The following is a 144,179-nucleotide window of genomic DNA, read 5'->3' as shown; positions in this document are numbered from 1 at the left end:
TTGGTATGTAAAATTATATTATAGATACACTTCAACTTATGTGGGTCACGTTTGAAGATCCATTTTCTCGTTTCCACATAACCTCAACCCCAACTTTTGTTAGTTGGTGGGCTTGGGTGGACCTTGATCGGTCGAATCCTGGACCTGTTGACAGCCCCAAACGAACCCACCTTAGATGTTAGCAAGTCACAACACTAGCGTTGTCACATATCAAAAAGTTTCCAATGATCAGTTAAAATATTAAGGACATTAAAAAGTTTGGACCAAATGCCCTCTCAAATCTCATAGAAGTTATCGTCCAGCTTGCCTATCAAAAAGAAGAAAAGAGTAATTCACATATAAGCTCCTAATGTATGACAAATTTATGCATAGCCATCTTAATTTTCAAATAATTAAGGTAAACACTTGCATTTTTATCTCCAGTGATTGCCTGAGTAATTTTTATCTACTGAAATTATTTATTTGCCTCTAATTTTAGCTATAAAAATGGGAACCTATGAAAGTGACATTCAACTATTTAAAGGAAGAAAATATTAAAGTATCATTTGAAAGAGTTAACTAGAGTTTAGGTGATATAAAAAGTAACTCAAATGATTATCTGATCAATTTCTTGAAAAAGATAAGAACTTGTCTTAAATATTTAAAAACTTAAGTGGTTAAGCATAAATTTTTCATACTCTAGGCTCCTATAGGTAAATTGCCCAAAAAATATTTCGGATTTAAAGCATTTACATATGAGTTACTAATGTTTAGGGGTGAGCATCAGGCCGGCCCGGCCCGCTAATGGACAGGGCTGGCCATTAGTTAGCCGGGTTTTGGCCCGGTTTTTAATGGGCTTGAGTTTGAAGTGAAGCCCATAGCGTTGGGCCAATGTGAAGCAGGCCAGGTCCGGTTCAGCCTGGCTTAATCTTAAAATGCATAAATGCTTGAATAAAATTATGTGTTAATGAAAGAATAGCAAGTTTCCATGCCATTAATTCTTAATTAGTGCAACTAATTAGATAAATAGTAATAATTAACAAATAGTAATTTCTCGTGTAAATAATACTAGTTATCTAAGTTACTATGCAATTAATTCTTAATTAGTGCAACTAATTAGATAAATAGTAATAATTAACAAATAGTAAGTTCTCATGTAAATAATAATAGTTATCTAAGTTACTATGTAATAGTTAATTTTTAAAAAATTTATATTATTAAAAAAATTAATAAACAACTCAGGCCCATCGGGCCAGCCTGAGCCCGGCCCACATATATAACAGGCTGGATTTCGGCTCGGTACCTAACAGGCTCGGGCCTAAAATCATGGCCCAAACGCGGCCCATGGCAGGCCGGGAGAGCTTGGCCATCGGGCTTCCGTGCCTGTTGCCCACCCCTAGGAGAGAAAGAATTTGTTTGTTACTGAAATACAAACTATATGGGCAGTGCCTAGAGACCAATATCACATTTTGAAAAATATGAGGGGATCCTCTAGCAAAAACCTAGCATCTCCAGCCATCCTCAAAAGCAATAGAAACCCAATAAACTTTAATCCTAGTGTTTTATTCTCTCAAGTTATGTCTTGCATTATTATGGCTATCCAAACTTTAAAATTTCATAAAAAAACACCATAAATAACATAAGCTCACTATTTCTCCTACTTGAAAAACTCTCACAAAAGGATCCACAAGCATTCTTTATTTTTCATACTAGAAGCTCGTCTCTACCTTAGAGAACAAGTGCAATGTACTAAAAATGGCTAAAGCACCTCAAGTTGAAGATTTATAGGCCTCAAATCAATGTGACTCCTCCCTAGAAGAGGGAGCTATTTTGAAGGTTTAGAAATCCACAACTCATGCATACAATAGTGAAGTCATGACATGAATAGTTCAAAATAAATTGGCAATTATGAAATCCCGGGCCAATTCATCAAAGAGAACAAGGCAAAGAGTTCAAGAATAATTTATGCCAGAAAAGACAAACACTAATTTGAATTTATTTTTGTTATTTGTTTCAAAAGTATATGTATTTCAAATTTTCTCCTTAGGCTCATTATCGACCTTTTTGTATAAGTTTTCTCAAAATTAACTTTGAAGGAAAATGTCTATTTTTATGAAATTCTTTTATCTCATATTTTTCATAGAGGAGGAGGAGAGCCTCCATGGGTTTTATCATCCACAGTCTCAAGGCTTGCCAATTGAACTTTAAACTTTGGACTAAGATTCAGACTTTGGATTTAGATTTAGAGCTTTGGTTTCGGTTGGCTTAACCAAGTTTGGTTTAACGTCAAACTGCCAGCCCATTTTTGTCCAACACTTACAAAGGTATTTATTTAGCCGTTCGAATTGGATAGTTTGGCTCTAACTGGGGTGCACACTAACTAGTTTGGACCAATTTTTGTGTGTCTTCAAGCATTTCTCAGATCTTATAATTCTGAAAAGACCTAGCGCCATTGTGTTATGCCTTCAAGCATTTCTCAAATTCTGGTTCTACAACATTTTTTGTTATCCAATTTTCAAGTTCTGATAAGACCTACTAATGGATGGAGTGACTTTTTTGAATTTATCCTGTTAATAATTAAATTTTTTTAGTTGCACCCTCATTTGATACGAAAGAATTTAAGATTAAGGGGATATTTATGGATCATGGCAGTGGACCAGGGCCGGGGACAAGGTCTCCATCCCTGCCCCCTCTCAAAATCCTTCCCTCCATCCCCGCACGGGTCTGGATTTTAACCTTCATCCCCGCCTTCATTCCTGTTTCATGTCCTCCATCACTGGTCCAAACGGGGCAAGGCGGGGCCCTGTTTCCCTTTGTCCACTGTCATTCCTAAAAAAGGATCGGGGACGAAGCGGGGCAGGAAAAAGCAGGGATTGGAGACGGGGATGGGGATGGGGCGGGGTGGGAAAAAGCGTAATTCCATCCCTGCCTCATGTCCTCCATCCCCGGTCCAAATGGGGCGAAGTAGGACAGGGTCCCATTTTCCTCCGGTCCATTGATATTTATGCTGACAATGCTGTTTGTGTGAAACACCAACGGGGGGCTCCGCTTGTATGGTAAGAGTCAACCCCTTTTTGGGTGACCTCTTTTTCTTGTTTGATAGGAATAGAGGCTAGCCCTTTGCTAGAAGGTCTGGCCCAAATGGCTAGCCGTTTTTCTGGCCACTTCTTTCTCTCTGTTTTTCTAGAATAGTGCTAGCACTCTCTCTCTCTCTCTCTCTCTCTCTCTCTCTCTCTCTCTGGGTGAAGAGGGTCAGCCCCTTTTCTGGCAACCTCTGTTTGGTCATTCATCGTCTTCCCTCCCTTTCTCTTCACCAAAAACATTGCTGGTTTCTGCTAGTTTTATCGACGTTGGTTTCTTAGATAAATTACTACTCTGTTCTGATGGTTTTTCTCTTCCCTTGTGGATGAAGATGCCCTTGAACCTTTTGAAATTCGTAGGGTGGTGGCTTGTTTTGTGCCTGTGGAGCAGCAAGGTCAAAGTAAATGCATGTCTTTCTTTTTAGATTTGCTTTTTAATTAAAAAAAAAATCATTTAGAGACCAACTTTTCGCTTATAAATTTTGAGTTGTATTTATATGTTAAGATGTGTTTTAAATTTTAAATTATCTATTCACAAGCAAGTAAGCCCATGGACCACATGGGCAGGTCACAGGCCGATGTCTTGGAGCCTAACCCAGTCAACTGCTTACCTGCCTGTGTGCTATAGATGCTGCTAGGGATGTCAATGAATCAGATTTTATGGGATATCTAACTGAATTGGATTCTATTTAGTTGCATTTGGTAAGTCAAAACCACATCCAATTATAATTGGATGCATATATGGATCCATACCGAACTCTCCCATGTATTTAGCTAAGATCCATTTGCATCCCTAGGGGAAACACAGGAGACACATGTTGCATCTTCCGACTACTTGGCCCAATCACTGGATATGTCTCCATTTCTATGCATGTACAAAAGTTTTGAACAAGAATGCACCCTCCCCTCGCACACACACATGCATCACAATGTTATGAATTTTGGGTATGGATAAAACCTGTCAAACCCAACTCTATTATTCTAACGAATTGTAAAACAAGAGGGAGTAAAATGTGATTGCACACTTTTAGCATACTGTTGTACCTGATAACCTAATCTTTGGGATACAGCCTGTCAGCTGTGGGTCCAACAGCAGATGGTAGCATAGTGACACAAGTTTTTTTGGGCAAAATCTTGTTTTTCAGAAACTAGTGAAATTTTTTCGTAAATCTCACATTTTTTCTGCAAAATCTTGGCAATAAAAAATAAATTATAAAAATTATTTTTATAAGAAAATATTAATAAAAATAAAAATACACGGTTTTTTCATGATAAATAGTCGTTTAAAACGTAAATATCGCGTTTAAATCACAGTATTTTTATTTTTTCATAAATCTCACGATATTTTGAAAATCTCACAAGAAATTGTTGTTTTAAACTTTCAGGCAATTTCCCACAATATTATCGCAAGATATTTTCATAAATCTCGCGATATTTGTCACTATGGATGGTAGGTATGGACAGTAGCACGTTAGAAGTGTGCAATCACATTGCACCTGATCTTCCCTGATAAAACACAAGTATGAGCCATCTCAGACTCCTACGGTTGATCGCCCTACCAGTACCATGCATGACCATTGTGTTTTGTAAGCAACATTGGTGAATAGAACATCAATGTCAAAAGTTCTTGTAAAATAGGGAATCACCAATCTTCTTTAGTACACTTCATATGCCAAAATCAAGCTTTGACTGTTCAAACATGCTACTTTTGCTCCGGTCAAGCATTGACTCTTTCATAGAGAGATCCTGCCTGACAAAGACCATATCATGATCAAAGCCTCTGAATAATAAAGTAAAGCTCAGATCATCATGTTGGATCATAACTTGACCGAACCACATCTTCTCGAAGTTACTGGAGACCAGAACACACCTGATAGATTCAAACTTGCATCTACTTAATAAATTTAAGGTGTGCTTAAATAGCCCTAATCTGAGATCTTAGGATCTGTAATTGCGGATTTCTGCTCTAACCCCAACCACCACAGTTCAAGGATCAGGTGCAACGTGATTGCACAAAAAGCATATGCGGCTCAGACAACACCATAACCCAGATCTAGCATGGCCCCACGCCAGATCTGACTTTGACCCACATATCTGCAGATCTTCTGGTTCACACAATGCATACAAAATGCACACTTAGTTCAGCTGAATCATGCCAGTGCTATGGCTAGTTACATTACAAGAGAAAGATCAACTACCTAATGATTGGTGATACGTATTGATTTTCAGAAAATGGAATCAGTGAGAGCAGTTAACATCATATTGTATATGACGTCCTATTCCATCACCACTGCCATCTCACTTGATGGAAAGTCTGTGAGGGGCCAACTTTCACACATCTCACAGTTCCCAAGTGAAATAAATGGTGCGGATCGATTATAACCGACGATCGGTTGCATACAATATGGCCGTAATTTCTCTCAACTTGCTTCGATTGATCATTCTACACAATCTAAACGGCTGATTTTCTCTCTAAAATTCAAGTTGCACTACTCAGTCAAGGGGGAAATTGCTGGAAAGTTTATTATTTTGACATTCAGATAGATTAGTATACAACAAAAGACCAACATTATGGACATCTGATCGAGCTTCTCTCTCTCTCTCTCTAACAAATCTCTTCAAGTCAAAGACTCCAACACTAAAATCAATTCTTGTCTTTCTGCACAGTTGTATAAATCTCTCTCTCTCTCTCTCTCTCTCTCTCTCTCTCTCTCTCTCTCCAATAATGCACACATACACACATGAAGTAGGGTATAGATATGAACAGACTTGGGTGCCAATAACAAATGAAGGGACATTTTCATGGTTTTTTCTTTTTTTGAAATCTGACCATACAAATGTGATATATATGTATGATTTTATAGGAATCACTCTTGCATCCTAATCAATGGCCCACCATTTTTATAAATATTTAAAGTTCAAAAAATCATATTTTTGGAATCCAAGTATTGATTCCTAAGAATTTGACCATATCAAACACATATGTATACAAGGCCAGATTTGCCCCCGTCTATATGCAGTTCACACCTAATTTCGTGCTCATATGCTCCCAGTCCTATATACCTCTACTTGTGGAATTTGGGCTCAAGTCCATGGTTTGGGGAATTTATATCATTGTCCACGAAAGGATACCTCTCATTCCACATGCATAGTAAATTTGATTGAGTTGTATCTTGAGGGGCACATGCTGCGAGATGCAATATCTCCTCCAGTATTCTTGATTCGTCTACGTAATGCTTGCCCTTTCCATCCATTATGTACTCTTCTATGTTCCTCGGGTGTGATTGCCTCCACTCCAATGTATCCATCTGGGGAAAATCTTCTACCTCCAATGGTGGATAATAAAATTCTCCTTTTGGTCTGATCTTGGACTGAAACATCCCATTAATTTGCAAAAGAGTTAGTAATGCACCCCAATAACCCAAGAAATGAAATGTTGGTTCATGAACTAACAACGTACTACAACAAGGATAATAGGATAATAACAAATGATTCGCCTCCTGCTTTAGGATTGATTTCACTCATTTTCAATGAGAAAACATGATTCATTAAGTTTTACATTTTAAAAATTTACGGGTGATTGATTTTCAATACTTTAAAATACCTGATTAAGTGTTAGAATCGAATGATCCGAAAACTGACCCCCACTAATTCAGTCATGTAAAACACATATGTATGGTTCAAATAAAAAAAAAGAAAAAAGTGGCGAAAATGGGCATGTTTACTGTGCTCAGATAAAACCAATCACCTCTCTCTCTCTCTCTCTCTCTATATATATATATATATATATATATATATATAATGTGTGTGTGTGTATTCAGAGGAAACTTATTGGAATGAAAAAGTTTGAGGCAAATATCCTGTAATAATATGCTTTTGCATCCAAACCGACCTTTGGTTTAGGGTAGAGAAACAGAGAGCAGCTAAGGATATGTCATTACCTCTTGCTGATATAATGGTGAATTTCTTACATCAGTAGAACAACTTGTTGCCTCATCTACCGCATAAGAAGACCCTTTATCATATTCTCCAAAACATCCTTTGATGTTTTCTGATGAAGAGGCATCAGATAGGTGATTCACTGCAGATTTATGGACAGGGCTTTGCAATACTGGGGAGCAGTAGTACTCAGTATTGCTGTCTCTACCAAGAGAATTTTCTAGCAGATATTCATCACCAATCCAAGATGATCCTTCTTCAAAAGGCTCACCATGTTGCTCTCCAGCTTTAGGATTCAAGGCACTCTTCTTAAAAATTCTGCATAGTGCATATGATTCCTGGATAATCATCATCAATCTATTAGAAGCTTAAAACCAAAAACTCCAAGTACCTGAAAGCATGTTCTGGTACTCGACATGGATACAAAAAGCATAATTCATGATTCCGTATTAGAAGATCAAAGAAGCTGTAAACAATGCACTATTAGTACCACTAATACACTATTTAATTACCGCTATTACACTCTATTCATTTACCTGCAAGCTAGAGCTAATATGGCATTCGTGATCGATGAGGCGATACTCGTGCATTACCCAACCGGTGCGAATACCTTGCGGCGCGCGGCCTTTATAATAGACCAATGTCTTCTTCATGCCAATTGAGGTTGGACATGTATGTGGGAGGGATTGAGAAGCAACCTTACGATCCTTGCCTGTGGCTTTCCAGTATCCAGCTTTAGTAGCACGGTTTGTCCTTGAACCATTGGGGTATTTTCGATCCCTTGGGCTGAAAAAGAACCATTCTAGATCTCTCCCGGGCAAGAATGATTTATCTGAACAGTGAATAAAAATGAAATTGAAACAAACACGCAATCAGCTTTACCAAGATAAAATCATTTGATATTAGCTCCCTTTTGGAGTCAATTTATGATGATTTTGTTTTATTCGATCAGTGCATCGTATTTTGATCTATTCATACTTATAAAAAAATTGTACTTATTTAATTTTGCTAAAAATAAATCTTAAAATGATAATTCACTTAGTACAAATCTAGTCCGGATCAGGTGCAATCACATGGCACAAAATATGTGCATTAAACACCTGATTGCCTTCCATCAGTCTTTGGGCCCCACAACTGACAGTCCTGTCCCCAAGGTGGGGGTGATCAGGTGATTAATGCACAAATATTTGTGCAATCATATTGCACATGATCTTTTCACGTACAAATCTATGTTAAATATATACGTCTGAGAATGTGAATATACAACCATTTTGTATAAAGTTTTTTATATGACTAGTATAAGTATCCTTGTGACGTAGATACAAATAATGCTACATATCCAAATACGTCTAGAATTAACAAAACTTATAATGTCTCCAAACAGTGGATACTCAAAAGCTTTACAAGTTGGAAGGCTCTTTTGTACCAACAAACCATTTGCGAGAGCTGTACAAACTTTTTTTATAGAAATAAACAAGAAAATAATTGTTTGTGTTTGCTTTTCAAGATTGGCATGATTTTCTTTTTATATGAATAAATAAGAACGATATCCAATTGTCCATCTCAAAAATGAAGTGCCATATTTGCACAATCATTGTTTCAACAGAGACATCATGTCTGTCCATATCGAGATGCACTATTGATTACCGTGCTGCATTGAAAAGAATGAAAACCTTGACGTTGGTTGTTTGGAAAACATGATGCAGATACGTATTTAACCAAATTACTGATTATATTCCATCACCACCGCTCATCTCACTTGATGGAGGCATCGATCACCGGTTTCACATATCCCAAGTAAGATGCACGGTTCTCAAGTGATATATGAAGCGTGCATTGAATACAATCGATGATCGGTTATATACAATATGACTGTAATCGCTTTGGGAGAGATATTGGGGAGTATACCAGGTAGCTCCCACGGCTCGCATTTGTAGAGATCGACCTCCGGAATGATCTCGAGGTCGATGGACAGTCCATGGATCTTCCTGTCAAGGTAGTATGCAACCAATTCCTCGTCTGTTGGGTGAAAACGAAAGCCCGGGGGAAGAGTGATGGGAGACATTAGTGCCTGCACAGGAGAGAGAGAGAGAGAGAGAGAGAGAGAGAGAGAGAGAGAGAGAGTTATAAAGCTGAGGGTGGTGGTGGTGGATAGGCGTTGATAAGGGTGGCCTCATAGTTGATGACTTTGAACTTGCCCTTACCTCTTCGAAAAACTACGATGGTACCATTAGTTTTTCTTTTTCTTTTCCCTTTTTTTATCCTTTTTTGCCGAACAGGGTAATGGCAAAAGTTGGAAAACACAAAATAACGGCAGACAAATTCTTGCGTGGAATCCAAGTTTTTTTTCTTTCGTTTTTATCAAAAAGATATCCACAAAAAAAAACTAACCAACAATATGTAAAAAATAAGATAACAAATACGATTTAAAAAAACAAATAAAAATATAAATATTGCAATAAAATCATGAGAATTTTGTTCAATAATAATATCATAATATTTTGGCGTTTCTTCTGGCTTAGAGTGGATGGATCATTGAGATCCACTTGACCTAGTGGTTCAACCTGACTTTCTTGACTAGGTCCAAGCTATATCACAATTGTGCGTGATATTTTGAACATATTAATTTGATATTTTCAAAAGCTAAAAAATTTCCAAAAAATAAAAATTAAGACTCTTTCAAAACATCATCTACTTTGAAAATATCTTGATTTTATCCCAACATAGCATAAGACTAATATCAATTTCAATTCAGATTTTTATGTTTTATTAATTAATTTAAGGATAAGCCCTTGCTAGACATGGACAGTGAACTCCAAATGAAAGGGATAGTTATGTGAAAGAGAACAAGAAACAAGGGCATAGCCTTATAGAGAATATGGTGTAGGGTTGTAACTTCGAGGTTGTCACTTTTCCTTTTGTAGATTCTCACAAACGTTTGATGGAAGCCCAACCATGAGGGGATAAGAAGCTTCTCGACTTTTGTCTGCTAACAAACTAACAATATCACGAGCCTACACAAAAGAGCTTGCGTGGGCCCCCTACCCTCCAAAACCACGTATGTATACCCCTATACCAAGTTCCCCTCTCCTTCTAACCCTCTATAAGGCAATCCTCTTATTTAATCTTCTGTTCTTCTTCAAGAGTCCTCATTCTCGTTTGGCCATTTCTCTTTTCCTGTTTTACTTTTTATCCTTGCCAAAAAGTTGTGTTGTTGATGTTCTCGTTTGATTAGGTAGAGACCATGTTAAATTGAATAACACAATGCAATAAAGTCTTGAAAAGCCCCAAAGGGGTTTGGTGGGATGAGACCTAGGCCGCAAGGCAGGCGGTCTAGGTTCAAATCTCATGGGTGTCACCCCTTGCGCAGGCTGAAGCATGGCGACTCCTTGTGGGCAAGGACTAAGCCCACAGAGTCTTACGCTGCCAGAACAGTGATAGTAAGGTAGAGCCAGCGCGGTTAGGTCTCTGATCCCGAGGGTGGTTTCTCTGCATAAATATATATAAAAAAAAGTCTTGAATTTCTATATTGAAATTAATCAATTGAATCAAGCTCTAATTTGGATCCATCCAATGGATTTGAGTTCAATTGATTTCAAATTCTTGTTTGCCCATTAGTAGAAAAGTGTACACCAAGAACTATTGCACCAAGACTGCATGGTTATAGCACCAAGATGTAAGATGTAGTTGTTTGCAGGTCTAACTATATATTTAGATAGTTACATTTAGAGTAGCTAGGGTCTAAATATGAGCACCACAAGTACGAACTAGGTGCGGACACACAACCAGCCATTGATTAAAAAAAATGACCTTTAACCGCAGTCGAAACTGTCGCCAAAGGTTGTTTTTCTTTTATTTATTTTTTCAGGTCTCTACACTTAGTTCACACATATTTTGTATGCACCGACACTCTACTCGTTACATATATTCATTTAAAAACAAATATACAAGAGCTCACGCCTTAGATGAGCTAATAAGCAGACAACATTAAAGTTTTTGTGATCTCATATTCTTGAAAGACAGAAGAATGAAAAAACAAAGATTATTCCGTCTATTTTCTATTCTACAACAGCTTTGATTGATCTTAAAGAAACTCAATTTTAGCTTAAGAATAAGATATAATCACCTATATAGAATGTGCATATGGGGTAAATGTGGTCCTAACAAAAAGTGATTGAGTATGGGCACTTGGATTTTCAAAGCTGATGGTCCAGATCATGATCCCTTACAAGATCCATAAGCTTTGTGCTCGTGTTATCTTGTCCTCCTTAAGCTTTAAGCCCAAGATCTAAAAAGAATGTGCATTGATCCAAGGTTGTAGCAGTTGCTTGTGGGCCCACCTCCACCTCATCCCCAAGTGGGTACACGTCTACCTCCTTACCTTTTCCCCTCATTCATGGCCTTTCCCTTCTTAGTTTGAGATTAAATATGGCTTTTTTTGGTAAGTAAAGCCAATGTGGCCCCCCCCCTATGCAAATGGTTGCAAATCTTTGACTAGTCATGTGTCTTGAAGAGAGGCGCTTTACTCTTTGATGATCTAAGCTTATGGTGTTGTTCCACACTTTTCTAAGTGTTGCGTTGGTATGAACACCTCCTGCTACATTGGTTTTGAGTTCACATCATGAACAGTGAGGGAAAGCAAAAGAAAGGGTAAAAAAAAGGACCATGAAACGAAAAGAGTGGTGATGAATGGATGGGGGTGGCTTGGCTTTTGCCGAAAGCTCCTTTCATCCCTTTGCCAACCTCCTTAATATTCACTTCCCACACACCAATCATGATGTGAAGATGAAGGAACCTTTTAGTTCTAAATTTATGAATTCCTATTTCTTTTCATGAATAAGTAAGACAATGATTATACTTAGATGTATCCCTGTAATCCAGTAAAGAAATTGATATATATATATATATATATATATATATATATATATATATATATATATATATATATATATATATATATATATATATATTTTGGTACTATTGAAGGCACAAAATTATAGATCTGAAAATCATAGGCTCAAGCTTTATCATCTTATCTGACCACATAGATGTGTCCAGCATGGTTTATTTGCTAAGGATCAAATCATAGATCATGTTATTTGGATCTAAAATTACGATTTCATGAGTAATGAAATTGCATTGCATTGTCAGCCATTGATTTTTGAAGCCCTAAAAAAACCTGCTTACATATTACAATTATTTGATTCAAAACTTATTTTCTACCAAACAAACCTTATATCACATCTATAAGGTACAAACTACAAAAAAAAATATGAAAAGAAGGTGATTTATATTCAATAGTTTCATGTTCATGTCATTCAATAGCACCAAATATTAACCTATATATATGTATGTAGAGAGAGAGAGAGAGAGAGAGAGAGAGAGAGAGAGAGAGGAGTGTGTGTGTGTGTGTGCACATACGTCCATATACCTCATTGCCCTTTTATTTGATCCAAAAGAGTTCAAAGAAGCTGCATAATTTTAGTATGCTTTCCCGATATCAATTTCATAAAACATTCACTCTTATATAATTGTAGTTTCCATCAATGCTATCATAATTGAATCAAAACAGCCGATTGGAATCGAATCATCCCCTTTTCAATTCGATGCAAGGGATGGTCCAAACTCCTTATAAAATTGGTCGATTCATTCATAATCGAGCCGAATGGACCCCCTTCCTCCTTTCTCTGTGTGAATATATATATATATATATATAATTTATTTTTTAAATTTTTATTTCTTTTGAATTGTTTTTTTTTCAATAAATCCTTTCAAACAGTTCGATTCGATTCGATTAAAAAATTGATCATGACATCACCTTCTATTGTCTCATGTTATGATAATGAAACTGATTGTTCACCTCTTGTGCACACCAAGTTGTTATTGTCTTTCTAATTAAACTTTTCTTTTTCTTCAAGAAAAAAAAAGTGCATGTGTGTGTGCGTGTTACAGCATGGCCCACATCTTTTGCATATAATGCATACATTTTTTAAATCATGGGATGGTGGATATGCTAAAGGGATTAGAATGGCCCACATTATATATCCATGGTTTCCCATAGGGTGGTCCACATTATACATCCATTGTTTTGTCACATGCTGATAACTTTAGTGGGTAAGATTGAGGGTCCATTTGGAAGCTACCAACAGTCCAAAACTAATCTTTGTGTTTTGGTTATTTAACTGCTACCATTGGAATCATAGTTACAAAAGTTAAAAACGGCAAAATATCGGGAGTCAAAAAGTCGGGAGATTTTGAAATTTTTCATAAATCTTGGCAACAAAAAATAAACTACAAAATATTAAAAAAATAAATTTTATAAGAAAATATAACTAAAACACATTTAAAAATGAAAATCTCGTGATAAATATCTGCTAAAACTGTAAATATCGTGACATTTGTCATGGTTTAAAAATCTTGCGAGAAATTGCTGTTTTAAACTTTCAGGCAATTTCTCATGATATTATCGCGAGATTTATAAAAAGATTATGGGTGACGTCACTGGTGCTTATAATATTTGCTACTAGTTTTTTTGTTTTTTTTTGCTCTGTTGCGGGTTTTTTTCCACTTTTACTGCTATTGACTCTATGTTTTATTTATATTTATTGCGACAAAACTCATGTTCAGGTGGTGGGGATATGCACCCCCTAACAGTTAAACTTCTTAGTGGCACCCTTTTTAATAACTTTATTTTTTTGTTATATTTATCAAGAGACCCTAATTCAGCGATGGGGCCTAGGAGAAATTGATGTTCTTGGTTTTACTTATCCCCTATGTCACTCTCCATCTTCATAACCCTCTTAAATCTTATTAATGCAATTGTTTTTTTTAGAATGTGAACTCATAGATGAATTCGGTATGGTTGATTTAATAAGAATCAAGCTTTGGATCATACTTTTTGGATGAAAAGATATGATCTTTTAAAACACAAGATCTTGTCTTTTGTCAACCATTGATTTTCGAGTAGCCAAAAAATCCAGCACACAAGTTGGATTTTGGCGATTTAAATATCAATCTTCACTAAATGAATGATGTAGATCACATCTATGGAGTCCGATTTGATCACATCAATGAAATCCCAAAGAGGGGTATGAAGATAGGGATGACTTTGGAGATGAGTGGAACTGATTTGCAACCATATGCTCCACCTCTAAGCAGTTAAACCCCTCAGAGACCACCTTGTTCACCAGGGAGCCTGCTGGCTGCTGCTTTGGCCTTAAGTCTAAGAAGGATACACTGGTATTCACTTATCTTATTAAAAAAAATGATGTTAAGTATATATATAGAATTAAGGGGAAATTATGATTTTGTGATTTAGAATTGATCCTAAAATCCAAATTTTCCTGCTTTTCCAATTCCAGTAATTAGTAATAAAGCCAGCGCGAACAGGTTTCTTCACCTGGGGCAGTTTCTCTGAGGAAAATATCAAAAACTAAATAAATAACTTGAAAATTTTGGATCTTATAATTAGTACCATTTTTTGTGAGTTCACTCATGTTTATAATTGGACCAAATCTAGTAATTGGACTGAATATCTTGCAAGGTAATCGGGCACCTGAAATCTAGACATGTGTCCCTCGATCACCCTGATCCACATATTTTCCATTAATGATGTCTTTTTACAAAAGTTTTAATAGTTCAGTGATTTTCATGAACACAAACACTACATTATAAAAATTGCTAAACAAAAAATAAATTTTGATAGTGTTGAATATAATAGTTAGGGATATTAACGAGTCGGATGTAACCCAATATCCGACTCAAATCCGAATCCGATTAGTTGGATTTGGTTGCCAAATCTGGATCTGATTAAAAATTGGATTCAAATTCAGTATTAATTTTTTATTGAAATCCGAATCTGATTAAAACCCTAAATCAGATTAAGATACAAACCCAATTAAGTGAAAATATCAGGTTTTAGACTAGTCGAATTCGGATTCAGTTCTATCTTTTTTCATCCACCTCCGAATCTGATTAGGACAGATCCAATTAAGTTGAATTCGGTAATGCCTAGATCCAACCCGTTGACATCCCTAATAATAGTGATTTTCTTTGACAGGGGATTTTTGTTAAAAAAAAAAAGGAAACACAATTATTAAAAAAAATATTGCTATTCCATTCAGCAAATTTTAAATACGCTGTGAAACTAAACTCGGGGCACTGGAAAATAGGACACATGTTGCACTTTGGGTTGGTGAATAAAGATACTTAGACCCTATTTTTTGGCTTGGTCAAAGGAAAGCCCATCACCCATCTCACAGTGGCTGGTTCTATAGGCAATTGCTTGAAGCAGCAGAGGTCATTTTTTATGCAGTGTCGCTGCATGCCCAGCATGCAGTAGCATGGTTGGGTGCCATCCATCTCAACATTTTTTTAGATTGACACCTAATGCATATCAATAAATGCTGAGATGGATGGCGCTTGGACACGCTGCTGCGCCCAGCATGCAGCGGTGCTGCATATAATGTGAAGTCTTCATGTAACTTTTATCAGTAAAATTAATTATCAATAAGCTTGTGTTGTGATAACATAGCGTGCACTTTTGTAGGAAAGGATCAGCACACCCTTTTTATCTGTAGGAATAAAGGAGGTGAATAATTTGAATCATGACGGAAACAAGCAAGAGATCAATATACACCAGATAGGGGTGTGAGCGGATCGAATCTAGTTTGGATCCAGGTGAGTCCAAACCTGGATCTAATTTTGAGGCCTGCAGGTACCGGGATGGGACTCGAGTCCTATTGGGTCTGCTATAAGAAAAATCATATCTAGGTCCTAGAAGGATTGCATGAACCAGACCTGATCCATACTCTGTAAAATAATATTTTTTATCCTTTTTATATTGAAAATCAGGGATCTCTATTGAAACTCAGTTGGATCTGGGTCTGGTATGAAATTTCACAAAGTATACCTGGCTGTATACTAATCTGATCCTTTAGGTCCGATGCAGTTTCTAATTGGACCTCACTTTTTATCACCAAACTGTGACCCTATAGGGTTTGGTACGGGTCCGGTCTGGGTCAAACCCAAACCATTGACACCCCTACCACCAGATTCTAAGGTGTCTGCTATGCTCAAGGTAGTTATGACCTTCTATTAAATGTTGGTTATGATTCATAGTATAATCACAAATATCGGTGACATTTTGAAAATCATGCAATTTTGTTAAGAGTTTCAAAAACCAACATAATCTGGAAGAAAGATGATATTTTCAAAATATATATCATCCATTTTGAAAATATCATGTTGTTAATTATCAAGATATTTATACAATTTGAATATACCAATATTTTCTGGAGAAAAACAAAATTTTTGAGTTCATCCAGTGATTAGAATATCCCAATAACAAGGGTTGTCACTGGCCAAAAACATGAAAGTAATGGCAGCATTGAAATTTTTTATTTTCTCACATATCCATCAGTTAATTATTAACAAAAATAAATAAACTAAAGAGTTAGGAACAAAAATATGAAAAAGCGACAGAAAAAAAAACTAGAAAATAAAACAAGCCATATATCTTTCCTGTGTAACCTCCATTAAAAACGTAAATAATTGACATTTAAACAATCCATTTATCTCATATCCGACCCGAATCTGTATCCTATTAGTTGGATTCTGTTGAGAAAACTGAATCTGTTTAATAATTGGATTTGGATCAGGTTTAGGATTTCATAGCAGAATGATCCAGATCTGATCGTATGTATTTATTCGGATTCTGTATTAGCCTTTTCTCATATGAATCTGAGTTCGATTAACAAGCACCTAATTAATCGGATGTGGTATTGGTTATATATCCTACCCGAATCTGAACTGTTTACGTCCCTATATTAGATCCTAGTTGGGTTAAGAGTGACCGTGGGCTCAATTGTGTTATTCAAACAGAATTCTTGAATGTAACAACCCAAACCTTGAACGGTCTTTTCTAAATAGATAAAATTAAAAGGCTTTCTGTAAAGATATCATATAATATGCAGCCTCGCTGCATGCTGGGCGGCAGCATGCATGACAGCCATCCATCTCGACATTTCTTTGAGATGGGTTGGGTGTCCATCTTGAGAAATTTCAAGATGGGATGAATGTTCATCTCAAGAATTATGGAGATGGATGGATGACCATCAAGCATTCTGCTGCATGCCCAACATGCAGCCCTGCTGCATAAAGAAGGACCGCTTTTGTAAATCACTCTTTTTTTTTTCTTGCAGTTTCATATTGGGCTATCAACAGATGGGATCGCTGTCAAAATGGGTGGGTCTATACCTGGATCTGACTAAGAAGTGTTGATATTAGGTATGTATTTGGGTCTGATCAGAACTTTTATAAGAAAAACCTTACCCGATCTAATAAAGATTACATAAACTAGACCCAGTCCATACGTGGTAAAGTAACATTTTTCAAGTCTTTTATGTTAAAAATTTGTGGATCTTAATCGGAACTTGGGCTGGACCCAGATTTGATATAAAATTTCATAACCTATACCTTGCCCATATAATAACCAGACCTCATGGGTTCCCCAAGATAGTTAATTGGAACCTCCTTTGTTACAAAACCCTAACTCTACATATTCAGTAAGTAGGGTCAGGATTGGGTCATACCTGACTCTGATACATGCACCCACCCCTAGCCGGCTAGCCTACTTGGGCACTAGGGGTGGCATGGCATACTTCTGAATTTTCTTGTATTTTGGTTATTTTTGTACTCATATATAAGGTTGTAGGGGTGGCAATCGGGTCGGGTTGGTGGGTTGACCCGGCGGGTTAGCGGGTCGACCCGGCAGGTCAGCATACCTCAACCCGAACCTGACCTGTTTATTAAACATGTCGGCTGTGGCAAACACAAACCCGACCCGTTTATTAAATGGGTAACCCGACACGACCCGTCAACCCGTTTAATAAACGGGTTGGGTCGGGTAAACAGGTTGGCAGGTTAGGTCAGGTTGGTGGGTCGGGTTGGTGGGTTGTCGGGCGGGTTGGCGAGTCAGGTTGACGGGTTGACCCGCCCACCTAACCCGTTTATTAAGCGGGTCAGCCGGGTTGGCATACCCCTAACACGAACCCGACCCGTTTAATAAACGGGTTAGGTGGGTCGACCCGTTTATTAAACAGGTTTGTTTTTGCCAAACCCAAACCCGCCTAAGAGGTGCCCCTAGGTTGGAATGATATGAATGTAATATCAACAGGTATTGGTGGTAGTTAGGAGGGGTGTGGCTTATACAAAGCTCCAGCTCTAGCCATTGGCTCATTATGTGATTTGTATCTTGAGTTTGCTAATGCAAAGTGTAGAGAATTCTTTGTAGATCTCTATTTGAGTTGTGCCCTTACGCTTGATTTGTTAATCCTAACTATTTGAGATTCCTCTCAATCCACCCCTAACCATTCCCCAACTCTCTCAACCATCCCTACCAATCTCTCTATCCGTCCAACCCATCTCTCTCTCTTCCTAAGCAATCTAGCTGGCCCTACCTCCTCTATATTGCTTCCATTAACCAAGATCCATCTTCCCATTTTCACTTAAATTTCCTACAATTCCATTACATTCTCAAGGGAATGTAACAGACTCATTGACACCCCTAGTTCCATATGGTCGCCAATCTTCCTCTAACTATAATTTAACTACATTTTGCCCATGGTGACTTTTAGTCATGAGAAGCAATCTCCTTTAATGACATTCGATGGGGGTGCTGAATAGCTACAGTTACTTTTATTCCTGTCGAGGCCATGGGAAAACCCCTCCCCCCATCAACCATAGCATATTGGGAGATCTCTAGTTGGTAAAACTCTTAAGGTCCCCTTCCTGGCAAGAAGTACACCCAACTTCCTGTGCATTTCAAACTAGTGACCTCCATTCAGCTTGGTGATGTTTACAAGTTGTCCCTACCAGATGAGTGCAACCCAACCCTTGTGGGCTAAAGACGTATTATTGATGCTTCGTGTCTTAGGACGTGTTTGGCGCCTGTTCTTGACTCAAGAAGGTCTTCCAAGATGTGGGCTCCATGTTTTCCAGATGGGAAGGCAGTTGAAAGCCTTAAATAAAACTCCTTCCCATCTAGAATAATGATTTTAATAGGAGATTTTTGGAACGAGAACAATCTCATAAGAGGGAATGGAAGGCGTGTTTTGTTCATCACAGGGAAGGAGCGGGAAGGACGAGTTTGAACATTGATGTCCAAGCGGATTCCATTATTTACAGCATGCCTGATGCAGTGGAGGGAGGTCGGCTGCGACGATCCAGTTTGCTGAAATGGTTGGCACTATCCTCCCGATTGTGCAACGTGCAATAACAAGTGGAAAGACAACCACCCAAAACGCGGTGCTGTCTGGTTTTCTTTATTTCAATGGAGCCTCAATTAAACAGTCGATGAAAACAGTTGGAAACAAGAACTAACAGGGCGTACAAAAATAAAAAACACAAGCCAATGGAATAAACGAATGTCAAAAGAAAAGAAATCGTCGAAAGGAAAAAAAAAATTGTTGCTGCAATTTCAATGTTCTCTATCTTGCACGCAACCCTAGGAGGGTCTTTTAAAGGCTTCAGCTGGATCCAGGTCTCGGGTCCAGTCTCGAACCCGAGACAACTTCTGAGTGTTGCTGGATCTGGGGTGTCCCGGCCTGTATTCTTTGTGCTCGTCTAGAGTAAGTACGCAGAGGGACCTCTTCTTCGCGTCTTGGTATAGGAATCTGGATCGGATCTGTTGCATGGGTCTTATCTTCAACCCCCTCGCACAGACCCGGTTCCTTGCCTGGGTTAATCGGTGTAGACTGGACCCAGTCCTACTCTGCATCATTCTCCCCTAGTTGAGAAGAAGTCGACTCTGATGACTTGTTGTCTCCATAGTAAAAATTTAGACCAGACACATTAAATATAGGAGAAAGGTGCCAATTTTTGGGCAGCTCAATGAGGTAAGACCGGTCAAAAAGGCCTGCGAGCCGGAGAAACCTGGTCTCCTTAGTGGAAATAATAACTATCTTATGACCCTTAAAGATAAATATGTACGTGTTCCTACAACCATCATGGATGGTCTTACGGTCAAACTGCCAGGGATGTGACAAGCACTCATAGGGGTCACATCGCACCACACTTCATTATGGTAATGCTCCCTCATGGAGAACTGAACTAGACAACGCAGGGTGATAGGTACCTCGTTCATTTTCTTGAACCATGCCATCTTATAAGGTTGGGACAGTTTTTCTATTTTTAGGTTCAAGGTGAACATGACACTCTCGAACACCATATTCTTGCATGCTTCGGTATCAATGATGACATCACACGTGCACCCCTCACAGTTGCACCGGGTTCTAAAAATATTATTCTGCAACCATTTTGTTGGGGCCGACTCTCGGGATGTGGTCAAAACATGACGGATGGTTAACAAATTTTCGATGCTGCCATCGAACTCTACGACTTTCATCTCGTCATCCCCCTCAGCAAGCGACTCACCCTCGCTCTCACTATTAAACCCTAACTCAACAATGCCCTCTGCGAGATGGGTGTTCTTGCTTACAGTGGGGCACTTGGACGCAACATGACCTAACTCTTGACACCTAAAACAATGAATGGTAGACTCATTGGGCTTACCTTTGGATCTGGTGTGGTACGCGGGTCCGAACTGTTCGGGCTTGCTAGGGTCGAGACTAGGGGTGGACTTTGAGTCTTCTTTCCCAGAGGAGCTCGCTCCCCTAGTTGGGAAAATCAACTTGGGTTGATTGGACTGATCACTACGGGATGTCCTATGTTTCTGCCTCCTTTTCAATTTTTCTCCCACATTCATGGCATCATTGTTTGTCTGATCTAATGACTTGATTGTGATACAACTGAAGTCGTCAGAAATAGCAGAATGGAGACCAGAAATATACCTCGTGACCTACTGGCGAGCGGTCTCTTCGATCTGCACTCGTAGGGAAAGACAATGGAACTCAACAGTGTACTCTGTCACAGTGGTGCATTGACGTAGAGTCAGGTACTCCTTGTAGGCCCTCTCAACGTGATCTGACGGCATGAACTTATACTGCATCAACCGCTGCATCTCCTCCCAAGTTTGTACACGATCTAGTCTCTACTGCTCCCTCAACCTCTACAACTTAACCCACCATGTCTGCGCTAGGCCTCTCAATCGAGTAGAGGCTATGGAGACACGACGGTGCTCAACGATATTGTGGTAGTCGAGGAAGAATTGGATAACATAAGACCAGTCAAAGAACTGCTCCATATCGAACCGACCTGCAAACTCTGGAAGCTCCAGCTTCACCCCGTACGTGGAGGGGCGCTCTCGTACTCTCTGCTGACGGGCCTTCACCATGCCTGCGGGGTACTCGTTCCAGAAGGCATCATCATCCATCACGAGCTCATCTCCTTCACCATGATACTGCTCTCTTGGTAATTGATGTTGACAAACTCCGATGACCTATGGTTAGCTCCCTAGTCACGTCGGTTCCTGTTGAATCTGCACAGAGATCTGCCTCTGTCTAGCTTGCCTATGAGGGGCCGCCATCTACGGCTTGCGTTGTGGCACCGGTATGACAGGTGGTCTTGCGATAGGTGGAAGGGTTGGTCGGGTCTCGGGCTCTAGGTGGGTAGGAATTAAATAGTACGGGTTTGGGTTATAGGTCAGGTTAGGACAGTGGTATTGGGCCGGTATGGTATTGAGTTTTGGATCTAGAATGGGTTAATGGGTTGGTTCTGGTTCGGGAATTGGGTCTGGTCGGTATAATATTGGGTTGATTCGCCTTATTAGATATGGATCGGGTCCAGTTCTAAGCTACTCGTCGGACCCAGATTTGGGTAGATTGGATCGGGGATCGAGTTGTGGGGATAACAGGCTTGGTTTGAACTAGATCCATATGATTATGGGTCTGGTTGTGACCCGGCTCAAATTCAAACTGGAGCTCCGTTCGGGTTCGATATGGGTTTTGGTCGGCATTAGACCCATATTGGGGCTCAAACATAGTGGGTTGGGTTTGATTCAGGGCAACCCGCAAACCAAACCCAATTGGGTAAGGGTTTTTGAAGCTCGAACCCGCTCCTGAGGACCCAAAGGATGGTCCTCGAGACCCGGACCTGAGCCCCATTTTCACGAAGTCGGGTTTGAATCCTCTTTGGTCTGAACCCATCCACACGGATCCCCCTGCTCCCGCCTGCAGGTTTCCTGCCATAGGGCCTCCACGCGTAGAATCAAAGGGAACGACCAACTCCTTCCTGGGTCGGGTTGACGCACTTGGGCCTGCAGTAGGGCCCAGTGTGTCGCTGGGATCCTGCAGACCATGCCGGTCTGCGACACACCCACAGGGAGTCAGGGCTTGGGCTTGGGCACACCTGTGTGTTGCGGAGTTCTAGCCAGAGGTCCTGTACAGGCCTGATGCGTGCCCACTGTTACCGGATAGGGGTGGAAAGAGGGTACTGGGTCCGCGTCGATGATGCAGTCAGGCAGAAAGTGGGTTGGCTGGCACCTGATCTGTTGCGTCGTCCACCAGATTTGCTCCTGTTTTCAAAATTGAAGTCGTGCGCGTACCTCCAGATGACTCAATGGCCCTCAATCATTCGTCGATCCTGTCCACGCATCTTGACAAACCCGCGACCTCTTTGCTGATGCGTTGTAGATTTTCCTGAATCTGGGTTACTTCGTCAAACACCTGCAACATCGAATCGTCAACGTCGGTTTTCTTCTTCTCCTTGCCACTTGTCGGATCAGTCCTCGCCTCATGAGAAATCACTCTGTCGAAGGAGGATGCCTGGGCTTTGATACCACTTTGATGCAATAGAGGGAGGTCGGCTGCGATGATCCAGTTTGCTGAAATGGTTGGCACTATCCTCCCGACTGTGCAACGTGCAATAACAAGTGGAAAGACAACCACACAAAATGTGGTGTTGTCTGGTTTTATTTATTTCAATGAAAACAGTTGGAAAGAAGAACTAACAGGGCGTAACAAAATAAACAATGAAGCCAATGGAATAAATGAATATCAAAAGAAAAGAAACTGCCGAAAGGAAAAAAAAGAATTACTGTTGTGATTTCAATGTTCTCTATCTTGCACGCAACCCTAGGAGGGTCTTTTAAAGGCTTCAACTGGATCCGGGTCTCGAGTCCAGTCTCGGACTTGAGACAACTCCTGAGTGCTCTTGGATCTGGGAGGTCCCGACCTGTACTCTCTGTGCTCGTCTGGAGTAGGTATGCAGAGGGACCTCTTCTTCGCGTCTTGGTACGAGAATCTGGATCGAATCTGTTGCATGGGTCTGATCTTCAACCTCCTCGTGCAGACCTGGTTCCCTACCTGGGTTACTCGGTGTAGGTTGGACCCAGTTCTGCTCTGCATCAATGCCACATATAAAATATATGGCATTAGGGTTTTATCGCTACATGGTCAACCCAGAGGCTTCATTGTCCTCACTAATCCTGCCCTCCTCGGCATTGATGACGATAGAACCAGAGTGGTTGTGAGCTTCAAAAACTCTCTCTCTCTTCTCTCTTCTATCTTCTCTCTTCTTTGGTTTTGAGGAAGAGAAACATTTTTTTTTATCCGATGTTCACCAAGTTTTGTTAAACGATGGTCAAAAGAGATGTTGCATTCCTTTGTGCCATTGTTGGTAGTCATGATAAAGTTTAGAATTTGAGGGCATGTTTTGAATGTTGTGGCTCTTCATAATGGTTGAAACTTTGGAGATTGAGAAATTGCACATCAACTTTTTGTTGAAATGCCCGAAAGATATGGTATCTATTGGATTGATGTGATTTTCTCTTGTATTCATTTTTAACTGTTAATTTTGGTGTTCGTGTGCTTGTTTAATTTTTTCCTGAGTCTTAGATGTCAATGTGTGGTTGAACAAGCATTTTGAGTTGAGCGTCTTTCATAGGTTTACTAAAAACCACTGAGCCCTATCTGCTCATGTGAGCTTGTGGAAGACCACTTTTAGGTGAGCCCCACACAAAACAAACAGAAAAAAAATCATCTCAACTGTGTTTTCAACTAGTGAGATACGAGCAACATCTGAAGGTTGTTGCAAATAGGAGAGGTGACTGCTTGTGAGGGCTTTCAGAGATGCCAAGCACAGGATGGAGGTGGGGAGCCGTTCGGGTAATCTATGAAGCCAACTACTCTGATCTGCAATGCCTTTAAAGCGATGTCATATCACAACTAAGAATCTATATCCTGTGAAAGTTGGTCACAGGGTCATGCTTGTGACCAGCTTTCACAACCTTTAAAGCATTTAGAATCACAACGTGAATTCTTAATCACGGCCAAATTTCTCTTGTTTGCAAAACTCTATGAATCTCCTGTGAAAGTGATGTAGAATCACAGGTGGCTATGATTCTTGCACTTTCACAAGGCAAAGAAAATGTGCCCTATGTTGACTTTCAAATAAGGTTGAAATATGTGAGTAAATGAGTTTTTATAGTACTCTATCTCTTAGCAACCTCATATGCCAAGGTAGAAAGTATATAACTTTTTATTTTGCAGTGTTGTTTGTTGTTGCTTTTGTGTTTTTGTCCTGCAATTCATGCATGCTTATCTTTGTCACTATGTAGTTGCTACTATACTTTTGGAACTTTTGAATTCACTTGTTCTGATTGTTCTTCAAGATTGTTGGCTTCCTATTATTGTGCACAATTAGCATGTTTGTTAAGACATAGTTTGGTTACTAGGCCAAAACCATTGGTTGGTATTAATGTGCATGGGCTTCGTTGCATATCATGTGATTTCATCAGTGTTCTTAATGGTACTATAGCTTTTTTCAGCAACTCTTTAAGCTAGGATGATTAAGGTTTCAGTTGGATGTTAAGAAAGAGTCTTGCATTAGTGTTTTTAATTTAGGTTTCTCGGTGCATTTTTTTCATTTTTCTTAGTGTTTTATGAGTTTTTGTGCATTTTCTCTTGAATTTAATCAATCTTTTATTGCATGATGAATGTTATGGTTTTGTTGTAGTGTTTAAGTGAAAATTCTGACTTTGATCATATGATTTGGTGATTCATGACCAATTTTGTTTACTCTTTTTAGTATGATTCTTACTAAGCATTTATGTCAATTTATCCATTTTTTTGCCTTAACCTAAATTAAGGTTCATTGGGTAGCTTTGATTGTATGATGAATCCACAAGCTTATTTTGTTCAACTTGATCACAAAATTTGCACATAATGCTTATTGGTTTCTATAACCCTAGAAACTTATTTCAAATGCCTTGAGTTCTTAATTATTAATCTGTGTATTATGCTATGAACAACGAGAATAATAAAGCACTAGTTTCTATGAAAAAGGTACATTAAGATGATCGTACATATAGAGCTTTCATTGAAATCTATTTAGAAGAGGTTCAGAAAGGCAATAGACTAGGAACACACTTGACTAAGCAAGTTTGGATGACCATGGAGAAAAAAAATGTTCAATCAACTCACTTTGCTTACATGTCCAAGCAGTTAAAGAACCACTAGAATAATATGAAAAATGATTGAAAAGTGTGGATGTACCTTTCTAAAAAACTGGTTTGGGTTGGGACCACATCTAACATACATACATTGCATTGGCTAAATTTTGGATTGAGTTTGTAAAGGTATACTCAAAACATATTTTTTTATAGATTACAAACCTTGAATTTTGGGCTGATTTATTATATATATATACATTTTATATTTTATAGAAGTTCAAAGATGGGGATAAATTTAGGTTGATAAGGCTTGAGGTTCCTAATAAATGTGATATTCTCTTTGGAAAGACCACTGCTATGGGTGAAGATATCTTGACCTCATCCAAAGTCCATTCTCCATGAGTAGAGATTACTATTACTAAAAGCAACACTCGTGCAAGCATATGATTAAATGAGCTCGAGGAGTAGGAGAATGTTGCCAACGTTGTTATTCTTGTCACTAGTGCGCTAATGCTGAGAACAACACATGTTATAGAAGGTGGTCTATTGCAAATCAGATAATTGACATCCAAAACAAAATGTATGAGGCAACTTTTATTTGTCTCACACTTCTCATCATATTTTTTATTTGGTTATATTAGATATATGTATTTGTAGGAACTGTATTTGTTGTGGATCAATGTCAGAACCTTCCTTGTCTATGTCATTTTTTATGGTCCTTTTTTTATAGTACACAGTCTGTATTTACTTTTTGTACAATGCTTCTCATTAGTGAATTTGTATTTGTAGGATTGCATTTATATTAGTTGATCACTTCTCATATCACATCTTATTATAAAGTCTTATATAAAAAGAAAGTTTTTAACTCTACCATTGGCATGTCGTCCAATGTCAGTCCCAAGCCTAAAAAAAGAAAGAGAAATAACTATTGACCATATGATTATGCATGCCATACCTGTCCACTCTATCAGCATAAGCAGATTTAAATTATTTGCACAGTGAAAAAGAGCCCTTTAAGCACTGCCAAGATCCTGTAGTGAATTCCCTTGGTTGATGTTGGTTATAGCTATTTCAAGTTTTGTCCAAACTAAGGTACAACAAAACACAGTTTACTACACCCAAGGCATTGTTGAATACAAGTGGCTGCAACCACAGGTATGTGGCATTGTTTGTTGCTATTGACTGTAAAACCTTGTGGTTTCTTCTATATTGTGAACCCTTGCATTGATAAAGAAATGCTCAAGTCTTATTGCATCTACGACATCTTCTTATACTCTTGGTCAGATTAACTATTTCATGAAACACATTTTGTCAGCAAATTTCTATTGAACATTTACCTTCAGCATGATCAAATCAATGTGGGTCTTATGTAATATCCCATGAATCTAAATGTTTTGTTTTTGCTTATAAGAACATTTTATTTACATTTCAACAAGGTACATTTTATGGATTTATTCATATTTATTGACAAGCTTGGATCTTCACTTAGTAAATACCTAAATGTCTTGTTTTTCTACATCTCATAAAATCTCATTTTTTTGTGTGTTGTATTTATGTGTGTCCATGTCCATGTGACACATTTTCTGTTCCTTGTTGATTTATTGTGGTCCATCTAGCTTGCCGAAAAATAGCGAGGTTGATGCCTAAAGTTGTTCACTGGGAAATGAAGCTTTGGTGATCTGTCAAAAAAAGGTGGACTTTAGAGACCAGATTCATAGGGAAGATGACCTTTTCCTATAGTGGTTTGTGCTTCATGGAGCTAGCAGTAGCAAACAAAGATGTTGAATCACACTAGAAACTCCCCAAAAGAGGCTCATGGTGGGGATGTATGGAGATTCTGATGGATTCGATAAACATTTGTTATGCTCTGGGTACTCTCTAGCATTGTTGTTGATGTTGTGGTCGCGGCCTCTATGTGCCCAGGGTTAAAGAAGATGGTGGACGAGATGTTGCACACCTTCAAGCACATGACCTCACCACCAGAAGGTTCGGGTTGTTGGATGAGAAGTCTCGCTTGCATCTAAGGGACTTGTTGTAATGGCGAAAGTTGAGGAATACACATATCTCACACCACCAATCACCAATTCTGGCAGGGGTGTTGCGATCCTTACTCATAATCAAGGCGACATACTTGTCCCTGCACGAGAGCACGTGGGACCATTCTTCTGATTCGCGAGGTTGCTCAATAAAAAATAATGGAAACACAATTGAAGACTGGATGTTAAAACTTCAAAGAATAGTGGGATCTAACGAATGAAAGAGATAACATCATTGTGAAACAAAGTGTAACACCCCACAATTTCATCTTGTAATTTTGAAAACATTCAGAGAAGACCTTTCAAAATTTCATGGTTTGGTTTTAAAAATATCAGCAAAAGCAATTTCTTTTTAGAAAGGGGAAAAAAAGTTGATAAATTATGGGCACGTTAGCTTACAAACCAACCTTATCCACAAAGAATAACCAGAACACCAGCAAAAAGAGGGTGATCTCGAGCCATGTTGCATCGTTCCATCGGCCGTCTGTAAAATCCTATTTGCCACATGCCCATTAAATGGGTTAGTTTCATAACAAACTGGTAGGTGTACAAATAGACTATAAAATAAATAAAGTAAGACATTTATAAGATAAGCAGCTTATTTCATCAAAGGTAGTAATCAACACGCATAATTAAAATGCAAGAAAGTAAATCTACTCTAGTATGAACAATTTATTTCACATATAAAGTACAACTAATCTGAAGGAAATATACAACACAAGATGTAACGTTATATATAGTTAACTAGCACGAGTAGCTAATTATTTCAAGTAAAGAACTACGTAAGCAGTTTGATTGATGAGTGTAATGCCACAACAAGCATAGACAATTCAACAAATAGTGAGAGCAGGTTATTTTATGTTTCGATATTAGCTAGCCTACGGGTACGCACAAGGAACGAATCATAGAAACAATCGAGACTAGTTTAGGGATCTATTATGACATGTATTTTCAATATCCCGAATAACTAATTGAGTCCGCTCCTAAGTGGACGGTCGGTGATCGAGAGAGAATTATCCAAAGACCACTTGTTCCAAAGGATGCACCCAACTTCTGCAGAAGTGCCTGAAAGCTATCTTTTATAGCCCTTTTCTACTAACTCTGATAACTGAGAAAGCCGAGTCTTTTACTCAAAATAGCCATTAATGGCTTGTCCATCAGTGTTTTTGTATTTTCTCATCCTCTCTTTTGATTAGAGTCAGTGGTTTGAATGTGTGCGTCAGGTGTTAGTTAACTGAAGACTCACTTTGCATGCTTTGGCCTCTCAACCAACTCAAGCAGCTTGCCTGTGGAGGTGAATCATCATCATTTATGTGATCTCAATATTGTGGTATTTGCACATTTCAAGGTTGTCACAACTCCATCATCTAATCATCGTGATACAAACTAGATGTACCTATCTAAAGGTACGACTACAATGAAAGAGTAACATTTAATATGTTGCAATTCATTTAGTTTAAATTTGCCATGCATTACTTTTCCAGCATTTGGCCTGTAGAGGCAAACATCATTGTTTTTATTTATTTCAACAGAGTGCTCATTGCACAGTTTGAGGTGCTCACTGACCTCTCATGCTACCCATCATAATGTATATAGCATACCCATCTAAAGGGTTCGGCTACGATAGTAGGTCATGAGTTTCGCGAAAGGTAACCCCACATAGTGTTCCGTATGACATAAAATAAGTAATATAACTTGGCATGCTCAATCACTACGAAACAAGAAATCTCAAACAAGTCTTGGGATCGTTGTGGATCTAATCATTCCTTCCGAGTAACTGACTCAGGGTACAATTAGTTGCATCTACAATGTACAGATGGAACACCAGCTAGAACTAATATTAGCAAATCTAGGCATATGCAATACGATGACAACAAGAATCAAGTAAAGAAAATTAACGGCAGGAACTAACTACAAAACTAAATAAGCATGCAAAATATGTTGGTTATAGGAAGCATATAATTTCAAGGATATAAGGACAAGCAAGGAACAATAAATCATGAGTCATATAAGTATGATCTATCATTATCTCAATTTTCTAAATCTTTATTTAATTCATCCAAAGTCCTCATACGACTTTCCCCTACCTCGGGAGGTTGCATCGTTGTGAGCTCCTATGAGTGTAGGTGATGCAGGGCTCAGGCCGCAGAGCACGAACGAGATCCGTCGTGCAAACTGCAAACAATTAAAAGTGCTTATTAAAATATAAGAAGCATTGACCGAGTTGGGGTCAACCCCATGTAGTGGAAGTAGGGGGCAACATGAGTGGGTCCTACCCGACTAACCCGAAAGCTGAGGTTAAACTAACCCCAAAATGACGTAACATAGGGTTTTGAACTTGTAACGTTCTGACACATGGTGACAATGCACTAACTATATCTGCCATACAAGCAGAGCCCCCAATGGTCTTACCGAAAAGAGGGATCAATCAGGGGCATCGCCTCTACCTATCGGCCAGAACAAAAAGGTGGTAGGGGCATTGTTGGCCTCCTTTTGGCATGCTCAGAGGGAAGGAAAAGGTGTGGCAAGGGTCGTCAGTCCCCTGCTGACCTAATAGACACCCAAAGAGAGAGTGGGAGGTCACGACAGGGACTGTTGGCCTCCTACTGGCCCTCCAACAACAGAGGGAAATGAAGGAGAGAAAGAAGAAAACAAAGAGAAAAAAAATAAGACAAAGAGAGAGGAGAGGCGCGACAGGGACTACCGGCCTCCCGGTGAACGCAGACAGAGAGGGGGTGGGCACGACAGGGAGTCGTCGGCCCTCCAGCAACCAAAAGAAGACGTACCTGGAGAGAGGGCGAGGTTAGCTATCGTGTGAGGTCACCGGCGTTGGGCGGTCGTCGAGGTACGCCAGATGGGAGGAAGCAAGGGAGGGGCAAGCGTCTGGCTTGCTAGGGGTTGTAGAGGAGAGGTCGTCGGGAGTGGGAGCAGGGAGGGTGCAGGTTGAGAGCCCTCACTCCCCTCTACGCGATTTTAAAGGGGGGGGGGGGGAGGGGGGGGGGAGGAGTGTGTCAATCGGGAAACCCTCAAAGGATTTTCCTTTTTAGCAGAGGGGGGAAACGGGAAAGCAGTGGCACGGGAGAGGGTTTAAAAGAAACCCTCGCCCTTGCGGTTTTTAACCCTAACAGGTTGGCGGGTGTGGGTCGGATCCGACTCGGGTCTTTTTTCTGTAAAAAAATGTGATTTTACACAAAGAGTTTGCATCCAGGCAGCCCTTAAGGACTCTCGCGATCTTCAGAAAGAAGGCCTGGTTGATCCCGCGAGAGCTTTCGCCTTCGATTTAAAATCCCAGCATTCCAGCCTCTTTCCAAGATCAAGCAAGAAGGCAGTGTTAATGTTGCAGCCTTGCCGCCAAAAAAATACCAGCTAACTTCCATGATGGTTGGGGAAGAGACCTCCCCGGCAGCGGTGACCTAGGATCTGACTGCCTGGTCTTCTCGATGGGTGCCCCAATACATTTCCGCCCTCTCTCTCTCTTTCTCTCTCTCTCATCATGTCTCAAGCTGCCTTACCGGCCCTAAACAATAACCATTATTGAAAATAGCAATACATTTCAACATGGGTAAGTGCACTGATAATGAGGTTATGTCAAAAATTGGGTGATGTTGGAATGATGTATGCTTGGTAACAAAATAACACTACCAATATAAGAAACACTAGCGGATATACCTGTTGGAAGGTTTATGATGAAACAAGACACAGAAAACCAGTCATATGGTCCGTAGCACTAGTATCAATGATTTGTTATTGTGAAACAGAAAGGAAAGCAGAAAAAATTAACATATTGCCTGCTAAATTCACTTAAGGCGACGTATGGTTACCTTGAGAAATAAATGATAATATTTGTCGATCTCACTCTCTTATGAACTAAGGTGCAAGTGCCACCTAATTAGGATTCTCAGCAATAAAAACAACACTGGAGTTGTCAGCATTAGCAATCACATTGTTGTTGTTGGGTTTATGGTGAAGCTGGTAACACTTGGCTTTGACATGACCCAGCTTTCTACAATGATCGCATTAGGGTCAAGGACGTCCTTGGTCGATGATCAAACTTGATGATCCCTTCATTGATTCGGAGTGCAATTGGTACTGGCCATGACAGCAAGAGGCCCTTCAAATGAGGATGGAGGAAGCACATGCATCTCATGTTGCCTTTCCTCTCGCACAATCAGTGAATACACTTGGCAATTGATGGTAAAGGGTCCATAAGTAATAATTGACCCTGGATGGTGTTATATGAGCCACATCAAAAACTGCATCAAAGGATCTTCTTCTTATATCTTGTTCACAAGTTCCATCGTTCGAAAAGCCTTTTCACTTTATGAAGTATATTTTACCGATGACTGCATCTATTTATGGTTGATAAATTTATGTTAAATCTCGTATATGAGTGGAGCATTAGATTGGGAATATATTTCATATAACTCGGTCCATTTTTCAGCTGTAATATTAAGATAGATCACACTCATTGCAAGATCTTTATGAAGTGAATTTAAAATTCAGGTTAACACCATGTTATTGCACCTCTCCCAAATAGCAATCATGGTTGATGGATTTTGGAATAGACCCATCAACAAAACTCATCTTATTCTTACACTCAATGCCATGGACATTCTGTGTCTCCATGTCAAGAAGTTTTATTCGATAAGAACTTGAGTGACACGAACACCTACACTATCTGAATGATGAAGATAGAATGGATTAGTAGACTCATTCTCTTCACACCCATAATAGAAGGTTGTTCGAATGCCATGATAATGCAGGTTCAGATATCACGACTTTGATACCATGACGAAAATGAAGAACTCAGATAGAATAGGAAAGATAGCGACTTTGTTTCATTCTAATTAGATTGAGCACACATATATAACCGCATGCAATCTCTACACAATCTCAAATCCCATGAATTTAAGATTGGATTGAACTACCATAGCCGATTTTCCTCTCTAATGCGCTTAGGATAATCTTGCATCAATTATACCTGATTTACAACAAGTGTACATATGGTAAATATGGTACAAATGGTGGAGTAAGTATAATAAATATAAATATGGTAAATCTGATTTGCTAATAGGCAACATGTTTAGTAATCTCCAATGTATCATAAAATTCAATTTTTAAGGGGGTTAAAAATCAATAGCTTGCAATTCATAAAGAAAATGATGGTTTAGAAATGACAAAAACATGATGTAGATACAACTTTAACACGTGCATATAATAAGTAAAACATGACAAACATGACCCAAAGGTTCGTTTTTGTCTTTGCAGATGATATCTATGTAAATCAATAATACTACCATAAGGTATGGTGGTATTCACTACCATGATAGTTGCAGTTTTTTCTGTTTATCTCATTTTTACAAATATTTTTATAATTTCTAAATATAATTGTTTTTTTATATCTGCTAATGAAAATACGAGAAATATGAAAATTTCAATTGCTGATGTGAAATTAATAGTTGTTTAAGTGCCATATTGTTTGTTTGTCACTATGCTTCATGATAGACTTTGCAAGTGAGGGTGTATATGGATTGAATATGTGGATATTTGATCCAAATCTGACATGTTATTTCTGGATTCAAATCCTTAAGGCTCTGTTTGGGACAAGTGAGGAATCCACGATTTTTATGGCTTTGCAAAATCCACATGGGTGTTAGGAAGGCCTCTTACAGTTCAGATCTTATGTTTTTAAGTTGTTTGGGATGCAATTTGCATAGTAATAAAAAACACAGTAAGGGCTGTTGGAAAGGTCACCGAGGGGCATCTGAAGCTCCATCGGAAGGGCAACTGGTGCAGCAGTTGCTAATTACCACCTCGTTTTTATGGGTGTTGAAATGTGGAATTTGCACATGCAAATGAACTCTGAAGTGCATCTTTTCCAACTTTTCCACTCTCCCAAACAAGAGTTGATACTCGGATTCCCCAGCTCCACTTCGCAGTTCTTCTTTCTATGAAGGAAGAAAGTAAAAATATGTTAATTTTTGGGTTTCCGATGCCCCAAATGGATAGATAGACAGTAGAAAAGAGACAAAAAGATACATCAGGAAAGATCTTCCTCAAATACCGAGGTTTCATATAAATTCTATTTAATTACTCTCAAATTCCACATAACACTTATTTTTATTGATAGAAAGATCTTCCTCAAATACCGTTGGAATTTATAAGAAGAAAGAATATCCATGCTACTTACCACAAGCAGCACCCTACCCCATAAGAAACGATGGGGGGCTATTTGAAAACCAAAGAACCTTTCTTTAGTTTTAGTCAATCAATGCCCTCCTTCCGTCGCAAGCTAATTCATTAGTCACCTGTGTTTTGTATATTTTTAACGCAACCAATTTCAATAACGCCCTAACACAAAGCTTTTCAAGTGCTTTTTGAGTAAACTCCATTCAAGAAAGTCTTGTACCCCTTTGCCGGAAATGTGCAACCAACACATGTCGAACAAAAAAAACTTGACTGTGAGTTGTAGGCTACACTCCTGCTAGGCGGAGCGCACCTTTGGTACTTTTGTAGGGTGAGCAGTTTGATAGTGAGTGACTTCTTAGGTTGAGAGGTCGCCTTTTGAAAGTGTTCATTGGTAACCAAACCGTCACTTTTCCTTTGTTGATCATAGTAGTTGCGGTAAAGTAGGCACGCATATCAATGTCTATGTCCACAGTCAACCTAACTAGAAGGAAGAAGTGAGGCTGACTTCATCCAATCCATAAATCAACAAGGTTGCCCTTTAATTAGTCAATCAAGTAGGTAAGCATACAAACCACTTTCGCTTTGTCTTAGACTCTACACTAAGGAGGCGGCATGAAGAAAGGGACAAAGGCGGTCTTGCTTGGCTTGAAGGCTTCTGGTTCGGGGGCAGCTATGGTACTAAAGGTAAATCAAATAATTTTCAATTTGGTTTGGATTTAGATTGGTAATTTAAGTCAGATCTAATTTTGATTTTGATGAGTATTTTAGGTAGAACCTAATCTAGATTCTGATAATAATTGGATCTCACTGCATTTTTTACATGTAAAATAGTTTGTTTTATTTTTTTTTCAGCAGACCCAGTATTACCATGTATATTTTGAATCTGGATTCAATTCTACCCCATCATATATGAATCTGATCCATATCCAGATTCAAAATATTGTATGTATTCTGTATTCAGCTTCAATTTTTACATGATTTAGCCGGTGTCTGATCCGTTCGCAGCCCAAAATGTAGGGCTAGCACAAGTCTGGCACAAAATTGCTAAATTTGTATCAAAGGTCTCTCTCTCTCTCTCTCTCTCTCTCTCTCTCTCTCTCTCTCTCTCTCTCTCTCTCTCTCTCTCTCTCTCTCTCTCAGGCACAAGTCTATCATACCACTCTCTCTGGTCTCTACAAAGCTAACATCTTATCAGATAAGGATAATGGATCAATCAATAAACTTTATCTGAATTAGAGACTTGAAGATCCAATTCTACATCAAGAAATGCTGCCCAAGTGAGAGGGCGGATCAAATGCAATCACATTGTACACTTTGATTGCACTTGATCCGCACTCACCAAATAAAGGCAAATCTAATCCAAATGGAGAGAGCTTTAGCAAGTGATTTGGCAATTTCAAATTTCTATATTGTTGTATTATTATCATTCCTAATACAACTCTAAAATGGCCCGGTTTTTAACGGGTTCGGGTTTGAAGAGCAGCTTATGGGCCAATTCTGGGCTAATGTAAAGTGGGTTAGGTCCTGACTCAACTCTATTTATAAATAGTAATAATTAACAAGTTTTTAACTTTTCATGCACTCAATTATCTTTTTAGTTTTCATAAAACTAATATAACTAATTAGGTAAATAATAATAGTTACCAAGTTACTATGAAATAATTATTTTTTAAATTTTTTATATTATTAAAAAGTAATAAATAACTCATGCTGATCGAGTCAGGCCTGGCCTGACCAAGTTTCAGCCTGATACTTAACGGGGCCTGGTTCTAAAACCTTGGTCCAAACCAGGCTCATGGCAGGTCAGGTCGGCTTAGCCTATGGGCTGCACGGCCCTTTGCCCACCCCTGCTATCAACGAAAGAAAAATATCAAGTGGTCATCCATGACATATTTTGAATAGTAAATTGGTCATGTTTGACATATATTTCTAGGCCCGGCCAAAACAATAAATGGTGCTAAAAGTGAGTACCATCTGCGTCATCTCCGGTAAAAGTTACAATTGACATTTGACTCATAATTTAACACGAGATGAGGTCCTTGGTTGACAGTTCTCAGAAAAAACATAGGTTCATTTTAAGAAATTCAGAAATGTGTAGCTTAATTTTGGAATTATGAACAAAAACCCTTAAATGGAAATTTCTCAATCTGTAAGGGGGCAAGCATATTTCTTCGTAATATACGGTACCGACCCCAAATGATATAAATGAGTGATAACGGAAAATTTATATTTTCTATTTCCTCTGCCTCTCTCTCTCTCTCTCTACAAAGGCTAGCAGAAGCAGTAGCCAACAGGGCAAAACCAGCAACAGCCATGTTGAGGGCAGCAGCGTGTGCAAAGACCATCTTTCGTGCACCCACCGATCTGACCAAAGCCTTCTAGCTGGAGAAGCTCCTCTCACCCCCATTCCCCACAAAAGGCCGCCCGCTGGCCTTTTTTCGTCTCTCAGAGGCCAACACAAACCCCATCTCCTTCAGGTAATCCCATCTTCACCACCACGTTCCTGTTCTTTCTGCAGATTTTACCATGTTGGTATCTCTCAAACCTTCTCTTCTCTCGATTGTTTCGTTGGTTTCGCTGTTCATTTTGCAGGTTCCCAGTAGAACTGAGCAGTTGCTTGCTTTCTATGTTGCCTCTTCACAGCAATGGCAATCGTTTTCATGTTCTGAGAGTTTTAAGCAGGTGAATTCTGTATGAGAAATTGCATTTTCCTTTGCCAAAGTTAGGAAGTTCTGGTATAGCATGTCTTGTACTGTGACATGCATGAGTTTCGATAAAATACTAGAAAAAAAAACATATTCAGTAATGCCCAAGTTAATATCAAAATCAAACTATTAAAGTGCATTCACTAAAGATTAATCACTATTGGAATGTGTTGTGTCCTTAGGTAGAGATTGAGCAAGGTTATATGACAATAGAACAGGAGAACCTGTTAAGCATCCTGGGAAGGATAATGAATGGTGTGTATGAACAGTTGCATGATGCGGTCCACTTTTGACATTGCTCTATAGTGACCATTGATGTCAACATATTACCTTGAGCTTCTATGTGGATTGAGAAAGCAAGTAAATCAGTAACGTCTAAGTATAGTACGTTGTCTGTTTTGTAAATGTATTTAATTGCATTTTTTAGTTGTCATATATATATATATATAAAATCGTAAATCATGTTATTTATCAAGGATGTTATTGTAGAATACCCATGGAGGTCATTACTCATGATTATATAATGATAAGAAAAGTATCCCTGATGGAGAGAGTTTTGGGGGCTTTCTTTGGCAAATACAAAATCCATTTGTAGCTGTTCCTTCTTCCTCTTTTTTCGTCTTCTTTATTACTAAACACGCAAGATATTTTGCTGGAGAAATAAAAATTCTGATGCCTAAAGCATTGTAGATGAGATTGTTATTGTGAATGAGAAACGCACTGTTGAGAAACACAGATAATGGAAGTTGAATTTTCTAATAGATTCGATACATGTCTTATAACCTAATAATAATGGAGGACAAAGCATCAAGAGGCTGAAGCCTAGATAGTACTGTATGCTCTTTATCACATGTTGGCACAGAAGTTTGACATAATATAGTCCTAGGAGTATAGGCCCTGATTACTCTTGGGTATGGAATCATAGGTACATTGGCACTGGTTGATTCAGAATGGAGACTTTTCCTATGGAGTTAGAAGCTAACAATGTATAGTTTTAAAACACAGGAATAATGGAGTTAAAAAAGAACATGCCATAAAAGAGATGACATGAGCATGCACTGCAATAGTATTTTTATCTAATTGTCCTTTTCGGCAGCAATGCAACTGATGGAAGGAGCTTAGTGAAATTGTGCCCCAAACTATGTCACATGAATTCTTCTAACATGGCACTGCACCCGCGTCACACCTGCCACCCAGGCGGGTGCGATATTTGGATACAGCTTCCTTTGTGTTAGGTGAAGTCAACCACACTGAGGTCCATTTCTATCCAAAAGTAGATTCAGTTAACCCTAATCAAGTCCATTTTATCTATATTATATATATATAAATACATAAAATGCACACAAATACACGTAGTGTTAACTTAAAACTGATAAAAAAAATTTATATATATATATATATATATATATATATATATATATATATATATATATATATATATATATATATATATATATATATATATATATATATACACTCCCACACCCTGCACACCCGCACCCAAGTTTTTTTTAAGTGCCGCATCCGCACCTGCACCTATGTGACATCGGCCCCAAATCATTATTTAATTTAGCATTTTTGGCCTCAATTCATGTCAGATCCATTGAGCCTAGGTAAGTCCATTTTTCAAATTGTTTAGCCCATAATATGCTTGCTGATGTTTGGCAACTTTTTCTGATCTGATCTCACCTGGAGTCTGGACCTCACCAATTCCCAACCCGCTTTGGGCTTATGATAGGTGCCGTGGATTATATCTGTTCTTTTTCTTTATTTACTATGCAATCATTCTGTCACAGACATGTCTGCACATTTCTTATCATTTCTCAACTCAAAATCTTCTCTGTACCAATGACAAATAATGCTGCACACTTGGTGCTGGTAGTGGACCATTTTAAGTTATTTGCTTTAACTTGTTTTTTTCACTTAACTATGACAAGTCATGTACGAATTTTTTTGAAATGAAAAATGGATAAACCACTGAAGTTGCCAAACATTTTTAAGACAGCCAACTGGATCAGCAACTTCCTGGGTTCCTTGCAGTAAGGCATTATAAAGATGGACCAATTATGATGTCTAGTATTTCCTTTGGCAGTTTATAGTAATAAGCCTTAAAGAATATATAATTGTTCTTCTGTTAGTTCAGTGCTTATTATTCTATAATCTGTCAACCTCTAAGCACAATGCTGTTATTCTGTTTGCATGGTCTCCAGTCTTACGTTATGATGCAAAGCTTTCTATTCTAAATTTTGTTCTGTTTCACACAGATGCATATGTTTTGTATTTTTGTTTTTTGTAGATGGTAAGTTTCTATATTCATATTTGCCATGAATTTCTTTTCTGTAGATTGTTGAGGATGAAGGGACTTTCTGGAGCATGCTTTGTTCTCACTACAGGCCTGTTGTGATCAAAATGTCATTCTTTGTCAGGACTCAATGAGGATCACTGAAGCAGCATCCCTGAACCTTGTCATGTATGAAATAATATGTTATGAAAATAAAATTTGTTCAATCGTGATAGATTTCTTTGCTGATATATGATAAGATTCTCCTTGGATTATATCACCAACATAATCTCAACCAGTAGATGTTTGTTCATTATATGTACAATTAATTTTCAGAGTGACTTCTGGCTTCTTGTTTTTCTTAAACTCGAAACGGTTTTTCATACTGGTTGAAATCAACATATGGCTGTTGAGTTAATGGTTAAAGGGTCCTACTTTTCCTTGGTCTTTCATCTATGGCATTGCTTACTGGAAGGCCCTGTTCTTATTTTTATGGTAGCAATTCTTCTGAATGGGCTGATAGTCTGGCATATGAACTTTCTGGTTCTTTGTGTAGGTCTTTTGATCTAGAGGATTGTCTCTATGTCACTATAAGGAATGAACTTGAACTAGAAACCTAGCCCTGCTGGAAATGTGCTGCGTGTATCTGTCTAAACAAATATACGTCTACCTCTTACAATATCTGCAATTCAAAAATACAATTTGCTGTGCAAACAAACTGTTTTGGTTGGCAACCTCTCATGAGGGAAGGAAACCTTCCTTGGTAGGAAACATGAAGTTAGCATTTCATGTGTCTTTCGGAAAATGCACTTTACCACCATTTTGGTTGTTGGAAAAAAATCTTATGAAAGAAATGGAATGCCAACACAAAAGAAAGAGAAGGCAAGAGCATTTTTGCGGCTAACTGGACAGACTTGTTTACAGAAATGTTCAAGGAAAATGCGTCTCCCTGAATTCAAATTTGGTGAAATTTCTCTCGTAAGTGAAAGTAATAAGCCTTATGCCTAAGAGACCTTTTTTATAGATGTTACTTTGATGGCTCGACATATTGCATAGGTTTTCTTAGATGGAGAACTTCTTAAACAGATATGTGCATTTTTTTTTTATCTTTGATGCTCTTAGCACTTTGTTTCCTGAGAGATCTTGATCACTTTTACTCCCTCATTATAAGACTTCACATTTCATTTATTATGTTAGTACTAGCTTATATCTCGCTGCATTACTTTTTTCCTGTTTTGGCAACTGTAATTCAGGCAACAAAAAACATTAGCTAACTTTTTCTGGAAATTCTAAATAAATAAATAAATATATACACGCACATGAGCATTCATGTGACATGCCTTAAAGAGCAGCCTATGACATGGTGATTATTGCATTAGCACCGTGGCTGTGTAATCCAGATAACAATGATCTTTAGCCATTTCAAGCTTGAATATGCGTTCCTTGTTTTTCATCATTTTTTGGTTTAGCAATTCTTCAAGATATCTAATGAAATATATGTTCTAAACTTGAAGGATTTTTAATATATTTAGCAGCTCAATCACATTAATTTGAATGTGTTAGAAAAGCCTCTGCATATATAAACTCTAAAAGCCTATGGATCATTCATGTATCAGATGACACTATTGTAACTTTGAGAGCAAAAGTTACAGTGTGGTAAGCGGGGTCCTGTGCCAAGCTGAAGGCCTAGGTTCGAATCCCTCTGCCACATGGGGCTTAATAGATATCTGGTAGGGGTCTGCCTAACCGCAGCTTGCCTATCAAAAAAAAACTTTGAGAGCAAAATGTGCAACTATGCAACTATATAAGCATTTTGTTATGATAGATCCCAATGTTTTCTTGGATCATTCTCAGAACAATTAGGATCTCTGTTCTTTTAAAAGCTTACAACTGAAATTCATTGTTGTTGACAACTTTGTAATTTATGACCCAGGTCATTAATTCTTCCATGGACATTAATTTATAAGATTCAGGTTCGCGGTTAGAGACACCAGCTTTGTGATTTATCTGCATACATGTGAATAGATGTTCTATTTCAGTATTGTAATAATCCTAACAAGCCACAGATTAGTACTCCTACTTAAGTTGCTTTGTGCTGATTAAACTTGATCTTTGCAAGCTAATTAGCTGGTGCCTCATTGTTAAGAATGTGTCTAATGAGTTGGGTTGTACTTGGGCATTTTGGTCTTTCATGTTGGATTATACCTCTCTCTCTCTCTCTCTCTCTCTCTCTCTCTCTCTCTCTATATATATATATATATATATATATATATATATATATATATATATATATATATATATTAGTTGATGACGGGTTGTGCAATTCTGATCCTCTTAGGCCTTACCTTTGGTTGCAACCTTTCTTTCCCTTCTTTTGTTTGATTTCTTTATTGCAGGGCATGTGTACCGAGGCCAATTTTTGTGGAGCAGAGGTAGGCCTCGATCAAATCATCAATCCTCCTATCTTTTATTTTTTCTTGTTCTTCTTTTCCTTCCCTTTTATTCTTATTCTTCTTTTGTTCTTATTCTTCTTTTCCTGCTTTTTGTAATCCCTTCTTTAGTTGTTTTTCTTCTCTTTACTGGTTCTTTTTTTCTTTTTGTTTTGTCTTCCACCTTTTTCTTTGTTACTACTGCCTTTGAACTGTAAGTGTTTTGCTGATTTATTACATCGTTTACTACTGCCTTTGAAAATTTTGAAGTTTTCTATATTTTAAAGTCCTATATATACATCAAAAAAATTATTATAAGAGACAGTTCTTAGGGTTTTGATAATGGAGATCACATTTGTATGGTTAGATTTTCCAAAAAATACCTTTAAAAATGAATTTTAAAAGTGGTTGCACTGTGCAGCGGTTTCACCTCTCTCTCTCTCTCTCTCTCTCTCTCTCTCTCTCTCTATATATATATATATATATATATATATATATATATATATATATTAGGCCCACTTTTCTCGTTCTGACCCGTTTGACCCCATAGTTTTAAGTGTTTTATGATAGATCTGAACTGTTAAATGTGTTTAGCATGCTCGATTTAGTGGGAATTGACTCTTGAATCATGTTTTTTTGACGAAAAAATATTTTTTTATGAGCCAGAAAAACTTGATGTCTTCGTAGCCATTGATTTTGGATCACCAGAAAACCTGTATACATGTCAGATTCCGATGTTCCAAAAGCTGGTTCCCTCTAAACAAAGCATATAGTTCACATCTATGGTGTAACATGTGAGAAAAGAAACAAAAAACTCTTATTTTTGAACGCGCCTAACGAGCGCATTATATATATGTGTGTGTGTGTGTGTGTGAGAGAGAGAGAGAGACAGAGAGAGAGAGAGTGTGTGTGTAATGTGTTCCTTAGGCCTCCTTTTTCGTTAGGTTTCATCGAAAAAACATTTTTATAAGCCGGGAAAAAACAGTACCTTCATAGCCATTGATTTTGGATCACTGGAAAAACCTGTATACAGGTCAGATTCTGGCGATCCAAAAGCCAGTTTCCACTAAACAAAACCTATAGATCACTTCTACGGTGTTAGACGTGAGAAAAAAAAACTTAAAACTATGATTTTTAAAGGGGGCTAATGAGACCTAAGGAAAAAGGGGGCCTAAGGAACACATTAATCGATATATACATGCTAAACACATCTAACAGTTCAGATCTATCATAGAACACTTAAAACCTATGGGGCAGAATGAGAAATGGGGCCTAATATATTCAGTTCTCTCTCTCTCTCTCTCTCTCTCTCTCTCTCTATATATATATATATATATATATATATATATATATATATATATGTCTTTTGTGTGAATGTGCATTCGGTATCAATGAGTTGAAACTCATCCGTGCAAGTTCTGATGTGCATCATAGTTAATTTGTTAGAGATCGACCTTTGGATTATGTTTTTCTAACAAAAAACAAACCTTTTTTTTAAGTCATGAAAAACAACTTATACACACACCGGATTTTGGTGATTCAAAAGTTGATCCCCATTGAACAGACCATGTAGATCATATCTATAAGGTTAGATTCACTTAAAAGAATATGAGTGATAGGATATTGTTAGTTTTAACTCATTGATACTGTATGCACACCCTCTACAGAGTCTTATCTATATATATAATGCATTGAGGCTGACCTGATTCTGAACCTATTGCTTATTTGATCCTGACCCTGATCTGATTTATTCATGCAAGTTACATGATCATAATGAGGAAAAAAGATTGGGGCCTGTAAGACAGTTAAATCTTGTTTTCTATTTCGATTTTTATGGCTACAACATTGCCAATCTTTGTTAGAAATGTGTTCAACGTTTGTGTGTGTGTTAGTATAATGTTCTAGTCAAGACTCGTTGTTAAGCCCCAAGTCAAGTCCAGGCAAAAAATGCTGTTGCAGGTGATTTTTACTTTATCTAAACCAATAGATGTGTTTCATAGTTTACACAGTAAAGAACATGCATTGGTTTAGGTATTCTTTATGTACATATTGTTTTTTATAAGGGTGAAAAAGTAACAGCCCATCATATTATACCAAAACTTGACTATAAAAGTTTATATTTTTTTGGTAAATTGATTTGATTTAATGGTAAATAAATAATGACGAACACATCCAAAGATTCACATTCGACAAAAAACACATGCAACCATGTGTTTTGCTGGAACCTAACTTGGGGCTTAATAAAAATGGGTCTTAACTACAACATTTCTCTCTATATATTGCTAGAGAAACTTCACTGTTGTCAGCAAATTGGTTTAGTGATGATGTCAGTAGAACTAAGTATTTTTTTACATGAACCGCTTCCTTTCTCTACACAAGTAAATGCTTCTAAGCCCCGTGTTTGTATTTTCATCAGTGTTGCATGATACTTATTAGGTTTACCATAAAATTATTTTTTCACTGTGAAAAGTGCCTGTTCATGATTACTAACTTTATTTACAAGTTGCCAATCGAAAAAAGTTACTAGTAGCAATCTTGACTTCATGCAAGTTTGAAGATAGTACTAAATGAGATGCATATTGTCCTTTGTATTTGTTACTTACTTGCCTCTTGTTAGGATGTTGATACAGGTATGACCCGACATGCAGTGTGGGATCAACTTGAATGTTTGAATTTTTTTTCAAAAATAGGACATGGTTTTTTCTGAAATTTTTAATTAATAAAAAACTATTATTTAGATATTTTAATGTTTAAAACTCATTTAATTGAAATATTATTAAAAATAAATATAATTAGGGAAATTTTTAGAAACACACCTAAAGTAATGACATTAATAAAAAACACACCTAGGTTTCGATAATTTAAAAAATACACCTTTTTAATTAATAAAAACTATTAATTAGATATTTTAATGTTTAAAATTCATTTAATTGAAATATTATTAAAAAGAAATAAAATTAGGGAAATTTTTAGAAACACACCTAAAGTATTGACATTAATAAAAAACACACCTAGGTTTTCGATAATTTAAAAAATACACCTAAATTTTTGCAGTGTTAATCAAAAACAAGTTTTTGTCTATTTAACCTAGGCTGTCACCAAATTAAGTTGACATAAGATTATAAATTTACTAATTTTCCCTTAAAACTCTCCTTCCCCTTTTGCTTTCCTCTTTCTTGGCCTTTCCACTTTCGTTCATTAAACTTACCCTAGCCTTTTACCAAATAGTTGTGCAACAGCCAGTGGCATAGCTAGGATTCATGTGAGGGGAGGGGGGGGGGGGCAAACAGGGGTATAGCAAAAAAAAAAAAATTTTTGTGTGATAGTCGGGGGTTCGGGGGCAGCGCCCCCGTTTTTTTTTTTTTGAGATAAAATAAAAAATGGCTACAATTATTAATAAAAATCTATTTCATATGGACGAATCAAACTATTTGCTGCAGTCAGGGCTGGGCTAGGACTGGGCTTTTAAAAAAAAAATTAACTGTTTCGGTAGGCAGGACTGGGCTACAGCCCAGTCCTGCCCCCCTCCCTAGCTACGCCTTTGCCTCCCTCCATCCCTATTGCAACCAGTAAAACTTCTCTCCAAACCATAACATGTATCAAGAAATCTCTCTCTCTCTCTCTCTCTCTCTCTCTCTCTCTACATTGGCAGATGTTGGTCTTCTTCTTCAAAGCCACCTTTTTTTTAAATCCCCAACAAGTCCACCCTCGTTTTGCATTTTCTTCTTGATTTAAAGGATTTACCTCACTTTGAAATTCAAGCAAATGGATTCTTAAACCCTTGGTGAAAATGATATGCCATGGCAAAAAGAAACATGAAAATGTCTGTACACTTAAAAAATAACTGTAACCTTTTCTATTATGGTTCGACATACTTGGTGAAAAAACGCAAAACCCAACTTTTATTAAGCAGTATTGTTACATCCATTACTATTGGTTTATATATGTCCAATCCAATTCGTGGCATTTGCTGGTTTGTGTTGAATTCGGAACCACAAGAACGACTTTTAGACCCTGTTGCAGAACTAGTTCTTTCTGAACCTGTGTTTGAAGAAACTCAAGAGAACGGGTTTTTGGTAAAAAAACAAAATGACACCGTGGTGACTGCCACGGGTTTCCCTTGAGCAATAAGAAATACAGAAGAAAATGAACCCCGTTGGTTGTTTGCTAAGATACAGTATACTTAATGTTTTCCAATCCTATATATTCCATCAACATAAAACCTAATAGTTCTTATTTTAAGCAAATAACAGATTATGGGTGTCCACTAAATTCATTAACTTGAGCATAAAATGGTAAAATATTTTGGGTCATATTTAGCGGCAAACTAGATGGAAGTAACCACCGAATTATTTAAGTACATTTTTATAAGTATCCAAAACTTAGTTTTTTTTATTAATGTCAATACTTTAGGTGTGTTTTTGAAAATATCCCAATTATTTTAAAATTCTCAAATATCGTGTCCATATCAGTGTGTCATAGCGTGTCTGGTTGTGTCACCACACCAGGGGTGAAACACAGCTAAAATGGCGTGTCCCTGTGACATAGAACCAGATGAAAGACAATGAAGAACAGTACCAATATGTACAAAAGATCTTGTGGAATGACTGTCAACATCTTTATTGTGTTTCACCGAATCGGCTTGAAAGCAAGTGTTTGCTTCTAAAACTTTGAAAGTAATATTAGCTAACTGGTGGGTTTTTTCAATATTTTTCAGGTAGTGGGGCCTTGGAGCGAACTGGTAGTTATGCATGGCTTCCATGGTCCTTGTGATCAGTGCTTTTAGGCCCACTTTGCCAAGATTGACATCAAGGCCACACCAAGGAGGAGGAAGAAGTTGGTCAGGAGTTGAAGCTTCCCACTGCTTTGCATCCTTGGGTGCATGATGTCAGCAGCCAATAGGTCAACTAGAGCCATATAAATGAGAATGCCAGCAGATGCAGAGTTGAGAACCCCTTCAACAAGCAGTGCAGTTGGTCTGTTTCCTTCATACACAGATGAAATGCTTGTTCCTATTCCTATACCTATGGGGGTTGTAAGGGAGAAAAATATGGCCATTATAGCTGTTGCTCCATCCTTGAACTTGGCCTGTTGATCAGTTCCAATATATACCTTAGCCACCAAAGACCCTTTGTTTTTTCAAAAGAGAAAAGGAAAGCCAAGACCATACTGATATAAATTTAGATTGAGAAAGAGTTTTGAATATCACTTGCCTGCAATATACATCCGCTGAGTCCCACACCTTCAAAAAATTGATGGAAACTTAATGCCGCCATTAGCGGCCTAATTACGCATGGGCTTGCAGATGTTCCCAAAGAAGTCCCAATGATCACTGAATGAACAACAATTCCCAACTCCAAGACCTGCAAATATTCCTTCCAATAAGTTCACGTATCACTCTTTCAACATTTCATGGCGTGACTGCAAAATGCTTCCGCTGTCATGTATTTGATTTCAAGCACTATGCTGGTTCAAACTTCAAAGTGAAAACTCTTTATATGATAACTCTGATTTTTGTTTACTGTCTTACAAATATGTCATTATCTAGTTTTAGGATCTATTCAGAAACAATATAATGATAATGAGATTGTAGAACAAGTGTGATCAGATAGATAAAGCAGAGGTAGGCTAATGTCATGCTATATGTGATGTCATGATTCCAGTTGAAGTGGCACCTCTCGTTTAGTAGGCAAACTGAGAATAACCCTTTGTGATTTGAGCTGAAACACATCGGTTACGATAGTGTGACCTAACCATCCAGCTATCTTATTTGACTTTAAGGCTTTTTTTTGGGATAGTCCAAGGAAAAAACCCTCCCTATCACCGACGGCACATTGGCTAACCTCCTGTTGGTAAAACCCTTGAGGACTCCCCTGTCCACGAGGGAATAGACCCAGCTGTGACCTTGTGACAAGGGATGCCACCTGTGGGTTTCGAACTTGTGACATCCCATAAACTTGGTGATATTCACAAGTCACCCCCGGCCCTACCAGATGCACAGAGCCCTTGTGGGCCTTTGTGTTTTTCGCATAGAGGGGCAATGTTGATGGAAAATGAAAACCTACCCAATAAGAAACATTTATCATATTTTCAGTGTTTTTCCGAAATTCTGACCTTAGAGATGTGTTCAACATGACTGATTTACTAGAAATCAATACTTGGATCATGCATTTTGGATGGAGAGCCTCAAAAGATTATGAAATTGTAGGCCGTTGATTTTTGAAACCTTATAAAAGCATATTCATGCATCAGAATCGAACACTCCAAAAACTTATTCCTATAAAAACAAGCTAAGGTCAGAATTAAAAAAAAAACACGGAAAATCCGATAAATGTTTCTTATTGGGTAGGTTTGGGAGGTTTTTCTATTGGGTAGGTTTTCATTCCCCCAATGTTGACTATGCCTTGAGTTGGTGCCCTTGGGGTAGAACTCCACTAGTATCCCCTGATCACCCAACTAGGAAAACTTATCCTTATGCATTGGCCTGTGCATGGAGAACACTCCTTAGGTTGAAACTTGAAACTTGAAAATTGAAATATCCCTTCATCTCAGGACATTTGGAGCTTTGGGTCATGAGAATAATTATAAGGTGTTGTGTGCCCTGTGATATGTAAGAAATCAATTTACTACCTACGTAAGTAGCAACTGCAGACATCATTGAAAGCCTTTGGTGCGGACATGACCAAATATTATCAACACACACACACACACACACATAAATTTAGGTAAAATGAAAAAAAAAATCATGAAAAGATGCTTCATGCCTGAGATATAACACGATGTCGAACGAGCTGCGATGAATCATCATGTGATTCCATGGCAGAGCCATGTGCATGGCCATGGCTAGCATGTGTATGAGCATGCACATAATGGCTCGACGCCTTGTTTCCTTCCATGTCTTCATCCCCAACTGGCCTAGCCTTGCTTAGTTCAGACCCCTTAAAATAACCCGTGGCAAGTGTGTCAACCATGAGTGTACCCACAATGGACATCATGAAAATGAGCCCGGCAAAAGGGAATTCAGTCCATGACTTCCCCTTCAAACATGGCGATCCGAGGCTACTGAAAGCGGATGGAAGAATATGTATGCATCCTACACCGAGAATAACTCCGGCAGCGAATGCCTTGATCATGAAGAACATATCGCTCTCCGGGTGGATCGCCCGGACTGAATTCCCTATAATGGGTAGACACACTCCAATTGCACCTGCAACTAGGATTGCAGCCATGCTTGCTATCTTGAGCTCGAGGGCTGCATGTGGGTCCCTGCACCCAGACTCGATTGACGAACTACATGAAATGCCATCTTGCTCTTGTGCAAAAGCATTAGGAGGGAACAACACAAACAAGAGAAAGAGAAGCTTGCAAGTATGGAACCACGGTCCCATACTTGGTGTGTGTGCCTTTGGGTATGAGGAGGTATGAGAAGGGATGGGCTAAGCCTCATGCTGAACAATTCTCTTTAAATATCATCATATGTGGTATGCAGTGAAGAACCAATGTCGACATAAGAATCACACAGTAGGAATATGTGGGACCCAGCTCTACCATAAAGTATGTCTACGTTACCTTTATGCTTGCTGCTTGTTGGGGCTTTTGGTTCGCCGTGCATTCATGATTCTACATGTCAAGCCTCAATAGCCTAGTTCTGACTGGACCTTTCTATAGGGTCCGGAAATGGTCCATGCCTTGATAGGTCCTACTTTGGGATGTAGGACCTAGGATTACACTTGTTTATAGAGATACTTGTTATTTTTGAAAAATATCATGAAAAACGTGATATTTTAGGTCACCATCTTAAATAACAAAATATCATGATACTGCAAATATAATTATTTTATCACGATATTTGTGTTTTTGTCAGGTATTTTTTGTGAAAAAACAGTTATCACGATACTTGTATTTTTGTCAGGTATTTTTTGTGAAAAAAACAGGCAATTTTACTCTACATATTTTCATTTTCTCTTCTTAGAAATATATTTTTCTAATTGTGATATATTTGTTTTTGCAGATATTTTTCTGATAGAAACGTGAGAAACATTGAAATTTTCAACTTCTCAAGATTCTAGACGTTAAACCATGGTGACAATCGTTTTAAGTGGTAACTTATCTACCATGAAAATGCCATGATATTTTAACTCTCTTTTTTTCTTGTATTTTTATTGGCTAAACAAAAATTATAAGGGGAAAGAAAAAACTTAACGATATTATGCCGATATAGTCATAAATATCTCAACAAAATGAGACCATTTTTGTTTAAAAGACTCAATATTTTCAAAAAACAATGATACTTTGGCCGTTGAAAACAACACCTAAAACATCATTTTGCAGATATTTTCAAGATATCAGTATTTTTTTTTGAGCTAGAAGATATCAACAATATTTATCACGTTAGATGTGCACTTGTCCAATGGGATCCAATGCATTGTTAAAAGGAAAGAAGTCGGATCTAAGCCTCGTAGGACACGATCCATGTAGGCACCCAGTATAAAGCATGGCACATGCTTTGTACTAGGGGAGTCAATGGATCGGACCTCTGTCAGAATTGGGTAGGTTCAGACCCGTATCAGACTAAGAGGTGCTGGTACCAAATCCTAACCCTGGTCTGACCGCATCTTCCATAAGAAAAATCCTACCTGGTTCATAAGGATTACATAAATCACACTCAACCCATACCCATAAAACAATATTTTTATGTTTGTTACATTGAAAAAATAAGGATCTTTGTCAGAACTCAAGTCAGATCTGAGTTTGGCATAAAACTTCATAAACCTCCCTGGCCTCATATGATAAGCGGGTTTCACAGGTCTGACCCGGATAGTTAACTAAACCTTGACTCTACCGAATCTGATACGGGTCAGGATTGGGTTATATCTGACGACATAAAACTACAGGCCAAGCCCCCAGTGCCTACTGAAATGGAGTATATATGCAAAGAATGGTGACAGAGGGTTGACATCTCTTTGTAACAAAAGTAAGATCTGCATACATGTATTTTTTCACCCACTTTTTAGATTCTGGAGTTGGGCCATCCTTTTTATATATTCAGTGGGATTATGATTGGTGGTTCAATATTTTGAATTATAAAGCCAAGGCACTCAATGCTGTCCTAACAGGTGGAATAGTACAAAACCAGATCAAATACAGGCTGAATCACTGGATCATGATTGATTCAAACCCAAATCCAAATCCAAATTTTTAGTAGTTTATCTGAATTGAAAACTGAGCCCAAAACAGATCCAATGGCACTTGTATTTTAGATGTGAAGCATTCAAAAGGATCCTATTTTATCTGGACCAAAAATAGATCCAACATAAAATTTTCATCCAAATCCGTGTCCAAATCCAAGGAGAGTCTGACCATACAGGCCATATATATTCGGATTCTATTTTAAGATCTATATTTGCAATTATTGGTTTTGTAATAATGAAAGAGGTCTGATTTACTATTTTACTTGGACCAAAAGAGTTCAATTAATTAGTATATGGATCCATGTAGGGTTGGGGCTGGTAAATAAACCAAGCAGCTTGGCTCGACTCCGTTCAGCTCGTTGGATTTTCGCTTGTGATTGGGTCATATAGATACCGAGTCGAGCCACGAGCTGGTCGTTAAGTATACATGAACACAGGATGTTCAGCTCAGCTTGACTTGTATAAGCTCGTAAAGCAAGGATATATAAAGTATAAGTGCACCTTAATTTTATCTCAAAAAGTGTGTTTTGAGTGGTTAGTGTGTATGGCAGGTAAGGCAGAGGTTCCTTGGTTTGATTCCCACCTTTCTAAACTTAGCTTAACGGTGTATTAATTTTTTTACATGAGCCGGCTCAGGATCGGCTCATCTAACTCTGTCTTGAGCTTGGGTGTTCAGCTCAACTAAACACAAGTCCGAGCTCGGTTCCATTCTAAATGAGCTGAGCCCGAACACAATGTGTTCCGGCTTGTTTACCAGCCCTATGTATGGTGGTGAAATTTCATACCAAACTTGGGGTTGGCAGAGTTCTGATTAAAATCTCCATTTTTTTTTTGGAAAACATAAGAAACTATTAATTTGTTGGATGGAAAGGCAAGCTGGGGTTAGGCAGACCCCCCTACCAGTTATACAACGATACCATTGGGATTCAAACTTGCAACGTCCCAACACAAGGTGGTGATTAAGATCTCACTTGGGCCTTCACATCATCCACGACTGATTTTGCTGGGTTTGATTGATATTTTAAAGAAGGGGTTAAAGATATGGTCAAGTTTGTTTTGCACAATTACTTATTGTTCCAAGGGTAGCTCAACAAAATGGATTGTTATTTCTTTTTTTAAAAGAGATTTGACAGACAGAGAGAGAGAGATTACCTTGGCTGCATTTCTTAGTTATTTGTTGGGAATCCCATGGTGAATGCATTTGCTACAAATTGGTAAACGAGGTCAGATTCTGTCAAGGCTAAGCCAGTTGGGGATTTAGAGATTAAGTCGGACAAAGGAAATGGAGGCAACCCTGTGTGTGTGTGTGTGAGAGAGAGAGAGCGAGAGAGAGCGAGAGAGAGAGAGAGAGAGAGAGAGAGAGAGCTTTTAGTATGCCTACACCAAGAAGCACCTTTGTTGAAAGGCAAAGGTATTTTCCTTTTCCTTTCTGGGGGGTGCGTTTGGATTGTGGAATAATGGTGGAGTCGGGATCCAATCACATAAAAATTCTTCCATCAATAACAGGGGGACAGGAGTCTTTTGATTGAATCATATTCCAACTCCCCTTAAGTTCACAAATCCATACACAAAGAAATTCTTAATTTCAAAGATAAGATAATAGAAAAAAGTACTTCACATACTTTGCAAATGCAATCATTCTCAATTCCACAAATCTTGTTCTTTGTAATTTTTCAGTGATGAAAAACTTGGAAAATATTGAGAAAATATCAATATATGAAAATTATGTAAGTAATATATGTAAAGTTGCAAACAAAAACATGATTTTCAAAATAGCTGATATTTCTGAAATATTGCACTCTTTTCCGAATATGATTTTGAAAATAAAGTGATAAATCATGATATTTTCAAAATGTACACGATATTTGCAAAACCAAGTGCATATGAATCCCCAGGAGGCTTAGCCCTAATAAAACCTTAACCTGTTTGAGCAACTTGTTGCACTGTATCCATCATGAGTTACCAATCACAGCAGCTGTTTATGGCATTGTGTCCTCCGGGCCCTTTGTGAGATGTGGTATAGTAGTGTTGTCTATCCAGAACCTTTTTTTGTGGAGAATTAGGGGAAAAAAGGATGGAGATTTGACGATAAGCAAGGAGAATGATTCTACCAATAATGGAGCCAAAAAGCACAAGTTAGTTTTATGATCGAGAGCTGTTTGGATGCCACCAAATGTCAGGAATTCCCATGTTTCCAAATTTCTACTGCATGTACAAAAACAACACATCAATATACTCTTTTTTTGGAAAGGCAAGCTGGGGTTAGGCAGACCCCCACCTGTTATTATTCAGCTTACCACTGGGGTTTGAACCTGCAATGTCCCACCGAGACGTGCACTGACAGCTCCTACCAACCACAAAGGCTCCACTCATCTGGTAGGAGCGACTTGGGAATGTCACCAAGTTGACAGGAAGTCACAAGTTTGAAACTCATGGGTGAAGTCCCTTGCCGCAAGGTCAAAGCCTCCTGGTGAGCTGCAGGGACCTCAAGGGTTTTACCAACCAGAGGCCAGCCAATGTGCTGTCGAAGAGGGTGGGTGGGGTGGGGATGTTTGCCCTGAATTATTCAAAATATAAAAAATATGGGACTGCACACAAACTGAGCTTGAGCCGAGCTTGGGCTATTCAAGCTCAACTCATTAAAAAAAAACACGTATTTGGGCTCAGCTCGAGTTAAAGCTCTCTTGAGCCAAGCAGATTTACTTTATTGGAAAAAAGAAGATATGCTCTTGAGAGGTGGGATTTCAAACCCTCTTCAAGGAAACTAATGTCTTATAAATAGTTATTAGGAAATGAAATGTATACGAGAAGCAAGCAATGTGTGAAGGGAAGCAATTGTTAAAAAGTAGTATAAAGCAGAAACTGCTTGTAGCGCGATTATGCAAGTCCATGCATTCAAATACATGGAAAGCAATATATATGAAGCGTGGGCATAAGCAAATAAGAAATGACATGAACACAAATATAAAAAGTAGAACCAACGCTCAAGTTTGTTATAAAAAATATTATTTTTCAATACAAAAAACATAAAAATTGAGTAGGAAGCGAGTGGAAAGTAACAAGTGAGGGAAACATCTAAGAATTGAAAGGAACTCGATTTGGGAAACAAGTTTCCCTTAAAAAGAATTGAGTTTTTCATATTTCGAAAGCGGGTTTTCCAAAGATTCCCCTCATTTTACGAAAGTGAGGAGTTTTGAACTTCCGAAGCGAGTTTCTCCATGTAGCAAGAAACTTCTTGGAACTATGATCCTAGTATTGCTTTTTGAGAAACAAAAAAAAGTAACTACATATATAAGCTAAATATGTGAATGTGCACATAAAAAAAACTGTGAGCCTGAACATAGCATTATGGAGAGCTTTAATGAGCCTAAGTTGAAGCTCAAGCTCTCTCTTTTAATTAAATGAGCCTTAAACAAGTACTTAAGCTCAGCTTGCTTACAAAACAATCAAAGCTTAAGCTGCGCTCTAGCTACTTTAGCTCGTTGTGCACCCCAATAAAAAAAAGAACTAAGGACCCATACTAGCATAGCGAAATACCAAAAGCTGGGAAAACATTTGGACATTTGGTGGCATCCAAAAATGCTTGGCCCTTGCTAGGGATTGAAACGTATGAAAATGGCTTGAAGAGTAAGGAGATATTTTGGAACACCATAGCTACCTTAGCAGGACATACATCAATTTATAGTGCTTCCGTTTTCCCCTTTTCTCTGATCATAGGTCTCAATTTTGTGGACCTCATAGCTAGGAGCGTATCAATGGGTCCCTATATTCAGTGCATTTGGTGACACAATGTGGTCATCCTATTGATATAAAGAAGGAACCTTTAGGAGCATCTTCTGCCATTAAACCCTTTAAAGGGATTACTCCATTTTGTGAACAGAATGATGCAGTTGGCTCTACATAGCGGAAATGTGCAGCATAGTTTACCTACTAGTTGGAGTGTGCAAAACAGGTCATACTAAATTATATTCAATACACATTTCAAAAAAAAAAATTTATATTCAGTACTCAATGCACAATACTTAAGAACAAATCATTTCTTGGGAGCTGTGAGGGTGGGACCCAAACACATCTCCATCAAGTGACTTGTGTGGTGGGGATTGAATATAATCTATGAATCAATTATCAACTTGAATATTTACGTCATGTTTGTGTTTATTTGCTTTTCGGACAAAAAAAAAAGGGTAGTAGTTCATATTAATGAATCGCCTTCATGTAGCAGTGATTTTCATTTAATTTTAGATGATAAAATGTTTGTATTTGTTGTAAAAGTATCACCTGACTTGTTTAGTCTAGACCATGGAGTGGTTAAAGTCAAAACAGTTGGAAAAAATAGAGTGGATATGATAATTGAGCTTAATTAAGTGGACTTGAAGGCATAATTGTTTAACTTAATATTACATTCATGGTGTAATGGATATTTGTGCAACCTTATTTTCAGAATACAATCTACTCATGAACCATGGTTCATGTCCTATACTAAGTAAGACCGAGCAACTCATCATGAACAACCTTGAATATCCAGGTTTAGGCGCTCCCTAAGCTCTAGGCAAATTCTTGACTAAGTCAAATTTAGAGCAAAAAAAGCTGGTCATGGTCAATGGATAAGAAAGCCAGACAATGGGTAAGAAATGATCCTACCTGGTAAAAAAAAAAGCCCAAGAATTAAGGTGTCAGTCAAAATCAAACAAAATTAAATAGAGTGGTAGAAGACCGTTTAACGATAAATAATCACATGCATGGACGCTTGTTCAAGTCAAAAGTAGATTGAAGGGTTTGGTTGATTAGGTTAAATTAAAATCAGTCGGTCAAAACCCATAAGGTAGATGGTCAAAGGTCTTGGGGATAAAATCATTTCAAGATCTAAAAAGATTGGTCAAATATATCGAGAACAAATTGAGCTATTTCGAGCTAAAGCGAGCCAAATTCAAAGTCCAAGGTCCAAATACAAATTGACATGTCTACAATGGACCTTACACCTCTAACCTATGTAAACCCATAAAAAGTTATTACTCTTGGTGACTAAACAAATATGAAAGAATATCCCTCCACATGTTAACTTAGGAAAGAGCAAAGAAATAAGCGGCCAAACTTAGGTACAAACCCAAATAATTTTGAGACAAAAGCCAACAAAAACAAGAAGTATTAAGAAGATAAAAAATCTTTCATAGGTAGTCCAACTGAGATGTAATGCCCCTCTTTAGTTATGCCATAAGTACCTTAAGCATAACAGCCCACAAAGGCTACACATCTGGCTAAGTGGGTTTGCTCAAGGCATTTAAGTTGAATGCCGTTGCGGGTTCTATACACATGGTGTTGATATCTTTCCACAAGGTCAAAGCTAATAGGAAAGTACGAAAAGATCAGGTGTAATATGATGGTACAAATATTTGTCCATTAAGCACCTGATCACCCTCCACTGTGGGAAGTGGGCCTGTCAGTTGTGGGCCCAAGGCCTGATGGAGGGCGATCAAGTGCTTAATGCACAAATTTCGTGCTATGTGATTGCACCCAATCGAGACTCATAACAGGACATCCATGTCACAAAGGTGGATTTTTCTTTGTTAAATAAAAAAAAAAAAAACTTTAACTGTACTCCGTACTGAACATGATAGGGATGTATGTATGAAAATGAATTACCACAAATTAATTGACGCAATATTTTACTTTATTAAAAGCTTGTCATTGGAATGTGGCATTTCTATCGACATTTTCACACCACATTTGAATATTCCAATATCTATAAAAATTGTGATCTTATCCTAGAAAGTACTGAAGAAAGATAAGTAGCTCCTTTTGAACAATCATTTCCTTGTTGGCTTGTTCAAGTCTTTCCTTGTTTGATAATACATTACTTTATAATAATCGATCGAGCCACCAAATGTAGTAAGATCCTAGTCTTACTCAATGCTTGATTAATGCAATGACAAGAATAGTCACAATTCCCGCTCTTGGGAAAATATCGGCAAGAGTCCCATGATATCTGAAAAAAGAGTTTTTTTCTTGGGAAAATCTTGGAAAACATGGGTATATATACATATAGATATATAAAATATATGCATGTATATAAATATATACATGAAAATATGTATAAAATAGATTGGAAAAAATGAATTTTATCACGGGTAAAAAAAAACACCACTTTCAAAGCAGGTGATATTTTCAAAGTATCACACATTTCTGATATCAACTCCTTGTCATTCTTAGATGTAACTGGTAGGGGTCTACCTAACCCCAGCTTGACAATTAAAAAAAGCCCTTGTATGTTGTAACTAACACTATAAAATCATGATATTTTCAAAATATCGGCGATATTTGTTGTCTTTTATGCTTGAGCTTAAGGCTTGGTACTGTAGTTTTCTGCAGTACCTTTTCTCTCACTAGAGAACTAGTGAATACAAAGAACTATTCCGCTGAATTCTCTTATTGTACAATTCCACCCATTCAGCTTCTGTTTTCTGCTGTGCACATGGTGTATAAGATGGGCTCTACTCTGTCAAAGGGCAAGGGTGTCAACGGGTCCGGTTGATTCAGATCCAGGTGGAACCAGATCTGGCCCCGAATTTCAGGTATGGTATCAGGTCCGGACACGAGTGTAATCAGACCCATCATAAGAGAAACCATACCTGGACCTGGTAAGAACTACATGAACCAGACCTGTGCCATACCCGGTAAAATAATATTGTTTATCATTTTTACATTGAAAATTTGGGGGTCTTAATCATAACTCAGGTCGAGCTCGAGTCTTGTACATATTTGAATGATTGTATCATTATGAAATTTTTTTATCATTTTAAAACAATTATATGCATGATTGAATAACTATAAATTTTTTTTAAAAGCCGTAAAAGACATATATGCATGATTGACTAACTATGATTTTTTTTTTACAGCGTTAGAACACATATATGCAAGATTGAATCACTATCATTTTTTTTATAACCTTAGAACACATATCCGCATTTATTGAATCACTATATAATTTTTTTGATAGCCTTAGAACACATATCTACATGATCGAGTCACTATGGAAATTTTTTGATAGCCTTAGAACACATATATGCAAGATTGAATCACTACGAAATTTTTTTTACAGCCTTAGAACACCTATATGCAAGATTATATCACCATGATTTTTTTTTATAGCCTTGGAATACATATATTCATGACTGAATCACTATGAAAATTTTTTGACAGCCTTAGAACACATATATGCATTATTGAATCACTATGAAATATTTTTGACAACCTTAGAACACATATACGTATGATTGAATCACTAATTTCACAAACTATACCTGACTCCATGTTTGAATCAGACCTTCGGGTCCGGGATTGGGTCTTAATCGAGTCTTCTTATTTATCACCATACCGGACCCTATAGGGTTCGGTTCAGGACTGTTTGGGGGTGGTTTGGGACAGTTCGGGATGGTCCGGGTAAACCCAACCCGTTGACACCCTTATCAAAGAGGGTAAACCTGGTCCTAGGGCTGTCAACATGCTGGGTTTTAGATCAGATTGATCTAGACTCACTCAAATAACAAGTCGGGTTGAGGTACCCGACCCAGATTTTATCAGGTTAATAAAAATGATTTCCAAACCCAATTCATACAATTTAAAGGGTATTTAAAATGTACAAATTTTTACCAAAAAATATGTAAAATACTCAGGTCAGATCAAATATCTGGACAGAAATATATCCAACAACGACCACCATACTCGGGTCAGGTTCCGGTTGATTCGATTAATCTTCAGGACTTTTCATGCCCACACCTGAGCATTCAGGTTCTCGGGTCGTGTACCAGACAAAAACCCAGACTCTTCATTCAGGTTCTCGGGTCAGGTTTCCGGACAAGAACGCAGGGTCTCGGGTCGGGTCCTGTGGCTTGGCCATGACTCCTTTGTTCGATCAGTTCGAACTTCGAATAATGCATGACCCCTAGCCCTTTTTTGTTTTTTGTTTTCCTCCTTTTTGACCTGGAAAAATTCTGTTCTTTATTTTTTATTCCATGAGTAATTAACAAAAAAGGCACCCAACTTATTAGATATTCACAAGATGCTGCTGAATATTTCGATTATTCTGTTTAGCTGAATTTATGTTTTGAAGACGCATCAAAATCATTCATTTGACCTTAGTCAAACAAAATGACTAAAATACCCTCACTGTTCATTTGTTTTAATGAAAGAGCATAAGGTGATTCCCACACGGCTCCACACATCTAGCTACATGTAGGGATGGCAATGGACGGTCTCCATCCCAGCCCGTCTCAAAATCCCTACCTCCATTCCTGCATGGGGATGGATTTTAACCTCCACCCCCACCTCAATCCTTGCTTTGTGTCCTCCATCCCCGGTTCAAACTGGGGTGGGGCCCCGTTTACCCTCGATCTATTGTCGTCCCTTTGAAGGATTGGGGATGGGGCGGGGCGAGGCAGGGATGGGGTGGGGTGAAGCAAGGCAGAGTTCGGGATGAGGACGAGGCAGGGTGGGAGAAAGTGCAAGTCCATCCCCATCTTCATCTTTATCCTTGCACGGAGATGGATTTTAACCTTCATCCCCGCCTCCATCCCCATTTCATGTGCTTCATCTCCGATCCAAACGGAGCAAGGAGGGGCGGGGCTCGATTTTCCCCCGATCCACTGTCATTCCTAAGTAGCCAAAGACCCTACCCCACTACGTCAACCCACCTTGGGATATTTGCTTAACCCCATTTGGATTAAAAACCCAACTTTTACATAAAAATTAGGTCTTTGATATCTCGGATCCAAATGGGGCAAGGTGGGGCGGGGCTCGGTTTTCCCCGATCCACTGTCATTCCTAAGTAACCAAAGACCCTACCCCACTACGTCAACCCACCTTGGGACATTTGCTTAACCCCATTTGGATTAAAAACCCAACTTTTACTTAAAAATTAGGTCTTTGATAATTAGTTTGTCAAAGCCATGCTTTTAAAGTTGTTTGGTTTTCAATCTTTTTCACAAAAAAACCAAAAAAAATAATGAGGTAAACCATTTTCAAGAACCCTCTGACCAGAAAATGGCTCTTCTCCTTTAAAAAAATCTGATAAAAAATGGCTGCATAGAGACGAGGACCAGTGTGTTGAAAGGAGGAGAGAGTTAAGAGGTTGGACAGTTTGGGATATAGCCTTCGATCCAAAACCTGGTTTCAAAGCAGGTTATGTGTATCACCCAAATGAGTCTTTAATTTGCAAATAGGAAAACAAAATGTCGCTAACCTAAGGGAAAACAAAGTGTCATGGAAAGTCAGTGAATATACTTCGGTTTAAAGATTTCATGCACCAATGTCAAGTTTTATTGAAAGCACCTGAGGTTGTATTTGAAGGTAAAAGGTTGAAGTTATTATGGTTAATGAAGACATATGACAATAACAATGCGATGAGAATAAAGAAGAATATACCATATATTGAAGGGAATGTTGGTTATAGATTAGATAAGGAATTAAGGGCATTTTTGTTCTACTTCTTAACTCACGTGTATTTATTAACATTGATGAAAAGTTGATCCATGCATCATATGTATAACTGATGAGAGTTGTTGCTCTATTACGGATAAGAAGCTTGAAAAGCTTAAAAAAAACAGTATTGAGTATCCACAAGAGTCACAAGCCTTAAATTTTTCATTGGATTCACGTATAAAAACTTTTATAATTTGTATGTACTCTGGTTGTAATTAATTATAATTAAATAGCAGGTTCTTATTAAAATAAATTTGTATATTCTTTTGTATAAACAGTGTTCATTGGTTATTTTCTTAACTTCATCTTAACCCATTTACACTTTATATATATTTATTCTCTGAGTTTGCATTTGAATTTTGGGGTTTTACTGTGGATGGGATTGGTGTTTGTTTGGAGTTTATCAATCCCATTTCCCATTCGTTGTCAAAAGTTCCTGAGCGTTTAAATAGGGAGGGCTATCTAGTTACCCTGATCCCTTCATCAATTCGTTAATTCTCTACAACGCGCAAAATTCATATATGCAGTCTTAAAGTAATTATGTTGTTTGCAGTCTTGAATTAATTATGTGGTTTACTGTTTTTCTTTTTCGGGGAGGTTGACATGCGGTAGTTGAAATTTCAACCTTCATAATGGACATTATAATTGAAAAATGTATCTGATCGGTCATATACTTATGTGGTTAATAGTTTACAACTAATACCTGATTAGCTTCAGAGACCATTATTTAAATTATTTTGATCAAGGCAAAGACATAAAAGGGCTCTGATTTATTTTCTGTTTAAGATCCTGCGACAGATGTGACTGCTAATCAGATATATGATCTGAGGAAGCCTAATGATTAGGGGTGGCAATGGGGTCGGGTTGGCGGATTGGCGGGTCAGCATACCTCAACCCGAACCCGACCCGCTTATTAAACGGGTAACCCGACACGACCCGCCAACCCATTTAATAAATGGGTTGGGTCGGGTAAACGGGTTTTCAGGTTCGCGGGTCGGGTTGGCGGGTTGACGGATCGGGTTGTCAGGTAGGCAGGTTGGCGGGTCGGGTTGACAGGTTGACGGGTCGGGTTGGCGGGTTGACGGGTCGGGCAGACGGGTTGGCGGGTTGGCGGGTTGACCCACCCGCCTAACCCATTTATTAAACGGGTCAGCCGGGTTGGCAGGTTGGCATACCCCCAACCCGAACCCGACCTGTTTAATAAACAGGTTACACGGGTCGACCCGTTTATTAAACGGGTTGGCTTAAGCCCAACCCGAACCCGCCTAAGAGGCGGGTTGGCGGGTCCTGTCAGAAATTGCCACCCCTACTAATGATCCACACACACAGGAACACCTGTAGATGTGTATGCATTCAACTGTTTCTATATTTGAAACAAGCTAGTTAATTTATAAAAAAAGAGTACTTTTTAGAGTTGAAAACAATAGAATTTGAACCCTCCATAATAAGGGTAAGTTATCAATGAAATGAACCCACTTGAGTTATTTACCTCTCCCAAGGAACATTAAAAAGAAAAGAATCGTTGGCTAAGAGAGAGAAAGAGAGAGACACTTAAAAGTGGGGGCACTGTCACCCTGACCCAACCTTTAATAGGGTCAGGGTGAGCCCTGACCCAAACCCGCCATTGACCTTAAATGATGTTTTGAGTCCCACAATTTAACAATTAAAGGACTCTAATAACAAAGGGATGATCCAACTGAGTAACAATTAATCCTATCTCACCCAAATCATGTAATCAGGACGGTTTTTTCTATCTATGGTTTGGTGAGCATGGTTTGGATCCATTTATCTAACCATAGAGATGGTGTGACAACAAAAAGGGAGTAAACTGCGACTCTCACAATAGAAAATTCTCTATTGTAAGTTTCACGGTGAGAAAGTGTTGGAGACTCGTGGGAGCCATCAATAAGGGCAAGAGAGAGAGATGACGTCATAGTTAAGAGGGAACTTGATGATGATGATGTCATAAATGATCTTGTGCTTGCCCACAAACCCTTATAATGATGGGAGGGTCGATGACTCTGATACCATCAAAGATCACGAGTCCTCTCTGCAGCATACGTGCAAGATATCTCTCACACGCACACAACCGAGAACAAAATGTAAAAGTTGTTTAATGTGGTTAAGTAAATACAACACCTACGTCAACAACACTCTTGCCTTGTACACGTGAAACATAAAGTTTTTGTGTAACATAATTTTAGGAGATTACATTCACCATACAATATCTAATCTTTGAGGGATTGATTTTAGGATGATTTGGTTGCAATGCTGGAGGATAATATTTCCTTGGCTAATGACCTCATCCCTTATCTTTCCTTCTACACACTTCTTTGAGTCTACATCTTTCTTTGTGTTTGGATTTGTTAGTAGCAATTGCAAAAACATGCAAATAAAATTTATTGATAATTTTTTTTTTGTTTATTAGATAGAGAAACCACAGTCAACATTGGAGACCTGGTCTTAGCTTGCCGTATCTGTGGTCCACATCCCAATGACATAAACCTCTCTGGGTGGCCCCCCTTGACCATTAGAAGCCTCCTGCAATGTCTTGTGGAAGGGGATGCAAGTAGAAAGACTGAATGAGTTAAAAGGAGGTTTGCACATTTTTTTTGACATTCACAAATATTATTTGTAAATGTTGTACCATATTTGCATACATACATCGAAAGTGTTTAGTTAAAGGAGGTTCGCATGTTTTGGTTGACATCCACAAAAATGATTTGTCAATGCCATATCATATTTATGAGCACATGTCAGGAGTATTTAGTTAAAAGTGGTTTGCATATTTTGAGACATTCACAAAAATGATTTGTGAAAATCATACCACATTTTGCACATTTTGAGTGACATTCACAAAAATAATTTCGGATGGTTGTACCTTATTTGTAGAAGGGAAAAAATATCTTTAAAAAGTCAAGAATCAAAGATTTTGGATACAAAGAAGATTTCGGCAAATTGTGAGGCATTTCAAAGAATAAAACGATCATTTTCCAACATAGATATGCCATTTTGGTGGCATGTCCTGGGTGACACAAGCATACATGCTCGGACATGTGAACATGGGCACTAACATGTACGGCTTATGCTTTAATATTTTAAAGTATTATTTTAATAAAATGTATTTTTAACATTAAAATATCAAAAAATAGTTTTTTATTGATTGAAAAATTAAAAATTTGTGTCCTCGTGTCTTATTTTCTAAAAAAAAAATTGAAGTTGCGAGTTGAACCCATGTCACGTGTCTTTGTTACAGCTTAAAGCATTCAGATTTGGATGTAAAACTTCATATTGAATCTGAAGTAGATTAGTTAACCACATGTCTTACTATACTGATCTGACTACACATTCAAATTCAGTCGGATATCTGACCTACGTAAATCTGAATTATGCACATCTCCAGAGCTGTGAAAAGATTAAGCGAGCACTAAGGCAGACTAGACCAAGTCTCTCATAGTCAAGCCGATAGAAAAACTTCACCTATCAACGGCTTGGTTCAGCAAGACGCAACTCGATTTGTTTCCATAAAATATGCAGTGCAAAGAGTTTGACTTGGCTCAAGTCTCAAGTCCAGTAGTTTAAGTTGGTGATGTATGTTTGCAATGCCCTGTAATTCTTGGATTTTCTCAAAATCCTGTAGCTGTAAATTACAGCCACAACACTTTCTCAAGGTTTGTGAAACATGAGAAAAGTATGATTGTGATCGCCAACTGTAGTTCTTCCAGCCTTGAATCTTATGAAAGTTGATTACAAAATTGATCCCCACTTGTTGCATCCCGTCAACTCGGTGACATTCTCAAGTAGCCCCTACCAGATTAAAGGATCCCTTGTAGGCATTATATTACATAAGTTAATCAATAACTTTTTACATGAAGCAGGTCTTACTGTACCGGCCAAAAACTTCAATAATTTATTCTATTACATAAATAGAACAAAAACAAGCTATTTAGGGGTGCAAATAGATCTGCCTCCATCATGTTGTTTCCTTTAAGTAAAATCTAAATGTGCATTTGGATCATCCGAAGACTTGTGAAATCGCGTTACTTCTGGATTCGAATCAATGCTTTAAGTTGAATTTGGTTCGTATTCGGATCAAAATCCGATCCGGGTGCACTTTTAAGGAACTACAGGATTCAAATTCAAAGACTCCATGCCATTAGGACTATTTGGCATTCCAAGTCATGCATGTTTCCTTTCTCCCTCCACAAAACTCCCTCTTTTTGAATCCCAAGCTTTTGGCTCCTCTCTACTTCCTTCACCACCACCTTTCCACCACCACTTTTCACCGCCACCATCCAACCGCCGCTACCACCATTGAAGCCACCAAATGCCTAAAGCTCAAGCAAGCAACCACCATCATCTGCCAAGCCATCATGGCAAACCAGACCACAACCCTACTAGAGATGGCCATGTATGCCCCTGCTTTCCAAGCTTGCACAGGCATCCCATCCTTCATCAACCAAGGCAAACAGCTCCACGCCCACATGACCCTCCATGGCTTCCGCCCCGACTCCATCGTCGGCGCCCGGCTTGTCGCCATGTACGCGAGCTTCGGCCTTCTCCGCCTTGCCCAACTGGTTTTCGATCGAATTATTGATCCGGCCAGGCTTCCGTTCAACGCGCTGATTCGCGGGTACTCCATTTCTGGGTGCCCATTGAAATCGTTGGAGGTCTATTTTCGAATGCGCGGACAGGGTGTTCTTCCTGATAATTTCACATTCCCCTTTGTGCTCAAGTCATGTGCTGATCTGAATTGGGATTTGGCGGGCAGGTGTGTTCACGAGCAGTGTCTCAGGAGTGGTCTTGAGTGTGATCTCTATGTTGGTACCTCACTGATCGATATGTATGTTAAGTGTGGCGAGATCGACGAAGCACGCCGAGTGTTTGATGGAATGCACCTGAGGGATGTGTCATCCTGGAACGCGCTGATTGCTGGGTATTTCAAGTGTGGGAACGCTGCAGATGCATCCAAGCTTTTCGACGAAATGCCTAAGAGGAATGTGGTTTCATGGACTGCCATGATCTCTGGATTTACTCAGAATGGGCTCGCCGATCAGGCATTGGGTGTTTTCGATGAGATGCAGCGAAGATCAGACATTAAACCAAACTGGGTCACGATAATGAGTGTGCTTCCAGCTTGTGGGCATTCAGCTGCGCTCGAGAAGGGGAAACAGATTCATAATTATGCGAGCAGCATTGGATTGGATTCGCAATTGTCTGTTCAGACCGCGCTCGTCACTATGTATGCCAAGTGCGGAAGCTTGGTGGATGCGCAATATACGTTCGACCAGATACGTAAGAAAGACTTGGTTGCCTGGAACACTATGATCACTGCCTATGCATCTCATGGATGTGGCAAAGAAACAATCATGGCATTTGAAGATATGAAAAGATCTGGGGTGCAGCCTGATGATATCACATTTGTTGGCCTATTATCTTCATGCAGCCATGCTGGGTTAGTGGATGAGGGGTTTGCATATTTTGAATCCATGAGCAAGGAACATCACATACAACCAAGAGTTGAACACTATGCTTGCATGGTCGATCTCCTCAGCCGGGCTGGGCGTTTAGGCGAGGCTAGGGATCTTATCAAAGACATGAAGTTTGAAGCTGGCCCCAGCATCTGGGGTGCGCTTCTCGCAGCATGTCGAGTCCATGGAAATCTAGAGATTGGGGAGGAAGCTGCAAGGCAGCTTTTTGTGTTGGAACCAGAGAACAGTGGAAACTATGTACTCTTATCCAACATGTATGCGCAAGTCGGACGATGGGAGGAGGTGAACGCATTGAGATGTATGCTTAAAGAACAGGGCCTTAAGAAAAGCCCCGGTTGCAGCTGGATTGAGATTAGCAGAGTGGTTCACGTCTTCGTCGGAGGAGATAAATCTCACCCGCAGTCGCCAGAGATATATGCACTGCTGAGAAGTCTGCCTTCAAGGATGAAGGCAGCAGGATATGTTCCTGATACCAGCTATGTGTTGCATGATGTCAGTGAGGAAGAGAAAGAGCAGACTCTTTCAACTCACAGTGAGAAGTTAGCCATTGCTTTTGGACTTATAAACACGAACCCCGGTACCGTGCTTAGAGTAACGAAGAACCTGCGCATCTGCGGTGACTGTCATGTGGCTTCGAAGTTCATTTCAAGAATATATTGCAGAGAAATTATTGTTAGGGATATAAATCGGTTCCATAGATTTAAAGATGGTGTATGTTCTTGTAAAGACTACTGGTGAGCCAAAGAAAAAATCCATTCTTTATAACTTGAGGCATTCTGTTATTTTCACAACCACAGCGGCAAATTTCAGCATTTTGTCAAAAAAAAAACACAAAAAAAAAACTTGAGAAATTGGCTGGCTGAGAGTTTCCAATAAAATTCCCTTAATTTTGTAATTTTTTATTATTATTGTAGTTTTTCTTTGTAAATAATAATTAAATTTGGTTTTTATTTAATGTTTTTTATTTTTATAAAAAATGCGAGAAAAATATAAATGTACAATTTATCACGAGATATTTGGCTGCCACTATTTTCCAAAAAAATGATTTGTCACTATGCTCATACCGCATAACAGTAAATGCAAAACAACCAAAAGAGGAATAATACAATGAAAAGAAAAGGCATTCACTTTTCAAGTGGAAATAGGATTATACATAAGATAATCAACTAAAAGAAAAATGTACCTATTCCAATCGCCTTTCACAAAGTTCAACACTAAAATTATTTTAATATTTGTTAATTATGTATATTTCATTTATGTTTGTAAATAATTTTTAAGAAATTTTCAAAAACACACCTAAAGTTTGGGCATTAATAAAAAGCGCAACTAAGTTTTGGAAAAAATTTAAAAGGTACCTAAATTTTTGCATCATTAACCAAAAACAAACTGCCATCCATTTAACCTTGGTTGTCACCAACCCAAGATGAGTTAAGAGTGGTAATTTACTAGTTAACCCTTCAAAGGCTCCTTCCTTTTTTTAGGTGCATTTTGAAAAACATAGTGTGGAGGGTAAAATGGTAATTTCATATCATATTTAACAGCAACCTTAACAGTATTGAACTCTTAGCCTTTTTAGTTAACCACGATACTTTTAGGTGTTCAAAATTTTCAAAACTTAGTTGTTCTTTTTATTAATGCCCAAACTTTAGGTGCCTCTGAAAATTTCCCATAATTTTTTGATATGTTAATGAGATTTTTTGCACCAAATAATGAGTTTTGTGAGATTGATGAAATGTACTGTAAAATTGTGTGTGTGGGTGCATGCGTGTGTGTGAGAGAGAGAGGTATGGATGGATGACCTTGGTAAGACATTGCTTGGGAAGGGGAAACAGTGTTTCTACAATTAAGTTTTTAGATATGGATGTGTCGTTTCTTATGAGGAATAATGATAAGTGCACGATTCCAATAGAGTTGTCCACTTTTTTTAAATTTTTACTCCAAGAAACTGCCCTAGGCGCAGAGCCCTAGCCACGCTGGCTCAGCCAGACGTAATAAAAATCTCTGTCCATGTCAGCATAAAACTCCGAGGGCTTACCCCTCGACTCCAAGGAGTCACCAAGCTTCAGCTAACACAGGTGGGGATTTGAACCTAGACTGCCTGTCAAACGGTCTAAGCCCCATCCCACTATGCCAAACCCCTTGGGTTTAAAGTTGTCCACATATGCCGGCGTAAGAAAACTTTTTTTCCGATTTAAGAAAACTTTCAATACGAATTTTAGACTGACCCTTCCTCTACTTTCATATATTGTATGACGATTGAAGTTTATTAATTTTTAGGTCATCCATCCGTAGGTCAGCCAGTAATTTTACACATTTTGGTTATTGCAAATGAGAACACATATATTATTTGGAGTATGCCCATTTTGAAAAAAGTTATGATGGGACCTATACTTCCGCCTTCTGAATATTTTGTATAGGTCATCTTTATGCAGCGGATGGCCAAACACCTCAACATTTCTCGAGATGGACACCACACTCATCTCAAGAAATGCCATGATGGGTGGTTGTCAAGCAGGTCGCTGCATGCCGATCATGCAGCCACCATGCATAAAATGTGTGCACATTTTGTATTATAAAATGCACAAAGTAATCCCTTTTAGTCGCTGCTGAAAAACTAGTACAAGGGTGGAAAATCTAAAACAGACGTCTCATTCACGTTAATGACGATCACTTCGCAACCTAGATAAAGCAAAAGAAGCACTCAAGTGATTGCCAATGAGAAAAATCAATCGCCAACAAGATGTGGTACAGTAGGACTACCTCAGCAAGTCGCGAGTCTACAAGCCTTTCTCTGACTTTTGTACAAATTAAAAAAAATAAGAACAAAGATGGAGCAGCAGTATGAATTCAACCTCCCGACGAATAAAAATCATTATCAACTACTATTCCTCATTAACCAGAAATAATGACCACTTAGCATCCAATCATATTCTTTCACCATTCGGATAAGTGGCGGCTCAGTGGTCGCTCAGCTGTTCAACAAATAATGTACACACGCAAGGCAAGAGGCCAGCACCGCGAGCTGGTGGATACCCACAAAAATACCAACCGCTATGATTCATGCTCATGATTCAATAAAGAGATTTAACCTGAAATCACCAACCGGCTGCAGAACCCATTCAGCAGAAGGAAGCTCCTAGAAGCCAACAGTGGGATGAAACCTACAAGGCATTCACTTTCCAAGTAGGCGGCAACACTACAAACCAGGAGGAAAATTGTTGATTTGTCCTTGTTCCAGCATGTCTTGGCCATTCACTTTGTACGCTATTCTTATACGCATAGCGAGAGGTTTCTGGCCACCAGAAGAGATTTTCAGAAAGTGGAAAATAAAAAGCCAAGGGTGCATCAGTGGCAAATCTTTATTCATCTATGACTCCACGAGGAAGAAGAAAAAGGTAAAAACAAATGAAGAAAGTCTATTTCAAATGTGGCATGCCAAAACTCAGGAAATGCTCCCTTGTGTATATTTGCATCCCACATTTATACACAGTACAACAGAAAATATAAAACACCTCGAAAGGGAAAAGTTATACCTGTCCATGTAAGCTATTTGTAACAGTCAAACTTTGTGTGATGGATCCAGTCCCAGCAGCAGGGAGAGCATTACTGCTAGCAGGATCTAAATTAAGTTGAACAAACTGTAAACAGAAAACTGATGTTACAATGTGGTTAATTTAGTGGTTTTGTTTGACAGATATTTTGAGATGAATACTATCACAAAATAAAAGATCATGTGAAAAACAAAAAAAAGAAAAAAAAAGAAAAACAGCCATCTTTTTGTTGAAAGACGATAGTGTTTAACAAACTGTAAACAGAAAACTGATACAATGTGGCTCCTTTAGTGGTTTTATTTGACAGATATTTTGAGATGAATACCATATATCACAAAATATCACGTGGAAAACAAAAAAAGAAAAGACAAACAGCCATCTTTTTGTTGAAAGATGATAGTGTTTGGCCCTGTTAATATACACGACTCTATCTGGTACAGCTATCTTATTTGACCCCAAAATCCACCTTAAGTGACAATGAAATTTTAACTGACCATAATCCTATTCAATAGATACTGTTTGAATTAAACTGCAGTACCAAGCTTCTAGATGTTGAATATGCATCAATAAATTTTCTAAAAAACAAAAAAAAAAAATTATAATGGAAACTGTGTAAGCAGATTGCTTCTACATTTTTCAGCTTCAAACATGATTTGAAGCTGTCGCTCTTTGAGAATATGCATTGCAAACTCAGGATGTGGATACCTACAAGACAATGAATGTTTGAATCAAAGGTTGTTGGGTTGAGGGCACATAGCTCTAAAGTTTCATTTATTTAAAATCTCAACTGAAAAAGGGGGGAAAAAGAAATTAATAGAAGAGTGATTTTACAACTGCATCAGACGCAATCAAATAGCACATACAATATTATAAGATTAAAACTTCAAGAAGGATGGAATCATGATCACATGGGCAGTTGAGGATAAAATCAGTAGGTTTATTGACCAAAATTTCAGTAATGATGAAATATACTAGATATTGCAATGAAATACAAGTGTCAAAAACAATGTCACCAAGTGACTACAAGAAGGCACAAATACATAAGATGTTGCCAATGAACCAAATACTATGTACCACAAAGGGAAAACACCAAACACACACAAAGTTAGAAGAGAGAACTAAAAATATAAGTAACAATATATTAAGAAATGCCTGAAAAAACATTGAGAATGAAAGGGGCATTCACCCCTATTTATACAAAGAATGGGATCCAAGGGGGCTCCCATAAAGTCATTGGGGGGTATCCTAACAGCTCTAATGTGGGCTCCTTTACATTATTTAACTAAATAATAAAAACAAAAAAATAAAAAAGAGACTAAAAATCAACCCTAATGGACGTGTATTTTACATGGAAGAAAAAGACTAAATTGTCTATAGTGGGCATTACAAAAGATAAAAGATAAATAATATATATATATATATGATATACATATATTTTAATACCCTCCCTCAAACTAGCGGTGCGATCAGCAAAAGTTTGCTTAGAAGAAAAGAGAACATAGGGAATGGTAAAGCTTTGGTAAAGAAATTCGCAAGCTGGTACTCTGAAGTGATGCATGAAAGTTCAATATTGTCCCGTAAAAACTCATCTCATAATGTTAGTTCATCTCAATGTGCTTTGTCCGTTCATGAAATGTATGATTGTTAGCAATGTAAATGGCACTTTTGTTGTTGAAGCATATAGCTTCGAAGGAATAGAGATGACAACTCATATTTTTGAGCAAACTTTTTAACCAAACAAAATCAGTTATAGTTGTGGACATTGCCTTATACTCGGCTTCTGTGAAAGATAGAGAAATCTCCTGTTGGTTCTTACATCTTTAAAAAATTAATGATTCTTCAAGAAAAATACAATAACCTGTAGTAGAAATATGATCATTGGGCTTTTCATCCCAACTAAAGTCAGTATAAGCAATTAAATTTGGAGATGAAGAAGATAAGAATAGTCATTTTGTTATAGTTTTCTTCATATATCTGATAATTCGCATGACAACTGCCATGTGAATAGTAGTATGAGTATTTTGAAACTGACGTGCACTCTGTACAACATGAGCAATGTATAGCCTGGTAATAGACAAATATGTTAAAGATTTGATTAATTGACGATAAAGAAGTGGGATCTTCTACAGGAGGTTCATCGTTAGCTCTCATCTTAGTATTGATTACTTCTAAAGTCTCCACTTTTTTTTCGTCAGTCAAGCCAAACTTAGCAATAATGTCCAATATAAGTTTCATTTGAGACAGAATATATCCTCGAGGAGAATATGCAACATTAATCCCTAAAAAAATACCTCAGAAATCCAAGGTCAGACATACCAAAATTGTTTTTAAGAACATTTGTAATAAACTCAATGCCCTTTTTATCATTTTCAGTGATGATCATATCATCAACATATAACAATAAAATAGTCATATGATCGTTTGCATTTTTAACAAAAAGAGCAGCATCAGTATAACAAAAAGTAAAATCACTATCAAGAACAACTTTACTAAAGCGACCATACTAAGCTTTTGGAGCTTGTTTAAAACCATAAAGAGCTTTATTAAGTTTAAGAATTTTTTCTTTCTCAATCTCAAGACCTGGCGGAGGATCCATGCATACTTCTTCACAAATATCCTCATTTAAAAAGGTATTTTTTACGTCTAATTGATAGATAGATCATTGTTTAATATATGCTAAGGCTATTAAAGTTCTTATACTAGTCATCCTAACAACTAGAGCAAAGGTTTCCTCATAATCAATTTTATATTCTTGTGCATACCCTTTAGCAACTAACCTAGCTTTGTATCTTTTTAATGACTCGTTACTCTTAATTTTGACTTTATAAACCCATCTATATTCAATAACCTTTTTTCCTACACGAAGACTTACAATTGTCCAAGGGTTAACTTTGTTGAGTGCTTCTAATTCAAGTTTTATAGCATCAATCCAATGTAGATGTTGTTTGGCTTCTTTAAAGTTGGAAGGCTCGTGATAGGAATGGATATCATTAGACAAGTTCTATAATTTGGAGAAAAAGAATCATACGACACAAATTTTTGAGGTCGACTACTTTTAGAAGATCGCCTAAGTAGGGATTCTTCTACTTGGTCTTTTAAGGAAAAAAATTGTGAATACATGTCAAAAGTGTTTTGATGATCATTTCCCTCTTGCCTAGTATACACATGGACAACTAAGAGGATCCCTTCTATGGCCTTGCCTAATCCGCTTCCTGGACCAGAGATCCTGCACATAGCAATTGGTACGTGAAAAATAGACACTACATCCAAAATCGATTATTTGAGAAACGAAAAAAGATTTTAAGTTAAGTTTTGGAATGATTCTAATTTTTGAAACGTAAAATTCTATGCCTTTACTTAAAACTTTTCAAGGTTTCTCACTCCTTTAACATCTAATCTATGTCACACGGACCCAGCTAGGGAGGCGCCGCACCCGAGTTGACACGCCCAGACACGGGTGCGGCTTAGGACATAGCTCAGACTCGATCAACGCCGAGTCGAACTCGGTCAACGAGTCGAGGCCGAGTCCGTCCTTGTTTTGGACTCGGTCAACATTGTCCGAGTCCAAAAATGTCCATTTGTAGGGTGAAAAACTAAAAAAAATTGATTTTTTTTATATTTTTTATTTAAAAAAATATATAAAAAAGACTGTGTCACAGTGCACAGTGACTGTGTTGTGCACAGTGCACTGTGTTGTGCACAGTCACTGTGACTATGTTGTCTTTGCACTTTTTTTAATATATATATATATATATATATATATATATATATATCCGAGTCCCCGTGTCCAAAAATTTTAAAATCGCGCTGCACCCGTGTCGCACCCGCACCCGCACCCATGTGACATAGCATCTAATGATGTTTTATCGATCATGGAAACAAATGATTTAAAAGAATTAAAGCTTGGTTTGGATAAAAAAGATAAATTTGGAGTCATATAAAATGAGGCACCCGAATCAAGGATCCTTTATGGACATACCAGGAGTTGATGAGATCGTGACACCGAAGGTGGAAGGTGTGGAAGAGTTGTTTCTCATGAATTATTGGAGAGTTTTTGTAAGTTGAGTAATGAAGTCCTTTATGTCTCCATCTTTTCTTTATTCTTCACTTGAATTACTTGGAATATCTCTAACAAAAGCCACCTTCTTTTAAGCTTAAGACAATCGAGTCTAAAATGTCCTAGTTCATTACAATGGTGACAAACAATTTTTCTTCCTCCACCACTGTTATTTTTTCAAAAGTGAGGAGGTTTATATGTCTTCATGTTATTTCCCGGTTTAGATACTGTATAAACCTCATCTAAGTCTTTTTTAAGAGAAGCGAGCTTCTTCTTGGCATAAATCGGCAAAAACTTCACTAAGAGGAGTAGAAGCCCTATGAAAAAGGGATTCTCTTAGTTCAAATTTGACACGAAGCCCATGAATAAACTGAAAAAATCTCTCTCTCTCTCTCTCTATTTGCTCTTGCCTCAAAGCAATAGCACTTTCCTTTGAGGTTCAAGGAAAGCAAATTCATCCTATAGAAGAGATAGAGTACTATAATAGCCTCTAATACTCATCCCCCTGGCTGGGTTCCTCTTATTTTTTCTTGTAAAAAGTGAAAAGATATCGTTATTGGGTCTTGGACCCAAGTTGGGTTTGTGCAGGACCAGACCCGACTTTTGTACTGGATCGGGTCAAGATCCAAATGATATAAGTGTTGTAATTAAGTTTGTTGTTAGAGGGTATTTTCATACCCTAAAACTGTGTATTAATTATATACTCAAAACCCAATACAAATGAAGATACGTTGATTTCCCTTTAACGAGTTTTCCCTGCAGCCTCTTCTCTCAATATTTTGTTCCCTCTTTCCTGCACAGGTGAACGTGGAGATCTCATTTTTCTAACATGGTATCAGAGCGGTGTTGAAGCTGGGCCTTAGATCGTCTTCCAGAAATATCGACCTTCAGTCCTCTCGCCTGTGTGCATCTTCTTCCTACTTTATTTCAATTTCAGTTCTGGTAAGATCGATAATACCTTCTTCTTAACGACATCTCCTCCTTCTCTTCCGTCAGCGTCTCCTCCTTCTCTTCTTTTGTTTTTAGATCTGATTCTCTCGAAATCAGTCTTTTCCTTACCCAAAAGGGATTTTCAAAAAATATTGACCTTCAACTTTTCATTTGGATCTTCTTCTTCTTATTTGGGTTTGGGTTTGTCGACGTGAAGAGACGCAGACTAGTTTCCTTCACTCGATCTCCGTCTGCACGATCCTTTATTTTGAATCTTCTCATATTTCTGTTTCACAATCCTTTCATATTTCTGTTTCACGATCTTACTTAATCTGAAACCATTTCTTCAGATTAAGTGTTGTTTCATGTTTTCAGTCTGAATATTTTACTCTCTGAAACATTCATAACCCTGTTTACTTTCATATTTTACTTCTGTCTCAATATTGTATTGTTTCAGTTTGCATTACTTTTATCTTGAAACATTCATAACCCTGTTTCACGTTTTCACTGAATCTGACATTGATTCAATTTTGATATTTAGTTTCGTTCAATTTTCTTTTTTTGACCATCCCCGTATATAAAAAAAGGGACAGAATATTCGAGTGACTGATTTTGTCCGACCCAGGCATTTCTTCATTTCTCTTTCTTCTTTCCTTTTCCACAATATTTTCAAATGGAGTCATCTTTCCTGCAGTCAGGCCTTTCCTCTAATTTTCTCAGCCAATTGGTATCTGAAAAGCTGAATAATTCCAACTTCTTAACCTGGAAAAGGCAGATTGTTCCTTTTATAAGGAGCCAGGATCTCTCTGGTCATCTGGATGGATCGGTCTCCCCCCCTCCAGAGCTCACTTCGCAGGAAAAGACGGACGATAAAGGAGCGCAATCTATTGTTCTTCTCAAAAATCCAGATTATGTTGCTTGGATAAAAAGAGATCAAGCATTAGTGGCATACATCACCTCAACACTCTCATAGGAAGTTCTTGTAGCTATTCCCAATGATTGTTCAGCCAAAGAGCTATGGGACAAGCTAGTTCAGACATATTCGCAAATCTCTGAAGCGAGAATCGTGTTTCTCAAGCGAGAATTTCAAATGTTAAAGAAAGATTTGATGTCTATTATAGAGTACTTGAATAAAATGAAAGGCATCACAGATCAGCTGGCTATTGTGGGATGTCTCGTCAGTGATAAAGACAAGGTGCAACAGACCTTGAGTGGTTTGGGTCCAGACTATCATGTTTTGACGACATCTTTATTGTCTCCCAGAGCTTCCAAAATTTGAAGATCTTCATGCAAAGCTACTGCAGTATGAAATGACTCTGAAAGGATTTTCTGAGGACGCCCATGTGCATTTAGAAACTCAAGATGTGCTAGCCACAGGGCTGACTTATGGTAGAGGTAGAGGAGGAAATTCCTTTCGAGGAAGGGGAGGACAAGGAAGAAATGCTTTTGGGAGTCATAGTCTTCTTCCAACGCCCAGTATACAGGGACAAAAGCCTATTCCTACTTGCTTCCTATGCAATAAGAAAGGGCATATTAAAGCAAATTGTTGGTTCAACCCTCAAAATAAGGGAAAAACTCCACATACAGAGGTTAAGAGGGATGGAAAAGTAAAAGAGTTGCTATTGGCAGTCTTGGCAGGCTTGAATATGAAACAAAATGATAAAGGCATTTGGTATGTCGACTCCGGAGCAGCGACCCACGTCTCGGGTGATGCGGGTAAAATCTTGAATCTTACTTCTTATGTTGGTAAAAATAGCATAGTCACAAGAGATGGTTCTCATCACTCCATCTCATATATTGGAAATGCCATTGTACTCATATCCAAGTCTTCTCTTAATCTTTCTAATGTTATTCATGCTCCTAATATTCAAAAGAACATTGTTTCTGTCTCAAAACTTGTTGATGATATTAATGCATCAGTTGAATTTACTCTCTCTTCAGTTTATGTCAAGGATCTTCGCACGAGGGAGACATTCGTTGATGGAAAGAGACGAGGCAACATGTACATCATTCAAGAAGATCCCTAATTCTCTGTTCATTCTGACTATTCATCCTTGAAGCCCCATCAGCATCCATCTTTTGTTTCTTCTGAATATGTGTTTGTCATCTCTGAATGTAATAAGTCAACTCTTTGGCATAGTCGTTTGGGTCATTGTGGTCATCATTTTATTGAAAAACTTGTCTCGAATAATTTCATTCCCAAGTCCAGACTGAGTTCAGAAGCCAGTGATAAAAAGTGTCATAGTTTTCATTTATGTAAGAGACGTGTTTTGCCCTTCAATTCAATTAATAAGAGAGCTTTAAGGCCCTTTAAGGTCATATGTTCTGATGTCTGGGGTCCTACCCCAATTGCTTCTGTTTCTAGTAGTAAATATTACCTTATCTTCGTTGATAGTTATTCACGCTATACTTGGATATTTTTCATGAAGCACAAATCAGAAGTTTTTTTATTGTTTCAAAATTTTCATTCTTTTGTCCGAAATCATTTCTCTACCAGCATTCTCAATTTCCAATGTGGTGGAGGTGATTTTTCTTCTAGTGATTTTGTTGGTTTTCTTCAACATAATGGGATAAAGAGAAGAGTGTCTTGCCCACATACACCTCAACAAAATGGGATTGCTGAGATGAAGCATCGACATATTGTTGAAAGTGCGATGAGCATGATGCACGAGAGTAATCTCCCTGTTACCCTATGGACAAAAGCTTTTCACTCCACAGTCCATGTGATAAATCGATTTCCCATGACCATTTTAGAAAATAAGTCACCATTTTTCTCTCTATTTGGCATACAACCCGATTATCATGAATTACGTGTGTTTGGATTTGTTTGCTATATTCACGTTGACAGCTCATTGAGACACAAGTTTTAAGACAAAAACTTCAAGTGCAGCTTTGTGGGATATGCTGAAGACTACAAGGGGTATAGGTGCTATGATCCATTGAGCAAACGTGTCAAAATATCAAGGAATGTCATTTTTGACGAAATAAATTTTGACAATCAGCCTGCTAACTCAAGTTTTCATGTTGCTGACTCAAGTCCGAGTGTTGAGGTGTACTATCCATGGTTAAATTCTGAACTCTTCTTCAATGCTAGGGAAGATTGTCCTATAGATTGCAGTCAGAAGGAGATATGTGAAGAATCAGGAAATACATCCCAACCAGAAGAGGTTATCACACAAAACTTGGAGCCATTAAGATATAAGGGTGTTGTATACACCCAGCGAGAGAAAGAGCCCTCATCCATTCCTTGCACAGGTACGGGTCCTTCTACTCCCGCTCAACAGATGTTGGACATCAGAAGATCCTCCCGGACCCGACATCCGCTTGACAGGTGGGTAAGCTATAAAAACATTTCATTGGATTTTCAATTGTTCCTAATGTCCATAAATAAATAGGATGAGCCTCTCACATTTTATCAAGTTGCAAGTTCTAGAAGATGGGTCGAAGCAATGAATGAAGAAATGGAAGCCTTACATGAATGTGGTACATGGGAGGTTGTGCCTAGACCACTAAATAGAAATGTGGTTGGGTCGAAGTGGGTGTACAAGATAAAATATAAACCAGATGGGAGCATCGAAAGGTATAAAGCTAGACTTGTAGCAAAAGGATTCACACAAGAACAAGGACAGGACTTTGATGAAACTTTCAGTCCTATCGTTAAAATGGGAACCATTCGTATTGTGTTGAGTCTAGCCATTGAACATGGATGGACATTAAGCCAGTTAGATGTAAAAAATATCTTTTTACATGGGGACTTAAAAGAGGAAGTCTATATGGAACAACCCACTGGGTATGCAGAACAAGATGCCAATCAGTATGTATGCAAGCTGAAAAGGGCACTCTATGGATTGAAACAAGCTTTTCGGTCATGGTTCGAGAGTTTTTCGCTAGAAATACAGAAGCACGGTTTCTCTCGATCTCTTTTAGATCACTCATTATTCATCCACAATGAACGAGAGGTCACCACTCTTCTATTGATATACGTAGATGATATCATTATCAAGGGAACTGTAGAAATCATATTGAGGAAATAAAAAAGTTATTAAATCAGAGATTCAAAATGAAAGATCTGGGAGAACTGCGATACTTTCTTGGGGTGGAAGTTGATAAGACATGTGATACACTTACTCTTACTCAACACAAATACACGATGGATATTCTTAGTAGGGCAGGCCTGAAAGATTGTAAGCCATTGGCAACTCCAAGTATCATCCATCAGAAATTGAGTTCTAAAGACAGGGATTTATATGGAGATCCCACTAGGTATCGCAACATAGTTGGCATGTTGCAATACCTGACCTATACTAGACCCGACATAGTGCATTCGGTTAATCAGGCATCTCAATTTATGCATGAACCTCATACACCGAACATGGAGGCAATTAAGTGAATATTTTGTTATCTGAAGGGTACAGTTGGTGATGGGCTGATGTACAAGAAAAGTGAATTAAATCCAGGTGGCAATGAAATCATTATTTGTGCTTATGCTGATTGGGCGGGTGACCCAGATGAACGACGATCAGTATCTGGTTATTGTAGTTTCATTGGATCGAACATGGTCTCTTGGAGTAATAGAAAGCAAAAGGCGGTTGCTAGGTCGAGTACTGAGACTGAATACAGATCGATGGTTGTTGCCACTGTCGAGGCTACATGGATAAGACATCTCAAACAGAGATGGGAGAACCGATTACTCGATCACTTCTATTGTGTGATAATCAAAGTGCCATCAATATGTCATTTAATCACATCCATTATAGTCGAGCAAAGCATATTGAGATAGATCAACATTTTGTCAGGAAAAAGGTTAAAGAAAAGGAGATTGAGCCTATGTTTGTGCGAACTGAAGAGCAAGTTGCGGATATTTTCACCAAAGGGCCACAAAGGACAGATTTTGGTTTCTGAAAGGCAAGTTGCACATGGTCCACAACCATGCACAACTTGAGGGAGGCTGAAAAGATATCGTTATTGGGTCTTGGACCCAAGTTGGGTCTATGCAGGACCAGACCCGACTTCTGTACTGGATCGAGTCAAGATCCAAATGATATAAGTGTTGTAATTAAGTTTGTTGTTAGAGGGTATTTTCGTACCCTAAAATTGTGCATTAGTTATATACTCAAAACCTAATACAAATGAAGATACGTTGATTTTCCTTTAACGAGTTTTCCCTGCAGCCTCTTCTCTCAATATTTCGTTCCCTCTTTCCTGCACAGGTGAATGTGGAGATCTCCTTTTTCTAACAAAAAGAAATGCCTAACAAGATCCTTTTGAATATACATACATTTCATCAAGAACCAAGCTTTATTTGCCTTTTTAAATTTTGCTAAATTAGCACAAATTTTGAGTTTCACGTTATTAACAAATCATGCCAATATTTTGGCATGCTCACTTTCCCAATCTTCAACTTTGGATTGGTATTCTTCGACAGCTTTAATTTTTTCTTCCTTACCCAAAGCTTTTTCTTCATTCCCTTCTTTCTTGGTGAGCTTTAACTGTAAATCTGAAATGATGTCACATACATATCTCCAAAGTTTCTTGCTTTAAAGGTTGTTTTCTAGAGTGATCACCCACATTCTATAGTTGGTCTCATTCAATTTGAATGAGAGGTCAATCTTTGCATCTTTGTGGGCCATTGCGTAAGAGTTGAAGAAGAACAAGAGTATGAAGCTTAATCACATTCAAATACAAAAGAAAGAAATCCCAAGAGTGTTCAAACACCTAGGTGGCTCTGATACCATGTAATAAAATATAAGTGTCAAAAACAATGTCACAAAGTGACTACAAGAAGGCACAAATACATAAGCAAGATGTCACTAATGAACCAACTATAATATGCCACAAAGGGCAAACACCAAACACACGCAAAGTGAGAAGAAAGAACTAAAAATATAAGTAACAAACTAACAATGTATTAAGAAATGCTTGAAAAAACATCGAGAATGGAGGGGGCATTCACCTCTATTTATACAAAGAATGGGACCCAAGGGGGCTCCCATAGAGTCATTGTTTAACTTAATAATAAAAACAGTGGGGCTCACCTTTGTGACCATTGGGAGGTATCCAAACGGCTCTAATGTGGGTCCCTTTACATTTTTAACTAAATAATAAAAACAAAAAATAAGAAAAATAAAAAAGAGACTTAAAAACAACCTTAATCGACACGTGTATTTCACATGGAAGGAAAAGACTAAATTGCCCCCTAGTGGGCATTACAAAAGACAAAAGGAAAATAATATATATATGGTATACATATATTTTAACGGATATATTGTTCATGACCATAGTAAACCTCAACCGGATTATTCAGGCTCACTTATGACATTTGAGTCTAGCCTGCATGAGCACCAACTTTATTTCCACATCTTAGGCCACGCGGATATAGATCCAGGAATAAGGCAATCAGATTAGACGAAGTGCAGAATGATTCCATATATCAAAAGTCCGAGAGCACCATTCTATGCATGCTGAAGTGGTAGAGAATGTAAACTCATCAAGTCATCAGTTTTCAACTATCTATGTGTCATCTAAGTTGGTCTGCAGTATCATTTTGTGGATGACCATCGTTTATCATAGAGACATTACATCAGCACAGAACCCACCTTATTTCAAATTTCAATCAATTTGAGTCAAAATATTTCTCATCTTCCCTAACAGCAAATTTTGAGCTTAATGATGCACATCACACACCTTTTAACCCCATGTTCCTTGACTTGGGGAATCCAGAACTGCAGTTATATTTGTGCATTAGACGAGAATCACGCTTAGGGTCTGACCAACCAAATTTAAGAGCAGCAATAGCAGTTTTCCTGGTTAGATACCTCTACTATGTCTAGAAATTTTCCCATACTTGACATTTATATGAACTACTTAGGAGGACAAGGAAATGCACAACCAAATCCATTCTCTCCATCTCATGCCAATCCTCTTTCTTCTCTAGGATGAGAAAAGAGGGGAAAAAAGGCAGTGAGAGTCTGCAATATCACACCTTTATGAACATGTCACCTATATCATTCACAGCAATTTCTAGCCAGGGGTTTTCTCAGAGAGATTTTAAATAAGTGGTTTTTCTCAGGAAAATTTCAAAAAAATCTTGAAAGCTTTAAAAATTAAAAAATAAAAAGTAAATAAATAAGCTAAGAAAATAATAGGTTTTGTATTATTTTTCTTGCAAAAATATAAGGAAATAAGTTTGAATAGTTTCTAAAATAAAGAGAAAAACAAAAAATGGTCTTAAAATATATAAGAATAAGATTTTTTTCAAAAATATCCCAAAAATATCATGACAATATATAGATTTTTTATTTCTGGTGATATTTTGAAAATATCACGATATTTTTCCAATATTATCCACTTACCTTAAATTGTTGATAATATTGTTATATTTTCAAAATATCAATGATATCAGTAACTATGATATGTAAGTGTTAAGCAATGGGCCTAGCTAAACTCACCTAGTGCATAGGCGTCAATTTGAAGAGCAAAACATAAAACATCTTTGACAAAACATAATTGTATGTGCATGTGTGAGAATAGCAGCAGGGACAGATGTCCTTTTTCTGTTGGTTCTGTACATATTTATGCATAGGTCATAAGGGTCTTTTCGTCATTTTTCTTATTTTATCTATTGTAACCCAAATAAATGGTATTATTATGTATCCTTATGTATTCTTTTGGTAAATAAAATGCAGCTACAGTGACACCGATTTTGTGAGGTCTCTTCCCATCTTCTTTTACATTGTTTTGATTGAGATAGTATCAACGCCAAGGATATTGAGAAGGGCCATTTTTGAGTTGGAGATGTCTGAAGATAGTGTTGGTGGAGGGCTGTAAAATCGACCAGAGAAGACGACTCTTTGCTGGGTGAAAGGATGTTGTTGACTTCACCCAACTAAGAACGATTAAGAGTTTCTTCAAATAACTTTTTCTAGTCTTTTGCATCAATTAGAGCATCAGAAAATAGGATTCTAAGAAGAAATCACAAGTGATTTCCATCTGTATTGAGAGACAAAGTTTTCAAGATTTTTCTGCTGATTCTAGGAAAAATAGGACCTGATTGGAATTTTTGGGATTTAATCATTTTTTAGAGTTTTTGATGCCTAACTTTGATTCTACTTGGATCAAAAAACTTGCTGGAAGGGTGGTTTGAACAAATGTCCGTCCATTTGCGAGTTTTGAAGCATTTCATGAAGGTTAAGAAGGGGCAGTTTGGAGATTTTTGTGTGCAGTCGAGTAACACTGCTGAAATTAGTATGTAATTTGCATAAAAATATCTAGTGCTTGTGACAAAAAAGAGAAAAGTGACAGTACAACTTATTCATATAAAGTTGGATGGAACAATTGTGTGTTTTGGGCCAAGTTTATGAAGGCAGTGGTTGAAGGGAAAGGATGTGGCACTTCCCAGATAGGACAGAACCTAGACAGAAGGTAGCAAAAGCTGGGTATGATGATTGAAAGATCAATAATGCAAGTATTGATTTGTTGGATCAAATGAGTAGGAAGTACCATTAATTTAGCAAAGTCTGAACTGAAGACACCACAGATGCAGATGCATGGAACTTCTTGAGACAAGTGTTCAAGCAAGCTAGTTGGGCAAGGAAGTATCAATTTGTTCAGGAGTTAAGGTCATTAAGATAAGAAAGCAATTGCATACAAGCTTTCTACATGGACATACAATAGTTATATAAAAGACAGAAAAAATCTTAATGAAACATTTTCTTCACAGTTGTGAACAAACTACTCAAATAATCCCAGTCCATAAAAAGAACATTAAATACCAACATATATCGTGTGAAGATTAGGAATAATTCAAGGCTAAATAGATTAGAAATTGTGAGATAAAAATGTCTCACCGGTTGCAAGTGTAATGAAATATGCGGAAAAGCAAAGAGTGCATTAAGCACTTACAACATCCACTAATGAACAAACAAAAGGGCTAACACCCAAACCCACAAGAGACAACACAACATAAAAATATAAATGTCTCTTATTGAAAAGAGAGAGAGCTCTCAAGAGTGAAAAATACAAGAGGGGTTCACCCCTATTTATACACAAAAAGAAGGGGAGGAGGAGTGGCCTTATGGCCTTAAAAGAAGAGCCACCTAGGGGCTCCCATGGAGTCGTTGGGAGCCCCCAACGGTCACATCCCATGGAGTCGTTGGGGGCCCCATCGACTCCATGGTGGGGCCCCTTTTAGGTGGGCAAAAATATAAAAAATAAAAAGTAAAAAAAGAAAAAAGAATTTACAAAAAATAAAGAAAAGAAACAAGTACCCCTATCGGGTACTTGTGAAATGACTAAAATACCCCTATCGGGTATTTTAGATAATACATATATATGTAAATAAACATATACATATATATGAATTACATATATTTTAACAGCAAGGACTTGTCAATTCCAGGATCTATCAGAAACAATTTTATAAATCAATGAACAAACAAGTAAACAGAGACAAAAAAAAACACATACATACATATGTACATACACAAAAAACACAAAGCCAGAGATTGCTCAAATTCGTCCAATAATATATGATAGAATATTGCAAGAAAATAGTTAGCAAACTAAGAAATAATCGAAAATAGAAGATCAATTGAAAGAACAAAAAGTTGTCATAAAACTGTCTTACAAAATCTACCTTTGGGACAGCTGCCTGAAAGATAAAATCAGTGTATGAACTGGATGCATTATTTGTAAAGGTAGCCAGGATTGATGTTGTAGATGGTTTGTCCGTCTGTTTACTAAAGCTAAACAGCACCTTTAGTGAATTACTCTGAAGTGCAACAATAGTTGGAAATGTTGGCACAGCATCCCCTGTAGGTGGACAAGAGAGAGAAGAGTAAAATGTCGTAACATATATAATCCTCACTGGTGTTGCCAAGCTAAACCTATACAGTGAGCATCCAAAGATTAAAAAAAAGAAAATGAAAGAAAGAAGCGTTTGTGACTTCATACCAGGTGTAGACTGAACATAGGCAAAGTCATCCAGCAAATTTTGCATAGGAGAATTTCCCTGTGGTTTTATGTCCTTAGTCGGTTCTAGCGTGGTTCCCAAGGTTTGTAGTTTAATAGGAGAAGTCAGAGAAGAGAGTGGAGAAGGTGCTCCTAATGGGTCAATAGGCATATTCCCATCATGGGTTCCAGGTGATGAATTATTTTGTGGAGTAACAGTTCCAATTGACAACAGATCAAGCAGGATATCCGTACCACCTTTTTGTGCATTGTTTATACCTACAGACAAGAATGAGATGAAAAAAGAAATTACTCAGTTGATTTCATTAACAACCGCACCAACAAACTTTACAGAGAATGGATCACGTGTGTGTCAGCACAAAAATCTCAGATCAGTACTTCAAATCACAAAGGAGATGGAACTAGTGAAGACTGCAACAAATGCCCACATGAAAAATAAAACCACTTATTACACAGTGAAACTTCAGACCCTTGTAAATCCAAAATGTTCCAGAGCCATTAAAGAACATAACAAGCGATGTCACATGGATAGTCCGTTTTAACCAGTGTTGTGAATATCGTATCATACGATACGATATATCGTAGTATTGGAAGGAGAACCGATACGATTTGAGGCATATATTGTATTTGATACGATTATCAAATCCGATTATCGTATTGATACGATTACTGTACCGATACAAAATATATTGTACGATGGTGTATTGTACCGTATCATATGATACATCCTGTATCATACAAGTTGAGCACTGTTTTGTTTTTAACTTTTTCGGCATCGGAAAAGTGACGACCGGCCACTTATGGGGGTCATTCTTTAGCCCTCAAGGGTCATTTAGACCCCGTTTTTGCATGTTCTCCCTCCCCAAACACCTTTTCTAAGCCTACCACTCTATTTTGAGATCAAAACCAGAGTTACCGGAAGCCCCTAGGGTAAAGGGGAAGCCCGCTTCGGAAGCGCGAAACGACGCGCTTCCGAAGCGTGAGGGGAAGCGTCCCCCTTTTTTGGGAAGCGCGTTTCCCTTTTATGGGAAACGCGCTTCCCATTTATGGGAAGCACGCTTCCCCCACGCTTCCCCCACGCTTCCCCCTCGCTTCCCCATTTTTTTCACTTTTTTCGCTTCCCCCTCGCTTCCGGTTCGCTTCCTAGGTCACTTCCGGTTCGCTTCCTAGGTCGCTTCCGAGACGGTTCATAATTTTCTTCTAAGTGGTCCCACGCTTCCCCGCTTCCTACATTTTTGAAAGTGCCTCGCTTCCCGTATCGCTTCCCGCTCCCGCTTCCTCAACTGGCAACTCTGATCAAAACCACCTTAAAAATAGAGGCTTTTGCTAAATCTGAGCCCTAGAAGTGTGGTTTACCTCAAATCTCACTCATTTGCATCCTACCCAACCTTTTTTCCTTGGCTTCTAACCTTCAAAACCAAACCCCAAAGTCCCTCTTTTACGCTACAACCCCTCATCTTCATCCTACACACTCATTTTTTGGCTTCTAACCCTCAAAACTGAGTCATAGTGGTGTGATTTACCTTAAATCCACCCATTTTCATCCTACATATACATTTTTGTAACTTCTAACCCTCAAAATCGAACACTAGGGGTTTGATTTGTGTGACATTGAAGTTGGAAGTGAGTTTCAAGCATCAAACCCAAGGGTAAGTTTATTTCTTTTGATATTTTAATTCATTTTTTTATTTGCATTTAGCCATTTATTTTAGTCCTAAATGTGTTGTTCATCTTAGTTTTTTTTTCATCTTAAATCACCTGTTTTTGTATTTAAATATCCAAAATGATGCCCTAAAGGTCGATGGACGGCAGAGATTGTAGCTCGAATGATCCTGCGTGGAAATATTGCAAAACAGTGGATTTAGGGACACTTTTAAAAGGGATAGTAAAATGTAACTTTTATACTTTTGTAATGGATGGTAGATTGTATAGATTTAAACACATCGTAGGGCATCGCAATTTCACTGTACAATTATTTACTAATTGTATTTTCTCTAATATTCATATCCAACTTCTTACAAGTCTTATAGAAGATAATAAGCAAAAGACACGAGTATATGCAGCATTCATTGGAGAAAATTTGTCAAAAGTTATTCTTGATTGAGAAGATGAAGATGAACCATCAACATCTCAAGCTAGTGAACGCTTAGGTTGTAACAAACGAAGAAAATCATTGAGATGATATATATATATATATATATATTGGATCTTTAGTTGGTAACTTGGTAACCTTGTATGACCTTCCTTGGTCCTATCTGTTATGTAAAGTTGTAAACCTTTTGACTTTGGTCTGCACTGATATTTTCTTTTAAGTTTACTTATTTGATTCAAAAAGGATTTCGGCATGCAAATGCCTTTATGAAAAAGGTATCATGTGTCCACATGAACACGGCCAAGAATCACCAAGGCCTTTGCACCTTGAGGTTGACCTGAAACACTATGTCTTCGTAGGCCATCAGGCGTGGACGAACCAGATGCTCTACGAGTCCACCACCATTATGTAGGCCATCAGGGGTGTCCTTATGTATTGATCCATATGCATCTGGTCCAGATGTCATGTTTCTTGAACATATGCATGGATGTCAAATGGAAAATTTTATGATGTATTACATAAGATGGTCGATGCTAGCTGGTGTTACATAGATGCCTATGTAGGATAATGAAATATATGCATTTTTTGTCAATAGGAGCCATCCAGGAAGGCACTATGTCACAGAGAATAGTGCACAAGAGGACATGTGATACAAGTTCGACTCACAAGTTCAAAAGTTCTTATGAAAATAGGACACGACAGGGAAATTTTTAATCTTTTAATCAATAAAACATTTTTTGATAATTTGATAGTTAAAAATGCATGTTTTTATTAAAAAAATATAAAAAAGTATTAAAATATACTAAAAAATAATTGAAATAATGCCGTACATGTCAGTGTCCATGTCTGATCGTGTCATTGGGAACAGGCATCCCTGTGACATACGCATGCAAATTCTTAATGTATACAACCCGCATGAACCCTTCATTCCAAAGGAGTGATTAATAATTAGATGCTAGTCTAGTCCATGTTACATGCTGTGAAGAATTTGTTTCCAAACAAGATAAGGGATCAAGAGGAACTGAAACCCAGAATCCTTAATTGAGTTCCTAGTGCTTCCAAACGAAAAACAAAATCCACATTTTCCTTCAAAACCAATTCCCTTGAATTCCTGTAATTTGATTTTACCTAACTCCATTCATATCCCTCCAAATACCTCCTCCCAAACACAGTCTTGCTTTCCTTTGAGGTTAAAGAAGTTTATCTTCTTCTCTCCTTCACTGATGTTTTCACATCTTGAGGATTCATAGGGTTCATTGCTCTTGATATTAATGGATGGGCCACCTTGCTGCAGAAACTAACACCTTGGCTGCAATCCTACAACCAGACACAAGCCATTTCTCCTTGAAGACTAACCAGGTTTCAATCACTTCTCTTCTAGCCATCAATAAATAGGAAAATCTTGAATCCAAACAACAAACCTGAATTTGTTAAAACCTTTTATGGAAATATTCTACATTGAATAGTAAATGATTTGTGGACAAAGTCTTAGCATATCCAAGAGTATGGAAATTTTCAACCTTGAATGGTAAATGATTTATGGGCAAGGGTCTTATCATATTCAAGAGTAAAACTAAAATTGAAAAAATGTTGACATGCAAGTGAAATACCATGGTGTGAATGGTTTCAAAACCCAAAAGTTCAAACTGGCACCTCATCAGAAGAAATGATAATGATAACATTAATGATGATGATAATAATAATAATGAGTAGTTACTCTGGCAAGAGTTGAAAAAAAAATGATATTTTTGAATCACAAGGGAATATTTGATGTGTGTGGTCTACTAGCAAGGAAAACAAAGTAGCAGGAACCTGATGATGGTGAACTGCCTGACAAATCAACACCAAGAAGATCAGAGAGGAAGTCTTCTGCAAGTGCACTAGGAGAAGGAACAATATCTGAGTCAAGATCAAGTAGATCAACGAGAGGTGCCACAGGGGGCTTGCTAAGACCATTTGGAAGGTTCAGTGATGTTCCTTTTGATGATGCCTTGTTAGCATTATCAGATGACAATGACACAGGCAAACCTTTCCGTTTTCCATTGAAAATAGCCTCATCAAGAACAGGCATCCGTTCTACCAAAGAAGGCCTGCAATGTCATGAACCACACCCTTTATCCAGAAATTGACTACAAATATCCGTCCCTTAGAAGTATACAATTCCATAGATATTTAGGCATAACAAGAGGAAAACAAACTTGATATTTTGATGCTTGTGAATGATAGAGCTGAATTCAATAGATCTTTGCTGTAACTCCAGCACAAGGTTTCCTTTTTGCTGCACAACAATCTCTTCTATCCTCCTGCTCAAAAAGCCACAAAATGTTACAAATAAACAATGTGTCATACATTATGTTTAACAAAGAGCTATACAGCACATAAAGCAATCACACTTACAAAAACTATAAAAACAGTGTCAAATATTGTGAAAATGAAGAATAAGGGGAAAATTCAAATTTTAGCCGAGAGATTAACTCAAAATGCAGGTAGAGATTCCAGAGATCTCACAGGATCTGTTCACTTAAAAGGATTGATGCTATGTAAAATGGACTCTTCTAACAGGGCAACACACGTGTAACGCAACCACACTGATGCGGGTGCAACACTTGGACACAGCTTCCTTTGTGTCATGTGAAGTCAACCACACTGAGGTCCATTTCTGTTCAAAAGTGGATTTGGTTAACCGTAACCAAGTCCAGTTATATACATATAAATATATATAGAGAGAGAGAGAGGTGAAAGCTGCTAAACACTTTTCTAGCTAATTCCCCAGCTAACTGGGCGTTCGAAGGGTTTTTCCATGTTTTCCTTAAATATGACCGTATAGATGTGTTTTACATTGATTTTATAGGAATCAGCTCTTGGATCCACCGATTCTGATCTGATATGAAGGTATGAGTGGTTAGCAGCTCTCTCTCTCTCTCATAACTTCTTCTTCTTCTCTTTTTTTTTTCGCCTCACACTACAGGCTGGCACCTTGAGGCATAGAGGGCCTCGCCTCAAGGCAAGGCGCGCCTTTTGCGCCTGAAGGTGCATTTCTTTACAAGAAGACTTTATGACATATAGGCATGTTTTTCAAAACGTGAAAAATCGATGGCTCGCAATGCATTTAAAACTTTACAATACAAGGTATTGTGGGTCGTTGATTTTTAGTGCTTTAAAAAATGCATCCAAACATAAAAAATCATAATCCAAAACATGCCGCTCACTAAATGAATCATAAAAATCCAATATATAAAGTCTGATAGATGAAAAAAACGATCGTTAGAGAAGAAACATTGTTGATTATCGGTTGTAGATTTTGGACCTTCCTTTGGTTGGACGTTCCCCCTTCCCTATATATATATATATATATATATATATATATATATATATATATATATATATATATATATATATATATATCAATGTTGTATCATATTGTACGATACATATTGTTATTATGGGAAAAAATGATACGATACGCACTCGTATCGCGATACGAGTGTGTATCATATATGTATTGTGTGCATTATACGGTACAACCTTGTATTGTACTGTATCGTACGATACAACACCTTCGACTCACTTTAAAAATGGCCAAATTGTTTTTTTTTTAGTTTTATTGACCACTTGAAAGTTATCTTCCTCATTTGTGTAGAGGTCATTAGAGGAGTATTCACGCATCATAGGAGTTGTGAGAGAGAATTGAGACCGATCTGTGCGCAAGTGAGAGGGTTTTTGCGGTTTGCTTAAGAGCGAATTTTCACTATTTTTTCACTCAAAGAAGTGGGTTAAGGTAAAAATCCCTATTATTTGCTTCTTATTGAGTTTTTTTTTTTAAGATGGCATCGCGATGGGGCACTCAAATAATGAGTGAAAACCGAGTAAAAATCAAGTGCAACAATTGCTATAATATTTTTCGAGTGGTATCTCTCGGTTGAAGCATCATTTAGTTGAGACACATATCAATGTTGCCCTTTCTATGTCAAAGAATTTGTCGAATGTCGTGAAATAGCAATGTTAGCAAATACTCACAGGTTTGAGACAAAAAAAAAGAAAACGAGATGAGTGAGGCAGAAATGGGGTATGTGCAGCCGTTGGAGGACAAAGATGAGCTCCCTACTTCTGATCCTACAGCCCATAACATCAGAAGTAGGAAATTCTACAGTGAAGGAAAAAGGTGTGGTTGGTGCTAGTAGTAGTATCGCAAACACAAAAAGAAGATAAGGGAGATTTTCGAAAGGAAGTAGAGTTAGAGACTCTATTAGAAGATTTTTTCCTCCTAGGACTGCTCCTGAGCCACAACCCGATATTTGTAATATTATGACTCATCAACATTTAATTGACCGAATGACGTGGTTGGGAAATGGTTCTATGATGTATGTATTCTTTTTAATGCGGCAAATTTCTTTCATTTTCAAGTCATAGCAGATGTCATAACCAGTATCAAACTAAGATATAAAATGCCTTCATATTATGCTTGCGAAGAAAAAATTTAGATACTAATGTGAATGAAGTGAAGGCATATTATGATGTGACAATTATGGAGAGAAACTAGGTGTAGCATTGTGGCAGATGGGTCGACGGACAGAAAGTCAAGGACCTTGATAAATTTTTTTGTCTATTGCCCCAAAGAAGCTATGTTTTTTAAGTCAATTGATTTGTCTGATACGCCCAATACAGTAGATGTATTGCTCAGAGTATTTTAAGTTGCGGAAGAGGTTCAACCTCAAAATATTGTTCAATTTATTATTGATATACAACAAATTATAAGGTAGGAGGTAAACAATTGATAGAAAATTATGGGTCATTCTTTTGAACGTTGTGTGCTGCCCATTACATAGACCTCATGCTTGAGGACATCAGCAGCATGAATAAGATAAAGCACACAGTTGAATGTTGCCAAGAAATCACTAAATTTATTTACAATCATGTATGGCTTTTGAACCTAACAAAAAAGTACACTAGTGGCGTTAAGTTGATTCGTACTGTAGTTACTAAATTTGCTACAAAATTTTTGACAATGCAAAGTCTAGTAAAGAATAAAAATGCACTACAAAATATTTTCATCATGAATCGAATGCATATCTCCATGCATAAAAAAGAAAGCCAAGAGAAATTGTAGATATTGTATTCAGAAGTGAATTATGGGATTCATGCGTGAAGTTGATAATCACCATACCCTTAGTGAAGGTGTTTCGATTAGTTGACGGTGAAGACAGACCATCTATGGGTTATATCTATGAGGTCATGGATAGGCAAATGAGGCCATTAGAGATTATTTGAATGGGAAGAAAAAATTGTACACGCCTATACATGGAACATCATTGATCATAGGTGGACTGGAAAACTTCATCAACCTCTTTTCATTTTGCAACATATTATTTCCTAATTTGCCTTTATGGAATATAATGCTACTTCATAAAAGATCTAAAAAATGACAGAACGAAGCTATTTCATGAATCATGTCATCTTGACATCATCCCTAATTACAGGCTGCTCAACACATTAATTAGACTTCACTTTTCTCCTTCAACATTGTCGATTTGGCTACTTCCTGTCGGTTGGGGAATGGTGAAATACTCTTAAAAACAAAAAGGTGATATGATTGAAAAGGACAAAGTAATTAGGCAGAATATTTGCAGATGGAATCAATGAGCACCTAAAAAGGTCTCTTACTGCAACTGCCCAGGCAGGCATACAGTTACAAAAGCTTGCATCATAGAAAGTGGGCGGTCCATCTTATGCACGAATAAAAAGTCACAAACTTCCATATTCAGAAATCAAAATCTAATGCAAATGCTTCTATACATATAGAAACCACAAAAATGTTGCTATATGTACAATCCTATCAAGTCTCCCTGCAGGAAGCATGTTTTCTACTTGTTATGGGTTCATTTACACCATACATGAGTAACCCAGGTCATGAAGTGGGTTGCACCTCCCTCAAGAAGCTTCCACATGCATTCACAACATATATGGGTTGGATAACTCCATATATGTTGGCAAATATTTGAAAATTATGAGATTTTCAATTCGTTTCAAGTATATAATTCAAACTCACCTAGACATCAACTCCACAAAGAGGAAACACAGAAACTAATGAATGGTTAAAATAAAGACCTCATTTTGATGAACTTACAAGGAACAAGATTGGAAACGGGCAGAAAGCTTCAAAAGTGCAATCAAGCTCATCGCCTTAGTGGTGACATCTGATGCAGGACGTTTCAATACATTGTCAAGGAGATCCACTGCATCAAATTCAGTTACCTGCAATGAAGAATTGCCTAAGTTGCACTGGGATATATGAAAAACCATACAACAAATAGCTAAAATATACCAGCAGAGGAAAAGAAAGGTACCAAAACTAGTAGTACCAGCAGTAGATATTATTGACGAAAGAACCACAGGTCCAACACCAAAGAGAAAAGATTGATTTACTACAAATTGATAAAGATAAATATACTAGAAAAACTGAATTTAGATGCATAAATTTGTATGCTCTAATAATATAATATAATATTATATATTATCATAATTCATTTAAAATTTAAAAAAAAAGTCTATCCTATGTACATACGTCATGTCATGCCCAAATTCAAATGTACCCATGATCATGCTGTATATCAATAAGCATGAGATTTTCACATCTTGTATCTTAATTAGCTTTATCAGCCGCCATTTTTCAGCCCTGCCAAAACTCTTCTTAGCATGGCCTCACTAATGTCATATTGTAAAATAAGCCCATTTCTGTTTATCCTTGAAAAAGGTGTTGGTAGCAGATCCTTTAGAGATGACACTGTTCATCTTTTTTAGAAATATGTTATTAATGTATGAGTTTTCTTGTATCATGTTGAAACTACATAAGTTGCTAAAATACAGTACAAAGAGGCTTTTCCAATAAAGGTGTACTTCATTTGTTTCGCAAGCTTCCTATTATTTTCACAACAGTAACAACAAATGATAATATCACGATACTATTGTTAAAATTGTATATATACATGGTATAAACGAACGTATATGTATTATGTGTATATATACATATGTATACATATATGTATGTATTCTCTATATACATATATATATATATTGTATTGTAACTAGGATAGTTTCTTTCTTTTTCTTTTCTTTCTATTTTAGTTTCTTTTGAACTAGTCAACACAAGGTTGACTAGTCAACAAGAGATGTTGGGGCTGCTCCTACGTCTCTATGGTACTCCTATGATGTATATAAATAGGAGGTGATTCCCCTCTTGAATGTAATGCTTCTTGCATGGGTTTTGTTGACGTAGGCTAGGGTTTTGAGAAAATCAGAATAGGAGAAAAAAAAAGAGAGGAAAGGAAGAAAACACGTTAATCTTTCATTAGGTCTAATCCTTCTTAAATAAAGAGATTAGACAGAAGAGCTAATTTGCAATAATGCACCTGACATATTAAAATATTACCATACTACCCTTAAACACATATGCCTATATACGGTGATTGTTTCTCAACACTCCCCCTCAAGCTGGAGCATATATATCAATAATGCTCAGCTTGTCACAACATTTTGAAAAATTTGATCTTGCAAGGGGTTTTGTGAAGACATCAGCAACTTGGTTCTCTGAAGGTATATGCTTGGTACAAATGTACCCAGTCTGGACCAAGTCACGTACATAGTGACAATCCACCTCAATATGCTTTGTCCGTTCATGAAACACTGGGTTATTAGCAATATAAGTAGCAGCTTTGTTATCACATATCATCTCCATAGGTAATGAGACTTTCACTTGGAGATCAGTCAACACAGATTTAACCCACATCATCTTTGCAGCAGTTTGAGCCATAGCCTGATACTCTGATTCAGCGCTCGACCGGGCAACAACAATTTGTTTCTTACTTCTCCAAGTAACCAGATTTCCTCCCACAAACACACAGAATCCAGTTGTCGACTTTCTATCAACAACCGGCCCAGCATAATCTGCATCCGAATAGGCAATAACATCCAAAGAAGAATTTTGTTTAAACCATAATCCTTTTCCAAGAGAGAACTTTAGATATTTGAGAATCATCATTGCAGCCTCCCAATGGGCCTTTGTAGGTTTGTCCATAAACTGACTTATTTTGCTCACGGCTAAAGATATGTCAAGTCTGGTCACAGTCACATATAATAACTTGCCAACCAAGGAACGATAATTGCTACTGTCCACATACTCTGATTTTTCATCAAACAGATGAGCCTTAGGATCCATAGAGATCCTTACAGGTTTAGCACCTAACATCCCTGTCTCCTTCAGCAAGTGTCCAAGACATATTTTCGTTGTGACAACACCAACCCTTCTTTACTCCTTGCAACCTCTATACCTAAGAAATATATGAGTGGTCCCAGATCCTTAGTCACAAAGTGTTTCTGAAGATGGGACTTTGTCTCAAAGATGTCTTTTTCACTGTTGTCTGTGACTATAATGTCATCAACATAGACTATCATAACCACAATCCCTATGCAAGTTTTCTTAATAAAAAGAAAGTGGTCAGAGGCAGATCGGGCAAACCCAAACGTGGACATGACCTCAGCAAACTTGGAGAACCACGCACGGGGATTCGGTTTGAGACCATAGATTGCCTTGTTCAACTTGCATACCTTCTGACACTCCCCCTAAACTTCAAACCCCAGAGGTTGCTGCATGTAAACTGTCTCCTCCGAGTCTCCATATAGAAAGGCATTTTTCATATCAAGCTGACATAGAGACCAACCATGGTGCACTGCGACTGACAAAACCAGACGAATAGTCCCAAGACGAGCAACAGGAGAGACTGGTTCAAAAAAGTCCACGCCATAAGTTTGAGTATAGCCTTTAGCTACCATGCGAGCTTTAAACCTTTCAATCGATCCATCTGAGTTATACTTAATAGTATAAACCCATTTACAACCAACAATATCAACCTCATGCGGGGGATCGACTAAGTCCCATGTTCTCCGAGAAAGCAATGCATCAATTTCATCCTGCATGGCCTTAGCCCATTTGGGGTCCAGAAGAGCTTGATGATGATTGAGAGGGACTGATGTCGCAGATAATGATAATACAAAATTCTTCATATTTGCACCAAGTCTTGCCTCGAAAACAAACTGAGAAATGGGATGAAGTGTACACTGCCCTTTTCCTTTTTGAAGAGCAATAGGTAAATCACCATCAACAATAGGTTCGTCAGTAGGGTCAGGAACACTCACCTCTGGAGAAGCTGATGGCAAAGGCAGAGCTCGATGTGAGTACACCACAGGAGGATTTTTATAACGATACAGAGACGGATTTGGAGTAAGAGAGGCTCAAGACAGATAGACTCTAATGGAAAAGGAGGAACAGGAAGAGGAAAGGAATCACCTTGACTAGCATGTAACCGTGGAGAAGTACTCAAAAAATATGGGATAGACTCAAAAAATGAAACATCTGCACTTACATACTCTTTCTGGGATATGGGATTATAACAACGATATCCTTTTTGGTGCTTGGGATACCCAACAAAAACACATTTTATAGATTGGGGTGACAATTTATCTTGGTTGGACAAAGCACACGCAGCCAAACACCTTTGGAGAGATAGGGAAAAGAGGAGATTTAGGACTGAGAATTTGAATAGGAATACGATCCCCCACAGAGGATAAAGACATACGGTTGACTAGGTATCCCGCAGTTAGAACTGCATCTCCCCAGTAAGACGCTGACATATTAGACTGGATCATGAGACAACAGGCAACATTTAGGATGTGTCTATGCTTGTGCTTCACTACTCCTTTTTGTTGCGAGGTATGAGGACAAGAGGTCTGAGGTTGAATTCCCAGATTTTTGTAAAACTGTAATAATTCAGAGGATTTGAATTCGAGAGCATTATCAGTACAAACAACTTTGATGCAAGAATTAAACTGAGTTTTTATTTCAATAATCAAGGATTTAAGAATAATGGGAGCCTCAACCCTAGTTTTTAACAAGAATACCCAAGATAATCTGGAAAAATCATCTACAATGACTAAATAGTAACAACACTTAGAATGACTAGAAATTCTACTTGGACCCCAAATATCAACATGAAGAAGATCAAATAAATTTTGACTTGAAGGACTCTAACTAGACAGAAATGAACTCCTATGATGTTTTCCAAGCTGACATGCTTCACATAGCAGAGTAGTGGGTGGCGAGAGATGAGGAATAACTTGACACAATTTAAGCAACGGGAGATGACACAGACGATGATGCCAAAGCAGCGGACTGGATGGGGATTCAACTGCCGAATGAACAGAGCCAACTGGTTGATGTAGATAATAGACTCCACCTTCCTCATAGCCTCCACCAATCGTCTTCCCCGTCAGCAAGTCCTGAAAAGTGCAATAGGCAGGATCAAATATTACTCTACAATTCAATTCTTTTGCAACACGACTAACAGATAACAAATTTTGAGGGAATGAGGGGGCATGAAGAACATTTGATAACTGAAGAGTGGGAGATATGGAGATATTTTCCTGGCCAACAATAGGAGAGGAACTTCCATCAACAAGAACTATCTTTTTATGGTTAGCAACATTATCCAAAAAGGAAAAATCACATTTATTTTCACACAAATGTCTAGATGCCCCTGAATCAATAATCCACCTACTACCTTAGCAAGATAGTCCATCACCTGCAGAACAGGCAACGTCAGCCACGAGAGAATTAAACGACCGATGTGCCAACAAATCATCATACTCAGCACGAGTGAGTGTAACAGAATCACTAAGAGGAATAGCAGAAGACTCAAGTTTGGCAACTTGAGCCGTAGGAATAACTTTCGCTGAAGGTGCGGGAGGTCGTTCATTCTTGTCAAATCATTTGTCTTCTAAATGCCCAAATCTCCCGCAGTAGGTACATTGTAGCTTGCCTCGACCACGTCCATGACCTCGTGTATTGGGAGAAAAACCTCGGCCTCGGCCATAGGAGACAGACAGAGCAGAGGTCTGTGATTCCGATTGGGATGAAGAAAGAGACATGGCAAGCCGACTTAGACGATTATATGCCTCAGCCAGAGTGGGAACATCTGAACTTTAGCAACTGATAATTTAGCTGACAAGCCAGTAAGGAACCGTGCAACCATGGTGTGCTTCTAGTGTAGTTTTTGTTTGTCACAGCACATTGGTCTATGTGCATTTAGCCTCTCAAAAGCTGCCTTCACAGAGGCATAGTACTGGGCAAGAGTTTGCTCTCCTTGCTGCAATTGATAGATCTCCTGCTCTATTTGAAGAATACGACTTACATTTGTTTCTTAAGAGTAGGTATCTTGCAAATTATCCCACATTTGTTTTGTTGTGGTGTAATAAATAAGCCCGTCGGCTATGTAAGGTTGCACACTATTCATAATCCAGGACATGACAATATCATTGTCCTCTTCCCATGTAGCATACTTTCCAATTTTATCTTTAGACTCATTTTCTAACAGAATATGTTTTCTACGATGCCCTGAGACAGACATCATGAACGTACGAGACCATCTAGCATAGTTAGTCTCATCCAGCTTTACCGATGATCCATATGAAAAGGGATTTGCAAAGGCTTTATAATCAGCCCCTGTTTCAGTCTTCATGTCTCACTTCTGAGTTTCAGCCATGGGGAAAGATAATGAGACTGATTCAACACGCAGGTAAAACCACACTCAAATGTCACCTACTAAAAAAAATTGGATCGGATGCGCACACCAACTACCTCCTTATGAAACCAACTATACCAGATTTTAGTTACACAAAAACTGGTATACACGACCCACGACTGTTACACGCTACTGAAAACCCGGATCTAATGTGCACACCAACTACCACCTTATGAAACCGACTATACCAGATTCTTCAAAAAAACTGGTATACACGATCCACAACTATTGCACAGTGTTCAGGTTACAATCCACGACTGTTACACGTTGTTCAGACCCAAAACTTGCATGCCTAACTCGTATTAAACTTTACCTGACCATCCACAACAACTGCGACAAGCTGCATACCACGACCAATTTTAATACGAATCAGATCTGATCTACTCCACGGCTGCTACCTTAGACGATGCCAAGATCAGGACAACTGGTTCATGAAGGAACTTGCAGACTTATTTGACATCCACACTACCACCATCAACACGATCTAACGTTAGATCCAAAGTGCAGTCTAGATCACATCTTATGGTGATCAAACTACTTTGAACCTGACGTCAGATTTGAAAAGGAGGCGTCTCCTAGCCCCCTACACGAAGAACGACCTCGGTTGTGGATGTTGTCAACGATCTCTAGAGACTCGAGGTGATCTTTGTTGTAGACGCAGTCAACGATCGCTGTGGACCCGATCTACGTTTTCAGTAGAAGGAGAAGGATGGAACGATCAAATCAGACGCCCAGCTACATCCTTCTCTGATACCATGTTGACGTAGGCTAGGGTTTTGAGAAAATCAAAATAGGAGAAAAAAAAAAGAGGAAAGGAAGAAAACACGTTAATCTTTCATTAGGTCTAATCCTTCTTAAATAAAGAGATTAGACAGAAGAGCTAATTTACAATAATGCACCTGACATATTAAAATATTACCATACTACCCTTAAACACATATGCCTATGTACGGTGACGGTTTCTCAACAGGTTTGACAACAACAACAACAACAACAACAACTACGCCTTCATCCCAAAACAATTGGGGTCAGCGATATGAACCAAAAAAGAAATTCATTTTGGGTCTTCCACATGAATCCTTTTCCTCCAATCATTTCTATCCAACGCCATGTCCTCGGTGAGGTTCAAAGCATTCATATCCTTTCCTATCATCTCCATCCAAGTCTTCCTAGGCCTACCCCGACCTCTTTTAACTAATATATTTTCCCATTTCTCCAACCTTCTAACTGGAGCATCATTAGGCCTTCGCCGAATATGTCCAAACCACCGTAAACGATTCTCTCGCATCTTATTTTCAATGGGTGCAACACCTACCTTCTTACGTATCTCTTCGTTCCGAATCTTATCTTTTATTGTATTTCCACACATCCATCTAAGCATCCGCATCTCAGCTACACTCATTTTTTGAATATGATGTCTCTTGGCAGCCCAACATTCCGTACCATATAGTAAAGCGGGTCTAATAGTCGTCCTATAAAACTTTTCCTTCAACCGCAATGGCATTCTACGATCGCACAGCACTCCAGTAGCACTTTTCCATTTCATCCACCCAACCTTTATCCTATGATTTACATCTCCATCAATTTCTCCATACTTTTGAATGATGGATCCCAAATATTTGAAATAATCATTCACCGGTATATCTTGCTCACCAAGCTTCACTACACTCCCATCACTACTTCGTTGCTTACTAAACCGACATTCCATATATTCAGTCTTACTCTTACTCAACTTAAAACCTCTAGCTTCCAATGTCTGTCTCCATAATTCTAACTTAGCATTAACCCCAGCTCTAGACTCATCAATCAAAACAATATCATCAGCAAAACAACATACACCACGGTACATTTTCTTGAATTGATCTCGTAAGCTCATCCATCACTATCGCAAATAGGAAAGGGCTTAAAGCAGATCCTTGATGTAACCCAACCGTTATCGGAAAATTGGTTGTCACCCCTCCACAAGTGCGGACATTGGTTACTACTCCTTCATACATATCTTTAATTATACTAATGTACTTGAGAGAAACACCTTTCTTCATCATTGTCCACCAGAGAACGTCCCTAGGTACTCTATCGTATGCCTTCTCTAAATCAATAAAAACCATATGCAAATCTTTGTTCCTCTCTCTATATCTTTCAATAAGTTGTCTAAGAAGATGTATAGCTTCCATAGTTGATCTTCCAGGCATAAAACCAAATTGATTCTCCGATATCATGACAACCTTCCTCAACCTAGACTCAATCACCCTCTCCCAAAGTTTCATAGTATGACTCATGAGTTTTATACCACGATAGTTTGTGCAATCTTGTATATCACCCTTATTCTTATATAAAGGCACCAAAGTACTCTTCCTCCACTCATTAGGCATCTTATTTGTTCGCCAAATCAAGTTAAAAAGATTTGTCAACCATTCTAAACCTTTCTCTCCCAAGCATTTCCAAGCCTCGATAGGTATACCATCTGGGCCAACTGCCCTTCTTGATTTCATTTTCTTCAAAGCCTCTGCAATTTCTTTCTTTTGAATCTTGCGCATGAAGTCACGATTTATCTCATGAAAAGGAATGGAGAAGTCTCCAAGATCTTGAGCATGACTATCATTAAATAGCTTATCAAAATAATCTTTCCATCTCTCCTTAATCTCCTCATCTTTGACTAAAACCCTTTGCGTTTCATCTTTGATACATCTAACCATACCCAAATCCTTCGATTTCCTATCTCTCATCTTTGCAAGCCTATAAATATCCTTCTCGCCTTCTTTGGTATCCAACTTGTCATAAACCTCCTTATATACCTTAGCCCTCGCGTTTCGAACAACTTTTTTAGCTTCCTTCTTTGCTATCATATACTTCTCCAAATTCTCATTATCACGACTCTTACTTACATTTCTATAACACTCTCTTTTAACCTTAATAGCTAATTTGACATCCTCGTTCTACCATGATGTATCCTTACCTAGTGGTGCACCGCCTTTAGACTCACCCAATACCTCCTTAGCTACTTTTCTCATACCACCCGCTATCTGATTCCACATTGATTCTGAATCCTCCTCGAAACACCAATCAACTTCCTTAACTATCTGCTCTACAAACATTCCTTGTTTAGCTCCTTTCAGTGCCCACCACTTAATTCTAGGATCTATCCTATGTCTATCCCTTTTGCGGCATTGTCTAATTCTAAGATCTAAAATTAAGACTCTATGTTGTGTAGCTACACTTTCTCCTGGTATAACCTTACAATCGATGCAACAACCCCTATCTCTCTTTCTAAGTAGGAAAAAATCTATCTGACTCGTATTAACCCCACTCTTAAATGTTACTAGGTGAGACTCCCTCTTCCTAAACCAAGTGTTTGCTAAGATCATATCATAGGACAAACAAAAATCTAAAATCCTTTCTCCACTTTCATTTCTTTCTCCTATACCATAGCCTCCATGGATATTCTCAAATCCATCCCTAGTAATGCCTACATGTCCATTAAGGTCACCGCCGATGAAAAGCTTTTCTCCATAAGATGTCTCTTGTACTACTCCATCTCTTCCCAAAATTGATGCTTAATGGAATCATCTAAACCTACTTGAGGTGCATAAACACTAATAATATTAATAATATCCGTACCTAATACTAATTTAATAAGTAAAATTCTATCACCCTTCCTACGGACCTCAACTACATTATCTATAAACTGACGACTCATAACAATCCCTACTCCATTCCTATTCCTATTTATTCCTGTATACCAAATCTTATATCCCCAAGGTTCTATCACTTTAGCTTTCTCACCTACCCATTTGGTCTCTTGAAGACATAAAATATCAATCTTTCTCCTACACATAACATCTACTAACTCTACCAACTTACCAGTTAAAGACCCTATGTTCCAAGTGGCTAACCTAATTTTATGGTCTTGGACTAACTTCTTTACCCCCACCCGTCCAACAAAGTGAGGGAACCCTTGCCTATTTGACACCACACCCGGGCGCCGGTGTGACGCGTCGCTTCTGGGCGACGACCTAGCAACCCTTGCACATTTATCACTGCCTCCGGGCCTAGAGAGTACAGCGCGTCGCTCAGTAGGGAACGCCCCAACGAAATTCTCATATTGGTTCATTTTCATAGGATATGACAAAGTTTTTATGCTGGCTGTCACAGGCCTACCGCAACCCTCCTCCTTTATCCGGGCTTGGGACCGGCAGTGTATAACTACACAGGCGGAGTTCTCAACAGGTTTGACATTAATAAAATATTATTTTTATAATTTGTCAACCTCTTTTGTTTGCCCCTTTGTGGGTTTTGTGAGTGAGTCTATTTTGTGGCTCCTTGTGTGTTCACTTTGGTGATTTGGTGGATCTTGTTGCGTCTCTTTTGTGTGTTCACCTTGGTCATTTGGTGGACTTTGTTGGAGGCTCTCATTTTCTTACATGGTATCAGAGCTTAGTGGTTCCAAGTTTCTTGTTGATGTTCGTGGGATCATGATAGCACACTTGAAGATTTAAATCCAAGTGTTCGTGTGATCCTTTTGTGGTGCTGAATCGGTGTTGCCTCGACTTCAATTTTTTGTGTAGTGATCGTGCTTATTTTCTTTTTTGTGTTCTTCGTCTCTATATATCTTTTCTCTCTCTATTCTCTTTTTCGCCCTTGTAAAACGGATGATAAAGAAAGTGTCACCATTGTGCCAATGAAACTTAACTATTCTAACTATGTAACATAGTATTCAATCATGAAATATTTGGAAAAAAGGTTACGGGGACTAGAGGATGAATCTGATATGAAGCCTAAATTAGTCCTCACTAAAGTAGAAAAAGAGAAGGGAATTCCTCTTATGAAAAATGAAAAATCCAAAGTTCTCAGTACTTGTGAGAAAAAATGAAAAGAATGAAGGATGGGAAATGCCAAGATCATGTTTTAGCTCATTAGTATTGATATCAAAAAAATCTTTAAGTATTGCAAAGTTTGAGCTTGAGAATATCTCACAAAAATGTATTCCCTTAAGGATATTGCACATGTGAGCAATTTATAAAATAAAATTCGAATTATGACTCAAGAAGAAAGAAACGTTAGATAATTTTATAGTGAATTATCCAATCTTTGGGAAGAGTTGGCTCTTCTTGAGCCGAGATGGCATTGTCCCGAGGATATAGAACTCTGTCAAAAACAAATTGATGCAAAGCACTTCTATCAATTTGTGAATGGTCTAAGACACGAATTTGAATCTACAAAGTCGGCCCTCCTCCAAAGAGGAAAAGTCCCTTCTATTGATGACACAATTAAGGAGTTAAGTATGAAAGAAAATAGGCTGAAGAAGAGGACTTCTAAGAGTGATGATGACTCACTCAGTTCTAGCCATATCTATGCCGGAAAATTATATTTGTACCTACAAACCAGCATACTATAGAAAGCCAAGCAATGAGTATTATGAAAAATAAGGCAATGAGTATGAGAAGAAAAAAAATTTATTTGTTATTATTGTCATGAACCGGGACATGTCAAAACCTATTGTCCTAAGTTGAAAAGGCCATATGAGAAGAAGGTTGTCTCGATTGATCCTATACAAAGTCAGGTGATGTCGAAACCACGCAAAACTCATCTATTGGGAACATGTCATTGACATAACTAGTGTAGGTTCTTCAACCTCTACTCAAAGAAGCGTCTTCATCAACTGGAGTGTCTTCTTCCTTCGGCTTCTCAGATCCTAATAAATCTCTTTGGCTTCTTGACTCAAGTGCATCTTTTCACATGAAATCAAATGGTAACTCAAGCGAGTCAAATATGTTTACTGTTGATGGGACATCTCTTCAGATAAAAAGAATAGAAAATTTCAAAAATATTTCTCAAAATTCAAATAAATTTTTAATTCTAATAATTACATATATTCTTAAATTAAATTTAAATCGTTTGTCTGTTTCACAATTATCTGACCATAAATGTAATATTTTATTCTCCTCTAACAGTTGTCAGGTGCAGGATAGCTAGTCAAGGAAGCTGATTGGGAAAGGCCATAGATAAGGAAGCTTATACTACATGGACTTTTTGGAAATACCCAAGAATACTTATTGTTGTAATGTTCATAAATTAAAATTAGATTTATGGCATGAAAAGCTTGGTCATCTTCATATATCCAAAATTCAGTATTTTTTAAAGTTGAAAAAATTTTGTAATTGTGAAAACTATACATATGAAGATTGTATTCATGGCAAAATGAAAAGATTATCATTTCAAGAAAGAACCTTTGTTTCCTCTCGAGAGCTTGAGTTAATACATTCAAATGTTTGAGGTCGAGCCCTTACTTAATTACAATGATATTTGCAGTTCCTCCTCATGACATGAAAAACAAAAACCCCAATCAGCTCAAGCAACAGCAGCAGACACAACTGCAAAGGCAAGAAAGCTAGCACCTGTTATATATAAAGATGGATTTGCGTACTACATAATTTTGTTGATGATTTTACTAGACATACTTGGATCTATTTCTTTAAATACAAATCTAAAGTTTTTTTTACATTTTTAAATCTTTCACAATTTGGTCAAAAAATAAATTCAAAAATGATATTTCTATCTTTTGTACTGATTCAAGGAGAAAATTTTTATCAAAAGACTTTAAAGATTACCTAAATTTAAATGACATCACATATTAAAAATTGTGTCCTTACACTCCACAACAAAAATGGTTTGGCTGAAAAAAAGCATAGGCATATTATAAAAACAACAAAAACCTTGGTTATCACAAGCCAAGTACCAAAAGATTTTTGGGTTGAAGCCACAGTGACTGTGGTTTATCTTATCAACAAAATGTCATCTTCTTCTTTGAAAAATGTGTCACCAATTGAAAAACTTTTCAAACTAATTCTTAATTATTCTAGATTAAGAGTCTTTGGCTGTAAATGTTTTGTTTTTACTAACAAGAATGATAAATTTTTTCCCTGTGTTATTCCTTGTGTCTTTTTGAGATATGAAAATAACCAAAAAGGCTATAGATGTGATTTTAGAACTAAAAAGTTATGTCTCAAGAAATGTGTCTTAATAAAATAAAGTTTTTTTGAAATTGAAAAATCTTAAGAAATAACTGAATATTTTTTTTTAGATTTAATTCCAAAATATGATGATTATAATGTTGATCTTGATAAAGATCATGAGCTTAGAAATGATATAGTGAGTGAAGAACAATCTCGTGATAATGAGATTAGAGAGGACAATCCTATAAAGATCAAAATTGTATACAATATTCTACGCATAGTGATTCTAAACGTTCATGTGCACTTAAAAGATATACTAATAGTGAAAACCAAATAGAAATACAAACTAGAGCGTCATCTAGAGTCTTAAAACCCCTAAAGAAATTGTGTCTTATGACTTGTTTTCACCTAAGTACCAAGCCTACATTGCATTAATATATTCCTATATAGAACCGTCGACATATACTCAAGCAAAAGATCACTTTGAGTTGGTAGAAGCCATGAGGGTAGAGCTAGACGCTTTAGAAAGAACAAATACTTGGACTATTCAAGACATTCCATCAGAAAATAAGCTTATAGGTTGTAGATAGGTGTATAAGGTAAACATCAAGAGTGATGAAACTCTTAAAAGATACAAAGTCATATTAGTTGTTAAGGGATATTCCTAAGAGTATGGCATAGATTACGAATAAACTTTTGCCCCAATTGCTAGGGTGACCACAGTTACAACCTTAGTAGCCCTCACCTCTGTGAGAAGACCCATATATCAAATGGACGTTAAGAATGCATTCCTTAATGGGAATTTGGTTGAAGTTTATATGAAAACACCAACTGGTATAACTATTCCTAGAGAAAAAACTCTTCACTTGGATAAATCCCTTTATGGTCTTAAATAAGCATTGAAGACTTTGTATAACAGGCTTAGTCAAGTTATGCAAGATATTGGATTTCAATCTTTTCTGACTAATACAGTTTTGTTTATTAAGATTTCTGATGTAGGTATGATAATTCTTTTCCTCTATGTGGACGACATGATTATCATTGAAGGGGACAAACAGAGAGTTGAACACATTAAAAAACTTCTCGAGAAGCATTTTGAAATGACTGATTTAGTTTTTGAAAATATTTTCTTAGAATTGAAGTAGCTTATTCTTCTACAGGTTATCTATTGATTAAATCTAAATTTGCTCTAGATATTGTTGTCAGGTGTGGAATCTCAAATGATAAGAAAGTTGACACTCCTGAAGTTGCCAACTATGTCACAGGGATTCGGCTAGCAGGGTGCCGCACCCGCGTCGACGCGACTCGACGCGGGCGCGGCACCGGGTGCGGTCAACCCGATCCTGGGTGCGTTGACCGCACCCAGGGTCATTTCGGTCCATTTTTTAGATTTTTTTTTAAAAAAAAATTGCCCTATGAAATGTGCTGCGGAATTTAAAAAAAAAAATCTGATGAGAGTTGCTTGTTGTTGCTGCTCTTGTTTTATAAAGAGGCACTTGTGTCCACAACATCTGACGAGCTTTGTTGGCATCCCATGCTATTCCTGCCTCCAAACAATTAATTCGCAGCGTTGGAAAACATGTTGTTAACTTGGAAATGATGATCCTTCTTCGTCAAGGGTTTTCTCTCTCCATAATAAATGATAATGGTGGTGGTAGCCTTGGTGGCTATTAGTATTCACTTTTCTCCTGACGAGATGGGTGCTCTAGCCGTAGCCTTGTGTAGACCTCTCTTTTCCACATGTCAAATCCAATAAATTTCTTTTAGCTGTGATCTGTGTGCAACTGTATATAAAATGAAATTTTAAGAACCCTAGGTAGTGGCGTGGCAGTGGAGCCGTAGGCCTCGTGAAGACTCTCTCTCTCCAACAAACCACATCAAACCTTTCGCTTATATTTTTTTCGTGAAGACTAGGGAGTTTCAGATATGATTGAATCATGACAGTCAGCAGAATGCAGCAGGCTGGGTCGATCAGATTGCCAATCCTTTTGGTTCATCAATTTTGTCCTGTTGTGCCAAAGTACACAATAAGCAGAACGAGGGTAACAAGTCTTCAAACAAACACACCAGCAAAAAAAAACTGGACCCCGGACCCGTGCCGGGGGATCCCCCGGACCCGGGTTTTTTGGAAGTGCTGAATCCCCGCACCCATGTGACATAGGTTGCCAATGATAAGATGAGAATGGATGATGGAGAATGTAAAGACCACTTATCGGAGAACTTTCTTATCGTTCAATTACAAGACTTGATATAGCAGATGCAGTTCACACAACAAGTCAGTTTTAGCATGTCTCTGTTTTGTTCATATGGGAGCGATTTTGTGTAATATTAGATATATTAAGACTTCTATTTATCGAAGATTTTTTCTATCAGCTTCGTCGTTATTAAATCTAACTACTTATACTTATGCTGACTGAAGAGGTGATCCCAATAACCGACACAACTATAGATTTTTGTATTTTCTTAGGTGAAGCATTGATCTCATGACGGTGTAAGAAGCAGCAAAAGGTTTTTCTCCGTTCGACTGAAATAGAATACTAAGTCATGGCTACAACCATTATGGAGTTGATCTGGCTTAGAAGATTATCGACTGATATGAGAGTTCAGATTAAAGGAGCATCATGAATTGACAACGAAAAATTCATCTACATTGCCAGCAACCGGACCTTTCACGAGCATACCAAACATATTGAGATGGATTGTCACTACGTACGAGAGGAATATCTACAGGGCACTATCGATTTTCCCTATGTTATCTCAGAATATCAGTTGGCGGATTTCTTCACCAAACTTCTCGTTGCTCCGAAATTTCACTTTCTATTAGACAAACTTTTGGTTATCCAACCATAAGTGTTAAAATTGTGTATATATACATTGTATATACGTATGTATATGTATTATGTATATACATATATGTATGTACTCTCTCTCTCTCTCTCTTACTCTCTCTCTCTCTCTCTCTCTCTCTCTCTCTCTCTCTCTCTCTCTCTCTCTCTCTCTATATATATATATATATATATATATATATATATATATATTATTGTAACTAGGATAGTTTCTTTCTTTTTCTTTCTTTTTTAGTTTCTTTTGAACTAGTCAACACAAGGTTGACTAGTCAACAAGAGACATTGGGGCTGGTAGAGCCGTTGGACCTGCTCCAACATCTCTATGGGACTCTTATGATGTATATAAATAGGGGATGATTCCCCTCTTGAATGTAATGCTTCTTGCATGGGTTTGACATTAATAAAATATTATTTTTATAATTTGTGAACCTCTTTTGTTTGCCCTTTTGTAGGTTTTGTGAGTGAGTCTATTTTGTGGCTCTTTGTGTGTTCACTTTGGTGATTTGGTAAATCTTGTTGTGGCTCTTTTGTGTGTCCACCTTGGTGATTTGATGGACTTTGTTAGAGGCTCTTATTTCCTTACAATTATCACAAGAATATCACGATATTCTTGCGATAATATCGCAATGTAATCAAATCGGCAATATTTTCAAAATATTGTGACATTTACATATAATATTGTTTGCTGAAAATACATAGATAATATCACAATCAGTGTTATTAAAAACGCGCCTCAAGGCGCAAAAAGCGCGCCTCGCCTCAAGGCGAGGGGCTTTGTGCCTTGAGGCGCAGGCATAAGGCGCAAAAGCCCTGAGGCGCACGCCTCATACGCCTTGAGGCGTACGCCTCAGAGCGAGGCGCGCCTCAAGGTGAGGCGTACGCGCCTCAAGGTGAGGCTTTTAATAACACTGGTTTTGTCCTATTGAATTTTCTCTCCAACTTTTTCTAACTTTTATGCAGTGGGAGTCCAACTCAAACACCAATCTTTTGCAAGTTGTATGAAAACAGTAAACCCCCTTATGAAATTAAGAACTAAGTGGGTAATTAACTTTATCCTATGTCATTAGCAAATTATACTCTCCAACAGCTAGCATATGCCATCTGAATCTCTCTATATATAATCCATAGATACATGCCTATCGAAGAAGGAAATTATATAATTGATTTTCATGCCCACTTTTCCCCTTCAATAAAGTGATCACTTATATGTTCATCATATCCACATTCACCTTTTTACACAGAATTAATACCAGGATTCTCTTATCGATCTATTATTATCTCCACTCCAAAGTGCTCCCTGTGGTGTGTCTGTTCATATGTGCTTTGTGAGAATCTTTGTATAGGTTTAATCGTTCAACTTTAATTAGTTTGTCCTGGAATTTACTATTCAAGTCATAAGCAATAAGTTAGATTCACTTTTAGTAAGATTAGAAGTGTAGTAGACTATTATACAAGAATTTAAAGATGGGCCAACAATAGGCCAATTTTCTGCTCAGACTTAAATCTTATTCTACAAAAATAATGGATATATAGGTATATATATAGAAACATCATCCCTAGGATTAGTTAAATAACTAGATCTTAGAAAAGGGTGTCACGTTAATGAAAGTGTCACGGTTGTTTCACTGCAGTTTATACAACTGTAACAGTTGAACTGTTCTTGCTTTCTCAATAGCATCCACACTGGGAGTGTTGTATTTTGCACGCTGTCTCATAAAAAGATGCAAATCACAGTTGGATCAGTAAAGAGAACCATAGTTTCACTGGTTACTTAGCTTATAGAAACGTAGTTTTCAACACATAATTTGACAAGTATAACTAATTCAGGAATCAAATCCAATAGTCTAACTTCAAGCACATGGTATAGGTTTGGGAATATATAGGATTCTGGCTAATTGTATTGGTTCGCTTCTTATGTCATAAAAAAATATCAGATCTCTTTTCATGTTGGGGATCCCTCTCATGTCTTCTTTACCCTTTTACTTTACTTTATTTAGAGTTTCCATTCATTGGCCAGAACACTGTGTGCACATGCAAACAAACTTATTTTATGGCATAATAATGTAAATGCTCTTGATACTAAGTATTTAATCAATTTTATCAATCTTTAATTATTCCACAATACAATAACTAAGTTGTTTGTGGCTAAATTTACTTCTACTGCCATGGTTTGATGTTAGGTGTATGATATACTGTCATGGTTTGATGTTAGGTTTTATACGTTAATCTCATATTTTTTAGAATAATCTCATATATTTTAATTTCTTTTAGTTAATCTCATATATTTTCCAGTTATGTAATCAATTTTTTAGTTACTTTTATATGTTAATCTCATATTTTTTAGAATAATCTCATATATTTTAACTTTTATAGGTTAATCCCATATATTTTAACTTTTGTAGGCTAATCTCATATATTTTTTAGTTATGTAATCAGGTTTTAGTTACTTTTATATGTTAATCTTATATTTTTTAGTACTTATTTGACATTTTCTATTTCTTATTGGTTGTCAATTTCATCAATAACGCATTTCTTTATTTATTTGTATTTTTAGATATTTTTTTATAATTTTTTAAAAGTTTTCAAAAAAATTTTTTGAGGCTTACGCTTTACGCCTCAAGGCTTACGCCTCGCCTCGGTTTTTGGTTGAGCGCCTCGCTACGCCTCAACGCTTTTCACAACACTGATCACAATATTTTGAAAATATCGCTGATATCTATGACTGAGTGGGTTACAGTGACTATCCAGTGAAGTGTTTCCCAAGAAATAAAAAGCAATGTTAACTATATTGTATTGTATGACACAATATGTTTTATCATTGTATGAGCCCTTAGGTCGACACTATATGCAATATAATATGAGTACATGATGATTATCAACGGCCTTATCATATAGAGTGTATCATATGATACACCCTGTAGCATACGGACCGATGCTATTTTCTTTTTTCTGCATCAGCTCGAAAAGTAGCAACCAAACACTTTGGAAGCCCCGTCTTGGCCCCATTTTCACTCTGAACTCAATTTGCACCACTTCTCTTGCATTTTTGGATCAAATCACCCTCAAAAATTGGGTCTTGACCAAAATTGAGCCCAAAGAAGGTAGATCTACCATTTTTCACTCTTAAGCATCTTTTTTATGCATTTCAACCTCAATATCGAGCCTTAAAATGTCGATTAAAGGTGCTTGATGCAAGATCCTCTATAAATTGAAGCTACAGGACTCAAAGGTCTGAAGAGGTGTTTGATATGGGCCCTAAGCAGGTGTTTTGTGAAAAGATCTTCAATTTTGAATTAAAATTGTGAGACGAGCTTTGTTCTAGACTATTTTAAAGAATTTTTCCTTTGTTTTAAAGTTTTTGGATTAAATCCATAGATAGAGGATGGAGGACACCACAAAATGACGGCAATATTGAAAAATGATTGACTTAGAGGCAGGTTTAAAAGGAGTAATAAAATGTAATTTTTGCAGTTATATAATGTATGGTAGTTTATATAAATTTAAATGCCATGTTGTAGGCCACAAGGCCCACAACATCTTCACTATATGATTATCTACCCATCCTCGTATTCCATTTAATGTTTGTAAGAGTTTGTTGTAAGACTTGTAAAAATGATAGAAGAAAGGTACAAGCAATGGTTGCATTATTTAGAGAAACAAAGCAGCCACCTCAAACAACTAAAATTTGCAATAAACAAAAAATCATCGAGTTTTTTTATGAACTTTGACCGTAATATATATACATATACAATAGATAATCATCTATCGATGATCGATGTGACTCTTAGCAAATATTTTTTTATTAGGTGTTTTGTTTATTTAGCATGTTTTAGCAGGTACATCTGTGTTTAATTAATGTCTAAATTCGATTTCTGTTTTATTTAATTCGATGATTTGTCCTAAATTTTTTTTATTCGTTTGTATTTTTTTAAATGGTTTTTTGTTGTAACTTATAATGCCATACGCATCTCTGGACTTTCCGATATGGATTATAGTATTATATACACACAACACAATTTTAGAGGATTATGGTCGAGCGCAGTTCACTTTTATGATGATATTTTGTCTTTGATCTCATATGGATCACATGAAATGAGAATTGGTATTTATTCTCCAGATCTGTATATACCTGATCCTCATCAGACTGCATATTATATTATAGCCATGTTTAAACTGCCTACTCAAATCTAAACCTAATTTGATGATTTCAATAAGTACAAAGCTCGCCATATTAATTAGGCTCAGATTCAGCCTTGCTTCCTCAAATGTCATCAGGCACAATTAAGGTTCTTCCATCATCTCACTTGATTCCTTTTGCAGTAAATAAATTGCTGATTGCACCATCATAGGTGTGTTTTCAATGAAATACAATTTGAAAAACCAAAAGCAAAGGAATGCACATACAGTTATTGGTTCCTCTCCTTCAAGTTCACCAGCATGGTTGATCAACATTTCTCCATATTCACCAATACACCAAACTGCTACTCGAACAAGACTTTCCTGGATGAATATAATTTATCAGGGGCTGGAATCAGAATAATAAAATGAAATAGAATATGGAAGTCATTAGAAGTATGGTGTGCAAAACCTGATCATTTGAAGCTTGGAGTGCCTTGTAGAGGGATCTAACAGTATAGCCTTGAAGCTCTTGTGCATTGCTTATAACAACTATAAGAGCATGCCACACTTCATCTTTGACATAATTTCCAGTCTATGGAGTGCAGTGATAAAATGAGACTATGAACGAAAGAAACGAACAACATATTAACTAACAAAAACGGTGTCTTTGACATGCTAAAATCAATTTGCCAAATGTCATCCATAAATTTTTGAAACAGAAGTTCAAACATGATCATGATTTTTGTTCCAACATGATTTTCATTCTTTAGCTTGATATATTAGAATCTTTGTTATCAGACAACACACATACTAAAACCATCAAAACATAAAACCTATGTCACATGGGTGCGGGTGCGGGTGCGGGTGCGGGTGCGGGTGCGGGTGCGGGTGCGGCGATGCGGCACTTTAAAAAAACTTGGGTGCGGGGGTGAGGGGAGGATATATATATATATATAGAGAGAGAGAGAGAGAGATAAAAAATTTAACAGTTTTAAGTTAACACTACGTGTATGTGTGTACATTTATGTATTTATATATATAATATAGATAAAAATGGACTTGATTAGGGTTAACTGAATCTACTTTTGGATAGAAATGGACCTCAGTGTGGTAGACTTTACCTAACACAAAGGAAGTTGTGTCCAAGTGTCGCACCCACTTGGGTGCGGGTGTGACGTGGATGCAGTGAGATGTTAGAAGAGTCCGTGTGACATAGCATAAAACTAAAAATGAAGGCACTTAGATGCAAACTTGAGCACAGGATCTAAATCATGACCAGGTAGTATCAAATGCTAAACAGACATGCTGAACAAGATTTATTTTAGCAGACAACTGCAGTGCATAAAGCACCAGATTCAAAGACACTACAGAAGACAGTATAATGTTGCTTGAAAAAAAGATGCAACAGACTTCAGCAACAATTTGACTGATTGTGAGTTCCAATTATGAAAGAAGTGGTGAGTCGAGAAGACCAGGAGAGGCTCTTAGTGGTGAAATAGGTTGCCGCCTTTCCTAACCTCATAACCATTATCAGCAGGGGTCGCAGCCCAAACCATGCTTTGCTTGTTGAGCCCCAGCCACAAAAGGGGTTGCTCATCCTGCTGAAGTCCCCCTTCCACAGAAGTCAGGTTAGATACACTCTCACACACACAATCAAACTTTCGCAAACTTCCTAGCTTCCAAAATATCAACACAAAATCCATGAAACAGTCAAATAAACATTTCCAGTGGAGAAATCCAATGTATCTTTCCATATCTGAATGCAATTTCAAGCAAAAAAATGCACTAGATGGTTCGTGAACCACCAAGTTTTGCATGCAGCCCCAACCAAAACAAGAAAACTAAACTGTGCTAGTCTATGTCACATGGATGCGGGTGTGGCAATATATATATATATATATATATATATATATATATATATATATATATATATATATATATATATATAATTTGTGAAGGGGAGGGGTCAAGACCCCTCCCTGTGCTCCATGTTGGCAGGGGAGGGGCCGAGCCCCTCCCTGTGCTCTCTGTGTGCAGGGGAGGGGCCGAGCCCCCTCCCTGTCCTCCCTCTTTGTGCAGGGGAGGGGCCAAGCCCCCTCCCTGCACTCTCTGTTGGTAGGGAAGGGGCCAAGCCCCCTCCCTGCACTCTCTGTTGGTAGGGGAGGGGCCGAGCCCCCTCCCTTTCTGCGTCGTCTTTGTGCAGGGGAGGGGCCGAGCCCCCTCCCTGCACCCTGTTTGTGCAGGAGAGGGGTCAAAGAGGAGAGGAGGAGAGCAGAGGGAGTCGGAGAGGAGAGAGTGTACCTGAAGAGGAGAGCAGAGGTGGAGGGGTCGGTGGCGACGTCGGGGTCTGGCGGAGGCTTCAGGAGGAGAGGTCGGGAGGATTAGGGCACAAAAAATTTGCCCTAATCCTCCCTCAGCAGCAAAGTTCATCGGGCGTAAAAAAACATTTTTTTTAAAGTCTAAAAATTAGACACAAATGACCCTGGGTGTGTTGACCGCACTCAGGGTCAGGTTAACCGCACCGGGTGCCGCACCCGCGTCGCATCAACGCGAGTGCGGCACCCGGTTTGCCAAGTCCCTGTGACATAGGTGCTAGTGTTTCCTGGGTGGGAATGAAGTCAATTCAACAACTTCAAGATCCGTCTCAGAATCCTAACAGAAACTCTGAATAGCCAATATAGAAACATGAAAACAAGGAAGAAAGAGACTTAAGCATTAAAGGCCACTACTGCATCTCAAATTGCAAAACTCAGTGATTGAAACACATAAAAATATAAAAAATGGCCCTAATTTTCAGAATAAGTGTCAAGAAAATACTCGCAAGTCTTCAACCAAATCACAATGATGGTAGTTTCCCTGAAAGCTTCATATCACAAGAGCCCTTTTAAAGTTGATGGAAACCATAAACCAATGTGTCTTTCACAATCCTTTAGCTATCCATTCACCTCACAATCATCTTTCACCAACAACATATAAAGTTACTTTTAGTTATCCCACAAGTGGACCCTTGCTTATATACGTAATACTCATTAAAAGCAACTGTTATTTCAGAAAATAGGAAATCCAAGATATCACATGCCCACATATCAAAAATACTGAACATTAAGAACTTACAAATAACATCCGACATATCATAACATTGTGCACAACTTAACAACATAATTTGAGTGTCATACCTCTGACAGAACCTTCAGCATCTGATCGATATACCACAGTTTATCCGGTGAAAACCTGTGATAGAAAGAGGTAGTAAACAGAATGACCCGTGATGTGTGTGTGTGTGTGTGTGTGAGAGAGAGAGAGAGAGAGCAAAGAACCAGTTTATCAAGACCCATCAAACAGTATAGTACGTACTTCTCGACAATTGAACAAATTTTGGCTGTAAGATCATCTTTGAACTCTGGGTCACTAACTTCCAGATAATCAATAAGCTCTTTTGTCAATTGTCTAACATTGCTGTCATTCACCAAAAGAAAAACCAGTTCAAGTGCTCTCTTCCTAATTGAAGCATCTGAATCCTGCATTTTTTACATAAGTGATCACAAACCTCCTGAGACAAATAGTAGAGAAATTATAATCAAGCTGCAAATGTTGTAATAAAAATACGAGTCATTTTATATAGAGCAAATATAAATAATTGGAATATAAGCTTGATTAATGATAAATACTATGGGAAGCCATGACTTGTGGTATTTAATGAATCTTTTTTAACCTGAATAGAGGGAAGTGGACAAATTTCTAGAGCAATCTCAATCATTCTAATGGAGTGAAATGACTCGGTGAACAGAAAACTATTTAAGAAGAAGATGAATATCCTCTAACAAGGAACAACTTTTTTAGATAGTGAAAAGACAAAAATCCAGAGATGCTAGAGTGTCATTCTTAAGATGATCATTAGTCAATGATTTTCCTTCATTTCTCTCATAGTATGCAGCTCAATCTAATTGCCAAAACAAAACCCTTATTTTCACTCTCACCTCATTATCAAATAATGAGCAAACCACAAGTGAAGCAAACAGGTGGCATTTTACTGGCACATTAGTTAGCACATAAAGCTTTGCACCAAAGCATTCAAGATACACACAATCAGGCTTGTGAGATCGTAAAAGTATAAAAAAACTAGGTATGTAAATGGTAAAATAGACTATTCTGGCATAACAAAAAGAAATGTTTGATACCTAATGATTGACTGCTCATGCGTCAATTTTTTTTTCATAAAACGATGGATGACTACGAACCATCTGAACATGGTAAGCACCAGGACACCAAACAAATTCATATTTTGGATGTGGCAAGACTATATGATAGTGCCAACAAGTAAAACATAAAATCCAAGAGATAACAGATGGATTAAATCCTTCATCTCAAATAGTTCGTTGAATTATTGTCCAATTGAAATTGCAAAGAATTTTCTGTAGATGTCAATAAAATTTAGAGATGTGTGTTTACTGTCCAAATGTGTTGGTTGCTCCATGAACTAACAAATAGTTCTTTCTCAGGTGGTAGGTCCAATTCCAGCACACCGTTGACTTCTAAGCATAGGTGCTTGGGTGAAAAAACAAATAATATCAGTGCAAGTGGTTACCGCAAGAATATTTCAACACTTGAACCAAAAAAAGGAAATAAAAAAACATAACCGGATTGCTTATCTCATCAAAAATCGCATAAGCTCAGATCTCTTCCAGCATAGCATGCATTTGATTTAAAGATAATATCACTCTAAATTATCAAGTACAAGTTTTTGTTCATCCATCTGATGATTTCTTCTTCTCTTAACATTGTTTGAAGTAGTGCTTTTGTTAGATATGCCTAGTAGGTCATCCTTTACCAATAGAAAATCCTTCAATTACATGTTTTAACTGTTCCTTCATCTTATGGTTTCTTCTTCTTTTTTTAACATTACTTGAAGCAGTGTTTTTCTCAGTTATGCCTAAAAGCAGTTCATCCTTTACAAGTCTTTCATTGACATTCTATTCCTAACTTGTCAAAACGTTAAGGCCTAATTCAATGATAAAGGGTGCCAGCAATTATCACATATGGGCACCACAAAAGGCAAGAGATGTTCTCCTAAAAGGAAAATTCAGGAATCTTGCACATGATTCACATGTTCAGGAGCAAGCCAAACATTTATAAACAGATAAAGAAAAGTTTTTAAGATAATCTAAACACAACAAAATTAATCCTTCATTTCAAAAAACAAAAATACAACAATAGTCCATTACCTTTACACACTCCACTATTGTATTCCGATGCCTTTGCACTGCCTGGGTATCCATTGTGATAGCCTTCATCAGCATGTTTAAAGCAACATATCTGGTTAAAAACCAAAATACTTGTTATATAAATTGAAGCTGCACTTGTAAACAACAAAGCGGTTGTAACACTCACACTCAATACCAGGCCATGCCCAAACATGGCTACTGAAAAGTGAATTTTTGCTTGGTCTAAATTCCTAAATCATACTCTGATGCTGCAGTTGTTGCTACCCCCCCCCCCCCCCCCAACAGTGCACAACTATCTGTGTGTGTGTGGAAAAATATCTTGTAGAATTATGTGCATCAACTTGCCACACTAGGGTTTTCTAGTACCAACCATCACTGATTGGCTGTAAATTGTTTAGGCAGCAGCATCCATGATGAATGGCACTACCTATGGGTGGGCACAACCTTACCAGTTCCCAGACAATCCAATGTTAAAACAGTGCCAGTCAAGGAGATGGGTTTTGTTTGATCAACAAAACATAGTGGCCCCAAACATTGCTACTTATGATGGAACTACATAGTTTCATTTCAATACCAGGTCTGATGGTGGCATTCAAAAAGAGGGGTTTTGGTTGGTCAAGAAGCACAGAACAATGCAAACCATATTACTAAGGGAACCATGATGAAGAAACATGCTACCAGTTTCCAATCATGGCAATGCTGGATGTTGGAAAAGGAAAAAGAGTTATAATCTGTGCTACTACACACGTTCACAGGATCAGGCCCCTATATGCAGTACAGAATTGGTACAATAATGTCAGGCACTATAAACCTATAAAAGTTCAATTATCTAGTATTCTGGAGATATCTGTCCATTCAAGGAATTAAAATTATAGAGAAAAACAAGAACAACCTGATATTATTGTCGCGATTCGACAAAAATCTTCCCAGAATGTTAATAGCAAGAACACGCAGCCCACCAATAGCTTCAATCCCCATAATTGTTTCAACACATTCATATAGTATGGCGTTTCCAGCATTTTTGTTAGACTCTGTACTAGTTGCAACCTAAAAGGAGAATTGAATTAATCAAAGATCATCAACATATTATGAATTTTCAGATACCAAAATAAGAAAATCATTTATGAGAATGAGCAACAGATAGTGGCAGCTTAGAATACACCTAATAGAACCAGTGTTAGTGTAGTTATTTCATGTGGTTTTCTGAAACCCATTGGAAGGAGTTAGATGAAAAAATTGTGAAGTTCTTTATCAGTTTAGTTAAAAGATCAAGGAAACCTACATTTAAATAGACAAACTAGAGCTTAAACTGACAAGAACACTTTTTCAAATACAATCATGTCAGAAAAGAATATACCTCTGGTGGTAACTGAATTTTTTTTTTGAGGAACATGAAGGCTTATGGAGTATGGAGTCTATGGACTTGGCTTAGTAAAATCATAGTAGAAAGATTAGATGTGCCTTTGTGTGCCAGCACAAAAAAAGAAGAGAAAAGAGCACCACATAGAGAAGATGGTTATTAATATGCACAGAAAAGATGGAAATTATCAAATATGTGAAGAAATGGTCCTTTATGCCAGAAATATAATTCCCTGAACAATAGTAACATTGGGAAGGCGCATATAATGCAATGATAACATATTTGAAGCAAAAACCGACCCCCCCCCCCCCAGGATGCTTCATCTTAGAAATACAATGCTAATAGGATCAGGAAAGCCCACATGTTTGGGATATTAATATGGAAAAATAAAAGGAAATAGTTGACATCTCAAAGGAAAAAAAGTATATCAAATTTTCAAGAATGAAACAGCACATATATAGTATTAATTGAGCGGTTTTCTTTAGATTGACATTGTTCAAACCAACTAATACCGAAGTAACAACATACAATATTGGGTGATACTCAAGAACAACTTGGGGGAGGTGAAACAACCATACCCCAAAGGTTGGCCCAATATATAAGAACTTTGATAAAACAAGAAGGCTAAAATATGAAGCATATCTTCAATTTGGTATTAGAGAAAGAAGAAAGATACTATGTATACAATGGTGTAAGGCTGTTTGAGACTTGAGTGAGAGATGACTAAAATATAGAAAATATATATCTGAGCAATAATATCACTGTCACTTGCATATCAAAAATACATACCTGAGCAAGAATGTCACTCATTGTGTCACTTACATCTGCATCACCTTGACCCAACACACGAAGAAGTCGCATGACCCTGATCTGTAGAAAGGGATCAGTGATCCCAGATATATCATATTCTGGAGCATACCCACTTGTCACGACGTTCTTTAGTACCCGAACCAAGTCCTTTGTGTACTGTAATTGGGTAGACATAACAATGCAATTCAGCGCACAATAGCTTCATTTTACAAAGATGAACCAATTTCTAAGTAACCCTAAGTCTAATTGAGCACTTGAGCAAGTTTTCTTCACTGTCACTTGCATGTAGGGCCAGAAATAAATGTGTATCCTTTTCAAGAACTGATTTCTTTATGTTCAACAGTCCAAAAATGGAATATACCTTTCTTAAATAATCAAGGGCCTCTGGACTGGCTTTGCATATTTCTGTGCATAGTTGTACTCCAGTGATTAGAACTCCATGGTGCTTTTCGCTAAGTAAACCACCAGCTGGTTTCATAAAATTTTCTGCAAGATCTGGCACTTTTCGTATAATTCTGATAGAGCATAAGGCTGCCTGAAGAAAACAAAAAAGTGAACCTTCTGCAATTTATAATGATGCAAAAACTTGGCAAAAAGAACACATCATAAGCTTAATAAACACAAAGAAAATGATATCTATATTGTAAATTTCTACCAGACAATAGTCATATTTCTAAAATGAAACTCAATAGCAGATCTGGCACTTTGAATATGAAGAGTTGATGCAATGAAATGACAGATAAAACCAATCAGATGAAGGTAATATTGCCAGAAAAGTAGTTACAAAATAGTAATGAATGGAAAACTCTCCTTTTCCAACTTCTCTAGGATTAAATGAAGCCTACGGTATTTCAAGACAAGCCTCAGGATCTCCAAACTCCAATATATGTAGTGTGCATGTTTCAAGATGTTGAAGTTGAACATACATAATGAGCTACTAGTGCTAGGCTTCCATACATACATATATATAAATACATAAATATACATATATAAAGAGAGAGAGAGGTAGGTGCAGACTGTTAAAATATGTAATCTCATATAATATCTCATATGTAATCTCATAGATATGTAATGTTTTATCTCCTTTCTAGTTAGGATTTTTTGTTTAATTAATTCTAGTTAAAATACAACTAGAATTAGCCAAACCAGTCCATCATTGGACTGATTTGGCCTTTACCTTTTTGACTAGTCAAAAAGGTACCTTTTTTACCAAGTCAAAAAGGTAAATCCAAAAAGAGCTGTTGGACTCCCCAACAGCTCTATTAGAGCCGTTGGAGAGTCCAACAGCTCTCTTAAGGCTTCTCTCTACCTCTTTATAAATATGGGGCTATTCCCCTTGTAAAGACTTACTCTTGTTTTGGGTTTTTATCTCAAATCAATAAAATTGTTTATTTTTCATTTTTATACCCATTTCGGGTTGTGTGTATTCTTAAGTTCTCTTTGTGAACCTTTGTGGTTCTTATGATGTATTTGTGAGAACTTGTTGAGAGACATTTGTTGTAGCGTATTTTTCACTTTCTTACATGGTATCAGAGCAAGGTCGGTGGATGTGTATTGGGAAGCGTGCCATGCAACTACTCTTCAAGAAAGTGAAGTCTCTTTGAAGGAGTGCTCGTGTGTAGCCTTGAAGGGCGTGGAAGGCTACTTATTTTCGATCTTTGTGGTTAAAATTTTCCTCTTCCCACTTGCTTTTCTTCTTTCCCTCTCATTCCCAAGCTTGTAAAATGGATGACAATGATAATGTCACCATTAAGTCCATAAAACTCAACGATTCAAATTATGTAACATGGGCTTCAATCATGAAGCATCTTATTTGGGGAAAGGGTCTATGGGGCTTAGTTGATGGAACCGATAAGGAACCTAAACTAACGCTCACTAAAGAAGAAGGTGGAAGAGAAGTACCTCTTTTGGAGGTGGAAAAAAACTAAGGCCATCTCCACATATGAAAAGGAATGGAAAGAATGGAGAATGGGTCACGCCAAGATCATGTCTTGGCTAATTTCTAGTGTAGACATAAAGAAGTGTTCAAGTCTCGCAAAATTTGAACATGCTAATGATGCGTGGGAATATCTTAAGAGAATGTATTCTCTTAAAGATATTGCTCATATATGTAACTTACAAGAAAAGGTTCGGAATATGGTTCAAGGAGAGAGAAGTATTAGAGAATACTACAATAGCTTATCCGAACTATGGGAAGAGTTGGCTCTTCTTGAACCAAAGTGGCATTGTCCACAAGACATTGAGCTTCGCCAAAATCAAGTAAATGCGGAGCATTTTTTTCAATTTATAAATGGGTTGAGATCCGAATTTGAATCAACCAAGTCCGCTCTTCTACATCGGGGAAATGTTCCCTCTATTGAAGATACCATTGAAGAGCTAAGTATGGAAGAAAATAGACTCAAGAAACGAGTCGACAAAAGCGATGATGATACAGTTTTAGCTGTATCTAGACCAGGTAATCACATTCGCACATACAAACCTCCACATATTGGGAGAATAAACAATGAAAGGCAAGGAGGCGATTTTGAAAGGAGAAAAGTTATTTGTTATTACTGTCATGAACCCGGACATGTTAAAACTTACTGTCCAAAGTTGAAAAAATCTTATGAGAAGAAGGTAGTTGTTGTTGAATCAAAAGAATCAAATGAGACACCCATTGGAAACATGTCCCTGTCTCAGCTGGTGGAGGCTCTACAACCTCTTCTTAAAGGAACTTCTCCCTCAGCTGGAGTTGCGATCTCTTCTGTTGGCACCTCCGATCCAGGTAAACCCCTATGGCTTCTTGACTCTGGTGCTTCTTTTCACATGACACCAAATTTAAAATTACTGTCGCATTGTTATGACTTAAGTGGATCGAGTGTTTTTACTGCGGATGGAACATCCCTTGAGATAAAAGGAATAGGAAATTTCGAAAATAACTCTCAAAACTCAAAAGGATTTTGTGTTCCAAAGATTAGATATATCCCCAAATTTAATCTAAATCTCTTATCTGTTTCTCAATTAACTGATCATGGGTGTAATGTTTCCTTCTCTTCTCATGATTGTCAAGTACAGGATCACCAGTCAGGGAAGCTGATTGGGGAAGGCCATAGAGAAGGAGGCTTATATTACATGGATTTTTTGGAATTACCCAAGAAAACATTATGCTGCAATGTTCAAAAAGTAGGCTTGGATCTTTTACACCAAAGATTTGGTCACCCTTGTATATCCAAGCTTCAGTACTTTCCAAACATGAAAAAAATTTGTAATTTTAAAACTTTCACTTGTGAAAAATGTATTCTTGGAAAAATGAAACGACTAGCATTTCAAGAAAGAACTTTTGTCTCCACTCGACCACTTGAATTAATTCACTCTGATGTTTGGGTCCTGCACCAGTTACGTCAAAAGGTGGGTTTTTATACTATGTAATTTTTGTGGATGACTTTACACGATATACCTGGATTTACTTTCTCAAACACAAATTTGAAGTGTTCTCTTTTTTTCAAATATTTTATAATATGGTCAAAAATCAATTTAAGAATGATATTTCAATATTTCGCACTGATTCGGGGGAGAATTTTTATCAACTGAATTTAAAGAATATTTGAACTCACATGGAATTTCACACCAAAAATCTTGTCCCTATACCCCTCAACAAAATGGGTTAGCTGAGAGAAAACACAGACACATTATAGAAACAACTAGAACACTACTTATCACACATCAAGTTCCTAAAGTTTTTTGGGCCGAAGCTATTTTAACTGTTGTGTATCTTATTAATAGGATGCCCTCATCCTCAATAAAGAATATTAATCCTACTGAAAAGCTTTATAAACAAAAACCTGATTATTTTAGACTGAGGGTGTTTGGGTGCAAGTGCTTTGTTTTTACAGATAAGAATGATAAATTCTCTCCTCGTGCTATACCCTGTACTTTTTTAGGATATGCAAATAATCAAAAAGGATAAAGATGTTTTGACCCTAAAAACAACAAGTTATATGTTTCAAGGAATGTATCATTTCTAGAAAATGAAAGTTTTTTTGAAAACAAAAATTCTACTGAAATAGATGAGTATTCCTTCTTGTTGGATCTAGTTCCAAAGGATAGTGAAAGAGAAATTGATCTAGATGATCAGATGGATGTGATTGATTCTGATCCTCATAGAAATAGTCAAGATTGTATTCAATACTCTAGACGAGGAAATTTAGAAAGACAGTGTGCCCTGGATAAATACACATGGGAACATGAATCTGCCTCTTCATCTAGAAAATCCACTAGGATCTCGAGGGTTCCTGCAAAGTTTGTGTCATATCAGTCTTTTTCACCAAAGCATCAAGCCTTTATTGCTCTAATTCATTCCTATGAAGAACCTCCCAGTTATGATATAGCCAAGGATCAACCAGAATGGGTCAAGGCTATGAAAGTCGAATTAGAAGCCTTAGAAAAAGCAAATACTTGGACCATTCAAGACCATCCTCCAAACAACAAGAAACCTATTGGTTGTCGCTGGGTGTACAAGGTGAAAACCAAGAGTGATGGCACTCTTGAAAGATTCAAGGCCCGGTTGGTGGCAGAAGGCTATTCTCAAGAATATGGAATAGACTATGAAGAGACCTTTGCCCCAGTAGCTAGAATGACCACTGTTAGAATCCTAATAGCTCTTGCATCAATAAAGGGATGGCATATCTTTCAAATGGATGTTACAAATGCTTTTCTAAATGGAACTTTAGCTAAAGAAGTATACATGGACTCACCACCAGGAATGAATATACCTAAAAGGAAAACACTTCGCCTAAACAAGGCTTTATATGGTCTCAAGCAAGCTCCAAAAACTTGGTATGATAAGTTTAGTAAGGTTATGCTTGATTTTGGTTTTCGATTTTGTCTTACTGATACAGCTTTGTTTGTTAAGAATTCTGATGCAGGTATTATCATCCTTCTACTCTATGTTGACGACATGATCATCACTGGAAGTGATAAACAGGGAGTTTATGATATTAAAAAATTTCTCAAAACACATTTTGAAATGAGTGATTTGGGTTTTTTGAAATATTTTCTTGGTATAGAAGTTGCCTACTCACCTAGAGGTTACTTGTTAACTCAATCTAAGTTTGCATTAGATATTGTTGTCAGGTCAGGTATTTCAGATGAAAGACATGTTGATACTCCTGAGATTGTGAATGTCAAAATGAAGATTGATGATGGAGAGCCACTCGAGAATCCGACTCCGTATAGGCAACTTGTTGGGGCTCTATCGTATCTATCTATCACAAGACCTGACATTACACATGCGGTCCATACAGCCAGTCAATTTCAACATGCTCCAACTTCTGTTCATATGGGAGCAGTTTTGCGTATTATTAGATATATCAAAAATTCTATTTTTTGAGGATTATTTTTATCTACTTCCTCTAACTTAGAATTGCTTGCTTATACTGATGCAGATTGGGGTGGTGATCCAAATGACCGCCACTCAACTACAGGTTTTTGTGTCTTTTTAGGAGAATCCTTGGTGTCTTGGCGATGTAAGAAGCAACAAAAGGTCTCTCTCTCATCAACTGAAGCTGAATATAGGGCAATGGCTACAACTACTATGGAATTAGTCTGGGTTCGACGTCTACTTTCCGATATGGGAGTTGAAAGTCCAAAAGCATCAAATCTGTGTTGTGACAACAAGAGCTCTATCTATATTGCAAGCAATCGGACATTTCATGAACGCACCAAGCATATAGAAATGGATTGCCATTATGTTCGAGAGGAATTTTTGCGTGGCACCATCAATCTTCCCTATGTTGCTTCAGAATATCAGCTGGCCGATTTCTTCACCAAGCCTCTCGCTGCTCCTAGGTTTCACTTTCTCTTAGGCAAACTTTCGGTTATCCAACCATAAGTTTGAAGGGGAGTGTTAAAATATGTAATCTCATATAATATCTCATATGTAATCTCATAGATATGTAATGTTTTATCTCCTTTCTAGTTAGGATTTTTTGTTTAATTAATTCTAGTTAAAATACAACTAGAATTAGCCAAACCAGTCCATCATTGGACTGATTTGGCCTTTACCTTTTTGACTAGTCAAAAAGGTACCTTTTTGACCAAGTCAAAAAAGTAAATCCAAAAAGAGTTGTTGGACTCCCCAAGAGCTCTATTAGAGCCGTTGGAGAGTCCAACAGCTCTCTTAAGGCTTCTCGCTACCTCTCTATAAATATGGGGCTATTCCCCTTGTAAAGACTTACTCTTGTTTTGGGTTTTTATCTCAAATCAATAAAATTGTTTATTTTTCATTTTTATACCCATTTCGGGTTGTGTGTATTCTTAAGTTATCTTTGTGAACCTTTGTGGTTCTTATGATGTATTTGTGAGAACTTGTTGAGAGACATTTGTTGTAGCGTATTTTTCACTTTCTTACACAGACAACCACATGGATGCAACTTTTTTATTTTGTCTTTCTTTTGGTGTTTTCAATCATACCTTACAGATATGATCCACACGGTTTGTTTTGTAGGAATTGGCTTTTGAATCATCTGATTACAAGAAGTAAGCAGGTTTTGAAGTGCTTCAATTTTTTTATGACGAAGGAACCCTTACATAGAACCCGGTCACTTCATGGGCCCACCCTCCAGAGAAGTAAAACTCCAGGTTGAGGACACGACCACCAAGCCTTACGTGCCCCAACCATGATAAAGCAATGGCAGCCCCCATGCACCAGAGGGATTTGATCCTGGGCCTTCAGCTTGAAACAGGACCCTGCTGACCACATGGGTAACCACCACAGTGGTGAAGTGCTCCAAAAATCAATGGCCTACAATTTTCAAGACTCAAATAATCATGTTTTTTCATCTGAAAGATATGATCCAAGAGCCTGTTAATAGCAAATAACATTTAGAAATAGGTTGTTGTACTGTATGGAAACTCTCTCTCTCTCTCTCTCTCTCTCTCTATATATATATATATATATATATAACTTATGCAAAAAGCTTTTTTTCAATTTGCTTAGATGGATGATCCATGAGATACTACCAAGAACAATACCAACACCTTGGAGAAGCTTTAGATCTTTTAGGTGTCTGAACTGAACTGTAACACATTTTCCAATTAGATCGATGTTTGCTTTTTGGTGCTTTTATTCACAAATACATAATACACACACACATACACACACAGAGAGACATATATATATATATATGGTGGGGTGTATCATTGAACAAGAAAAAATCAGATGGGAAGTCGGACACGCATGCCACTGATGCAATCAGCGGAGTGCACGCAAAATTAAAAGAAATAGCTTTTACCCTTTAGCAGCAATCACGACCGCCGCTAAAGTTCCTTCTTCTGCTCAGGCCTTTGGCGGCGGGCAAGCTTTTTTCTGCTACACTTGGCGCACAATGTGTGCGTCCAACGGTTGTCTGATTTTTTTGGGTTTGACATTACACTTAACAATCTATATTTATATACGTAGAGAGAGAGAGGTCTAGGTGCACACCTTCATTTTCTGTGTTTTTTAATCCGACCTTACAAATGTGACCTACAGGGCTTGTTTAGCAGGAATTGGCTTTAGAATCAACTCATTATGACAAGTAATCAGGTTTTGAAGGACTTCAAAAATCAACAGCCTACAATTTTCTACTTCTTAAGACTCAAAATGGTGCTTTTCATCGAAATAATACAATCCAAGAGTCCGGTCCTAGCAAATGACCATGGACATCTCTCTCTCTCTCTCTCTCTCTCTCTCTCTCTCTCTCTCTCTCTCTCTCTCTCTCTCTTACTTTTCTTATATTTGCTTAGACCAGACCATCCATGAGGTACTCCAAGATTGATAATCACCAATATTTTGGGAAGCTCTAAATTTTAGGTGTTTGAACCCTTAACACATCCTCCCCAGACCATCCTCCGCTTTATCCTTTAATTTTCAGCCACAATCAAAACATGGCACAGGTGATAATCCTACCAATGAAGCTATGATAACTTGGTCCCACAATATTTTGCATCCAATGGAATTTGGAGGCTTAATAACCACCTAGCTCTCTTCCACTAGCAAGCCATTAGTGATGACCCTCTACCATTTCACCCATAGAGTGATGGGCATAACCATGTTGTGGACACCACTAATCCTGTTGTCTGTGACAGGTGTTAAGGTCTTGTTGTTTAATAGCTCTTGCTCGAGTCCAATGCACAACTTCTAAGTATTAGAGACCTATCTTGACAAACTTTTTGGTATTCAGTGCAGGATTAGCCGTGTTTGGGCTACACTACCTAAGTCCATACCAAACAGTACACAAGGCAGGGTTGCATACGGGTTGAAGATCAGATGTACTTGAGGATAAAGAGATCAAATGCATTCAGATCATTAATTACCTATTTATAATGTATGCTCTGAAGCAGGTACAGTGGCTTTTACACCCCTTTTTCAGCATCAAATCTGATTTTTCTAGATTTGTATAGAAATAGTATTCTATGACCATTTTTTTTTGTAATGTTTGCTGTAAACTGATCCTAGAACTCCACCACTTTGTCTTCCAATTCTCAGAATGGTCAGAATCTTGTAAACTTATAGCAGGAAAAAAGTCAGATAATTGAACTATCAATTAGCATTGCCAAACTGGCAATAGCAAAAGAATCGGATTTCAGATGGAAACAAATAAGCCATAATTATCAATTGGATCTTGCATATCCACCTAAACATTAAAGCAAGCAGTTGGCCTGATCTCCTTAGGATCTGATTACTAATCCTTCTTCCTATTTTGCACCAATTTCCAATCCACCAGCCAGCTAGATCTACTATTTTTCTACCATTTGTAATCTCAACCCACCACAACCCATGAGCAAGTATTCAAATCATGCTTGATGCCTTCTATCTGCAGTCCTTAATAGAATTTCTCAAGAAACTTACCGTTATTTGTTAACAAGCAGGCAGACCTTGTTGGTGATGTATTTGGTATTCACCATCATAACTCACAATAGCAGCCCATGACAATGAAAAAGTTAATCCAATTGAACAACGACGCAAACAAGAAAAGCACAAAGCTTTTAACATTCACATCATCTTGCTCATCCACTTTCCTCACCCCTTTTTAATCATCTTCAGTGAATAAAAAAATGTGTTCAGTGAGTTAATTTTAGAAACAAAACCATAATTCTACCTAACAATGGATGAATATTGAGTATACCATTATTATGCAGAGTGTCTTCAAAGCATGGCATAACACGTAGTCAACTTATAAAGTCAGACCGTCCTTACCATTTAAGAAGAATGTAACAAGAAAAACATGATGTGGAATCAGTGTATCAGAGGATGTACAGGTATAGCCTGCTAAAAGAGAAAACTATGGGTTTTGTTTGAAATAACATGTCCATAAGTAGCAGCATCCATACTTGAAGAAACAAGGACAAGAGTTGGCTAAGGACTCAGAGGGGCATAGTGAGAGGTGACAGAGAAACATGAAGTACCAAAAGCTAGGCTTCATAAATAGAAGTGGAGATATGGCATCAAAAGTCAATCATATGGAGTGCCACACTTTATGGCAAATGGTGATCTTTATAATTTCCTTTTCCACTAGATAGAATCGAATTTAAGCTTAATTCTATCAACCTATTCACTAAAATCAAGTAAAAAACAAAGTTTGATACAATTAATACTGTTAAAATCTGATCCAGATAATGAAAGATATGTCTCATTGCATAATAATTGATAGGGTATACCACTTTCCTTTAAAGTTGAGGGTTGATCTATTCACAAGCATCGGGTTGTTAATAGCACCATGCTGGCATGCACATGTACATGTACACCACAGAACTTTAGGCCCTCAAATCAGAACACATAACTAACTTATGGGAAGCATATGATTAGCTCCCTTAAAACTATTCAATACTTTCAGCTAGAAAGAAAGCATTTCAAGATTCAAAATGCATAAATAAAGACGAAACCTTCTTGCGAATATTTGGATTGCTACTCTGAAGCAGCTTTTCCACTTCAGAGGAAAGATCTCGTGCCATTTCAGCAGAACAAATATTCCCAAGTGCACAAAGAGCAAGTCCCACGATATACTGATTTGAATGATTCAGGTCTCTGTGCATCTGTTAAGGGATTTTCAGATAGTTTTGACTCGTTAATACATTCTATTGAACAAAGCACAGTTAATAAATTTTAGCAAGGAACATGGCGATAACATATTAATAGTTGAATACGTTTGTTAAACATGAAAGAACAAGGTGCTTTCATGTCTGGATACTGCTTCAAGGAATTTGTAACAAGCATCAAAACTTCCTGCCTTTCATCAAGAAGTAGCATCAAACCAAGATATCCAATTCGCTTCTCAGGAAAGCCAGCAGATGCAATCAATTTGAGGCATTCCATTTGACCAAAATGTGTAGGGTAGCCAAGCATATGAATAAACATGAGTTTCGCAAGATTTCTATGCTGGTAATCCTGGTCATTTTCACTAATATCTGCACGAATTGCAGCACATTCTTTTCGTACAACTGCACGCTCTTCAGCTGCTGTTTTGCATGCCCGTATAGCTCGAATCATATCCCTGCAATGTGAGAACACATAGCCATCAAATACAACAGAAACACAATTAATGCATACTCTAAGCACCAGGAACATACTTCTCCCACCAATCTCTAACCTTAAAACTTTAACCATCTGATTTCATGCATAAGACTATGAAATACCCATAATGGAAAAATGAAAACTAAAAAAGGAAATAATAAATACACATGTAACACAAAAAGGATCAAATCAAACAGTTAGTTAAAGAAACAAATATCAATAACATCATCTTGCTAGTATAAAACACACAAACACCTAGACAGTCATGAGACATACCAATGAAAGCCACAAGGCTGCGTCCAGTTTAAACAAAAAAAGACAAAATGAAATAGTACATTGAGCTGCAAAATCTGCAACATTTAGCTTCAGTTGCACTTCATTCAACACATCTATATCTAGCATAATTGGTCATTTAGCCTAGCCATAGTTGTAGAAGCTTTTCTTTTTTCTAGCTTTTCCGAAAAAGCTAAAGAAGTTTTCTTCTAATGTCTGCTAGGACCTCGAAGTCTAAGGGTCAGATCGAAGTTGTCAAACTAGGAAGTGAAGGTGAGAAGTGATATGAAAAGCGGAAGTGAGAAGCAAAGCATTTTAAAAAATTTAGGAAGCAGGAAATCATGTAAGAAGAGCCAAGTGTCTTATGTTGCAAGCTGAGCTTGAGGAGAAAGGAAATGATTGTCGGCCCTTAGGTCAATATTATCAGAATCGTATTGTAGTGTACGATACAATATGCTGTATCGGTGTACCGATAGGAGAACTGATATGATAATGCCCCTATATCAGCAAAATCACAATTATGGGTCCATATCGTGTGATACAGCAGAGTATCATGATGTATCATACAATACCCCTGAGTCGGACTTTTTTTCCAAGGCTAGAAAAGTGATGACTGGCCACTTATGGGGTTCATTTTTAAGCGATATATCATACTATATTGTACAATACACCTGAGCAAAACTTCTTTTTTGACACTGGAAAAGCAGCGACCGACCACTTATTGAGGTCATTTTTAAAACCCCAATGATCATTTTGACTTCATTTTTTTTGCATTCTCATTTCTCCCTCCCCAAACCTCATATCTAAGCCTCCCTATTGATTTTTGGGTTCAAATCAACCTCAAAGTTTGAGGTTTTTGCTAGATCTGATCCCTAAAAGCGTAATTTACCAAAAACTACTCATTTTCATTTTAAACAATCCTTTTTGTTTGCTTTAACCCTCAAAACTGATCCCTAGGGGTTTGATTTATGCGAGATTGAAGTTGTAGGGTTCAAAACACCAAAACCAAGAGTAAGCTCATTTCTTTTGATTTTGTTTCAAGATATCTCTTCATTTTCACCTCTAACCCTTCTTTTTAGTGCTAAGTATGTTGTTGATCCTAGTTTTTTCAATTTTTATCCTAAATCAACTATTTTTGTATTTTAAAATTTCAAAAATTATGCCCTAAAGGTCAATGGATGGTGGAGGATGTGGCTCAAATGATGTAGCATGGAAATATTGTGAACCAATAGACTTAGGGACAAGTTTGAGAGAGATAGTAAAGTGTAACCCTTCTTTTTAGTGCTAAGTATGTTGTTGATCCTAGTTTTTCCCCTTGTATCCTAAATCAACTATTTTTGTATTTTAAAATCTCAAAACTCAAAAGTTATGCCCTAAAGGTCAATGGATGGTGGAGGATGTGGCTCAAATGATGTAGCATGGAAATATTGTGAACTGGTAGACTTAAAGACAAGTTTGAGAGATATAGTAAAGTGTAACTTTTGTGGTTTCGTAATTAGGAAAGGCAGTGGACCGGCGGGTGCGAGGGACAAGGTCTCCACACCCGCCCTGTCTCCAAATTTTGCCCTCCATCCCCGCCTCTATCTCCGCACGGCTTTTGATTTTAACCTCCATTCCCTGTTTCATGTCCTCCATCCCCTGTCCAAACGGGATGGGGCCCTGTTCTACCAATGCTTCCACTATTGCCGCCTTCAGCCATTAGAGAAAGGAGAGGAGAGAAATGGGAGCTCACGTGACTTGTTAGAGGAAGGAGAAAGGAGTGATTCGAGAAAGGATTTTATGTTAGGGTTAGGAATATATATATATATATATATATATATATATAGGATTTTATAATATGTATAAGGGTATAATAGTAATTTCCTTTACAAGGACGAGGGAGGGCGGGGTGGGAGAAAGAGTAAGTCCATCCCCACACGGGTTTTGATTTTAACCTTCATCCCCGGTTCATTCCCCGTTTCATATCCTCCATCCCCGGTCCAAATGGGGCGAGGCAGGGTGGGGCCCTATTTTCCCCCGATCCACTACCATCCCTATTTGTAATGCATGTTGAATTGTATTGATTTAAATGTTACATTATGGGGCATAGCAACTCCACCATAAGATTATATACTTATCATATTCGCTTTCATGTTTATGTATAGCTTTGATGATTCTAATAAAAGATGATAAAAGAAAGGCATAAGTACGTGCAACATTTGTTGAACAAAAATTGCTAGAAGTTGTTCCCGATTTAAAAGATGAATATGAACCATCAACATCTCATACTAGTGGACATTACAACAAGATGTCATCTATGTCACACGGACTCTTCTAACAGGACACCGCACCCGCATCACACCCGCACCAAGGCAGGTGCGACACTTGGACATGGCTTCCTTTGTGTTAGGTGAAGTCTACCATACTGAGGTTCATTTCTATCCAAAAGTAGATTCAGTTAACCCTAATCAAGTCCATTTTTATCTATATTATATATATATATATATATACATAAATGCACACACATAAGCATAGTGTTAACTTAAAACTGTTAAAAATTATATATATATATATCCTCCCCACACCCCTGCACCCAAGTTTTTTTAAAGTGCCGCATTGCCGCACCCGTACCCGCGCCTATGTGACATAGGATGTCATCTCTGAACATGAACGTAGAATATATGATAATGAAGATGAGTGATGAATGTTTCTGTTTTAATTCTTTTGACTTCTATAGTCAAGTAGTGAACGTCTATGTTATTGACCTTATGTAGTGAATTACTGAAATCTATTTTATGTTAATAACATGTCAATAGTATATGCTTATTTTTATTTGATCACTTGATTTCTATGTCACAGGGATTCGGCTAGCAGGGTGCCGCACCCGCGTCGACGCGACTCGACGCGGGTGCGGGTGCGGGTGCGGCACCGGGTGCGGTCAACCCTATCCTGGGTGCGTTGACCGCACCCAGGATCATTTTGGTCCATTCTTGTTTTGGATTTATTTTTTTTTTAAAAAAATTGCCCAAATGGGCTGCGAAATTTTTTAAAAAAAAAGTAATGATGACAGCTGCTGACAGCAGCTGGCCCCCCTTTATATATATATATATATATATATATATATATATATATATATATATATATATATATATATATATATATATATATATATATATATTTACATTTTTGCCCCTGCCGCACCCCCGCACCCGGGTTTTTTGGAAGTGCCGAATCCCCGCACCCGCACCCGCGCCCGCACCCGCACCCATGTGACATAGCTTGATTTTAATGTTTTCACTCATGCTTATATTGTTTTTTCTTGTATTTTGTGAATTTTTAATTTATATATGTTCCAGATTTTTTTTTTTGTGCTTTTATTATTTTTAAAAAAAATTAAGTGTTTTTTCTTTTGCATCTTATGATACGGTAACGGTACGGTACAATATTCTCGTATCCCTAGCCTTCCCAATAAAGGTTTTGATACGATATTTATAACATTACCTTAGCTATAGGAGGAGAGAATGATTTTGAATAAAAAGGTCCCTCCTTTTATTATCATCTTCATCATAACTAACTAATTTAGGTAGAAATATTTTATGTGTGCCATTTGAATAAAACTGCGCAGATCTTATCCTAGCCTCCTTCCAAACTAGGAACAGAATATTCCAAATCTCAAACCTCTTTACTTATTTCACCCCTATATCCAAGGCAGCATACCTTAGACCAATGTCGTGAAAAGCGTCGAGGCATAGCGAGACACTCCACGAAAAGCTGAGGCGAGGCATGAAGCGTAAGCCTCAATTTTTTTAAAAAAAAAAAACTTTAAAAAATATCTAAAAATATAAATAAATAAAACATGTTTTATTAATGATGCAGCAACCAATAAGAAATAGAAAATCTCAAATAAATACTAAAAAATATGAAATTAACATGTAAAAGTAACTGAGAAACTGATTATATAACTTAGAAACAAATTATATAGTTGTGAAAAAAACTACACAACATAACAAGATTAACAGCAAAATATAATGTCCTAACGTGTACACATCTATTTTTCACACAAATACACATAGATTTATATAATTAATAAAATATATAACATATATAATTGAGAAACTGATAAAATGATTATATAATTGAGAAACTAATTATATAACTTAGATACAGATTATATAGTTGTGAAAAAAACTACACAACACAACAGGATTGACAGCAAAATATCCAACATAACAGGAAAAACAAGATTATATACAGGATTGGCAGGATTAACTATACAGCATAACAAGATTAACAGGGTTGAAAAAAACTATACAGCATAACAGGACTGGTAGCATAACTGAAAATAGAAAAAAGAAGAAAAGCAAAGAGTGTGGTGAGCGAGAGCTCAGAGAAGGAGGAGAAAACATAATATGAAAAAAAAAAGGGAAGGAGAAAAAAAAGGAAAAAAAGGAGAAGAAGAATGTAATGAAATGGATTGAATCCAATAAACATGCAAGAAGACACTTTCAATCAAGTAGAATAGTTGATTGAATTATCAAATCACCCACACAAGGGTCTAACAAATTTATTATTGCATAGAGTCACTCAAAAATGAGTTGGAAATACAAGGCCACAAAGGGCATATTTATAATACAAAGGGGCTACTAGGGAGCAGCCCCAATATAGTTGTTGGGCTGCTCGTTATGACCGTTGGGAGCAGCTCCAACAACTATATTGGAGCTGCCCCAAAAACACAAAAAACGAAAAAATAAAAAATACAAAATAAAAATAATAGAAAAAGATTGTCAGTCCCTAATGAGCTAGTCCCTAATGAGCTGATGCCTATTACAATAAAAGACCGAAACACCCATGTCGGGTATTTTGGTTTACAACAAATGTATATAATTTATATATTTATATATATATATACATATCTTAATACCCCCCTCAAACTCATGGTGGAACAACCGAGAGTTTGCCAGGTAGGAAGTGAAATCTGGGAGACAGAAGCGGTTTGGTGAAGAAGTCTGCTAGTTGATACTCAAACGGAACGTAGGACAATACGATGGTCTTCCTCAGAAATTCTTCACGAACGTAGTGACAATCTATTTCAATATGGTTTGTCCTCTCATGAAATGTATGATTGCTTGCAATGTATACAACGCTCTTGTTGTCACAGCATAACCTTGAAGGTTCCGCAATATGAACTCCCAAGTCTTCGACAAGTTGTTTCAACCATACCAAATCATACGTAGTTGTTGTCATGGCACGATACTTAGCTTCAGTGGAGGAGAGATTGCCATGAAATTAGATAATCACCCACGAACACACATAAACCAGTGGTTGAGCGTCTATCATTTACATCCCCTCCCCAATCAGAATCAGAATATGCAATGACTTCTAATGAGGAGAATGATGATAAAAACAAGTCATGATTAATGAATTTCTTAATATATCTAACAATTCTCATTACAACACTCATATGTATTGTAGTGAGATATATCAGGACGAGTAATAGAAAGATAAGACAAAGCCCCAATCATTTGTCTGTAGGGAGTTGGATCTTGCAAAGGCTCTCCATCAGCTTTCTTCATTTTAGCATTTATAACCTCCGGAGTATCAACCAGTTTTTTATCGAAGAGTCCTGACCGTTTAATGATCTTTGTTGCGTACTTAGTCTATGACAAAAAATAACTATGAGGTGAGTATGACACTTCTATTCCAAGAAAATATCGTAAAAAACTAAGATCTATCATATCAAAGTTGGCTTTAAGGACATCTTTGATATGATTAACTCTCTGCATCTTACCTCCTGTGATTATCATGTCATCTACGTAAAGTAGTAAGATCACCATCCCTGCATTGAAAGACTTAACAAACAACACAGTGTCAGTAAAACAAGTTTTAAAATGAAGTTGTGTCATCATATTACTGAACCTATCATATCGAACTTTGGGAGCTTGTTTTAAGCCATATAAAGCTTTGCATAACCGAAGAGTTTTCCCATGTGCTAAGTTCAAGCCTGGTAGGGGGTCCATGTAAACCTCCTCATCCAGATTACCATTCAAAAACACATTCTTTACATCCATTTGAGATATATGTCGTTCGTTTTTTAATCGAGACTATAGCAATGAGAGTCAAAACAGTTGTCATACGAGCAACTGAGGCAAATGTCTCATCGTAGTCAATTCCATATTCTTGACTTTATCCCTTGGCTACTAACCTAGCTTTATATCGTTCTAATATTCCATCGCATTTGGTCTTTATCATGTACACCCATCTACATCCTATAGCTTTCCTTCCTTTAGGTAACGTTTGGATTTTCCAAGTTTTTGTTATTTTCAAGGCTTTTAATTCAGCATTCATGGCCTTAATCCATTCTAGATGATGTTTAGCCTCATGATAAGATTGTGGTTCAGAATATGAGTGTATGGCCATTAGGCATGACCTATACCTTGGTTCAAAAGAATCATAAGATACAAATCTACTAGGGGCTTTTGAAATTCTTATAGATTTTCTAAGACTAGAAGAATCTACTTCTTGATTTTGAGAATACCTTTCTAAAGCACATGATGGATGATCTTTGGTACGTCGAGCATAGGTTTGTATATCATTATGAGATGGGTCTATATCATTAAGACCTCTATTCATAATCTCACTTGCATTATGCAAGTCTTCATTTCTACTCTCATGTGTATCACGAATATCTTCACATCGTTCATGTTCATTGACAAGGTAAAAAAGAAACTATTAGTCACAAGTTTCTTGGATTTTTTCTTTGCAAAAACCAATTTCATTTTCAAGAAAAGTGACATTTCGAAAAACATACAATTTGTTTCTTTCAATGTCATAACATCTATATCCCTTTTAACTTCAGTCGTAGCCTAAAAAAAACACAAGGGATTGCTTTTGGAGAAAGTTTGTTATTCTTATTGGTAAGGACAAAGCATTTGCATCCAAAGACCTTTAACCTTTTATAATCGGGAGATGTTTTAAAAAGTCTTTCAATAGAAGAGATATTTTCAATGTTTTTGGAAGGCATTCTATTTATCAAATAAATTGTCGTAAGGGCGACTTCAGCCCAAAAAGCTTTTGGAACATCTCTAGACACAAGAAGTGTTTTAGTGGTTTCAAAAAATATGTTTATGTTTCCTCTCAACTAGTCCATTTTGTTGAGTGTATGGACACGATTTTTGGTGAATAGTCCCATTTAAATCAAGATAATTTTCAAATTCTTTTGACATAAATTCTTCCCCGTTATCAGTTCTAAAGATTTGAATATTAGTTTTAAATTGATTCTTAATATAACAATGAGACTTTTTAAAACACTCAAATATTTCTGATTTTTGTTTTAGAAAAAATATCTAAGAATGTCTACTATAGTCATCTATAAACACAACAATATTGGATGCCCCTCGTTTGGATACAACTGGAGTGGGTCCTCATACATCTGAATGTATTAACTCAAATGGTTTCTTAGTTATAAAGTCTTTTGGTCCAAAGGGCAAAGACTTCATTTTGCCAAGAATGCAATCTTCACACAAAAAATCTTTTTCTTTATAATTTAAAAGAAATAGAAACAAATGTAATTTGGTCACGCTAGGATGTCCTAGTCTTTTGTACCAAATTTATATATTTTTTTCCATAAAATTACAAAACGGTTGTTTTGGTAACTCAAGATTGTCCACGAAATAGAGATCTCATCTTCTATAGCCTCGCCCAATCGGCTTCCCGAACTGGAGATCCTGTATTAGACAATCATTAGATGAAAATAGTACTTTGCAACCATAATCCGTAATTTAAAAAACTGATAAAAGATTTAAATTTAATTTTGGTACTACTCTAATATTTGGTACGTGAAAGATTAGATGTTTTTGAAAAATCTCAAAACTTTTGATTTTCAAAGATGTTCCATAGACAGTTGAAACATAAGTCATTTGGGTTAAACTTACATTCGAACAATATGGACTCATTTGGTGTCATATGAAAGAAAGCACCAAAGTCAAGGATCCAAGAGGTCTTACCATGGTCACCACTTGTAGATATGGCCGTTCCCAAAAAATACGGAGCTTGAGCTTTAAGCATGGGTTATAGTGCCTCCATTAGTTGAGCCAAAAAGAGCGAGTCAATACACTTGGAGTCGTCTATCTCACTCCTTTCAACCGAAGCAACTCTTTCTTTATGATCATCCTTCTTTCTTTTGGGACAAAAAGGCTTGATATGTCCTGGTTTATAACAATGATAACAAATTATCTTTCCACTTTTTTTGTATTCATGATCACCCATCTTTTCATTCCTCTCATAGTTGTTGTGGTTTCTTCCATTCTCATTTTTTACAAAATGAGAAGGTTTGTAGCTTCTAGTATGATTTTTGGGCTTTGACATGGCAAGCACGAATTCAGGCTTCTTCAATCTATTCTCTTCCATAGTCAATTCTTCTAAGAGTTTCCACTATGGAAGGGATACCTCCTCTATGAAGAAGAGTCAACTTGGTTCCTTCAAATTCGGGTCTAAACCCATTGATAAATTGGTATAAATGCTCCATTTTAATTTGATTTTCACGAAGTTCTACGTCTTGTGGGCAATGCCACTTTGGCTCAAGAAGAGTCAATTCATCCCAAAGAAGAGAGAGTGCATTGTAGTATTCTCTAATACTCATCTCTCCTTGAGTCATGATTCTCACCTTATTTTGAAGGTTGCATATGTGTGCAATATCCTTAAGAATATACATGTCTTTAAGATATTTTCACGCATCACTAGCAAAATCAAATTTCGCTAAACTAGAACATTTGTGAATGTCCACACTATTGATGAGCCAACCAATTATTTTGGAATAGCCCATCCTCCATTCTTTCCATTTCTTTTCATAGTCGAAAACGACTTTACCCATTTCCTCTCCTTAAAGAGCAACCTCCTTCCCATTCTCAATTTTTGTAAGAATGAGCTTAGGCTCTTTTTCGGTACCGTCCACCAAACCACATAGTCCTTTTTTCCATATTTTGTGTTTTACTATGGATGCCCACATCACATAGTTTATATCGTTTAGGCATACGGGAATGGAGACTATTACTTTCCTCTTATTCTCCATTTCTTTAGAATGCGAAGAGAAAGAGTAGAGAAAGAGAGAGTGGAGAGAAGAAGAGAAAGTAATACAAAATTGTCTTGAGAGATGGCACGCTTTCTGATGCAACAATATGTGATTTGTTGTATCCGCTAAGCTCACGATCGTTTTCTTGATATAGTCATAAACTTTCCTCTAAAAATTGTTTTTGGACCACCAAAGCTCAGATACTATGTAATGAAATGGATTGAATCCAATAAACATGCAAGAACACACTTTCAATCAAGTAGAATACTTGATTGGATCAGCAAACCACCCACACAAGGGTCTAACAAATTTGTTATTGCATAGAGTCACTCAAAAATGAGTTGGAAATAGAAGGCCACAAAGGGCCTATTTATAATACAAATGGGCTACTAGGGAGCAGCCCCAATATGGCTGTTGGGCTGCTCCCAACGGCCATATTTACCATTGGGAGCAGCCCCAACAGCTATATTGGAGCTGCCCCAAAAACACAAAAAACAAAAAATACAAAATAAAAATAAAATAAAAAGATTGTCAGTCCCTAATGGGCTGACGCCTATTACAATAAAAGTTTGAAATACCCTTGTTGGGTATTTCGGTTGACAACAAATGTGTGTGTGTATATATATATATATATATATATATATATATATATATATATATAAAAGTATATATCTTAACAAAGAAGAGGAAGAGGAAGAGATATAAAAAGGAAAAAAGAAAAAATTGTGTACCTCTCTTCTTCTTCTTCTTCTTCTTCTTCTTCTTCTTCTTCTTATTCTTATTCTTATTCTTATTCTTATCGGCAGTGAGACAGAGGAAGAGTGAGAGAGGAGAGACAGTGAGACGAAAGAGCAGACGAGAGCGAGAGAGCCAGGAGAGATAAGAGAGCAGAGAGAAAGGAGAGACGAGAGACAAAAAAAAAGGGAGACCCCAGACCCTAATTAGTGTCGGGGGGCTCCCTTTTTTTGTCCCTCGTCTCTCCTTGGTGAAGAGCCTCCCTATTTGCCCCCAAAATTTGATAAAATAAGGGCTTTGCACTTTTTACATGTGCCTCAAGGCATAAGGGGCCTCACGTTGAGGCAAGGCATGTTTCTTGTGCCTTGAGGCACGTTTTTAACAACACTACCTTGGACAAATAACAACCTTTCATTCAAAACTTGCCCAATAGGAGTTGTCCATCTCAATCTGGGTCAGATCCGAGAAGACGGATCACGGATATGGGGAAAACGTGTCTCAATCCTCTAGAAAAAACTATAAATAAGGGGTCACCCCCCTACCCCCACACTCTTCAGCATCTAGATTTCACATCCCTAACTATAGCCCTACTCAGCCAAAATTCCAAGACAACTAAACCTAACCTGAATAGCCTAGCCTAGGACCCAGATCCTCATCTCACCCCTTTTCGGAACCCGTGCATAGAAATAAAAACTTCAAAAAAAATAACTTCTTAAATCTCATGATTTTTTTATTTTAAGAATTAAATTTTTGTCAAAATTTAAAAATGATGATTACCAATTTAAAGAAAGCACATCAAAAGTGAGTGGGAAGTTGAGAAGAAACACATGAAAGCATAAAAAGTAGCATGAGAGAAGCATATAGGAAGCATGGACGAAATATGTGGGAAGCATAGGAAAAGCATTATATAAGAAGCTTTTGGCAACTTTAGAAAACAAATGTGACATGTTTTCCAAGTCATTCTTCTTGTATGCCAAGACAACAACGAGTATGGTTCATGTATACAAGGGTCATCTGGTGGACATGTATATAGAGATTATGGAACTTTCTTCAGAACTCCTTTTAAATAAGTGTATTTCCATAGCATGTGCATTATTAACTTTTCACTTATTATTTTGTTGTTCAGGTGTAGTTGGTCACATTTTTTAAAAAATGTGACGTACTTTTAAAAGGAGGCTACTCAATATCCAAACCATCCAATATTTATTTTCTGTTTCATCTATTCATATCATCATCATCATTATATCAAAACAGGTCACATCTACAAGGAAGGGACCACCTCTGTGGTTCTTATTTCTCCATTCATTACCACCTTGCAAGTAAAATCTTCTTCTTCCATCTCCTACTTCCCTGTGTAGTAGTGTAATTACAGGTTTCATCTTCCCATCTCCTAGCCTTCCCATCGACAATCGGCATCACTGATATCGACTAAGAAAACATCATAAAAGAACATACAAAACGGGAGGCAGAAAGAAAAGTTTTACATTCCGTAGTGGTGTAAATTTATGCTCCACTGAATCATGTATGAGCCTATTTCTTGTTATAGCTTTCTATGCTTCTACGATGCAATATAGTCACCTATATCATTCAAGATAATTTTTTGGGTGAGGGTTTTTCTTGAAGATATTTTTAAAATGTGATTTTTCTCAGAAAAATATTGAAAGCTTTAAAAATTGAAAAAATATAAAACAACAACAAGAAAGATAGGAAAATACTAAGTTTTCTATTATTTTTCTTGCACAAAATATAAGGAAACAAGTTTTTAAAAAAATACATACAAAAGAAACCAAAAAATTGAAAAACTGAACTTCAGATATATAAAATAAGAATTTGTTTCAAAAATACTCGTGATATTTTCATTTTGAGGTTACTTGAAAATACCCCGATATTTTGCCAATATTATAGACCTAGTAGAAATGGCGATAATATCAGTCATATCGGCGACAGTGAATCACATGATCAACTTGAATTGCCATATCATAATGACACTGTTTTCCCATTTGAAAATACCATTTGTTCGTATCATATAATTGCTAGTCCATGCCTCCGAGTACATAAATAATAAGATAATAAGGTGTTTTCCTTGGTTAAGGTTCACTGGAAATGCACAATTGGAATTGTTCAACACAAAAACTATAAGATCTCCGTCTAGTTTATCTGCAATTAAAGCCTCAACGAACTCTCAACTCCTAATCATTTCCGCCTATAAAAGCATGGATCATCCGCATTTGATTCCTGCTCCACATAAAAAACACTAGCAAGGGACTCATTTCCGTTTTCTGATAGCGAAGCATGGAACAGACTCCGTTGGGATTGATCCTGAACTAGGAACCCCCTTGGTTAAGATAGTCCGACTCCGCAGATCCAGCTACCGCCCGACGCCGAACGAATCATTGGCTTTGTACCAGTGTTTACAAACCTCAATGACATCAGAGGTGCATTTAGGTGTTCATTCTGAAGCTCAAATGTTGAATCGCACAACTCGATGATGACGCATCAAAACCCAGTTCTGGAGAAAAAACGCATTTAGCTCTGAAGCACAACCCAGAACTCAAACCTGAGCCAATTATCCTAATTTCCCCCCGTCACAGAATCAATAAAATACATCAACACAATCTCACAGGGTTTTCAACCCCTAACGGAATTGGATCGAGCCGCAACGTGAAAAATGAAACCAGTCATCCCCATCAAGCCACTTCAACAGGTAACGCAATGAACGAACTGAATCTCATAGAATCAGTAAGCGCATGAAAGAAAGAAAAGGAAAGAGAACGGATCCCATCACGTCTTTGAACTTAGAATTAAGGGTGAAAGGGGAAAAAATGACAGAATAAATACCGCAATCGGGTGCCTGAAGAGAACGGATTCATGATGGATCCCACCGTCGGAAATCCTTCTCCTCTTGTTCTTCTTCCGGGTTCTGGTTGCGACTGCTCGGGGCAGACGTTCTGGTCCCCGTCCGTCCGATCGGACGGAGATCTGGCGACGGCGTCCCAAACGATCGTCTCTGTCTGCGTCGGATCTGAGCACCAAATGCACAAACCGAGGACGCCAAAGGCTGAAATCTTCTTCACAGTATTAAGAGAGAGAGAATTCAAAGTTGGGAAAATGAGATCCAATGAAGAGAACTCGAGATTTTGATGGGAGGAAAAAAGGAAATTTTACAGTGTTTCTCGCTCACGCTCTCTTCTCCCCCAGAGGAGGAGGGACGTGGGAATTTGGATTCCCTGGAAAAAAAAAAACGCGTTATTTGTTATAGGTAATACATTAAGTAAATCAACAGGTGTGAACGGATCGGATAAGGTTGAATATCCAATCCAAATCTGGCATATCATTTAAGATAAACGATTCGGATTCGTTGTCCAACGCCACATTCAACTAATCACATGTTGGTTAAACGGTGACATATCAAAGAAAGAAACTGATCCCTTATAGATATACTAAAATAATTCAAGATATATGTGTAAGGACAGTGATGTTCGCCAGTATTCGAAATCAGATCCAAGCAAGCTGGTCAACTAGAATAAAACAAAACAACAAAGAATTATGGGACTGAGCTTGGATCTGTAGTTATTATTTAGGATTTGTGTTTTATTTTAGAAGTTACTTTCTTATTCGGATCTTATCTAAGATCCTGGGTTAAAAAAAACTTATGTTATAAATATTTGTTATGGGGTTTTTTATTGGTAGTTGATTGATTAGAACATTGTTTAATTTCTGTGAACTTATAAGTTTAATTTCTATTTTGATTATTTTTTTTACTTTAAATTTTGTACATAGGAGTAAGGTAAAATAATTTGTTTTAGGATTTAAGGTTTCAAAATAACATCAATTGGTATCAGAACAGGACGGCTTGATTAGAAGGACTCGCATGGCTGACTGAAGCCTCAGCCGGACACTTTACTCAGCCCAGCTCTCATTCACCATCTCCACCGTCTACCTAAGCCAACCCATTTTTATCCTAATATGCACTTAACCCAATTGGATCCTTGATCTCAATCTCATCTTCTTATTCTTGGCGTCTTGCTTGCATCCCATTTTGGATTTTCCGGTGCATCAGATAGTTAGTACTGTTAGAACTAAATGTGGCAGAGACATGATTGTTTCAATTAAGGTTGTGTTATATGGGTCTACTTTAAACTTATAGTTTTGGGGGGCAGGTTATATGCCACCCCCCCCCCCCCACCATAGTACTGTTAGAACTAAATGTGGCAGAGACATGATTGTTTCAATTAAGGTTGTGTTATATGGGTCTACTTTAAACTTATAGTTTTGGGGGGCAGGTTATATGCCCCCCCCCCCCCCCCACCATACTGTAGCTACAGGTCCTGACTGATCGCCGTGTGGAGCTCAGTTGGGTGTACGGGACCTCCCGTACACTGCCGTACATGCGTATGCAGGTGTGCAGTAGCATACGAGGGGTTCCGTATACCCGATTGAGCATCACGCGATGCTCAGTCAGGACCCTCGAACATGCACTGTAGCTACAGTGCGTGTTCGGGAGAGAACACGCAACACCCTCTCATAGTTTTTTGCTTTTGTTATGGATGTTTTTTATATCAAAGTAAAAGTTCCTTATGGAACCCACCAATTAAAGGCACTTGCACACCTGGTAGGAATCGAACCTAGGAAGGTCAATACGTTCTCCCCATGCCCGCTGCCACCTGCGTCACTTTTATAAATTATCATGTCACCAAGCTTGTCTTGGTTTACAAATCACATAGGTAAAAAAAATGGTGAACTTTACCCTTTAGATGGTATTTGAGAAGCAACTTTTTTTCTTTCTAATATTTATCAAGGGAAAACCCGATTTAGATTGTGGGACTTGAGAGAGATGTAGGGGTTGGCACAGCAGAAGCACCTCCAGTAGAGACAGCAGCAGATCGGGGTTATAGAGTTACAGTAGAGAGA

The 144,179-nt window shown here is 37.6% G+C and overlaps 2 protein-coding genes and 1 pseudogene across 3 annotated transcripts; 1 reads left to right on the top strand and 2 right to left on the bottom strand.

Moving 5' to 3' along the window:
* Positions 1–45,696: 45,696 nt before the first annotated feature.
* On the bottom strand, positions 45,697–48,410 carry LOC149831079 (zinc transporter 5-like). Its single transcript, XM_090011965.1, has 3 exons — positions 47,752–48,410; positions 46,201–46,350; positions 45,697–46,075 (listed from the first exon to the last, which is right to left on the bottom strand). The coding sequence occupies exons 1-3, from the start codon at positions 48,373–48,375 to the stop codon at positions 45,770–45,772; spliced, it is 1,080 nt and encodes a 359-aa protein (XP_089868091.1). The 5' UTR covers positions 48,376–48,410; the 3' UTR covers positions 45,697–45,769.
* Positions 48,411–64,055: 15,645 nt separating this feature from the next.
* Positions 64,056–65,882, top strand: LOC149831078 (pentatricopeptide repeat-containing protein CRR2, chloroplastic pseudogene; annotated as a pseudogene).
* Positions 65,883–67,853: 1,971 nt separating this feature from the next.
* LOC149831077 (AP-1 complex subunit gamma-2-like) lies at positions 67,854–142,510 on the bottom strand. 2 transcript variants are annotated; one of them, XM_090013652.1, is made up of 18 exons: positions 142,107–142,510; positions 128,892–129,194; positions 128,587–128,728; positions 119,045–119,218; positions 118,663–118,839; positions 117,406–117,560; positions 116,514–116,604; positions 114,646–114,809; positions 114,468–114,522; positions 111,761–111,883; positions 111,577–111,672; positions 91,868–91,995; positions 87,942–88,046; positions 87,556–87,833; positions 83,634–83,909; positions 83,317–83,492; positions 68,678–68,782; positions 67,854–68,436 (listed from the first exon to the last, which is right to left on the bottom strand). In XM_090013652.1, the coding sequence occupies exons 1-18, from the start codon at positions 142,136–142,138 to the stop codon at positions 68,341–68,343; spliced, it is 2,676 nt and encodes an 891-aa protein (XP_089869778.1). In that variant the 5' UTR covers positions 142,139–142,510; the 3' UTR covers positions 67,854–68,340. The 2 variants fall into 2 exon arrangements, with proteins under 2 accessions (XP_089869778.1, XP_089869779.1); XM_090013653.1 differs by having other exon boundaries at positions 119,045–119,214; positions 142,107–142,317.
* Positions 142,511–144,179: the final 1,669 nt, after the last annotated feature.

Source organism: Nuphar pumila, chromosome 7 (genome assembly GCF_984573655.1).
Source record: "Nuphar pumila chromosome 7, dmNupPumi1.hap1.1, whole genome shotgun sequence".
Classification (NCBI taxonomy): Eukaryota; Viridiplantae; Streptophyta; class Magnoliopsida; order Nymphaeales; family Nymphaeaceae; genus Nuphar; species Nuphar pumila.
Note: the sequence above shows the minus strand (reverse complement) of the source record. Positions and strands in the feature narration are given on the sequence as shown.

What these genes read in the sequence shown, in the direction of transcription:
- LOC149831079 (XM_090011965.1), bottom strand. Translation starts at nt 48,375, where the DNA reads ATGGGACCGTGGTTCCATACTTGCAAGCTTCTCTTTCTCTTGTTTGTG. An exon ending in GACATCGTGTTATATCTCAG is followed by an intron (nt 46,351 to 47,751) that starts GCATGAAGCATC and finishes GAATATTTGCAG; the next exon opens with GTCTTGGAGTTGGGAATTGT. An exon ending in TCAGCGGATGTATATTGCAG is followed by an intron (nt 46,076 to 46,200) that starts GCAAGTGATATT and finishes ACTGATCAACAG; the next exon opens with GCCAAGTTCAAGGATGGAGC.
- LOC149831077 (XM_090013652.1), bottom strand. Translation starts at nt 142,138, where the DNA reads ATGAATCCGTTCTCTTCAGGCACCCGATTGCG. An exon ending in CAATAGTGGAGTGTGTAAAG is followed by an intron (nt 114,810 to 116,513) that starts GTAATGGACTAT and finishes TAAAAAATGCAG; the next exon opens with GATTCAGATGCTTCAATTAG. An exon ending in CACAAGCATCAAAATATCAA is followed by an intron (nt 87,834 to 87,941) that starts GTTTGTTTTCCT and finishes ATGACATTGCAG; the next exon opens with GCCTTCTTTGGTAGAACGGA.